Here is a 144,179-nt window from a genome sequence, read left to right as displayed (position 1 = left end):
TTGTCTTTCCCCGGTTTCTGACCAGTTAAGAGGCGTTCGACACCTTCGTCCATAGAGAACTTCAAAAGGGGCTTTACCCAAGCTAGATTGATAGATGTTGTTATAAGAAAATTCGGCAAATGGAAGGCATTTCTCCCAATCCATTCCGAATGAGATAACAGAAGCTCGAAGCATGTCTTCTAGAATCTGGTTGACGCGTTCTACTTGACCACTTGATTGAGGGTGAAAGGCAGTGCTAAAGGAAAGGCGGGTTCCCATAGCATTTTGGAAACTTTCCCAAAATCGAGAGGTAAAGAGACTTCCTCGATCCGAGTTAATTTCCAGTGGAACACCATGGAGGGACACTATTCGGGAGATATACAAGTCTGCTAGCTGACTAGCGGTTATACTCTCGCGAACAGGTAGGAAATGGGCCACTTTAGAAAGACGATCGATAACGACGAAGATAGCATTATTCCCTCTCTTGGTCCTGGGAAAACCGGTGATAAAATCCATACCAATTTTATCCCATTTCCATTCAGGAATAGCTAAGGGTTGAAGGGTGCCAGCAGGCCGTTGATGCTCTGCTTTTACACGACGACAGACGTCGCAATTAGCAACAAACTGAGCAATGTCTCTCTTCATCCTAGTCCACCAGAACCTTTGGCGTAGGTCCTGATACATCTTAGTGCTACCGGGATGAATGGTGAGAGGAGATTCATGAGCTTCCTTAAGGATCAACTGCCGTAAATGTTGGTTTTTGGGAACCACTAGACGGTTCTCAAAGTACACAACACCATGATCATTTGTAGAGAAACATTTAGCATCTCCGCTAGCAATGTTCTCCTTGATCCTAGATATCCCTTTATCTCATTTTTGGGCAGCGATGATTTGATCCATAAGGGTAGGTTTCGCCACCAAGGTGGAAAGGAATCCTTGAGGAACGATGTGAAGGTTAAGCTTCCGAAATTCCTCATGGAGAAGTGGTTGACTTTGTTGTAACATCAGATTGTTACAATAAGATTTACGACTTAGTGCATCAGCCATGACATTGGCTTTTCCTGGGGTGTAAGTTATCCCTAAGTCGAAATCTATGATCAACTCGACCCAACGTCTTTTCCTGAGATTCAAATCCGGTTGGGTTAATATGTACTTCAGACTTTGGTGATCAGTGAAGATTTTGCAACGATTACCGAGGAGGTAATGTCGCCAGGTTTTAAGTGCATGGACTACAGCTGTAAGCTCTAGATCGTGAGTGGGATAATTTTCCTCATGTGGGTGCAATTTCCGTGAAGCATAAGCAATTACGTGAGGATCTTGCATGAGAATGCAACCTAGTCCTTGTCGCGAGGCGTCGCAATAGATAACAAAGTCCTTGGAGAAGTCTGGTGGCACCTATACGGGAGCAGATGTCAGGCGTCTTTTCAGTTCCTGAAAGCTGTGCTCACATTGTGGGGTCCACTCGAACTTTTTATCTTTCTTGAGGAGTTCAGTTAGAGGTTTAGCAACTTTGGAGAAGTTCTCGACAAAGCGACGACAATAGCTCGCCAAGCCAAGGAAACTCCGAACTTGCTTGACCGATTCAGGTGGAATCCAATTAAGGATGGCTTGAACTCGCTCGGGATTGACAGCAATACCTTTACCAGAGATTACATGTCCTAGATAGGTCACTTATAGCAACCAAAATTCGCATTTAGAGAACTTGGCATAAAGGCGATGCTCTCAAAGTTTCATCAACACTAGTCTTAGATGCTCGGCATGTTCTTCCTCATTCTTGGAGTAGATGAGTATATCATCGAGGTAAACCACGACGAATTTATCCAAATACTCCATGAAGATTGAGTTCATTAACCGAGAGAAAGTGGCTGGAGCGTTGTTTAAACCGAAGGACATGACGGTGTACTCGTATTGGCCATAACGAGTAACAAAGGCCGTTTTGGGAATGTCCCCATTCCTGATTTTGATTTGATGGTAGCCTAACCTCAAATCCATTTTAGAGAAGACTGAGGATCCACCGAGTTGATCATACAAATCGTTGATCCTGGGGAGCGGATATTATTGTGACCAAGTTGACGGGTCGATAATCTACAACCATCCGATCCGTACCATCCTTCCTCTTGACGAAGAGGACGGGACAAGCCCATGGAGACGCAGTAGGATGGATGAAACCCTTTTCAAGGACTCATCGAGTTGTTTCTTAAGCTCGGCTAGTTCTAGTGGTGCCATCTTATAGGGTCTTCTAGAAATTGGGACAGTTCCTGGAATGAGATCTATCAAGAACTCGACATCTCTGTCAGGTGGAACACCTGGCAATTCTTCTGGAAAGACATCCGGAAAGTCACGGACTACCGGAACGTCTTCGAGGTCTGGAAAAGGACTGGCATTAAGGGAATATAGCTGTCGCTTGGCTACTCGGGTCAAGATATTGACTATCTTTCCCGAAGGATGTGTGAGTTGAACAGTCCTAGAGAAACAATCAATCTTGGCATGATGGACTGACATCCAGTCCATACCCAAGATGATATTAATATCCGAAGATTTGAGAGCTATCAATGATGCAAGGAAAACAAGTCTGTCGACTTGACTTTCATTCCCATGGCTTACTCTAGAAGTTTGCCATTTGGATCCCGGGGTTTGAATTACCATGGAGGTGGGCATCTCACAGAATGTGGTGTTATGCAGTCGAGCATAGCTCTCGGATATAAATGAATGAGATGCTCCAGTAACGAAAAGAACAGATGTCGGGTGGCAATTAACAAGCAGCGTACCGAGAACGACGTTGGGATCCTCTTGAGCCTCTTCAGGAGAGATACAGTTGACATGGACACGTGCAGCGGTGGCCGGCTTGGCGTAGAACACTTTCCCTGTCGGCTTGCCACGGCCAATAGCTTTTCCAGACTGGTTGGGGTTGGTCTGGGGACACTCGTGCAAGTAGTGGCCCGATTCCCCACACTTGAAGCACGTCACGGAGCTGGTGCGTGGAGGAGCATTGTTGGTTGGCCCACCATAGGGCTTAGCTGATGCATACTGTTGAGCTGGGCGAGGCGCCTGATAGGATGGCCTTGGTGTGAACCTGGGTGGCAGGGCAGTGTTAGGCACCCACACCCGGCGCTTCTGTGGTCCAGCACCGGATGAGGAACCCATGTCATGGCCATGCTTGCGTGTTGCTTCGTAATCAGTCTGACCAGACTCGGCACTGATGGCCTTGTTTACAAGCTTCTAAAAAGATGTGCACTCATGCAGACGGAGGTCACGGCGAAGCTCAGGGCTAAGTCCCTTGCGGAACCTTGCCTACTTCTTGGCATCGGTGGAAACTTCCTCAGTTGCATAACGTGCTAGGTTACCGAACTCCCTGTTGTAAGCATCCACAGAGAGTCTACCTTGAGTGAAACTGCAGAACTCCTCACGTTTACGGTCCATGAGACCCTCCAGAATGTGATGTTCACGGAAAGCCTCACTAAATTCAGCCCAAGTAGTGACTTGGCCCGCTGGGCGCATAGCTTCATAGTTCTCCCACCAGAGACTGGCGGGGCCTTCGAGATGATATGCAGCAAATATGACCTTATCAGCCTCAGCTACGAGTGCAGAGCGTAGCTTGTGAGTAATACTGCGAAGCCAGTCATCAGCGTCGAGAGGCTCGACGGAGTGGTGGAAGGTGGGTGGATGTAACTTGATGAAGTCGCTGAGCGACACCAAGTTATTCCTCTGATGGTGTGCTGTGTTCTGTTCGATACGCTCCAACAAACGGTTGGTCTCCCTCTTGTTTCTCTCGGCTTCCAGCATAACCTCGGCCAGAGAAGGAGGGTGAGGCAGGTTTATTTCCCCAACTCTGCTGCCTTCGGCCTGCTCTGGGGGAGCAGGGTTGTTGCGGGTGTTGACCATCCTAGGAAAACAAGACAATGGTTTAGTCCAGGATGATAAGATTCTAACATAGAAATGTATAATGTAATGGATAACTTGGAATGTAAGATGATCATCCGTATGACATGGTAGATACAGAAACTGCTTCTTTTATTCCATCGTCATACACACCATACAAGGTTTAGTACAGAACCAACCAAACTACTACTACGGTGAAAGGAAGATTACATCTCATCGGAGGCATTCCAAGCTCCTATACATTATTTTTCTACACCTCTGGAGAGTGATACACACTAAGTCATATCCTACGAGTCATACAGGACGGTGGAAGATATAACTATTACATTACTAGAGATGCTACTACTAACTCAGACAGCTCCATAGTAGTCCTCGTAGAAGTCACCACCATAGCCTGGAAGCTCAATGTGACCATCCGGAAACAGATGGTCCTGAGGAGCTTGTGGACCATAGGGGCTAGGATGAGGTCTTGGACCAACAAACGGTGGCCTGCGGGGACCACGGGGTGGGGTGATGCCGCCCACATCACGCCAATCCACCATGTCTAGCAGAGCAGATCTCACAGGATACAGATCCCTTGTATCCATACATCCAGCTTGCACAGCCGGTGCAAACCGAGTCAAAGTGGCCCAATGATCAGCACGGGTGTTGAATAGCTCCAATCTCAAGGCCCGATTCTCTCGGTCCTTATCCTCGAGCATCTCAGCAGTGGTGCGGGTTAGTGAGTCCTCCTGACTGGAGTCAGCATAGATAGCCTGGAGATACCCTTGTGCTCCCGGGAGTGAAGCTGGCATATAACGGAAGTCGGTGTTCCGAAGCAGGCCAGTCCTGCCTCGCATGATGGTCATCATAGAATAGACAGCATCCTGCACAGCCATCTCAATAGTAACCCCGAGTCCATAGGAACAGTGGAGGGGCTCGGTAGATCCAGGATAAGAGGGAAATATCCTGACAGTGTAGAGATATGGGTTTGATTAAAGTCTCGGAACTGCTCTTCGACGGTGTATTCGGGATACCAACGGTAACCCGTCTCGATCATTACTCGGACTAACATAGCCGTATGACCGGGCACATCGAGGCATCGAGTCAGGCGAACCACTTGATTCTGAGGGCGGGAAGCCATCTGAAACATGATATAATACAAAGGCATTAGACTTTCTAGCAGAATTTGGACAGCATAATGGCTGTAAATGCTCAAAAAGGATTTTGAGACATTTTGCAAAGAATTGCATAGACGCTCAAAAACATCATATCAAGGTTCTGGTCCATCTTAGCACATAATGGGGTAGTAGAACTGAACTAGGCTTGTATCCATCAAACCTATAAGGTACTACTGATTAGTAACACGTGAACCTGATAGAGAGAAGAGATCCTAATCCTTAACTCCCGGTGGAAGAATGGACTGACTCAGATCAGAATGCCATGAGGTAAAGAAGTAAAAAGAGCCTTATGTTCCAACCCACAATCAATTCCCCTACATATAACTAAAGCATTTCTAGACTCAACATCGACCAGTTTGGCTTGGAGAACCTACAGGCAGTCCGGCTCTGATACCAACGCTGTCAGGACCCCGACTCAATGCCACATCGATCTAGCATGTAGCACCTCATATCACTTTGCAGCCTCACGCATGGTATTCCCACGGGTGTCGCCTTACCTTTGCCCGGGACCATTTGGGCCTTTTGGCACACGTATATGATAGTGTCGCTAGCATCCATATGGTAAGGAGCCCGGGCTGACATGGCTAGTCATGAACCCAAAGTGGCACAGACTTACAGGGACAGGCATCCAGGACCGAGCATCGAACGTGTCGGTCATCAGCAAGTGAATCCGGGCTGTAGCACTGGGCTAGCAGGACTCCGGTAAACCAGGCTGCAGCGGGCTAACAGGACTCCGGTATTCATCGCGTGACATTTCCCCGAAGGGACAGACATAGGAACGAAGAAGGACACATGCCGGTCAGCCTAAGTGTTCCGGAGCAGTAGCAAGCTACCATGGCTCAGTGGAAGCAATAGGAGACATTTCCCGGTAAGAGAGGCTACTAAGGATAAACAACTAGACAGTCAGATCCCACACATACCAAGCATTTCAATCATACACACAATATGCTCGATATGTGCAAATACAACAAGGCATCACAACATGACTCTACAACACAAGTACTTTATTTAAAGGCTCAGAGAGCCATACATAGCATACACACAAGTACGAGTCACACGACCCACATTCCAGTCATACAAGCATACAAGCCAACAGCGGAAGTAACTTGTCTGAGTACAGACAACTAGTAAAATAAAAGAGGCCTGGGTAAACCTAACTATACTACATGGTCCTTCACAAGCTCAGGATCACCACCTGGGCCTCAGTCTACTCATCGATGTCAACGTCTACGAAGAACCCGTCAGAAGGGGTTGTAGCATCTTTTGTAAAATGTAAATTAAAGCAACATGAGTACAAAGGTACTCAGCAAGACTTACATCAGATCCTACATACATGCACATTATCAAGAAGGGTTGGTGGGGTTATTGCAGCAAGCCAACTTTGACTCTTGGCTAAGCTATCCTATGAGACTCCAACTTGAAATGGTTTTGCGCACACGAGTCCACTACTCACCACTACAATACACCACCGAGGATCCACCTCCGTCATCCTACGGAAGAGCCATCCTCGGCACTCACGCTTATCTTGAGGTTTTTAGTAGTATCCATTTACTTGTCTATGAACTGTATAGGCAACCAAGCAGTCCTTTACCGCGGACGTGGCTATTCGAATAGATGATTTTAACCCTGCAGGGGTGTACTTCTTCATACATGTTTCCACCACTTAGCGTCTGCACACGACATGTGCTCGGCAGACTTCAAGCGAAAGCTGATGTGGGTGTAGACCACGACCTACCTAAACACCTAAGTCTCTAGTCCAGGTTTATCGCCTATTCAGGTTCCATCCGCAGGGAGTCCGGCCGAGGTTTCCACATACGGCCCCGAACGATGTGTGCAGGGTTCCCAAGATACCTAACGGGCATCCGGTACACCATGCCACGTACCTACCGCATCACAGCCCACCCCGCGGGTCAGCGCTATCCACGGCCTCCAGTAAGCTACAAACACCAGAAACTACTTGCAACTCCTGGACAGAGGACTAGGGTGAATAAGAAGTCAAGCGGGGTCATATTTCAGGGCCCAATGCATGGTAGTAGCTGAATCTTAAATCACACATACAGATCTCAGTGCTTAAGGTCGGCTTCAATGAAACAACCCACCATGTACTCCTACATGGCCTCTCATCGATACCTTTACCAAATCGTGTTCAACACATCACTCTCATTACCGGCATGATCATTTCACTCTAGCCCATCACCCAGATGAACCAGACCTGACACGACTCTAAGCATAGTAGGCATAGCAAGGTAGGAACAACACATTCATATGGCTCAATCAACTCCTACACATGCTAGAGGGTTTCATCTAGTTACTGTAGCAATGACAGGTCATGCAGAGGAAATGGGTTCAACTACCATAGCACACAGCAGTTTGAATCGCGTTGTCTTAATGCAGTAAAAAAGAGCAGAAGCGAGAACATGGGATTGTATCGATATGATCAAATGGTTGGTTGCTTGCCTGATGGGTCGGTGTACTGATATTGTTCTTTGTTGGGGTAATCACGGTACTCCTCGGGGACAGAACCTGCCGTAGAGAGCACCGATACACAAACATCACCAAACAATATGCAACAATATGATGCATGCATGAGACATGTCAAAATGAGTGTATTGGGCTAATGCAACTAAGACCAGATGGGTTTGAACTATTTTGAACCAAAGATTCAAGTTTCAAACTCATAAGTGGCCCTTTTAAGTGCTTTAACTAGTTCTGTACTAAGCAGCAGGTTAACTTGTTTAAACATGCATGAAACTAGTACAAATGGATAGATTGGATTTTTCTGATCATTTTTCATATATAACACTTTGCATTTGGAGCTACAGATTAATTTCTATGATTTTTTGAAGTTTGTGGTATTTCTGGAATTTCCTGTGTAATAATAATTCCAGTAAATAACCTACTACGTCAGTATTACGTCAGGATGACGTCAGTGGTCAACGGAGCTGGTCCAGGTCAAACTGACCAGTGGGTCCCGCGTGTCAGTAGTTATTAAAACTAACTAAATTTAGTTAGTGCTAATCTAAGTTAGTTAGCAGAGCGGGCCCCACTTGTCATAGACTCAGGGGGAGTCAACCTGGGCCCACCCAGTCAAGTCAACGGGGTCAAACCCGCCGGCATTTAGCCGCCGGCGAGGCCAGACGTGGCGGAGAGAGTGCATTAGTGCGTTCCGGCGACCAAATGAACGGCGGAGGGCGTCTACGCGTAGCTGGGAGCAAGCCGCAGCTCTTGGTGGTGGTGGTTGAGCTCGAGGTGGCTGGAAACGTCGCCGGCGACGACCTTGGCGGTGGCCGGAGTTCGGGTGAGGATGAACCCGAGGCTACGGGACACGGCGAGGCTCATGGTGAGGTGCGTTGGGCTCCTGGGGATGCCGTGAGTGTGTTGGACACGGTGGTGTGGCCGGTGGGTGGCCGGAGTCACGTCGGCGACGAGCTCGGTGGCGGGGCGTGCGGTGAAGCTTCATGTGCTCGTTGTGGTGCACGAGAGCGAGAAAGGAAAGGGGGAGAAGGTAGCTGGGCTCACGGCGGTCTCGCGGGAGCAGACGGCGCGGTCGGGGACGAGCTGGTGCGGCGGCGACGGTGAAAGAGATCTCCGGTGATGGCGGAGTCGGGCGAGGTCGGTGCAGAGGCCTCGGGGCGGGCAAGCGCTCGGGGCTCGTCTAGCTCGAAGTAGAGGGGGCGGCGGAGCTCCTGGACACGGTAGCGCGGCGCAGGGACGATGAAGAGCGCGAGCTTCACGGTGGCGCGGGCGCGGCAGCATCGGCCATGGAACGGGAGAGCGAGGGAGAGAGGCAGGGGGCGAATGGATGTGTCCACGGGGTTCGGGGCGCGACGTGGAGGTCGTCCAGGCCAGCAGGGCAGCGAGGGGAGGAAGCAGGGCGGCGAGCAGCTGCGTGGCGCGCGCTGGAGTCGTCGTCGAGCACCTGCCTGCTTGCCTGGCCAAGCCAATCAGCTCGCTGGAGCGGTTGCTGGGCTGGGCCGGCTAGGTGGGCCGGCTGGTGGGCTGCCAGGTTAGTTCCCTCTCTCTTTTTTTTTTATTTTTGTTTTCTATTTTTTCTGTAACTTTGTGGAATTTCTAAAAATACCTAAGCAATTCCAAAGATCCCCAAACTGCTCATGCCCACTGTTTCGAATATAAACAACATGGAACATTTTAGTTTAGGATTATTTGGACACTTAAAATATTTTATAAATTTTAAATGTCCAAATTCAAATACTTATGATTTAATTCAAAGACCTTAGGATGACCTAGAAAATTGTGCACCACTTTTGGCAGATGTTCTGAACCAAAACAAAAATGATGGACATTTTAGAAGGGCATTTCAAGTTCATTGGAAATATTTTTAGTAAACCCTAGTTGAATTCAGAGGGGGCTCGGGGTTCTGTCATCCCCATTTCAAGTTTCTGCTGAAAAAAATAGACATGATGCAACACTCTAATGCATGAACTAGCTAGGGCGTGACAAATGATTATGCCGGATGCGATTCCTCATGCAATAGTTATAACATAGGGTGGTATAGAACTAGCTCCAATTCATCAATGTACTGTAGGCATGTATTCCGTAAATAGTCATACGTGCTTATGGAAAAGAACTTGCATGACATCTTTTGTCCTACCCTCCCGTGGCAGCGGGGTCCAAGTGGAAACTAAGTGTTATTAAGGCCTCCTTTTAATAGAGAACCGGACCAAAGCATTAACACATAGTGAATACATGAACTCCTCAAACTATGGTCATCACCGAGAAGTATCCCGATTATTGTCACTTCGGGGTTGTCGGATCATAACACATAATAGGTGACTGATACGTCTCTGTGACGCCCGGATAATCAGACTATAGTAATTCTCTGTTAATGATGCCACGTCACCTTGATTACTGTTGCTAATATTGCGTTAGTTCGAAAACGATTCAAATTCAAATTCAAAATCAAGGAAACAACAAAAGTTTTGAAACGCTAAAACAAAAATGTGCTAAATGTGTCGGATAAATCATAGGTAATTGTGGTGGCGAAACCAAACTATGAAGAAATGTTTAAAGGCGCTAAAATAATTATCACAATAGCAAAAACAATTAATTACATGCCTTTTACAATTAATAAAATACTAAAAAGTTTTAGATTGTCACCAAACTTTTTGTGGCATCGGGGTATTCTGAAACACTATTTTGGGTACTACTTACATGTTTTATAAAACAAATATAAATAGAAAATAAAATAGAAAACTAATAAACAGAAAATAAATAAAAACAAAAAGTTAAACAAAAGAGAAAAGGGAAGAAATCCCCCCTCCCCCTGGGCCGAATGGCCCAGCTAGCCAGCTGGCCACCAAGCCGCAAGTGGCCGGCCCACATCCCACTCCCCATATCCCCCATCCCCGAAACCCTAGCCACTATCGTACCCCACTTCCCCCGCGTCGCCACTCCTCCTCCCCCACTCGATCCAATCTGGATCAGGGCGAACCCCCGACTTCCCCTCTCTCTCTCGCTCGGTTCCCCTCCCCCGATCTGGATCGGGGGCCGCACGCCGCTCGCCACTGACACCGTCGCCGGACCGCCCGCCTCACGCCGACGCCCCGCCGCCACATCGACACCGCCGCCACTTGATCATCCTCGCTGCCGTTCGCTGGGTCACCCGCCACCTCGCCGACGCTGCCTCCCCGCTGGACTGCGTCGTCCTCGCCCCCACCGGCCTGGTTCCTCTTCGCCGCTCGTCCTCGAACTCCTCCCCGAGCCCCGCTGCCTTGACCCTACGGCCCTCCGTGAGCTCCCCCTCCTCCTCTCCCCCTTGCGCGCACGCGCTCACACCGTGTCCTCCTTCTCGTGGCCCTGCCCGTGCTGCGCCCTTGCTCGCGGTGCGCGCCTCGCCGGCCGTCACCGCTTGGTCGCTCACGAGCTGCGCCTCGCCGTAGCTCCCGGCGTGCCTCCGCCCCCGCCGCCAGCCCTACTCTTCCACTGCTGTTGCTTTCCTCCGGCGCCGGCGTTCTGCTCCTGCATTGTGCCGGACGACCGCGCTCACTACCATGCCACTTCTGCGTCGTCTCTGGCCACAGCCGCCTCCACCGCCCTCTCGCGCAACCCCGCCTTCCTCTGCGGCAGTCCGCCACTCGACTGGCCTCGCCGGTGCCGATCCTGGCCGGCCTCGCCGCGGCCCCGGTCGTCGCCTGATGCCGGCGCCAATCTGCGCCGCTCGGCCCTTGCCTGGTCGGGCACCGCTAGTGCCTGCAAACCGTAACCGCTAACGCCTAGTACCCGTTAGGCCTCTGGGCCACTGCCAAACGGGGCCCAACCCGTGGAACGTTTTAGTAAAAGAAAAGAGAATAAAAAAATAAAAAAAATGTTAGGATAAATTAATTAATTAATTAATGAGTTAATTAAGTTAATTAATCATGTTTAACTAATCTAATTAATATAAATTAGCCTAATCACTTAGTTAGTCTAATTAACCCGGTTTAGTTAACCTAAGTCTATGACTAGTGGGACCCATGTGTCAGCTTCACCAGTCAACAATCAGAGTTGAGTGTTGATGTCATGCTGACGTCATAAATGCAATTTCGAATTAAAATAATCTTTTAATTCTAGAAAATTGATTAAACCTTTTAAAATTAATATTAAATAAACCGTGGCTCGGATGGAAAAACTTTGTACATGAAAGTTTCTCAGAATGACGAGACGAATCCGGATACCCAGCCCGTTCGTCCGCCACACATCCCTAGCATAGCAAACAAGCAACTTTCCCCCTCCGGTTCATCTGTCCGAAAACGTGAAACACCGGGGATACTTTCCCGGATGTTTCCCCCCTTCGTCGATATCACCTACTACCGCGATTGGGCACACCTAACACCGCTCATTGTCATGTCATGCATCGTCATGCTCATGTTTGCATTGTATTTACTGTTTCTTCCCCCTCTTCTCTCCGGTAGACTTCGAGACCGATGATGCTGCTGCCCAGTTCGACTACAGAGTTGACGACCCCTCCTTCTTGCCAGAGCAACCAGGCAAGCCCCCCCCCCCTTGATCACCAGATATCGCCTACTCTTCTCTATACTGCTTGCATTAGAGTAGTGTAGCATGTTACTGTTCGGTTACTCCTATTCTGTTGCATAGCCTGTCATTGTTGCTACAGTCATTGATACCTTACCCGCAATCCTAAATGCTTAGTATAGGATGCTAGTTTATCATCATTGGCCCTACATTCTTGTCAGTCTGCCTTGCTATACTATCGGGCCGTGATCATTCGGGATGTGATCACGGGTATATACTATACATACATACTATACAGATGGTGACTAAAGTCGGGTCAGCTCATTGAGTACCCGCGGTTGATTCACGAATTGGGGGCTGAAAGGACATACTTTCCCGACGGCCCTCTGTGTGGATCTTTGTGGCGGAGCGACAGGGCAGGTTGAGGCCACCTAGGAGAGAGGTGGGCCTGGCCTTGGTCGGCGTTCGCAGGTTGCTTCACAATAACACGCTTAACGAGATCTTGGTATTTGATCTGAGTCTAGCCACTGGCCTATATGCACTAACCAACTACCCGGGAAAGATATGGGCACTCGACGTCGTGGTATCAGCCGAAGCCTTCGTGACATCAGCGACTGAGCGGCAGTGCCGGGTTGGACTGCGTAAAGCGACTTCCTTTGTAATGGAGTTGCTAGGTCTGCTCACCAGCCGCGTACGCAACGTGCAGGTGTGCAATGGGTGATGGGCCCAGACCCCTGCGCGCATAGGATTTAGACCGGCGTGCTGACCTCTCTGTTGTGCCTAGGTGGGGCTGTGACGTGTTGATCTTCCGAGGCCGGGCATGACCCAGGAAAGTGTGTCCGGCCAAATGGGATCGAGCGTGTTGGGTTATGTGGTGCACCCCTGCAGGGAAGTTTATCTATTCGAATAGCCGTGTCCCTCGGTAAAAGGACGACCCAGAGTTGTACCTTGACCTTATGACAACTAGAACTGGATAATTAATAAAACACACCCAGACAAGTTCCACAGACAACCCGGTGATCGCTTTTCCACAGGGCGATGAGGGGAGGATCGCCGGGTAGGATTATGATATGCGATGCTACTTGGAGGACTTCATTCTACTCTATTCTACATGCTGCAAGACGGAGGCTGCCAGAAGCGTAGTCTTTGATAGGACTAGCTATCCCCCTCTTATTCTGGCATTCTGTAGTTCAGTCCACCGATATTGCCTCTTTACACATATACCCATGCATATGATGGGGAACGTAGCAGAAATTCAAAATTTTCCTACGTGTCACCAAGATCTATCTATGGAGAGACTAGCAACGAGGGGAAGGAGAGTGCATCTACATACCCTTGTAGATCGCTAAGCGGAAGCGTTCAAGTGAACGGGGTTGATGGAGTCGTACTCGTCGTGATTCAGATCACCGATGATCCTAGTGCCGAACGGACGACACCTCCGCGTTCAACACACGTACAGCTCGACAATGTCTCCCACGCCTTGATCCAGCAAGGAGAGAGGGAGAGGTTGAGGAAGACTCCATCCAGCAGCAGCACAACGGCGTGGTGGTGATGGAGGAGCATGGCAATCCTGCAGGGCTTCGCCAAGCACCTACGGGAGAGGAGGAGGTGTCACGGGAGGGAGGGAGGCGCCAAGGGCTCAGGTATGGATGCCCTCCCTCCCCTCCACTATATATAGGGGCAGGGGAGAGGGGGGAGGCGCAGCCTTGCCCCTTCCTCCAAGGAAGGGGTGCGGCTAAGAGGGGAAAAGGAGTCCATCCTCCCCAAGGCACCTCGGAGGTGCCTTCCCCCTTTAGGACTCTCCCCTTTTTCCTATATCTTGGCGCATGGGCCTCTAGGGGCTGGTGCCCTTGGCCCATGTAGGCCAAGGCGCACCCCCTACAGCCCATGTGGCCCCCCGGGGCAGGTGGCCCCACCCGGTGGGCCCCCGGGACCCTTCCGGTGGTCCCGGTACAATACCGATGACCCCGAAACTTGTCCCGATGGCCGAAACAGGACTTCCCATATATAAATCTTTACCTCCGAACCATTCCGGAACTCCTCATGATGTCCGAGATCTCATCCGGGACTCCGAACAACATTCGGTAACCACATACAAACTTCCTTTATAACCCTAGCGTCATCGAACCTTAAGTGTGTAGACCCTACGGGTTCGGGAGACATGTAGTCATGACCGAGATGTTCTCCGGTCAATAACCAATAGCGGGATCTGGATACCCATGTTGGCTCCCACATGTTCCACGATGATCTCATCGGATGAACCACGATGTCAAGGACTCAATCAATCCCGTGTACAATTCCCTTTGTCTAGCGGTATGGTACTTGCCCGAGATTCGATCGTCGGTATACCGATACCTTATTCAATCTCGTTACCGGCAAGTCTCTTTACTCGTTCCGTAACACATCATCCTGTGATCAACCCCTTGGTCACATTGTGCACATTATGATGATGTCCTACCGAGTGGGCCCAGAGATACCTCTCCGTTTACACGGAGTGACAAAATCCCAATCTCGATTCGTGCCAACCCAACAGACACTTTCAGAGATACCCGTAGTGTACCTTTATAGCCACCCAGTTACGTTGTGACGTTTGGCACACCCAAAGCACTCCTACGGTATCCGGGAGTTGCACAATCTCATGGTCTAAGGAAATGATACTTGACATTAGAAAAGCTTTAGCATACGAACTACATGATCTTGTGCTAGGCTTAGGATTGGGTCTTGTCCATCACATCATTCTCCTAATGATGTGATCCCGTTATCAACGACATCCAATGTCCATGGTCAGGAAACCGTAACCATCTATTGATTAACGAGCTAGTCAACTAGAGGCTTACTAGGGACATGGTGTTGTCTATGTATCCACACATGTATCTGAGTTTCCTATCAATACAATTCTAGCATGGATAATAAACGATTATCATGAACAAGGAAATATAATAATAATCAATTTATTATTGCCTCTAGGGCATATTTCCAACAGTCTCCCACTTGCACTAGAGTCAATAATCTAGTTCACATCGATATGTGATTAACACTCAAGGTCACATCCCCATGTGACTAACACCCAAAGAGTTTACTAGAGTCAATAATCTAGTTCACATTTACCATGTGATTAACACTCGATGAGTTCTGGGTTTGATCATGTTATGCTTGTGAGAGAGGTTATAGTCAACGGGTCTGAACCTTTCAGATCCGTGTGTGCTTTACAAATCTCTATGTCATCTCCTAGATGCAGCTACCACGTTCTATTTGGAGCTATTCCAAATAACTGTTCTACTTGGAGCTATTCTAAATTGTTGCTCCATTATACGTATCCGGTATCTCTACTCAGAGCTATCCGGATAGGTGTTAAGCTTGCATCGACGTAACCCTTTACGACGAACTCTTTTACCACCTCCATAATTGAGAAAATTCCTTAGTCCACTAGTTACTAAGGATAACTTTGACCGCTGTCCTGTGATCCATTCTTGGATCACTCTTGTACCCCTTGACTGACTCATGGTAAAGCACACTTCAGGTGCGGTACACAGCATAGCATACTGTAGAGCCTATGTCTTAAGCATAGGGGACGACCTTCGTTCCTTTCTCTCTATTCTGCCATGGTCGAGCTTTAAGTCTTAACTTCATACCTTACAACTCAGGCAAGAACTCCTTCTTTGACTGATCCATCTTGAACACCTTCAAGATCACGTCAAGGCATGTGCTCATTTGAAAGTACTATTAAGCGTTTTGATCTATCCTTATAGATCTTGATGCTCAATGTTCAAGTAGCTTAATCCAGGTTTTCCATTGAAAACACTTTCCAAATAACCCTATATGCTTTCCAGAAATTCTACGTCATTTCTGATCATTAATATGTCAACAACATATACTCATCAGAAATTCTATAGTGCTCCCACTCACTTCTTTGGAAATACAAGTTTCTCATAAACTTTGTATACACCCAAAATCTTTGATCATCATCAAAGCATACATTCCAACTCCGAGATGCTCACTCCAGTCCTCAGAAGGATTGCTGGAGCTTTGCATACTTATTAGCATATTTCAGGATAGACAAAACCTTCCGGTTGTATCACATACAACCTTTCCTCAAGAATCGTCGAGGAAACAATGTTTTGACATCCTATCTGCAAGATTTCATAAATAATGCAGTAATTGCTAATATAATTCCAACAGACTCTTAGCATCGCTACGAGTGAGAAAGTCTCATCGTAGTCAACTCCTTGAACTTGTCGAAAAACATCTTAACGACAAGTCGAGCTTTCTCAATGGTGACACTTACCATCATTGTCTGTCTTCCTTTCAAAATCCATATGTACCTAACAGCCTTACGACCATCAAGTAGTTCTTCCAAAGTCTACACTTTGTTTTCATACATGGATCCTCTCTCGGGTTTTATGGCCTTGAGCCATTTATCGGAATCCGGGCCCACCATCGCTTCTCCATAGCTCGTAGGTTCATTGTTGTCTAGCAACATGACTTCCAAGACAGGATTACGTACCACTCTGAAGTAGTACGCATCCTTGTCATCCCACGAGGTTTGGTAGTGACTCGATCCGAAGTTTCATGATCACTATCATAAGCTTCCACTTCAGTTGGTGTACGTGCCACAGGAACAACTTCCTGTGCCCTGCTACACACTTGTTGAAGTGACGGTTCAATAACCTCATCAAGTCTCCACCATCCTCCCACTCAACTTTTCGAGAGAAACCTTTCCTCGAAAAAGGACCCGATTCAAGAAACAATCCCTATTGCTTTCGGATCTGAATTAGGAGGTATACCCAACTGTTTTTGGGTGTCCTATGAAGATGCATTTTATCTGCTTTGGGTTCGAGCTTATCAACCTGAAACCTTTTCACATAAGCGTCGCAGCCCCAAACTTTCAAGAAACGGCAACTTAGGTTTCTCCAAACCATAGTTCATACGGTGTCGTCTCAACGAAATTATGTGGTGCCCTATTTAAAGTGAATGTGGTTGTCTCTAATGCCTAACCCATGAACGATAGTGGTAACTCGATAAGAGACATCATGGTATGCACCATATCCAATAGGGTGCAACTATGACGTTTGGACACACCATCACACTATGGTGTTCCAGGCTGTATCAGTTGTGAAACAATTTCCACAATGTCTTAATTCTGTGCCAAACTCGTGATTCAGATATTCATCTCTATGATCATATCATAGATCTTTTATCCTCTTGTCACGACGATCTTTCAACTTCACACTGAAATTACTTGAACCTTTCAATAATTCAGACTCGTGATTCATCAAGTAAATATACTCAACATCTACTCGAATCATCTGTGAAGTAAGAACATAACGATATTCACTGCATGCCTCAGCACTCATTGGACTGCACACATCAAAATGTGTTACTTCCAACAAGTTGCTATCTTGTTCCATCTTACTGAAAACGAGGCTTTTCAGTCATCTTGCCCATGTGGTATGATTTGCATGTCCCAAGTGATTCAAAATCAAGTGAGTCAAAACGGTCCATTTGCATGGAGTTTCTTCATGCATATACACCAATAGACATGGTTCGCATGTCTCAAACTTTTCAAAAACGAGTGAGCCCAAAGATCCATCAATATGGAGCTTCTTCATGCGTTTTATACCGATATGACTTACGTGGCAGTGCCACAAGTAGGTGGTACTATCATTACTATCTTTTGGCATGAACATGTGTATCACTACGATCGAGATTTAATAAACCATTCATTTTAGGTGTAAGACCATTGAAGGTATTATTCAAATAAACAGAGTAACCATTATTCTCCTTAAATGAATAACCGTATTGCGATAGACGTAATCCAATCATGTCTATGCTCAACGCAAACACCAAATAACAATTATTTAGGTTTAACACCAATCTCTTTGGTAGAGGGAGCGTGCGATGCTTGATCATATCAAGCTTGGAAAAACTTCCAACACATATCGTCAGCTCACCTTTAGCTAGTCTCCGTTTATTCCGTAGCCTTTTGTTTCGAGTTACTAACACTTAGCAACCGAACCGGTATCTAATACCCTGGTGCTACTAGGAGTACTAGCAAAGTACACATTAACACAATGTATATCCAATATACTTCTATCGACCTTGCCAGCCTTCTTATCTACCAAGTATCTAGGGTAATTCTGCTCTAGTGGTTGTTCCCCTTATTACAGAAGCACTTAGTCTCGGGTTTGGGTTTTACCTTGGGTTTCTTCACTAGAGCAGCAGCTGATTTGCCGTTTCATGAAGTATCCCTTCTTGCCCTTGCCCTTCTTGAAACTAGTGGTTTCACCAACCATCAACAATTGATGCTCCTTCTTGATTTCTACTTTCGCGGTGTCAAACATCGCGAATACCTCAAGGATCATCATATCTATCCCTGATATGTTATAGTTCATCACGAAGCTCTAACAGCTTGGTGGCAATGACTTTGGAGAACCATCACTGTCTTATCTGGAAGATCAACTCCCACTCGATTCAAATGATTGTTGTACTCAGACAATCTGAGCACAAGCTCAACAATTGAGCTTTTCTCCTTAGTTTGCAGGTTAAGAAAGTCATCGGAGGTCTTATACCTCTTGACATGGGCACGAGCCTGAAATCCCAATTTCAGCCCTCAAAACATCTCATATGTTTCGCGATGTTTCAAAAACGTCTTTGGTGCCTCAACTCTAAACCGTTTAACTGAACTATCACGTAGTTATCAAAACGTGTATGTCAGATGTTCGCAACAACCACAGACAACGTTCGAGGTTCAGCACACTGAGCGGTGCATTAAGGACATAAGCCTTCTATGAAGCAATGAGGACAATCCTCAGTTTACGGACCTAGTCCGCATAATTGCTACTATCAACTTTCAACTAATTTTTCTCTAGGAACATATCTAAACAGTAGAACTATAGCGTGAGCTACGACATAATTTGCAAAAACCTTTTGACTATGTTCAGGATAATTAAGTTCATCTTATGAACTCCCACTCAGATAGACATCCCTCTAGTCATCTAAGTGATTACATGATCCGAGTCAAACTAGGCCGTGTCCGATCATCACGTGAGACGGACTAGTCATCATCGGTGAACATCTTCATGTTGATCGTATCTTCTATACGACTCATGTTCGACCTTTCGGTCTCCGTGTTCCGAGGCCATGTCTGTACATGCTAGGCTCGTCAAGTTAACCCTAAGTGTTTCGCGTGTGTAAATCTGTCTTACACCCGTTGTATGTGAACGTTAGAATCTAACACCCGATCATCACGTGGTGCTTCGAAACACGAACTGTCGCAACGGTGCACAGTTAGGGGAGAACACTTCTTGAAATTGTTGTAAGGGATCATCTTATTTACTACCGTCGTTCTAAGCAAATAAGATGTATAAACATGATAAACATCACATGCAATCAAATAGTGACATGATATGGCCATCATCACTTTGCTCCTTTTGATCTCCATCTTCGGGGCTCCATGATCATCATCGTCACCGGCATGACACCATGATCTCCATCATCATGATCTCCATCATCGTGTCTTCATGAAGTTGCCTCGCCAACTATTACTTCTACTACTATGGCTAACGGTTAGCAATAAAGTAAAGTAATTACATGACGTTTAAGTTGACACGCAGGTCACAAATAAATAAAGACAACTCCTATGGCTCCTGCCGGTTGTCATACTCATCGACATGCAAGTCGTGATTCCTATTACAAGAACATGATCAATCTCATACATCACATATATCATTCATCACATCCTTTTGGCCATATCACATCACATAGCATACCCTGCAAAAACAAGTTAGACGTCCTCTAATTGTTGTTTGCATGTTTTACGTGGCTGCTATGGGTTTCTAGCAAGAACGTTTCTTACCTACGCATGAACCACAACGTGATATGCCAATTGCTATTTACCCTTCATAAGGACCCTTTTCATCGAATCCGATCCGACTAAAGTGGGAGAGACAGACACCCGCCAGCCACCTTATGCAACTAGTGCATGTTTGTCGGTGGAACCGGTCTCACGTAAGCGTACGTGTAAGGTTGGTCCGGGCCGCTTCATCCCACGATGCCGCCGAATCAAGATAAGACTAGTAACGGCAAGCATATTGAACAATATCGACGCCCACAACTACTTTGTGTTCTACTCGTGCAAAGAATCTACGCAATAGACCTAGCTCATGATGCCACTGTTGGGGAACGTAGCAGAAATTCAAAATTTTCCTACGTGTCACCAAGATCTATCTATGGAGAGACTAGCAACGAGGGGAAGGAGAGTGCATCTACATACCCTTGTAGATCGCTAAGCGGAAGCGTTCAAGTGAACGGGGTTGATGGAGTCGTACTCGTCGTGATTCAGATCACCGATGATCCTAGTGCCGAACGGACGGCACCTCCGCGTTCAACACACGTACAGCTCGACGATGTCTCCCACGCCTTGATCCAGCAAGGAGAGAGGGAGAGGTTGAGGAAGACTCCATCCAGCAGCAGCACAACGGCGTGGTGGTGATGGAGGAGCGTGGCAATCCTGCAGGGCTTCGCCAAGCACCTACGGGAGAGGAGGAGGTGTCACGGGAGGGAGGGAGGCGCCAAGGGCTCAGGTATGGATGCCCTCCCTCCCCTCCACTATATATAGGGGCAGGGGAGAGGGGGAGGCGCAGCCTTGCCCCTTCCTCCAAGGAAGGGGTGCGGCTAAGAGGGGAAAAGGAGTCCATCCTCCCCAAGGCACCTCGGAGGTGCCTTCCCCCTTTAGGACTCTCCCCTTTTTCCTATATCTTGGCGCATGGGCCTCTAGGGGCTGGTGCCCTTGGCCCATGTAGGCCAAGGCGCACCCCCTACAGACCATGTGGCCCCCCGGGGCAGGTGGCCCCACCCGGTGGGCCCCCGGGACCCTTCCGGTGGTCCCGGTACAATACCGATGACCCCGAAACTTGTCCCGATGGCCGAAACAGGACTTCCCATATATAAATCTTTACCTCCGGACCATTCCGGAACTCCTCGTGATGTCCGGGATCTCATCCGGGACTCCGAACAACATTCGGTAACCACATACAAACTTCCTTTATAACCCTAGCGTCATCGAACCTTAAGTGTGTAGACCCTACGGGTTCGGGAGACATGTAGTCATGACCGAGATGTTCTCCGGTCAATAACCAACAGCGGGATCTGGATACCCATGTTGGCTCCCACATGTTCCACGATGATCTCATCGGATGAACCACGATGTCAAGGACTCAATCAATCCCGTGTACAATTCCCTTTGTCTAGCGGTATGGTACTTGCCCGAGATTCGATCGTCGGTATACCGATACCTTGTTCAATCTCGTTACCGGCAAGTCTCTTTACTCGTTCCGTAACACATCATCCCGTGATCAACCCCTTGGTCACATTGTGCACATTATGATGATGTCCTACCGAGTGGGCCCAGAGATACCTCTCCGTTTACACGGAGTGACAAAATCCCAATCTCGATTCGTGCCAACCCAACAGACACTTTCAGAGATACCCATAGTGTACCTTTATAGCCACCCAGTTACGTTGTGACGTTTGGCACACCCAAAGCACTCCTACGGTATCCGGGAGTTGCACAATCTCATGGTCTAAGGAAATGATACTTGACATTAGAAAAGCTTTAGCATACGAACTGCATGATCTTGTGCTAGGCTTAGGATTGGGTCTTGTCCATCACATCATTCTCCTAATGATGTGATCCCGTTATCAACGACATCCAATGTCCATGGTCAGGAAACCGTAACCATCTATTGATTAACGAGCTAGTCAACTAGAGGCTTACTAGGGACATGGTGTTGTCTATGTATCCACACATGTATCTGAGTTTCCTATCAATACAATTCTAGCATGGATAATAAACGATTATCATGAACAAGGAAATATAATAATAATCAATTTATTATTGCCTCTAGGGCATATTTCCAACAGCATATGTAGTGTAGATCCTTGCTTGCGAGTACTTTGGATGAGTACTCACGGTTGCTTCTCTCCCTCTTTTCCCCCTTTCCATTCTACCTGGTTGTCGCAACCAGATGCTGGAGCCCAGGAGCTAGACGTCACCGTTGACGACGACTCCTACTACACTGGAGGTGCCTACTACTACATGCAGGCCGCTGACGACGACCAGGAGTAGTTTAGGAGGATCCCAGGCAGGAGGCCAGCGCCTCTTTCGATCTTTATCCCAGTTTGTGCTAGCCTTCTTGAGGCAAACTTGTTTAACTTATGTCTGTACTCAGATATTGTTGCTTCCGCTGACTCGTCTATGATCCAGCACTTGTATTCGAGCCCTCGAGGCCCCTGGCTTGTAATATGATGCTTGTATGACTTATTTTACTTTGAGAGTTGTGTTGTGATATCTTCCCGTGAGTCCCTGATCTCGGTCGTACACATTTGTATGCATGATTAGTGTACGATTGAATCGGGGGCGTCACAAGTTGGTATCAGAGCCGACTGCCTGTAGGAATCCCCCTTTCCAACTCCTTGGCCGAAGTCGAGTCTAGTCATTGAAAAACTTTTACTAACATGGTTGTGCGGCTTACGGGCCCACGTCGCCATTGGGTGGTATTAGGATCTTTTACTCCTTGTCTATACTCTAGGACTCTGATCTCTCTTCTATTCGGGTTAAATGAATTTTGCTAACTCTAACATTAGGATCTCATGATCACTTCCACCCGGAGAGCCCCGTGTTACCAATGACCGCCTGCTGCACCAGAAGATTCCGAAGATACTCTATGATGTTCTCTCGAGACTTGTGACATTGCTTTTGCAATTCCCATCCATCGATAAACCTCTATGGGTAACTTCTCATTCATACCTTCATCCCCAGTTACTCTTATTATTACAAGATGCGTTGAAATACTCTTCGATGTTCCGAGGATCCTTTATGCTTACTGCCTTGCAGTTCCTTTTCCGCACAAATACATGTACGGATAATTCCTCACAATTACCGAGTATTCATCCATCCCCAGTTGTTCATATGTTTCATATGATACTTTGAAATTCTATCCAATCATTCGAGAATCCTCTTTAAAACTATTGCTCTACATATACTTGTCTCCTTGCATTAAGGTTGCTTCCCATAGGTCTAGCAACATTCATTAGTCTCCTTTGACACCGTCATTTTGATCCTATTGATTCAACATGAGTGCGAATGCACGCAATCATCGGTTGATTCTTTTAAAATTATCTTTCCGGCTGAGATGTCATTTTGAGCATAATCTGTTTATCGACCAATCAAATTGTCGTTGATTGTACCCCTAAGTCTATTCAGCTTACCCATCCTTAATCAGGGCATTTGCTTCTGATCTCCTGAATCAGAAATCATGATTCTTTACATTGAGCTTTGAATTAGTCAGTTGCTTCTATAATCCAATGCCTTCGCATTGTTTCTTCCTCTGCTTGGTACCGATACTCACATCAGCTCCGCTATGGACTATCGGATCCTTTATTGTAATATCATCCGACAGTGTCCTTCGTATACAAAAACCTCGAGAAGATCTTCCCCTGATACATAATGCATTCGGTAAATTGTATCCTCTCCTTTTGTCACCCATGCTCTACTATCGAGCTTGTGTTAATTACTATTGATGTTTGTGGTATATGTTCCTAAGATGCCCTGATGGGTTGAACCTACGCGTTCCCTAATCCGTGTGAACCCGAAAGAATTCACGGGTCATACTTATCTGGTATTGCACCAGGTAAAAATTTCAAGAACTAATGTCATTTTTGAAATACGAGAGGTGAATGGAAGGTTATGCATTGAGGAAGTGGGAGTCGACCTTGAACCTTTGTGTTCATGCCCATGGACACGATTTAGATCCTATCATGGAAGCTTCTTGTAATAATAACTATTTCCTTGATATAATATCCTTTGGTATCAGTGAATTGATCCTTTGCGGTCGTGGTTCTGACCATATGTTCTTCTTTGATCCCATTTCTCGGGCAAGTTTAAGCACTTGTCTTCTGTGGATCAATACACCTGTCCAACCTTTACTTTTGTCTGTCATCGAGTATTACCCCCTGGTATCTCGAGATTGTCATGGAACTGCATAAGTTCTTATGAGTTCTTCATCAAGTACTACATTCTCACCATTCCAAATTTTTCACGGGCTCTGAGTTATTAATCCCTCAAGGACACCGATAACTGAATCGAGTCCTCACCACAACTAAACAACTCTTAGTATTCTTCTTGCTTACGAGTTTGTACTCGATCCGTCATTCCTAGCTTGCTCGGCTATATCATTATTGTGCTAAATATTAACTGTGCTACATGGTCCTTCCCGGAGCACAATTTTTGATGATGAACTAACCTTACGTCGATCCTCCTTGTTGTATCATTTTGCCTTGAACAGCAAGCTTAATTTTGAGTTTGTGTCGTACCCATGGTTCCAACAACCTTTCGCTTCATCATTCCTTCAACTTGATGTCATCACCGATCGATTACATCTTCATGAGATCTCTCGACAAATGTGTCGTGATCATCATCAGCATTCCGAGCTCTTCCAGGATATCAATTGAATTCATGATGAGAAATACCATCCTTGCCCTCGATTAATTGTTTTATCATTGACCACTTTATTGCCTTCCGTTCAACACAAACTCGTTCATGTTTTGTGTTATACCTTGAGATCCTTGCTATCCAGCATTTGTTCTTCTTTACATTGGAGTATTACCATATTTTATGTCAAAAATGTCGTGAGAATTTCACCACCTCTTAAGAATTCTTGATATAGGTGATCCTTCTTGCAATATCCGTTCATTCCTTGGTCCCCGTGTTGTTTCTAACCGGAGAACCGACAATTGAACTATGATGTGCGACTTCAAAACTTCTAGCAACCCTATTGCTTTGAAGTTAATGGTCGATATTTTGTTCTTAGACCATTGCTTATCGAATCATCATTCTAACATTGGTCGTACTACCTAATCCCATGTTTCGGGTGCACTTTTCAGCCAATGTTTAATTATGTATGTTTTCCTCGAGCATACATCATTATATCATTTGATCTAACAAACGTTATCTTCTTTTTCACATAACTGTGGAAATCTACCTTTTTGGAAATCTCGAGGATTGTCGCAGATTCCATCAGCTACCCCCCTCACCCATTTCCTTGGTTTAATGATGAACTCTTGTTTCAGAACTCGCTTCCATAGTTCTTTTCCCTGAGAACCTTGCAATGTCATCTCGACAATTTGTGTTGCACCTTTCTTCTCGGTCATCCTAAGTCTGAGGTATCCTGACACCAATCAGATCTGAATCTCGGTCAGATATGATGGTTGGGACATATTTCCAAGAGTTATAACATTGGTCTTTATATGACCCGGTAAGGTGATGTCATGCCTAGCACACCTGGCCGGAGGACCTATTGTTATAGTTTCCTTTTTGGCAGGGTTAGTCATTCTTCCATGGGCAAATTGTAAGACTTATTCTACAAGTTGTTCCTGATGGATCCTTCTTGTATCCAAGGTCTGACCTTTGCTTGAAGACCAGGTCGATGCTATCTCGAAGCATGTCTGTGGTAATCCAATTTTCAATAAGAGCATTTGGATCACAATGCTAAATTTTCTTTATCATTTATCCTAACACCGTTGGGTAATATCATGAGATTCCTTCCCCCTTACCTATATGGTTTTCTACTTTCTATCCTGTCATGGATATCATGCTCCGCTTGTCCTTGGGAAAGATATACCCCCGAAATATGTGTGTATACACATTTTCCCTTCCATTGTTCTGTTTAAACCTGATAACCACTTTTCCTTTCCATTAGATTGTTTAAACCTTCTTGTGATCTATATTATATAAGCAGTAATATTTCCCTGCTTATGTAAACACCTCATTGTACAATTCTGTCAGCAAGACCCTGTTACTATTGATGATGACATTCTGATAGCCAGCGATGGATGAGAACTTTGCCTATTGGTCCGCCTTGTTCAACAAGCAGGAGAATGGTTCTCTTCGTCCCTCGCCCTTGGTACCGATGTTGTTAACGACATAACTGACAAACTATCCTCTGACATGCCTTGCTTACATGGTCATGCAAGATGTCACCGCCCTTCCTACTTTTAACCCCCATGGTGGGCCCATAACCCACAGTTCCACAGGAGCGAAACCTGACTCTCCTGTGCACCCCCTGTTCCCAAGGTTATTCCTCACGCGTGGCCTCATACGTAATTCACGAGCCACCTTCCGATGAGATCATCAACTCTGGTATCAGATACAAGACTTATCCCCGTTGCTACGAACCCCCTTTCACGCCCTGTTTCAGGCACCGAACGACTGCCCGCCCGCTAGAAACTTGTCATGATACCTTCTTAATTTGCTGTCGATATTTTCTAAGGGTTCAATTCGAGAGTTACTTTACGCCACCTTCCCCGATGTTATCTACTAGATAGTCAACCTTACACGGGTTCGTTCTCCCGGAGTTCCCTTCTTATCCTTTCGTAAGTACGGTGAAGATCCTGAAGGAAGGATGACAACTTCATCATGATGCATTGATGCATAGGAATGGAAACATCAACGGTATGGATCGACCTCTTCGAGAAGAGCAACCAAGACCGAGAAGATTCGTTAGAATTTCGTAATCAGAACTTTCCCCCTTACTCCCCTCTTAAATCTCGGGACAAGATTTCTTGTAGTGGAGGAGAATTGTGATGACCGGATAATCAGACTATAGTAATTCCCTGTTAATGATGCCACGTCACCTCGATTACTATTGTTAATCTTGCGTTAGTTCGAAAATGTTTCAAATTCAAATTCAAAATCAAGCAAACAACAAAGTTTTGAAACGCTACAACAAAAATGTGCTAAATGTGTCGGATAAATCATAGGTAATTGTGGTGGCGAAACCAAACTATGAAGAAATGTTTAAAGGCTCTAAAATAATCATGACAGTAGCAAAAACAATTAATTACATGCCTTTTACAATTAATAAAGAACTAAATAGTTGTAGATAGTCACCAAACTTTTTGTGGCATCGGGGTATTCTGAAACACTATTTTGGGTACTACTTAGATGTTTTATAAAACAAATATAAATAGAAAATAAAATAGAAAACTAATAAACAGAAAATAAATAAAAACAAAAAGTTAAACAAAAGAGAAAAGGGAAGAAATCCCCCCTCCCCCTGGGCCGAATGGCCTAGCTAGCCAGCTGGCCACCAGGCCGCAACCGGCCGGCCCACATCCCACTCCCCATATCCCCCATCCCCGAAACCCTAGCCACTACCGTACCCCATTTCCCCCAGGTCTCCACTCCTCCTCCCCCTCTCGATCCAATCTGGATCGGGGCGAACCCCCCACTTCCCCTCTCTCTCTCTCGCTCGGTTCCCCTTCCCAGATCTGGATCGGGGGGCGCACGCCGCTCGCCACTGACACCGTCGCCGGACCGCCCGCCTCATGTCGGCGCCCTGCCGCCACATCGCCGCCGCCGCCACCGGATCATCCTTGTTGCCGTTCGCCGGGTCGCTTGCCACCTCGCCGACACTGCCTCCCTGCTGGACTGCGTCGTCCTCGCCCCCGCCGGCCTGCTTCCTCTTCGTCGCTCGTCCTCGAACTCCTCCCCGAGCCCCGCTGCCTTGACCCTACGGCCCTCCGTGAGCTCCCCCTCCTCCTCTCCCCCTTGCACGCACGCGCTCACACCGTGGCCTCCTCCTTGCGGCCCCACCCGTGTTGCGCCTTGCTCGCGGTGCGCGCCTCACCGGCCGTCACCGCTTGGTCGCTTGCGAGCTGCGCCTCGCCGCAGCTCCCGGCGTGCCTCCGCCCCTGCCGCCAGCCCCGCTCTTCCACTGCTATTGCTTTCCTCCGGCGCCGGTGTTCTACTCCTGCGCCGCGCCAGACGACCGCGCTCACTACCATGCCACTTCTGCACCGTCTCTGGCCGCAGCCGCCTCCACCGCCCTCTCGCGCGACCCCGCCTTCCTCTGCGGCAGTCCGCCACTCGACTGGCCTCGCGGTGCCGATCCTGGCCGGCCTCGCCGCGGCCCCGGTCGTCGCCTGACGCCGGCACCCATCTGCGCCGCTCAGCCCTTGCCTGGTCGGACGCCGCTAGTGCCTGCAAACCGTAACCGCTAACGCGCAGTGCCCGTTAGGCCTCTGGGCCACTGCCAAACGGGGCCCAGCCCTTGGAACGTTTTAGTTAAAAAAAGAGAATAAAAAGAATAAAAAAATGTTAGGATTAATTAATTAATTAATTAATGAGTTAATTAAGTTAATTAATTTTGTTTAACTAATCTAATTAATATAAATTAGCCTAATCACTTAGTTAGTCTAATTAACCCGGTTTAGTTAACCTGAGTCTATGACTAGTGGGACCCATGTGTCAGCTTGACCAATCAACAATCAGAGTTGACTGCTGATGTCATGCTGACATCATAAATGCAATTTCGAATTAAAATTCTTTTAATTCTAGAAAATTGATTAAACCTTTTAAAAAATATTAAATAAACCGTAGCTCGGATGGAAAAACTTTGTACATGAAAGTTGCTCAGAACGACGAGACGAATCCGGATACCCAACCCGTTCGTCCGCCACACATCCCTAGCATAGCAAACAAGCAACTTTCCCCCTCCGGTTCATTTGTCCGAAAATGCGAAACACCGGGGATACTTTCCCGGATGTTTCCCCCCTTCATCGGTATCACCTACTACCGCGATTGGGCACACCTAACACCGCTCATTGTCATGTCATGCATCGTCATGCTCATGTTTGCATTGTATTTACTGTTTCTTCCCCCTCTTCTCTCCGGTAGACTACGAGACCGACGATGCTGCTGCCCAGTTCGACTACGGAGTTGACGACCCCTCCTTCTTGCCAGAGCAACCAGGCAACCCCCCCCCCCTGATCACCAGATATCGCCTACTGTTCTCTATACTGCTTGCATTAGAGTAGTGTAGCATGTTACTGTTCGGTTACTCCTATTCTGTTGCATAGCCTGTCATTGTTGCTACAGTCATTGATACCTTACCCGCAATCCTAAATGCTTAGTATAGGATGCTAGTTTATCATCATTGGCCCTACATTCTTGTCAGTCTGCATTGCTATACTTATCATCAATACAATGAGTAGTAGGAGCAACATCATTTGGGAGGGATACCTTTCTACCTTTGTTGCTCCTTCTTTTCTCTTTCTTCTTCACATTATGTGTAGGTTCAACCTTCCTCTTTGAGCTCCTTATTGATGAGATTGGTTGAATAGAAAGCTCCTCCTCGTTACCTGATTCATCATGAGAAATAATAGGAGGAGATTGGGAGTCTCTTCCCTTTCATTAGTATTCTCATCATCTTCTATTTGTTTCCTTTTCTTTAGGTAATTGGCAATATAAGGATTTTCAATGCAATTCTCCGCACAATACAAATAAATATCCTCTAGATCAAAATCAAGAAATCTATCAAGATTAAATTTTGGAATACCCTCGGTTATACGTTTCATTTCTTCATACCCCAAAAGAAGACTAAGCTCTTTATGATGCCCAAGGGTAATCAAGCTATCACAATTTACACGGTTCGATCATAAAACAATTTGCATTGGAGATTTAAATGACCACGTTCATTGCAAAGTTCACAGGGAGCGCGAAAAATATTGAATCTTTTAGCACACTCATCAAGACTTTCTTGCAAACCTTTAGTTTTTAAATACTTATGGCTCTTGCAATATCTATTTTCTCTATTTGGTGTGTCCATGCAAATCCAATCTACTCCACAAAAATCAACATGCTTATAGGAGACATTTTCATCATAACTAGTACAATCATCATTAGTACTATGGATATTCAAAGAGTTCATACTAACAACATTGCAATCATGCTCATCATTCACATATTTTATGCCAAGCATTCTATGTAGTTCTTCTTCTAGCACTTGAGCATAATTTTCCTTTCCATCATTCTCACGGAAGATATTAAAAAGACGAAGCGTATGAGACAAACTTAACTCCATTTTTTGGTAGTTTTCTTTTATAAACTAAACTAGTGATAAAACAAGAAACAAAAAGATTCGATTGCAAGATCTAAAAATATACCTTCAAGCGCTAACCTCCCCGGCAACGGCGCCAAAAAAGAGCTTGATGTCTACTACGCAACCTTCTCCCTGTAGACGTTGTTGGGCCTGCAAGTGCACGGGTTTGTAGGACAGTAGCAAATTTCCCTCAAGTGGATGACCTAAGGTTTATAAATCCGTAGGAGGTGTAGGATGAAGATGGTCTCTCTCAAGCAACCCTGCAACCAAATAACAAATAGTCTCTTGTGTCCCCAACACACCCAATACAATGGTAGATTGTATAGGTGCACTAGTTCGGCGAAGAGATGGTGATACGAGTGCAAAATAGATGGTAGATAAAGGTATTTGTAATCTGAAATAATAAAAACAGCAAGGTAACGAGCGATAAAAGTGAGCGTAAACGGTATTGCAATGATAGGAAACAAGGCCTAGGGTTCATACTTTCACTAGTGCAAATTCTCTCAACAATAATAACATAGATAGATCATATAACAAGCCCTCAACATGCAACAAAGAGTCACTCCAAAGCCACTAATAGCGGAGAATAAACGTAGAGATTATGGTAGGGTACGAAACCACCTCAAAGTTATTCTTTCGGATCAATCTATAAAAGAGTTCGTACTAGAATAACACCTTAAGACACAAATCAACCAAAACCCTAATGTCACCTAGATACTCCATTGTCACCTCAAGTATCCGTGGGCATGATTATACGATATGCATCACACAATCTCAGATTCATCCAACCAACATAAAGGTACTTCAAAGAGTGCCCCAAAGTTTCTACCGGAGAGTCAAGAACGTGTGCCAACCCCTATGCATAGGTTCCCAAATGTCACGAAACCCGCAAGTTGATCACCAAGACATACATCAAGTGTTCTCATAAAAGACTCAATCCGATAAGATAACTTCAAAGGGGAAACTCAATTCATCACAAGAGAGTAGAGGGGGAGAAACATCATAAGATCCAACTACAATAGCAAAGCTCGGGATACATCAAGATCGTGCCATAGACGGAACACGAGAGAGAACACGAGAGAGAGAGATCAAACACATAGCTACTGGTACATACCCTCAGCCCCGAGGGTGAACTACTCCCTCCTCATCATGGATAGCACCGGGATGATGAAGATGGCCACCGGTGATGGGTTCCCCCTCTGGCAGGGTGCTGGAATAGGCTCCCGAGAGGTTTTTGGTGGCTACAGAGGCTTGCGGCGGCGGAACTCCTGATCTATCTTCTGTTCTGGAAGTTTTAGGGTACGTAGGTATATATGGGTGCAAGGGGTACATCGGTGGACCTCCGGGGTGCTCACGAGGCAGGGGGCGCGCCCCCCACCCTCGTGGGTAGCCCGGGACTCCCCTGACGTGCACTCCAAGTCTATCAGGTTGCTTTCCTTCCAAAAATAACTTCTCCAGTTGATTTCGTTCCGTTTTGACTCCGTCTGATATTCCTTTTCCTCGAAACACTGAAATAGGCATAAAACAGCAAATCTGGGCTGGGCCTCCGGTTAATAGGTTAGTCCCAAAAATAATATAAAAGTGGAAAATAAAGCCCAATATTGCCTAAAACAGTAGATAAAGTAGCATGGAGCAATCAAAAATTATAGATACGTTGGAGACTATGACGCCCCCGATTCAATCGTACACTAATCATGCACGCAAATGTGTACGACCGAGATCAGGGACTCACGGGAAGATATCACAACACAACTCTAAAAATAAAATAAGTCATACAAGCATCATATTACAAGCCAGGGGCCTCGAGGGCTCGAATACAAGTGCTGGATCATAGACGAGTCAGCGGAAGCAACAATATCTGAGTACAGACATAAGTTAAACAAGTTTGCCTTAAGAAGGCTAGCACAAACTGGGATACAGATCGAAAGAGGCGCCGGCCTCCTACCTGGGATCCTCCTAAACTACTCTTGGTCGTCGTCAGCGGCCTTCACGTAGTAGTAGGCACCTACAGTATAGTAGGAGTCATCGTCGACGGTGACGTCTGGCTCCTGGGCTCCAGCATCTGGTTGCAACAACCATGTAGAATGGAAAGGGGGAAAAGAGGGAGAGAAGCAACCGTGAGTACTCATCCAAAGTACTCGCAAGCAAGGATCTACACTACATATGCATGGCTATATGTGTAAAGAGGCAATATCGGTGGACTGAACTGCAGAATGCCAGAATAAGATGGGGATAGCTAGTCCTATCGAAGACTACGCTTCTGGCAGCCTCCGTCTTGCAGCATGTAGAAGAGAGTAGACTGAAGTCCTCCAAGTAGCATCGCATAGCATAATCCTACCCGGCGATCCTCCCCTCGTCGCCCTGTGGAAAAGCGATCACCGGGTTGTCTGTGGAACTTGTCTGGGTGTGTTTTATTAAGTATCCGGTTCTAGTTGTCATAAGGTCAAGGTACAAGTCCGGGTCGTCCTTTTACCGAGGGACACGGCTATTCGAATAGATAAACTTCCCTGCAGGGGTGCACCACATAACCCAACACGCTCGATCCCATTTGGCCAGACACACTTTCCTGGGTCATGCCCGGCCTCGGAAGATCAACACGTTGCAGCCCCACCTAGGCACAACAGAGAGGTCAGCACGTCGGTCTAAATCCTATGCGCGCAGGGGTCTGGGCCCATCGCCCATTGCACACCTGCACATTGCGTACGCGGCTGATGAGCAGACCTAGCAACCTCCATTACAAAGGAAGTCGCGTTACGCAGTCCAACCCGGCGCGCGCCGCTCGGTCGCTGATGCCATGAAGGCTCCGGATAATACCACGACGTCGAGTGCCCATATCTTTCCCGCGTAGTTGGTTAGTGCGTATAGGCCAGTGGCCAGACTCAGATCAAATACCAAGATCTCGTTAAGCATGTTATTATGAAGCAACCTGCGAACGCCGACCAGGGCCAGGCCCACCTCTCTCCTAGGTGGCCTCAACCTGCCCTGTCGCTCCGCCACAAAGATCCACATAGAGGGCCATCGGGAGAGTATGTCCTTTCAGCCCCCAATTCGTGAATCAACAGCGGGTACTCAACGAGCTGACCCGACTTTTGTCACCATCTGTATAGTATGTATGTATAGTATATACCCGTGATCACCTCCCGAGTGATCATGGCTCGATATTGTTTTACTATTGGTGCTATCCATATTTTTAATGATGAGAGTGATTATGCTTATGATATGAAAGGGCCCAAGCTTGGGGAAGCTATGTTTGATGAGTATGGAATATTTGAGAATATATTTGCTGAAATTAATGTTGGTCCCAAGCTTGGGGATGCTATGTTTAATGAAGATGATATTTTTAGCATCCCAAGTTTTGATATGCAAAGTTGTTATGATGATAGCATGCCTCCTACCTATGATGATTATATTGATGAAAGTGGGTTTGGAAGAGTGTCAACTTTAGGAATTAGTGATCCCACTATTTTGGAAGATGTTGAATCTTATTGTGATGAATATGAAAGTGGATTTGGAAGAGTGTCAACTTTATTTAGTGATTCCACTATCTTGGGAAAGGTTTCAATTGATTGTGATGAGAACGAAGTTGCTACTTATGATGATTATTGTGATGAATATGAAAGTGGATTTGGAAGAGTGTCAACTTTATTTAGTGATTCCACTATCTTGGGAGAGGTTTCAATCGATTATGATGAGAATGAAGTTGCTACTTATGATGATTATTGTGATGAAACTTATGCTATAAAAAGTAGTGATGATTATATTTACAAATCTTGTCATGATTATGATTACCCTTTTTCTGAACATTACTCTTTTAATGTGGAAACAATTTTTAGTGTTCAAGTCTCTTATGATACTCCCACTATTCCGAATGAGAAGAACTTTGCTTATGTGAAGAGTAGTAAATTTTCTATGCTTGTAGATCATGAAAAGAATGCTTTAGGTGCTGGTTATATTGTTGAATTCATTCATGATGCTGCTGAAAATTATTATGAGGGAGGAACATATGCTTGTAGGAATTGCAATAATATCAAGTTTCCTCTCTATGTGCTTAAAGTCTTGAAGCTATGCTTGTTTTACCTTCCTATGCTTGTTGATTATTGTTCCCCTAAGTTGTTTGCTCACAAAATCCCTATGTATACGAAGTGGGTTAGGCTTAAATGTGCTAGTCATATGCTTCATGATGCTCCCGTTATGTTTCAATCCTTATCTTTTATGTGAGCATCATTGTCATCATCATGCCTAGCTAGAAAGGCATTAAAGAAAAGCGCTTGTCGGGAGACAACCCAATATTTATACTTACTGTTTTTAGTGTGTCCACATGATTATGATACTGTAGTAATCATGTTTTATAGCTTTTGTTTCAATAAAGTGCCAAGTAGAACCTTTGGGAAGACTTGGGTGAAGTTTATATGATCTTGCTGTAAAAACAGAAACTTCAGTGCTCACGAGATTAGCTGCCATTTTTTACTGGAGAGTGTTTTTAGGTTGATTCTTTTTGCAGATGATTAATAGATAAATTTCTCAGGACCAGAAATTTATTTCATAATTTTTGGGGTTCCAGAAGTATACGTTTGATACAGATTACTACAGACTATTCTGTTTTTGACAGATTCTGTTTTCTATGTGTTGTTTGCTTATTTTGATGAATCTATGAATAGTATCGGAGGGTACGAACCATAGATAAGTTGGAGTACAGTAGATATTACACCAATATTAATTTATAATGAGTTCATTACAATACCTAAGTGGTGGTTTTATTTTCTTATACTAACGGAGCTTACGAGTTTTGTGTTGAGTTTTGTGTGGTTGAAGTTTTCAAGTTTTGGGTAAAGATTCGATGGACTATGGAATAAGGAGTGGTAAGAGTCTAAGCTTGGGGATGCCCAAGGCACCCCAAGGTAATATTCAAGGACAACCAAGAGCCTAAGCTTGGGGATGCCCCGGATGGCATCCCTTCTTTCGTCTTCGTTCATCGGTAACTTTACTTGAAGCTATATTTTTATTCACCACATGATATGTGTTTTGCTTGGAGAGTCATTTTCTCTTGTTAGTTTTTGCTTGATGTTAGTTAGAATAATGTTTTGCATCTTTAGTTTTAATAAAAAAAAGTCAAGGATAGCCTTTGCCATGCTTATTTTGCTAGTATACATGTTGCTGTTTCAAAACAGAGAGTTTACCGCTGTTGCAAAAATTCCCTAGAAAACTCAGAGAATGGTATTACGTTGAATCTTTTTGCATATTGAGCTATGATAAATTTATTACAGTGGGAATTTTAGTTCATAATTTTTTGAGTCAGGGAAGTATTTATACTCTTGCATTCTTTACAGACTGTACTGTTTTGACAGATTGCTGTTATGTTTGCATTGTTTGCGTATGTTTGCTTGTTAAATGATTCTATTTGAGGATAGGAGTATTAAATATACAGAGGCATTTAGTATGCAATGTTGAATAATAATGTTAGTGATTTGTTACAGTAGAAAATGATAAGGTTTTGCATTGGTTTATACTAACCTATCTCACGAGTTCTCGTTGAGTTTGTTGTGAATGAAGCTTTTGATAAAAAGAAGAGAAACCATGATATGAGAGGAATTAAGGAGACACAAAAGCTCAAGCTTGGGGATGCCCAAGGCACCCCATGATAATATTTCAAGAAGTCTCAAGCATCTAATCTTGGGGATGCCCTGGTAGGCATCCCACCTTTCTTCTTCAACAACTATCGGTTAGTATCGGTTGAGCCTAAGTTTTTGCTTCTTCACATGAGTTGTGCTATCCTTGCAATGTAGTTTTCTTTAGCTTTGCTTGCTGTTTGAATAAAGTATCAAGATCTGAAATTATTAATTGGGAGAATCTTCACATAGTTGCATAATTATTCGACTACTCATTGATCTTCACTTATATCTTTCGGAGTAGTTTTTGTTATTGCTCTAGTACTTCACTTAGATCTTTTAGAGCACGATGGTGGATTTGTTTTAAAGAAACTATTGATCTCTCATGCTTCACTTAGATTATTTTGAGAGTCATTAATAGCATGGTAATTTGCTTAACATTAATATACTTGGTCTTCAAGATATGTGAAACTTTCTTTGGAGTGCGTTGAATACTAAGATAAGTTTGATGCTTGATAATTGTTTTGAGATATGGAGGTGATAATATCAAAGTGATGCTAGTTGGGTGATTATGAATTTAAAGAATGCTTGTGTTGAATTTTGTGATTCCCGTAGCATGCACGTATGGTGAACCTCTTTGTGATGAAGTTGGAGCACAATTTTATTTATTGATTGTCTTCCTTATGAGTGGCGGTCGGGGACGAGCGATGGTCTTTTCCTACCAATCTATCCCCCTAGGAGCATGCGCATAGTGCTTTGGTTTTTGATGACTTCTAAATGTTTGCAACAAGTGCATGAGTTCTTTTGATTAATGTTGAGTCCATGGATTATACGCACCCTTTCACCCTTTCCATTATTGCTAGCCTCTCTTGTGTCGTGCAACTTTCGCTGGTACCATACACCCACCATATACCTTCCTCAAAACAGCCACCATACCAACCTATTATGGCATTACCATAGTCGTTCCGAGATATATTGCCATGCAACATTCCGCCGCTCCGTTCATATGACACACATTACTTTTGTCATATTGCTTTTTGCATGAACATGTAGTTGACATCGTATTTGTGGCAAAGCCACCATGCATTATTTTTCATACATGTCACTCTTGATTCATTGCACCATCCCGGTACACCGCCGGAGGCATTCATATAGAGTCATATCTTGTTCTAAGATTTGAGTTGTAATCCTTATGTTGTAATCAATAGAAGTGTGATGATCATCATTATTAGAGCATTGTCCCAGTGAGGAAAGGATGATGGAGACTATGATTCCCCCATAAGTCGGGATGAGACTCCGGACGAAAAAAAATAAAAAAATAAAAAGTGGCCATAAAAAAAGAGAGAAAAGGCCCAAATAAAAAAATAAAAAAATAAAAAAAATGAGAGAAAAAGAGAGAAGGGGCAATGCTACTATCCTTTTACCACACTTGTGCTTCAAAGTAGCACCGTGATCTTCATGATAGAGAGTCTCATATGTTGTCACTTTCATATACTAGTGGGAATTTTTCATTATAGAACTTGGCTTGTATATTCCAATGATGGGCTTCCTCAAAAGTGCCCTAGGTCTTCGTCAGCAAGAAAGTTGGATGCACACCCACTTAGTTTCTTTTGTTGAGCTTTCATATATTTATAGCTCTAGTGCATCCGTTGCATGGCAATCCCTACTCACTCACATTGATATCTATTAATGGGCATCTCCATAGCCCGTTGATACGCCTAGTTGATGTGAGACTATCTTCTCCTTTTTTGTCTTCTCCACAACCACCACTCTATTCCACATATAGTGTTATGTCCATGGCTCACGCTCATGTACTGCGTGAAAGTTGAAAGAGTTTGAGATTATTAAAGTATAAAACAATTGCTTGGCTTGTCATCGGGGTTGTGCATGATTTAAATATTTTGTGTGGGGAAGATGGAGCATAGCCAGACTATATGATTTTGTAGGGATAACTTTCTTTAACCATGCTATTTTGAGAAGACATGATTGCCTTGATTAGTATACTTGAAGTATTATTACTTTTATGTCAATATGAACTTTTGTCTTGAATCTTTCGGATCTGAATATTCATGCCACAATTAAGAAGATTTACATTGAAATTATGCCAAAGTATCACTCCGCATCAAAAATTCTCTTTTTATCATTTACCTACTCGAGGACGAGAAGGAATTAAGCTTGGGGATGCTTGATACGTCTCCAACGTATCTATAATTTTTTTTATTGCTCCATGCTACTTTATCTACTGTTTTAGGCAATATTGGGCTTTATTTTCCACTTTTATATTATTTTTGGGACTAACCTATTAACCGGAGGCCCAGCCCAGATTTGTTGTTTTATGCCTATTTCAGTGTTTCGAGGAAAAGGAATATCAGACGGAGTCAAAACGGAACGAAATCAACTGGAGAAGTTATTTTTGGAAGGAAAGCAACCTGGTAGACTTGGAGTGCACGTCAGGGGAGTCCTAGGCTACCCACGAGGGTGGGGGCGCGCCCACCCCCCTAGGGCGCGCCCCCCTGCCTCGTGAGCACCCCGGAGGTCCACCGACGTACCCCTTGCACCCATATATACCTACGTACCCTAAAACTTCCAGAACAGAAGATAGATCAGGAGTTCCGCCGCCGCAAGCCTCTGTAGCCACCAAAAACCTCTCAGGAGCCCGTTCCGGCACCCTGCCGGAGGGGGAACCCATCACCGGTGGCCATCTTCATCATCCCGGCGCTATCCATGACGAGGAGGGAGTAGTTCACCCTCGGGGCTAAGGTTATGTACTAGTAGCTATGTGTTTGATCTCTCTCTCTCTCTCTCTCTCGTGTTCTCTCTCATGTTCCCTCTATGGCACGATCTTGATGTATCCCGAGCTTTGCTATTGTAGTTGGATCTTATGATGTTTCTTCCCCTCTACTCTCTTGTGATGAATTGAGTTTCCCCTTTGAAGTTATCTTATTGGATTGAGTCTTTTATGAGAACACTTGATGTATGTCTTGGTGATCAACTTGCGGGTTTCGTGACATTTGGGAACCTATGCATAGGGGTTGGCACACGTTCTTGACTCTCCGGTAGAAACTTTGGGGCACTCTTTGAAGTACTTTTATGTTGGTTGGATGAATCTGAGATTGTGTGATGCATATCGTATAATCATGCCCACGGATACTTGAGGTGACAATGGAGTATCTAGGTGACATTAGGGTTTTGGTTGATTTGTGTCTTAAGGTGTTATTCTAGTACGAACTCTTTTATAGATTGATCTGAAAGAATAACTTTGAGGTGGTTTCGTACCCTACCATAATCTCTATGTTTGTTCTCCGCTATTAGTGGCTTTGGAGCGACTCTTTGTTGCATGTTGAGGGCTTGTTATATGATCTATCTATGTTATTATTGTTGAGAGAACTTGCACTAGTGAAAGTATGAACCCTAGGCCTTGTTTCATATCATTGCAATACCATTTACGTTCACTTTTATCGCTCGTTACCTTGCTGTTTTTATTATTTCAGATTACAAATACCTTTATCTACCATCTATTTTGCACTTGTATCACCATCTCTTCGCCGAACTAGTGCACCTATACAATCTACCATTGTATTGGGTGTGTTGGGGACACAAGAGACTCTTTGTTATTTGGTTGCAGGGTTGCTTGAGAGAGACCATCTTCATCCTACGCCTCCTACGGATTGATAAACCATAGGTCATCCACTTGAGGGAAATTTGCTACTGTCCTACAAACCTGTGCACTTGCAGGCCCAACAACGTCTACAGGGAGAAGGTTGCGTAGTAGACATCAATGACTATAGACTTGCAAGATAGGATCAAGAACACACATATATTCATGAAAACATAATAGGTTCAGATCTGAAATCATGGCACTCGGGCCCTAGTGACAAGCATTAAGCATAGCAAAGTCATAGCAACATTAATCTCAGAACATAGTGGATACTAGGGATCAAACCCTAACAAAACTAACTTGATTACATGGTAAATCTCATCCAACCCATCACCGTCCAGCAAGCCTACGATGGAATTACTCACGCACGGCAGTGAGCATCATGAAATTGGTGATGGAGGATGGTTGATGATGACGACGGCGATGAATCCCCCTCTCCGGAGCCCCGAACAGACTCCAGATCAGCCCTCCCGAGAGAGATTAGGGCTTGGCGGCAGCTCCGTGTCGTGAAACGCGATGAAACTTTCTCCTTGGTTTTTTCCTCCCCGAGACGGTATATATGGAGTTGGAGTTGAGGTCGGAGGAGGTCTGGGGGGCCCACGAGATAGGAGGGCGCGCCCCTAGGGGGCGCCCCCTGTCTCGTGGACAGCCCGTGGGGCCCCTGACCTTGATTCTTTCGCCAAAAAATCTTATTAAATCTAAAAAAGTGCCTCCGTGGATTTCCAGGACATTCCGAGAACTTTTCTTTTCTACACATAAAACAACATCATGGCAGTTCTGCTGAAAACATCGTCAGTCCGGGTTAGTTTCATTCAAATCATGCAAGTTAGAGTCCGAAACAAGGGCAAAAGTGTTTGGAAAAGTAGATACGTTGGAGACGTATCAACTCCCCCAAGCTTAAACCTTTGCTTGTCCTCAAGCAATTCAGTTGACAAACTGAAAGTGATAAAGAAAAACTTTTACAAACTCTGTTTGCTCTTGTTGTTGTAACATGAAAAGCCAGCATTCAAGTTTCAGCAAATATTATGAACTAACCATACTCACAATAACACATAGGTCTCACAATTACTCATATCAATAGCATAATCAGCTAGCGAGTCATAATAATAAAACTCGGATGACAACACTCTCTCAAAATAATCATAACATGATATAACAAAATGGTATCTCGCTAGCCCTTTCTGAGACCGCAAAACATAAATGCAGAGCAACTTTAAAGATCAAGGACTGACTAAACATTGTAATTCATGGTAAAAGAGATCCAGTCAAGTCATACCCAATATAAACCAATAATAATGAATGCAAATGACAGTGTGCTCTCCAGCGGGTGCTTTTAATAAGAAGGATGATGACTCAACATAAAAGTAAATATATAGGCCCTGCGTAGAGGGAAGCAGGGATTTGTAGAGGTGCCAGAGCTCGATTTTAAAATAGAGATTGAATAACATTTTGAGCGGCATACTTTTGCTGTCAACGCAACAACTATGAGATGGCTGTATCTTCCATACTACATGGATTATAGGCAGTTCCCAAACAGAATGGTAAAGGTTTATACTCCCCCAACCACCAACAAGCATCAATCCATGGCTTGCTCGAAACAACGAGTGCCTCCAACATACAACAGCCATGGGGGAGTTTTGTTTAATTATTTGATTTTCTTTGATCTTTTTGGATCATGGGACTGGGCATCCCGGTTACCGGCCCTTTCTCGTGAATGAGGAGCGGAGTCCACTCCTCTTGAGAATAACCCACCTAGCATGGAAGATATAGGCAGCCCTAGTTGAAACATGAGCTGCTCGAGCATACAAAACAGAATTTCATTTGAAGGTTTGGAGTTTGGCACATACAAATTTACTTGGAACGGCAGGTAGATACCGCATATAGGAAGGTATAGTGGACTCATATGGAACAACTTTGGGGTTTAAGGAGTTCGGGTGCACAAGCAGTATTCCCGCTTAGTATAGGTGAAGGCTAGCAAAAGACTGGGAAGCGACCAACTGAGAGAGCGACAACAGTCGTAAGCATGCATTAAAATTAATTCACACCGGATAAAAGCATGAGTAGGATATAATCCACCATGAACATAAATATCATGAAGGCTATGTTGATTTGATTCAACTACATGTGTGAACATGTGCCAAGTCGAGTCACTCAATTCATTCAAAGGAGGATACCATCCCATCATATCACATCATAATCATTCTAATAGCATGTTGGCACGCAAGGTAAACCATTATAACTCATAACTAATCAAGCATGGCACAAGAAACTATAATCTCTAAGTGTCATTGCAAATATGTTTATTTCATAATAGCTGACTCAGGAACGATGAATCATCATATTTACAAAAACAAGAGAGGTCGAGTTTATACCAGCTTTTCTCATCCCAATAAGTCCATCATATATCGTCATTATTGCCTTTCACTCACACGACCTAACGAAGTGTATAATAATAGGAGTACATGTGCATTGGACTAAGCTGGAATCTGCAAGCATTCAACTCAAGAGAGAAGACAAGTAATATGGGCTCTAAATATAAATAATCAATCATGCATATGAGAGCCACTAAGCATTTTCAATATGGTCTTCTCGACCCCCAGAAGAAAGAAAAGAAAATAAAACTATTTACACGGGAAAGCTCTCAACAAGTAAAAGAAGAACGAGAAATCTTTTGGGGTTTTCATTTTAATTTCTACTACAAGCAAGGAAATTAAACTAACTATTTTTTTGGTTTTTCTTAAGGTTTATCAAACACACAAGAAAAAAACTAGAAAAAGAGATTAAAACTATAATGGATAATACAATGAAAGAGTATGAGCACCGACGACTAGTGTGTGAACATGAATGTAAAGTCGGTGAGAAATACGTACTCCCACAAGCTTAGGCTTTTGGCCTAAATTGGTTTAATACCAAGGACCGCCGCTACTCTCTTCGGTGTAACGAGAGGTATAATCAGGATAATACTGGCTGGTCATCTCTGGATCCCACTGGACAGATGATGCGCGATAAGGGTCCAGTCCAGGTTCTAGTTCAGGTTCTGGTTCTGGAGTAAAAGCTTGAGCTAGATGATTGTTCACCGCCTCTGGTGTAATGAGAAATTTTTCTGCAAGCAAATCAAACAACAGAGGCACTGGCAAAATGATAATCTCAAAGTGTTTCTTATTGAATCTAAGTTTATACAAGAGCATCCTATCTTCGTTGTCAACAATAAACTTATGTGCTACCATGCTCTTGTAATCTAGAATGTGAGGAGGCAATATTGTCTCCTTTTCCTCATGGTGCCTAATGGGTATCTGAAAATGTCTAGCAAGACATGCAGCATAGATACCTCCAAATATGGGGCCTTTTGTATGATTCAGGGCTAGCCGTTTAGCAACGACGGTACCCATTCTAAAAGTAATGTCTCCAAGCAAGGCATGTTGAAGAATGATAATATTAGGAACACTTAAGTTTCCACTATTTCCACGACCAATCAAGCATCTACTAGAAAATATGGCAAAGTAGCGTAAAACAGGAAAGTGTATGCTAGAGACTTTTGCCTCGGAACCCTTCTTTGACTCCTCTACAGCGATAGTATTAACAAAGCCATCCACATCTTTACGATGGGGTTCCTCTAATTCTCCCTCATAAGGTATCCTACACACCGCGCAAAAATTATGTAAAGACATTTCTCGGAATTTATCATATAAATGAAATGATACTGCAGGCGGTGACTTCTTAGGATAATAATAAAAGTTTTGCACGAAAGTATTAGTGAGTAAGAGATTCTGGTCAATCCGGTCATTGATGAAACTGGTGAGGCCTGCAATATCGATAAAAGAATAAAAATCCTCATGAATTCCGGCTTATTTCAAGAAATCATTGCATGGCCATTCACACGACCGTACTTCCGCTAAGCGAGGAAGATTATAATTGGCTTTTTCCTTCTCTTTGGCTTGTTTTTTCTGAGAGCCTTGGCTAGAAGAGCCCCTCAAAAATTTCCTTAACATTCTCTGAAAATTTCTGAAATTTTAGTAACTTCAAAATAAAAGTGAATAAAACTAAACAAGATTGGTAGCAACTACTCCTACAAGTGCCTAGAGCCTATATCATGCATTAGAAATGCTTGGGACCTCATAAATTTAACATGCAAGCTCAAGAACAGGTTCAACAAGGCAGCAAAAATTTGCAATGAATAAAGCACTAGAACAAAAACTAATTGGACCAATGGAGGAGTCACATACCAAGCAACAATCTCCCAAAGTAGTTTTGTGAATGGAGCTTTGAGCAACAAGATCGAAAATCGCAGCAAAATGAGCTAGAACTCGTGCTTGAGCTGGATGGGGATTTTTTTGGGTAGAAGATGAAGTGTGTGGGTGCGGCATAAGTGGAGGGGGCCACTAGGGGCCCACGAGACAGGGGGCGCGCCCTATAGGGGGGCTCAACTCTCGTGGCTTGGTGCTTGCCCCTCTTGCAGTGATTTCAGTGCCTAAAATCCTCAAATATTCCATAAAAAATCATACTAAATTTGCAGGGCATTTGGAGCACTTTTATTTTTGGGATTTTTTTATTGCAGGGAAAAATCAGAAAACAGGCAGATAATACTATTTTTGCTAAATTTATTCTAAATAACAGAAAGTAAAAAGAGGGTACAGAAGGTTGTGCCTTCTAGTTTCATCCATCTCATGATCATCAAAATGAATCCACTAACAAGGTTGATCAAGTCTTGTTAACAAACTCATTCTGAATAACACGGAACCGGAGAAATTTCGAATAACACTAAGTTACCTCAACGGGGATATGAAAATCCCCAACAATAAGAATATCATACTTTTTCTTGACAGTAGGGAGAGGAAATTCAAAACCTCCAATGATGATAGTTGGAACTTTTCCAATAGAATTGATGCTATGAACTTGAGATTGTTTCCTCGGAAAGTGTATGCTCATTACCATTAACATGAAAAGTGACATTGCCTTTGTTGCAATCAATAACAGCCCCTGCGGTATTAAGAAAAGGTCTACCAAGGATAATAGACACACAAGAAGAAAACTAGAAAAAGAGATTAAAACTAAAATGGATAATACAATGAAAGAGTATGAGCACCGACGACTAGTGTGTGAACATGAATGTAAAGTCGATGAGAAATACGTACTCCCCCAAGCTTAGGATTTTAGCCTAAGTTGGTTTAATACCAAGGACCGCCGCTACTCTCTCCGGTGTAATGAGAGGTATAATCAGGATAATACTGGCTGGTCATCTCCGGATCCCACTAGACAGATGATGCGCGATAAGGGTCCAGTCCAGGTTCTAGTTCAGGTTCAGGTTCTGGAGTAAAAGCTTGAGCTAGATGATTGTTCACCGCCTCTGGAGTAATGAGAAATTTTTCTGCAAGCAAATCAAACAACAGAGGCGCTGGCAAAATAATAATCTCAAAGTGTTTCTTATTGAATCTAAGTTTATACAAGAGCATCCTATCTTCGTTGTCAACAATAAACTTATGTGCTACCATGCTCTTGTAATCTAGAATGTGAGGAGGCAATATTGTCTCCTTTTCCTCATGGTGCCTAATGGGTATCTGAAAATGTCTAGCAAGACATGCAGCATATATACCTCCAAATATGGGGCCTTTTGTACGATTCAGGGCTAGCCGTTTAGCAACGACGGCACCCATATTAAAACTATTGTCTCCAAGCAAAGCATGTTGAAGCATGATAATATCTGGAACACTCAAGTTTCCACTATTCCCACGACCAATCAAGCATCTACTAGCGAATATGGCAAAGTAGCGTAAAACGGGAAAGTGTATGCTAGAGACTTTCGCTTCGGAATCCTTCTTTGGCTCCTCTACAGCGATAATATCAACAAAGCGAGCCACATCTTCACGATGGGGTTCCTCTAATTCTCCCTCATAAGGTATCCTACATACCGCGCAAAAATGACGTAAAGACATTTCTTTGAACTCGTCATATAAATGAAATGATACTGCAGGCGGTGACTTCTTAGGATAATAATAAAAGTTTTGCACGAAAGTATTGGTAAGTAAGAGATACTGATCAATTCGGTCGTTCATGAAATCGGTGAGGCCTGCAGTCTTGATTAAAGCATAAAAGTCTTCATGAATTCCGGCTTCCTTCAAGAAATCCTCACATGGCCATTCACATGACCGTACTTCCGCTAAGCAAGGAAGATTATACTTGGGTTTTTCCTTCTCTTTGTCTTGTTTTTCCTTAGAGCTTTGTCTAGAAGAGCCTTTAAAGAACCTCCTTAACATTTTCTGAAAAATTCTGAAATTTTAGTAACTTCAAAATAAAAGTGCATAAAACTAAATAAGATTGATAGCAACTACTCCTACAAGTGCCTAGAGCCTATATCATGCATTGGAATTGCTTGGGACCTCAAAAATTTAACATGCAAGCTCAAGAACAGGGTCACCAAGGCAGCAAGGATTTGCAATGAATAAAGCACTAGAACAAAAACTAATTGGACCAATGGAGGAGTCACATACCAAACAACAATCTCCCAAAGCAGTTTTGCGAATGGAGCTTTGAGCTAAGAGATCGAAAATCGCAACAAAACGAGCTAGAACTCGGGCTTGAGCTGGATGGGGATTTTTTTGGGTAGAAGATGAAGTGTGTGCGTGCTGGCATAAGTGGAGGGGAGTCACCAGGGCCCCACGAGACAGGGGGGCGCGCCCTATAGGGGGGTGCGCCCTCCTCTCTCGTGGCCTGGTGCTTGGCCCTCCTGCAGTGTTTTCAGTGCCTAAAATCCTCAAATATTTCAGAAAAAATCATACTAAATTTGCAGGGCATTTGGAGCACTTTTATTTTCGGACTATTTTTTTATTGCACGGATAAATCAGAAAATAGACAGATAATACTATTTTTTCTTTATTTATTCTAAATAACAGAAAGTAAAAGGAGGGTACAGAAGGTTGTGCCTTCTAGTTTCATCCATCTCATGATCATCAAAATGAATCCACTAACAAGGTTGATCAAGTCTTGTTAACAAACTCATTCCGAATAACACGGAACCGGAGAAATTTCGAATAACACTAAGTTATCTCAACGGGGATATGAAAATCCCCAACAATAATAATATCATACTTTTTCTTGATAGTAGGGAGAGGAAATTCAAAACCTCCAAAATGATAGTTGGAACTTTTTCAATAGAATTGATGCTATGAACTTGAGATTGTTTCCTCGGAAAGTGTACCGTATGCTCATTACCATTAACATGAAAAGTGACATTGCCTTTGTTGCAATCAATAACAGCCCCTGCGGTATTAAGAAAAGGTCTACCAAGGATAATAGACATACTTTCGTCCTCGGGAATATCAAGAATAACAAAGTTCGTTAAAATAGTGACATTTGCAACCACAACAGGCACATCCTCATAAATACCGACAGGTATAGCAGTTGATTTATCAGCCATTTGCAAAGATATTTCAGTAGGTGTCAACTTATTCAATTCAAGTCTATGATATAAAGAGAGGGGCATAACACTAACACAGGCTCCAAGATCACATAAAGCAGATCTAACATAATTTCTTTTAATGGAGCATGGTATAGTTGGTACACCCGTATCTCCAAGTTTCTTTGGTATTCCACCCTTAAAAGTGTAATTAGCAAGCATGGTGGAAATTTCAGCTTCCGGTATCTTTCTTTTATTTGTGATGATATCCTTCATATACTTAGCATAAGGATTTGCTTTAAGCATATCAGTTAAGCGCATACGTAAGAAAATATGTCTAATCATTTTAGCAAAACGCTCAAAATCCTCATCATCCTTTGACTTGGATGGTTTAGGAGGAAAGGGCATGGGTTTCTGAACCCATGGTTCTCTTTCTTTACCGTGCTGCCTAGCAACAAAATCTCTCTTATCATAACGTTGATTCTTTGATTGTGGGTTATCAAGATCAACAGCAGGTTCAATCTCTACATCATTATCTTTGCTAGGTTGAGCATCAACATGAACATTATCATTAACATTATTACTAGGTTCATGTTCATCACCTGATTGCGTTTCAGCATCAGAAATAGAAATATCATTGGGATTCTCAGGTGTGTCTACAGTAGGTTCACTAGAAGCATGTAAGGTTCTATCGTTTTTCTTTTTCTTCTTCTTAGAAGAACTAGGTGTCTCTAAATTATTTCTCTGAGAATCTTGCTCGATTCTCTTAGGGTGGCCTTCAGGATACAAAGGTTCCTGAGTCATTCTACCAGTTCTAGCAGCCACTCTAACAGCAAAGTCATTTTTATTATTCAATTCATCAAGCAGATCGTTTTGAGCTTTGAGTACTTGCTCAGCTTGAGTAGCAACCATAGAAGCATATTTGCTAACGCGGTGAAGTTCATCTTTAACTCTAGCCAGATTATCACCTACGCGTCCTATCTCGGAAGCATTATTCTTTAACTCTCTACCAACATAAGCATTAAAACTTTCTTGTCTAGCCATAAAGTCATCAAATTCATCTAAGCATGGGCTATGAAATTTAGTAGAGGGTATTTCAACTTTATCGTATCTATAGAGAGAATTTACCTTCACATCCTGTGTAGGGTTATCAAGACAATGTAGTTCTTCAGGCGGTATATTCAGACCATGTATTTCTTCAATAGGAGGTAAATTCTTAACATCTTCAGCTTTAATACCTTTTTCTTTCATTGATTTCTTTGCCTCTTTCATATCTTCAGGACTGAGAAATAAAACACCTCTCTTCTTCGGAGTGGGTTTAGGAATAGGCTCAGGAGTTGGCTCAATTGGTTCAGGAATTACTTCAGGAACTGGCTCGGGAAGAGTCCAATTATTTTCATTAGTCAACATAATATTCAATAGTATTTCAGCTTCGTCGACTGTTCTTTCCCTGAAAACACAACCAGCACAACTATCCAAGTGGTCCTTGGAAGCATCGGTTAGTCCATTATAAAAGATATCAAGTATTTCATTTTTCTTAAGATGATGATCAGGCCAAGCATAAAGCAACCGAAGAAGCCTCCCCCAAGCTTGTGGGAGACTCTCTTCTTTGATTTGCACAAAATTATATATTTCCCGCAAGGCAGTTGTTTCTTATGAGCAGGGAAATATTTAGCAGAGAAGTAATAAATCATATCCTGGGGACTACGCACACAACCAGGAGCAAGAGAATTATACCAAGTCTTAGCATCACCCTTTAATGAGAACGGAAATATCTTAAGGATATATAAATAGCGAGACTTCTCATCATGAGTAAATAGAGTGGCTATATCATTCAACTTGGTAAGTGCCACAACAGTTTCAGATTCAAGGCCATAAAAAGGATCAGATTCAACTAAAGTAATAATATCAGGATCAACAGAGAATTCATAATCCTTATCAGTAACACAGATAGGTGAAGTAGCAAAAGTAGGATTGGGTTTCATTCTAGCATTAAGAGACTGCTGCTTCCATTTAGCTAATAATTTCTTAAGATCAGAGCTATCATTGCAAGCAAGAATTTCCATAGCAGCTTTTTCATTCATAACATAACCCTTAGGAACAACAGGTAAAACATAATCATTGGGGGAACGTTCATCATCACTATCATAAATAGCATCTTTAATATTTTCATTCCCCCTAACTCTAGCAAGTTGTTCATCAAGAAATTCACCTAATGGCAAGTAGTATCACGCACAGAAGTAGTTTCATCATGCATAGCAGAAGTGGCATCATCAATAACATGCGACATATCAGAATTCATAGCAGTAGCAGGTTTAGGTGTCGCAAGCCTACTAATAACAGAAGGAGAATCTAGTGCAGAGCTAGATGGCAGTTCCTTACCTCCCCTCGTAGTTGAGGGAAAAATCTTGGTCTTAGCGTCTTTCAAGTTCTTCATAGTGATCAACAGATATAAATCCCAAGTGACTCAGAGAATAGAGCTATGCTCCCCGGCAACGGCGCCAGAAATTAGTCTTGATAACCCACAAGTGTAGGGGATCGCAACAGCTTTCGAGGGTGAAGTACAACCCAAATTTATTGATTCGACACAATGGGAGCCAAAGAATATTCTTGAGTATTAGAAGTTGAGTTGTCAATTCAACCACACCTGGATAACTTAGTATCTGCAGCAAAGTATTTAGTAGCAAGAGTGGTATGATAGTAATGGTAACAGTAGCAACAGAAAAGATAAATGTTTTTGGGTTTTTGTAGTAGTTGTAACAGTAGCAACAGAAAAGTAAATAAGCAAAGACCAATATGTGAAAAGCTCGTAGGCAATGGATCAGTGATGAATGATTATGCTGGATGCGATTCCTCATGCAATAGTTATAACATAGGGTGATATAGAACTAGCTCCAATTCATCAATGTAATGTAGGCATGTATTCCGTAAATAGTCATACGTGCTTATGGAAAAGAACTTGCATGACATCTTTTGTCCTACCCTCCCATGGCAGCAGGGTCCTAGTGGAAACTAAGGGATATTAAGGCCTCCTTTTAATAGAGAACCGGACCAAAGCATTAACACGTAGTGAATACATGAACTCCTCAAACTATGGTCATCACCGAGAAGTATCCCGATTATTGTCACTTCGGGGTTGTCGGATCATAACACATAATAGGTGACTATAGACTTGCAAGATAGGATCAAGAACACACATACATTCATGAAAACATAATAGGTTCAGATCTGAAATCATGGCACTCGGGCCCTAGTGACAAGCATTAAGCATAGCAAAGTCATAGCAACATCAATCTCAGAACATAGTGGATACTAGGGATCAAACCCTAACAAAACTAACTTGATTACATGGTAAATCTCATCCAACCCATCACCGTCCAGCAAGCCTACGATGGAATTACTCACGCACGGCGGTGAGCATCATGAAATTGGTGATGGAGGATGGTTGATGATGACGACGGCGACGAATCCCCCTCTCCGGAGCCCCGAACGGACTCCAGATCAGCCCTCCCGAGAGAGATTAGGGCTTGGCGGTGGCTCCGTGTCGTGAAACGCGATGAAACTTTCTCCTTGTTTTTTCTCTCCCCGAGACGGTATATATGGAGTTGGAGTTGAGGTCGGAGGAGGTCCGGGGGGCCCACGAGATAGGAGGGCGCGCCCCTAGGGGGCGCCCCCTGTCTCGTGGACAGCCCGTGGGCCCCCTGACCTTGATTCTTTCGCCAAAAATTCTTATTAAATCTGAAAAGTGCCTCCGTGGATTTCCAGGACATTCCGAGAACTTTTCTTTTCTACACATAAAACAACATCATGGCAGTTCTGCTGAAAACATCGTCAGTCCGGATTAGTTTCATTCAAATCATGCAAGTTAGAGTCCAAAACAAGGGCAAAAGTGTTTGGAAAAGTAGATATGTTGGAGACGTATCACACCTATATGAGTCTGATTGTTAAATGTCGCAATCTATGAGAGTAGGGTTCTCTCTAGTAAACTCATGAAAGGTCTCGGAGTATGACGCATAACCTCCACCCGCGGGGAAGACCCACGGTAGCCACGTACCGGTCAAGGCTTTATGTGAAGCTAGATTCGCAGAAAACTTGCAGTTCAAGGCCCAGTCCACTGTTCAAGTTGCTTACTAGTGTAGCATAGAGTTTTAGGTGGAAGTTCAACTTAACAGTCTCCACTGCAGCACCGGTATATAAAACAGTGTTTTGGAACCAAAGGCAATTTTTGTGTGCCTCTGGGATCTAGTGGGGGATTGCTGGAATTTTTGTCTATTTGGGCCTAGCCCAATAGCAGTTTCAGAAATTCCTAATAAATCCTAAAGGCACACGCAGCCCATTCATGCAAGGCAAGAGGTGGAACTAAAGTTTAGTCCCACATTGCTAGTTTAGAGGGAGTTGGACCTCTTTATAAGGGAGGCTCTTTCCCCACTTGTATGAGCATGAGAATAAGAGGGACATCCACGCGCTCCTCCTCCTCCGCCCGCCACGCCACGCCTCGTCACGACGCGCCGCGCCGCGGGTTGCGGGAATGAGCCGAGCCGATGTTAAATTTTTGCCACGCATGACGGATATACGAAAGGTCACGCGGGAGCTGAAACGTTTTTTGTAGTGGAATCCGAATGGGGTGCCTCTTCGGCAGAAGTCCGTTTGCTTTGTCTCCCTCTCTTCGTTTCACCTCCCGTCGCTGCCCTCTCGCCTCCTTCTCTTGCGCCTATAAAAGGGAGGTCGCTCCTCTCAGAGAGATGCACCAGAACTTCTCCTTCCTCTCGCCACTGGTTCCAATCTCTGAGCTGCTGCTGTCTTCCTCATCCCGGCTTGTGGCGTGCACCGCGAGTTGGGACAGTAGGCCTCCGAAACCGCACCTCTTTGAGTCCTGTACGGTAGAAGTGTGATAAGGTTTTTGGGGAGTGCTCTGCGCGACTACTGACTTCTTCGTCACGGATGCCCCGGACTCCAACGACTACTTCCCCGACGACGACTACTTCCCCGACGTCAACAACCTCCTCGACGACATGGAGGACACCGACCCCGAGTCCAGTGCCTCTACTCCGGCTGCTGTCTAGTACATGTTCTTATTTTTCCTGTTAGAGGTCATGCCACAGTTTCTTGTTCTAGTGTTTGCCCTACACATGTTAGGATCTACCTCGTATATGCATCTTGATCTACTGTCTGCTCGAGAGATGATCGGTTCTAGCTCATATATGCAGATGTTATTTACCTTCACTTTGTCAAATCGCATGACTTGTTTTATCACTGCTATATACTAGTCATGCTTTATCCAGTATTTTTGTTAATAAAATTATTTGGTAAATTGCTCATATTTCCAACATGTACTACTATCGCTTATCATTAATAAGTTGGAGGATTTTTCGAAGAACAAAACGAAACAACTCCTCTATGCATAATATTTTAGTTGATTCTAAGCAAAAAATTATTACGTGAAGGCAAGGTTTAAATTCTTAATACCGAAGAAATCAATATTTTTCATTTTGTGTGACACCCAAATGTAAATACTCCCTCCATTTTTATATACAAGGCCACTATCAAAATTACAGTTTGCATGTATTAAGGCCACTAACACTAATCAAGATAACATTAATGATGTTTACCTCGTAGAAGCAAAGGAGGACATTAATTATCCCTTGCATGCATGCGGGGGTGAGAAGGTTGGCTTGCATGTGCCTCATTAATCAACCAAAAAGGAGTGAGAGCATTGACTTATTGTGCGTGAGAGCAAAAAATACACATTAATTAACACGGCAAACAAAGAGACAAACTGACTTGCAACATTGGGATAAGTAGGCATTAACTTTTGCCTTGGTACCTGTAATATGGGTTTATGGCCTTGTATACAAAAATGGAGGGAGTATTTGGTTTGAGATATCATACTCCCTCATATCCATATTACTTGTCGCTGGTTTAGTATAAAGTTAAATACAAGGTTAGGGTTTAGGGTTTACTTCTCACTGGTTTAATACAATTTTGTAATAAAGCAACGACAAGTAATATTGATCGGAGGGAGTAGTAAAATTCAAGTTTTGTTTTAATTGGTTTGGAATCTAATAGCCAAATGCTTGTTTGTTGGTTCAGTACACAAATGTATTGTTATTCTCTCTTTGAGAGAAAAATAGAGATAAGGATCAAACTAGAAATATAATCACCGTAAGAAACAAAGAATATATTAAATATTAGCCAAATGCTTGTTTCTTGGTTCAGTACACATATTGTAATTCCTCATTGCAGAAAATAGATATATTATATTTGATCAAATAGTAATATATACACCCTGATAAGTGAAAAGAAAACACATCGAAATCTCCCAGGGACCGATCGCCGTCTTCATGGTCATCATCAAACAAATGAAACACCATTGTACAACCCTAGTAAAATCTCCAAGCAGAATAAATTACAACTCCATTAGATAGATCGATGTTTCCCCGCACCCACACACGGGCAAAGTCGGTGGAGAAGGGGGCAATGGTTTACAGGGAGGAGGGACGGCAACAGCGTGCACCTAGAAAATCTAAACAAAATCATTTCTGATACCAAACAATCCGTGCCGTTGTGCATTTCTCTATTATTTTTTTAAATACAGTACAAATGCAGACACTCACATACACACGTATATACTCATCTTAATGTATCCGCATCCTACCAACCCCTTTGAGGAACTGAGCCGACGAGTCTAATCTTTTGCTCTTTTCACAATCTTCAATTCCTCCCCTAAAAGAAAGTATACAATTTGCTCGGAAAGATAAGAGAGGATTAAAGCTACCTACAAAATTTGCAATAAAAAAAATGCCTCTGTTGTGGGAAAGATACATCGATTACCTTCTTCTTCACCCCGCGTGAAATCCTGGCCATTCGCTTCCCGATCGGACGGTGTAGTCTCAGTAATTCGATCGAGACCACGGGTCAATCGAGCCGACACAGATGACCTCTCTTCCTCAGGGCGCCATGGAGAAGGCGGCGGCGGCGGCGGCTGAAGAGGAGCCGGAGGAAGCGTGGGCGTGGACCTGGGGCGCGGGCACGGACGGGCAGCTGGGGAACGGCGGCTTCCAGGACCACCATCTCCCGCAGCCGCTCCTCCTCCCGCCTCGCTGCCGCGGCCGCGTTTCCTTCGTCGCCGGCGGCGGCGCCCACGCCATCGCCCTCACAAGTACGTCCCGTCTTCGTCCAGATACCCCACCTCAGGAGGACCTTTCTCGATAGGATTTGGCCAGGCGAGCTTGCACGTCTTCGTGGTCCTCGACGTCTAATGATTGCACGGCTCTCACATGGGTAGAAGCTGAACATGCTTGGATACTTAGAATGTGACGAATTTGTGCACGACAATGGGTTTTGGTAACCATAGCATCACAGTTTCAGAGAGTTCGAATAGTATCGCAGGCTTTCCTTCTTTTACACTCAGCTACTTGCCTGCTTCTAGGTCCCTGTGTCCTGTGACTCTTGTCTGGAGTCTGGACATCCCCATCTCGTTCCTTTGAGCTGGATTTGCATATACATATTCATTGTGTACTTGTATGATAGACACGCTGTTCGGTAGGAATAGAGTTCTACCGCACAGTTTTAGAATTGTCTCCTGGTCCAGCTTGGTAATGCAAGAGAGGATCTTGTAACCAGTTTCGTACAGTGATTCACCATTGTATCGTTCAGTGACTAAGCTGCTCTTCAGTTCAGGTCCGCTTTCCATCTTGGCGAGTAGGAACGATCAAAGCATTTTGACACGCTGATCTCTCCCTGGGCATTTTAACTGTAAACGTACTTTGTTTGTTGAAGATTATCTGTTTACTTGGAGTTGGAGGCAACTGTATCTTGATTGATGCCTTGCTGTGCCATTTTTATCAGCGTCTCAAGAAACTTGTCTATGCATCAGAGGCCATTTTCCCCTCATTGATGCCTGAGTCTGACTAGACCAATATGGGTTGGTTTTCTGAAAATCTTTACTCTACATTTCAGGTGATGGTGAAGTATTTACTTGGGGCAGAGGTACCCATGGTCAGCTTGGCCATGGGAACATAGAGAACATCCCTCATCCAAAGTCCGTTAAGTTCTTTGAAAACTATACGGTAACCTGTGTGTCTACTGGATGGAACCATTCTGGATTTGCTACAGGTCTCCAAATTGTGAAACCATTCATTTACGTTTTACTTCCATTTTGGCTTCACGTTTCATGCCAAACCGTTTCTTATTTTGTTTTGCTCTTGAGCTATTGTCCTATTTTGTTTGAAAAGTGAATTGTCACTGATGAGCTTTGCTGTGATGTTTCTAGTTGTTATTTTCAGATTCTGGACAACTCTTCATGTGTGGAGATGGCTCATTTGGACAGCTTGGCACTGGTGACAATCAGTCAAGGAACTTGCCATTTGAAGTGCCATACTTTACCACAAAGCATGTTGAGAAGCTTGCATTTGGGATGCGCCATTCTCTTGTCCTATTGAAAGGTAGGTAAAATTGTGAGTTTGTCACAGACTGTTATAGTACACATTAATATATATAAGAAACTGCTTGTTCATGAAACAACACAAATTTACTCTTGTACTCCCTCCGTTCCAAATTAATTGACCTTCATTTGTCTAGATACGGATGTATCTAGACACTAAACAAGTATAGATACATTCGTATCTAGACAAATGAAAGTTAAGTAATTTGGAACGGAGGGAGTAGTACTTTTCCATAACAACTTAATCAGTAATCTTTCTAGTCCCTGGCAACACCTAAGATCTATAGTGACTCATTTATGCCTTCCCTAAGGTTCTGACATCCGCAAGGGAATACAATCAATATTCCAGTATTCTGTTTCTTTATGGGGAAAACAGGGCAGCAACTTGCTGAAAATTATGAAAAGCAAAAAATCTGTAAATGAAGCTACTAAACAACAACAAAGCCTTTCAGTCCCAAACAAGTTGGGGTAGGCTAGAGTTGAAACCCATAAGATCTCAAAACCAAGTCATGGTTCTGGCACATGGATAGCTATTTCTTCATGATGAAGAGGGAAAAAGGTTAGATCATCATGATTGTAGGGTCTTTTCACCAGACAGCTGGAAATTTATTGACTGTACCATTTCTCCTTTATAACAGACTTCTTTCTTCTAGATAAATGACACATTAATCAAATTTGGCCCATGTGCATTATGAGTAAATGACGCATTAAGCTTATTTCTTCCAGATAATTCCGTTTATGGATTTGGCTCAGCAAGGCGGGGACAAGTTGGCAAATCTGCTTCCAAAAATCAAAAGTTTTATAGTATTCCTAGATTAATTGATGGTTTTCCAAACTGCAAAATAGTGAATTTATATGCCAATGGAGATCATAGTGCTGCATTGGATGGTAAGCATTGGAAACCTGCAGTTACTAACTCCTATTTGATACTTGGCCTAATAATTTCCCTTTCAATGTAACAGAATCTGGCCAGTTGTACATCTGGGGAAGAGCATTAGTTGGTGAACATGATGATGACCAACCTCGGGTGGCATTTCCCTCTTTGAGTATTTCTCAAGTGGCATTAGGATGGCATCATGCACTAGTCTTATCCAGTACGTAGTTGTTTCATATTAATTGAACTAGGTTTTCCAGAAGCTTTCTCAGAAGGTTGACATTTTTTATTTATCTCAGGAGGTGAATTGTACATCATTGGTGCTTACCGCCATCAGAAGCGTGACCCTACTTTGTCAGAAAATGCAGTAGCGCAGCAACTGAATCTTACCACAGCAAGCAGTACACATCATGGTACTCCTCGCAACATTTGATATGCTACATCATATTTGAATTTTGGAACAGAGACATGTATCTTGTACATTCGTCTGGTAAATACTGTCAAGCAGTTGAGCATCCTTCGAAACCAGAATATGCCAACCGTTTGCACAAAATGGTACCTTCAGATGGGAAGTCAAATCTGTATGACTGCGACAACTTGTCTGCACCCCATGTTAAGAATGCATTCTCTTCTGTATTTAAAAGAATGAGAAAAAAGACAATCATAGATTCACAGCATATGAACTTGTGAAAATTCATGAGAAAATATGACTGGTGTGAACTGTACAAAAATGTTGTGCAGATATAGTAGTGCACACTGCATGAACAGATGATGAGAAAATACTATCATTATGTATGTCATATAGTAGATAGTAGCTCACACTATATGCCGTCAATACACGCCCCAGCCTATTCTATATCCGTTTAACTTTCCTATATTAGATTCATATCTGTTCCATCTGATGCCCAACGTTGCATTTGCACCTCCCTCACCGTCTGAAAGCATGTGTGTGCTGTGCAGAATCATCTTCAGTGTCAAATTTAGCGAAGGTGCCCTCTATTCATGTACAGCAGGTGACCCAGATAGCAGCCGGCACTGAACATTCAGCTTTGGTCACAGGTAAAAGGTCATTTATCCCAGAGTCTAAAAATGAATAAGACGAGCAGCGGCCGGGCTGGGCTAACTGCTGTTCTTTGCATGTTTTCTCAGACAGCGGAGCATTGTTCACCTGGGGCTGGGGAGAGCATGGACAACTAGGCTTGGGAGATACTTGTGATCAGGTGGTTCCTCGGAGAGTAAATCTAGGCGACGAGGGCTCACGTTCTTCTGCTTCGCTCTGCGTGTACTGTGGGAGCGGGTTTACCGCCGCCGTGAGCCTGGCTTAGTGGCAGATTAGTTAGTTACTGTTGTACTGTACCACTTCATCATGTTTCCACAGTATGTGAGAAAGGTGAACACTCCCACAGTAAGGAGTAGGCCTATATAACCCCCCCCCCCCCCCCGGGGCACCCATGCAAAGGGTTCGGACCTAGAGAGGAAGATAGACCAGATAGCCCAGTGAGGAGTTGGCCGACTCCCACAGGTCCGTCTTTGGGTAGCCCAGGCCGCCTTCGGCCCACCCACTGACAGGCGGCCCCACCGCTTTCGGGTCGTGTGTACTGCGTACTGTGGCTGAGATCAGGGCAGGCATGGCAACAGTGCCGCATCTCGCCAGAGATCTTTCAGCGGTACGGCTCACTGTAGCCATGCCGGCCCTTCGTAAACAGGGGGGGAGACGGCCATGTCGTGACCGTACCCCGCGTCGTACTTCGGGATAAGGGAGGAGTCCTGGGCCGACTCTCCACAGTCGGCCTCCCTGGAAGTCGCCAGCTTGGAGTCGGCTTATCTGGGAGTCGCCGCCTGGGACTCGGCATATCTTGGAGTCGGCCCCGGGACTTGGCCTGAGGGGCGCGGCCTGCCCCGATGTCTTGAAATGTCCTGGGGCTCGGGTTAGCCTACCCGTGGCCCATTACTTCGACAGTAGTCCCCGAAGTTGGTGAAACCCTGCGGTCGCTGTATTGTGGGGCTTCAACAGCTTCAATCTTTTAAAAGTGCAGACTCTGGGACTCGGCTGCCGTCTTCCCTTGGGCCGACTGTCGAAAGTCGGAGCTTCGGTGGAGAGCCTCAGTTCAAAAGTCGCGGCGGGAAGCCAGGCGGCGTGCCTGATACGCTTCCCCGCAGCCATCAGCGCGGTCCTATCGCGTGGCGCCACGTGGGGAGAACAGTCTGCCTGCCCACGCGCGTGACGGGACGGGCCGTTAGGCGGGGCCCGCCACTACCGCGCCTCGGCATACGGGCGGATCTGTTGCGGCCGAGGACGGTTGGTTTTCCCACGTCGTTACTGCGCGCAGTAACTTCGTGGGTAAATCATGGGGCGGCGTGGGGCATCGTGCGCAGTTAATCCCACGCCCGCCCCCTCGGCCTCTCAGCCCGCAGGGCTATAAGTAGGCGGGGGGAAGCGGAGCGGCACAGCTTGCGCGCCTTTCTTCCCCACTCCCCTGCCTCATCTTGCTTTCTCTCCCTCCTTCCTCCGCCGTTGAGCAGGAGCACCTCATACCGCGGCGATGAGCTCTTCCTTCGCCGCGGCCTTTGCCGTGCGCTCCGGCGTATGGGACGGCTCGGAGGTAGAGGAAGAACACATCGAGTTCTTCGCCAGACCCGCCGTCTCCCCGGCGCGGACCTCGTGCGCGCCCGCGCCGCGCCGGAGGGGGAAATCCGGCCGGCGCCGGAAGAGGGCGAGCGGGTCATCTTCCGCTCGCACCTTATGCGCGGCCTGGGGCTGCCGGCGAGCGGCTTCTTCCGCTCATTCCTGGAGTTCCACAGCCTTCAGCCGCACTACCTCACACCGAACATGGTGGTGCTGCTCTCCGCCTTCGCCACCCTGTGCGAAGGTTTCCTCGGCGTTCTCCCCACCATCGAGCTATGGGGAGAATTCTTCTCTTCTAAGCTCGGCACGCACATCGCCGGCGTGCCGGCCCAGTGCGGCGCCTTCATCGCGATGCGGCGCTCGACGGCCGACAACCCCTTTCCTCCCATCACGCTGATCAAGTCGGTGAAGATGTGGCAGCGCTCGTACTTCTACGTGAAGAACCTCGCCTCCGACGGCGACTGGGTCAACTTGCCGCCTTACAACGCCGCTCCCCTGACTGGGCGGCTCCCCAGCTGGTCCCACCGAGTCAAGACGCTGACTCCCGCCGGAGCCGCCGCCGTGGCGCGATTCCGAGTCATGACGCAGTCGGAGGGACTCGTTGGGGCCGACTTGCTGGCCGCCTTCGTGGCGCGCCGAGTTCTCCCGCTCCAAGGCCGGCCTCACCTGATCTGTCAGATGAGCGGCCTCCGAGACCCAAGTCGGATGAGCACCAAGGAGATGCCCCGCAAGGAGGTGGCGAACATGGTAAATTATATCGCGCACTGCGAGTATGAGGAGGACTGGCAGTTCGGCAAGGAGCCGTACTCACGCGACAACCCTCCACCAGTGGTAAGTCGCGTCTCCCTGTTGTTTTGTCTTTTTTCTGCAGCCGACTCCGGCTTCTGACTCTTGTTAGCTTCTTCTGAACTAGAATCCTCTTATGTAGCCTGCCGCCGGCGCCACGAGGCAGCCCCGCGAGTACGTTCCCGATCGCGCAGAGAGCGACGTCGACGACCCCGACTTGGGGGCGGCGGCGATGGAAGCCGATGCCGAAGGCGGGGGAGGAGGGGCAGAAGGCGACTTCAGGCCCTCGGCCACCTTCGCCGACTGGCCTGATGACGATGCCGAATGCGAAGTCGCTCCGCGCCACCAGCTGAGGATCGGCCTGTCGGGCGCCGGCTCCTCCGCCGGCCAAGGCGGCGCGAAGAGGCGTCACACCGGGTCGAGTGCGCCCGGCGGCAAACTGAAAAAGTTCAAGGGGGGCGGCCGCCGCGACCAGACGAGAGGAGGCGGCCGCGAAGGCCAACCGCTTTCGAAGGGAAGTGAGAAAGCCGCCGCTAGTATCCGCGTAAGTCTTTACGCTCTTTTATTTTCTTCGTTGAATCTTGTACGAGTCTTCGTTTATATACTCCCTCCATTCTTCTTCAGGGCCCCTCTTTCCCTTGAGAGAGTCGCCGTCCCCTCCGTCATGGGGTCGGCAGAGACGTCCGCCAATACTCGGCGGCCCGACCCTGCCGCCGACCTCCGGGAGGCGACTGAGCGGAATGCGCGGGAGAAGCGCGAGGAGGAGGAGGCCGTGCGTTTGGAGAAGGCGGAGGCCGACAGGGCGGCCGCCTCCGCCCAGAAAAAGCTGGATGATGCCGAAGCCGTCCTTGCGGCGAGACGGCGCGCCGAGGAGGCCGCGCATCGCCGATCGGCGATGCTTGTCCCCCCACTATCGTCTGCACCGCCGCCTCCAGAGTTCACGGGGCAGACCGGGGGAGCCGGCACCGAGAACCCCGTCGCGGAGAAGGAGAGTGGCGAGGCCTCCATGTCGGACGCTCTCGTGCTGCCGCCGCCGCCTCCGCTGCCGTCTGGGAGACCGCACGGCAAACAGCCGGTGGATCCGTCGGAGCCGTGGGCCATGGACGAGGCCGAAGCGCGGCTGCTTCTCCAAGTCGCCTCGCCGGTGCGTCACCGTCTCGAGAGGGCGACCTCGGCGCCACGACCTCGGGAGATCGGCGCTGCCAGCTCGGCAGCTCTAGACGCCGAGGCCACAAGCGCCGCGCCCACCGGGTGGGTGCACGGAGGCGGCACCGGGCCGCTAAATCAATTGCTCCTGGAAGTCCAGGCGAAGTTGCGGGCCGAAGGCGACGCCCTTCAGGCCTGCACCAGAGCGCACCTGGCCGCGCGAACGGCCGTCCGAGTAAGTTTCTTCTCCTTCTTGATTCTTGTTTTTCTCTGTGGGGGCGCGCCAGCGTACCCACTGGGTGTAGTCCCCGAGTTCCGGGCCGGCTGCTGAGCAGGCGGTTCGGAACTCCCTCTGGCGAGTTCCAAACACTAACTTCGTCTTCAATGACTTATTGCAGGAGTATCACAACCTCCGCGCCACTGCCTTCAATCGCAATGTTGAGGAGTTGAGCAAGCGGGCTGCCGACTTGTCGGAAAGCCGGAGTGAGTTCTTCTTCTTCGCGGGGGCGCCAGCGCGCCCCCGCGGGCTGTAGTCCCCGAGATTCGGGCCGACTGCTGAGCAGTCGGGCCGGATCTTCCCGGCGATCTTCTTTGCTGACGACTGATTTGTTTCCTCTTTCGTTTTTCAGGAGCCAACGCCGCTCTTCAGGAGCAGCTGGGCGAGGCCAATACCGTCCGTCGCGCCAAGGAGGAGGAGTGTGATAGGCTCGCCACGGAGCGCGACCTGCTGGCGGCGCAGCTGGCCGAGCAGAAGGAGAGCTGAAGAAGGCGCAGGACGAGGCCGAGAAGAAGGAAGCCGCTCTCCTGGCCGAGTTCGAGAGCGAGCGCTCCTTCTGGACTGACAGGGAGGCGATGCTGACATCCGGCTTCCACGAGATCGAGGATATTGTGGATGGTACGTTTCTTTCGCTTCTTCGCGCTTCCGACTATGTGTCAGGCCGACTTCTGATTTTTTGACTTTCTTCTTTTTTGTCTTGGCAGACTTCTTCCCTGGTCACTCGCAAGCAGTCCCTCTGGCCATCGAGGCTGCTCGTGAGGCGCGAAGGGCGAATGGTGAGGAGATCGCCACCAATGCCCCCCGAACCGTTGATGAACAGCTCCTGAGCATTGAAGCCCGTCTTCGTCCGGTCCACCGGTAGATGCGCCGGCTTCAGCGTGCCGGCGCCCAGGCGGTTGCCGCTTTGTGGCCGGATATGCCGGCTCTGCGTACCGCCAGTCGGACCGCCGACTGGCTGGAAGTCGTTGCCGGCCGTCTTGAGGCCTGGAAGGGCTCCTCGGCCCGGGCCGGAGCGCGCCGGGCCTTGGAATTCGTCAAGGCGTGGTATCCAGGGCTGGACCTGGATCGCCTAGCCGCGTTCCGGTCAGAAGCCCAGGCCGAGTTGGAGGCCGTGGAGGGCGCCCTTATCGAGCGTGCGGCGACCATCGCCGAGTACACGGATACCAGCGTCTTCGTGCCCGAGCGGGCTGAAGGCGGCGAGGAAGTGCCGACAGAGTGGTTCGGGATGAACCCGGAGTATGGCGAGGACTCGGCGGAGGTGATCGACTCCAGCACTAAGGAGGAGGACGAGGCGGAGGCCGAAGGCGAGGCGGAGGTGCCAGAAGACGGAGCAGGCGGCCAGCCTCAGCTCGACCGCGCCTCCAGCAACGAGCCGCGTCAGGAGAAAGCGACTGCCGCCGAAGGCGATCAAACCGAGACCGCCCAGCCGACTGCCCCGGCGCCTGACACCGCCATCTCCTCCGATCCTCCACTCCCAGATGCCGCCTCCTAGGCTGCCTTTTTCGCCACTGTTTGTCTGTCTTAGTAATCTTTTGAAAACTTTGTTAGATTCGAACAATTCCACCCGCGGGGTGTATCTTGAACTTCTATTCGAAGATTCGGCCAAGGGCCTATGTAAATATTAATCTGCTTTCCGTCTTTCCTTGCTTACTGCTCTTTAGGCTTTTCCTTTTGCCGCCTTCCTTTGGTCGATGCCTTGTCAGTCGAGCAGCCGCTCTGCAGACTGTCGCTGGGTCAACTGCTTGGCTACTTTGGGAAGGCAAGGACTTGGTCGTTTAGAGTTTCTTTAGCAAGTCGGATAGAAAGCGACATGCCGACTACCCAAGAGTCGGTCGTCCTTAATAGAGGCTAATAAAGGCGGCGAGCCGGCTACTCATGAGTCGGTCGTCCGCTTCAGAAATGCCGGGGGCCGTCTTATGCTATGTTCGTGCTTTAGGTCCTTAGCCATTTTTCGCGTGGGTGCCCGTTCTTCCTCACTCCTGCCTGCCTCACAGTCGCTCTGCGAGCTGCGGCTTTGCCAGGAGGCGGATTGGGCACCGCACACTACTTGTCTGACTGCGGGAAGCTTCTCATAGCGCAAGGCGGTGAGTCCCCGGGCCGACTAGTCAGGCCCGGTGCCAAGCGGCTTGTAATGAAAGTAATGTACTTGGAGGCATAATTCTTATCGTACAGATAACAAAAAGGGCAGTCCCCGAGCTCGTCTCGGGGGGCCCAAAGTCTTAGTACTTTAATACAAAGGGGTAGTGTGATACATACTGCATCAACTGTAAAATCTTCGAAGAAGATTTGCATTCCACGGGTGTTCTATCTCTTTGCCGGAATCGTCCCTCTTGCGCGCTTGGGGCTTCTGGGCGTCGATCAAATAGTAGGCGTCATTTCCTAGCACCTTGCTGATGATGAAGGGGCCTTCCCAAGGTGCCGACAGCTTCTGCTGGCCGGCCGTTCGTTGGATCAGCCGGAGCACAAGGTCGCCTTCTTGAAAGGATCTTGGCCTGACCTTCCTGTTGTAGTATCGATGCAGACTCTGCTGGTAGATGCTGGACCGGCTGAGTGCCAACAGCCGGCCCTCTTCCAGCAGATCGACGCCGTCTTGACGTGCTTCTTCTGCTTCTTCCTCGGTGTACATGGTGACTCGCGGGGAGTCGAACTCTATGTCCGTTGGGATGACGGCTTCGGCGCCATAGACGAGGAAGAATGGTGTGAAGCCGGTTGACTTGTTTGGAGTCGTGCGCAGACTCCGGAGGACGGCTGGCAGCTCCTCAAGCCAACAGCCGGCAGATCGCTCCAGTGGTGTGACGAGTCAAGGCTTGATGCCGGATAAGATGAGGCCATTTGCTCGCTCCACCTGGCCGTTTGACTGCGGATGGGCAACGGACGCTAAGTCCAGTCGGATGCCCTGTGTCGCGCAAAAACGGTCCAAGGCGCCTTTGGCAAAATTCGTGCCATTGTCGGTGATGATGCTGTGTGGGATGCCGTACCGAGTTATGATGTCAGCGATGAAGGTCACTGCAGTTGGACCATTCAATTTCTTGATGGGTTTCACCTCCATCCACTTGGTGAACTTGTCCACTGCGACAAGTAGGTGAGTCAAGCCACCCCGTGCCGTCTTGAATGGTCCCACCATGTCCAGGCCCCAGACTGCAAAGGGCCAGGCGATGGCGATAGTCTTGAGTGCGGAAGCCGGCTGAAGTGGCTTGGAACGAAAAATTTGGCACCCCTTGCACTTTTGGACTAACTCTTTGGCCTCTTCCAGAGCGGTTGGCCAGAAAAAACCGTGCCGGAAGGCTTTGGCGACGAGTGCCCTTGAGGCCGCGTGGTGACCGCACTCGCCTTCATGGATGCCTCTGAGGATTGCCTGACCTTGTTCTGCTTCGACGCAGCGTTGGAAGACGCAGGTAACGCTGCGCCTGACCAGCTCTCTGTTGACTATGGTGTAGGCTGCTGCTCGGTGTTGCACTTGCCGAGCCAAGATTTCGTCAGTTGGCAGCTCTTTGTTTACTAAGAATCTGAGGATGGGCTGGGCCCATGAAGGTGCCGCTATTTCTTCAACTGCCACCAGCGCGACTTGGATAAGGGCGGCCGGGCTGGGAGGCGGCGGGTTGGAGTCCGCAGCCGCTTGCTGATTTGACAAAGTCCCGGGGCCGACTAGAGCAGTCCCCGGGCCGAGCTCTGGAGTCTTCGATCTTGCTACTGCAGTCTCCGGGCCGGGTTCTGAAGTCCCCGGGCCGGCTTCGACTGTATGTTTCTTGGGGTTGGATCCGTCCTCCTCAGGCGGAGCCGGCACATAGATTGAATCCGATTCTGGTGATGGCTTGATAGAAGGCTTGAGGAGGCGCCGGAGGGCGACACCAGATGGTATTGCCTGGCGGGTGGAGCCGATTCGTGCCAAGGCGTCTGCTTGGTCGTTGTCGTTCCTTGGCACGTGGAGGAACTCGCACCCCTCGAAGTATCCGCTGAGTTGCTGGACGAGGAAACGGTAGCTCGCCATATTTGCGTCCTTGGCGTCCCAATCGCCAGATGATTGCTGGACCACCAAGTCAGAGTCGCCATAACACAGGATCCGGTGAATGCCGAGTTCTTTGGCAAGCCGGAGCCCGTGGATGAGCGCCTCGTACTCGGCCACGTTGTTGGAGGCGTCGAAGTGGATCTGTAGCGCATATCTGAGCTTGTCGCCCTTGGGGGAAGTGAGGACGACGCCGGCTCCCAGGCCGGTGCGCATCTTGGAGCCGTCGAAGTGCATCCGCCAATGGGTGGAGTCGGGCGCTGGCGGCAGATACTGGGTCTCGGCCCAGTCGACGAGGAAGTCGGCCAGTGCTTGTGACTTGATGGCGGTGCGGGGCTCGTAGTAGATGGTGTAGGGAGCCAGGTCGATGGCCCATTTGGCCACCCGGCCAGAAGCATCTCGGCTTCCAATGATCTCGGCCCGTGGAGCTGTGCAGACCACGGTGATTGGATGCTCCTGGAAGTAAGGCTTCAATTTCTTGGCGGCAAAATGCACGCCGTAGCACATCTTCTGGTAATGGGGGTAGTTCTGCTTGGAGGTCGACAACACCTTGCTCAAGTAATATACCGGTCTCTGGACGGGTAGCGTCTTGCCTTCCTCCTTGTGCTCGACTACAATGACCGTGCTGACTACTCGGCTGGTGGCGGCAATGTATAGGAGCATGGGCTCTTTGGGAGTCGGAGCCGCCAGCACAGGGGGAGTAGTCAACATCTTCTTTAGCTGGAGAAAAGCCTCGTCCGCCTTGGGAGTCCACTCAAAGAAGGTCGTCTTCTTCATGAGCTGATACAAGGGTAGAGCCTTCTCGTCCAGTCGACTGATGAATCGACTGATGGATGCCAAACAGCCGGTGAACTTCTGCACATCTAACAGTCGTCTGGGTTCCTCCATCCTTTCGATGGCCTTGATCTTTACTGGATTGCACTCTATGCCGCGTTCGGAGACCAGGAAACCGAGGAGCTGGCCGGCTGGTACTTCGAAAACGCACTTCTCCGGGTTGAGCTTGATCTGGAATCGGCGCAGATTCTCAAATGTTTCCTTGAGGTCTTCCAGCAAGGTTCCACGCTTCTCTGTCTTCACCACCACGTCATCCACATAGACGTGGGCATTTCTGTCGAGTTGCTTCAGGAGGCACTTCTGCATGCAACGCTGAAAGGTGGTGCCGGCGTTTCTCAAGTCGAACGTCATGGTCAGGTAGCAGAAGGCTCCAAACGGCGTGATGAAGGCGGTCTTCAGTCTGTCAGCCGGGTTCAGCTTGATCTGATGATATCCTGAATATGCATCTAGGAAACTCAATAGCTCGCATCCGGCTGTGGAGTCTATCACCTGATCAATTCTTGGCAGAGCAAATGGGTCCTTGGGGCAGGCTTTGTTGAGGCTTGTGTAATCAATGCACATCCGCCACTGTTTGTTCTTCTTCAGCACCAGTACTGGGTTTGCCAGCCACTCTGGAAAAAATATTTCCATGATGAAGCCGGCTGCAAGGAGCCGGGCTATTTCTTCTCCAATAACTCTTCTTTTTTCTTCTGACAGGCGGCGCAAGGGCTGCCTGACGGGCTTCACATCAAATCGGACGTGTAATTTGTGCTCGGCGAATTCCGTCGGGACACCAGGCATGTCCTTGGGGGACCATGCGAAGATGTCGCGATTCTCACGAAGGAAATCGACGATCTCGCCTTCCTATTTGCTGTCAAGGCCTGTGCCCATGACAGCGTACCTCTCCGGGTGCTCCGGGTCCAACGGTATCTTCTTTGTTTCTCTGGCCGGCTTGAATGATCCTTCTGCTTCCGACTCCTTGGGGTCGGGCGATAACTCGGGCTGCTTGCTGGCCATTGCCACGACCCGATCAAGGAGCCGTTTCTCAGCTGCGATCACCAAGGACTCGGCCAGCCGACTGCTTTCGGCCGCGTAAGCGGACGACTTCCTGTAGTCGCCGGACACGGTTAGGATTCCCTTGAAACTCGGCATCTTCATCTTGAGGTAGGCGTAGTGGGGGACCGCCATGAACTTGGCCAAGGCGGGTCGGCCAAGCAGTGCATGATATGGGCTCTCAAGGTCCACCACCTCAAACCAAATTGGCTCTCGGCGGAAATGATCTTTGTCTCCGAAGAGGACATCTATCAGGATCTTGCCGATTGGTGAGCAGGAAAGGCCAGGGACGATTCCGTGGAACACAGTCCGGCTGCTCTGAAGCTGTCTTCGCTTGATTCCTAATTTCTCCATTGTATCCTTGTACAGGATGTTGATACTGCTGCCTTCGTCTATCAGTACTCGCGAGAAGCGAGCGGCCCGCCTATCCGTGGCGAGTGTGGCGCTTAAGACCAAGGCGTAGGAGCCTGGACTCGGCATCACCTCTGGGTGATCAGCTCTGCTCCAACTGATAGGCTTCTCGGACCAATGCATGAACTCTGGAGTGCTTGATGCAACCGCGTTCACTTCTTGTTGCTGTTGGCGCCTGCTGCGCCGGTCATCCGCTACACTGGTGAACACCACATAGGCTCCGTGCTCATCTGGGAACTCGTCTTGTATCGCGCCGACTGGCCTGACAGCCGGCTGCTGGGGCGGGGGTGGAGGAGGCGGCCCAGCAGGAGCGGGAGGGAGCAGGCCGTCCCCCTTGGTGATTCTGGTCAGCCAGTGGCATTTCCTGATGGTGTGGTTTGACGGCTTCGCGCCGCTGTGAAACTTGCAGGGACCATCTAGAGTCTGCTCGTAGGAGAAAGCCGGCAACCAGTTGTACTTGCCGCCCTTCTGCCGCTTCGCCTGAGGCGGTCCCTCCAGCTGCTGGTCCTCTGCCGTTGCCACTTGCCGACTGCTGGAAGTCGGCTGCGGGGCTTTGTGCTTCTGGTCATTCTGCTGTTGCCACCGACTGGTGTCTCCAACCGGAGTTCTTGGAGCCTGAGGGGCGACTTTGCCAGTTGTGCCGACCCGAATCTCCGCCTTCATGGAGAAGTCGGCCGTGGCGTACTTGTCCGTTGTGATCAGTAGCTCGTCGAGGGTCTCCGGCTCGTCGCAGAGGAGCTTGTGCTTGAGGAGGGTGCCTTCTCTGCACCCGGCAGTAAAGTACTCGATGGCCTGCACCTCGTGCACGCCCTTGCAGGAGTTCCGGAGTTCGCCCCATCACGTGAGGTAGTCGCGAGTAGACTCGTCAGGGCCTTGCATGCACGAGGAGAGCTAGCGTGGCTTGGGAGGTCGCTTGTACATGCTTGTGAAGTTGTGGACGAAAGCCTCGGTGAAGTCGACCCAGCTATTGATGCTGCGAGGCTTCAGACTGTTTAACCACGTCCGGGCCGAGCCCTGGAGCATGAGCGGGACGTATCTTACGGCAACACGCTTGTTGCCGTTCGCTATGTTGACGGCTGTGGAGTAGTCGATCAGCCAATCTTCCGGCTTCACGGTGCCGGTATATTTGGGCGTGTCTCGGGGGAGCGTGAACCCTTTGGGAAAGGGCTCGTCCCGGATGCGGGGTCCAAAGCAGGGGGGACCCAACTCCTCTTCTTCTTCCAGCGCCAGGGATCGGTGGAGTCGGTCGATCCGGTGGCGGGCGTCGTTCTCTCCGACTCCCTCTCGGCGGCCAAGGCAGTCGCCGAGAGTCGGATGTTCCACGGGCGGCGGGGAGACTTGTCTTTCTCTGCGAGGAGGGGGAGGTAAGTAGTCGTCCCTCCATTCCACCGCTCTAGGGCGGCCATCTTGGCCGCGCTCGATGGTGATGTGAGTCCGACTGCGGCTGGCAGCCGGCTCCTTGTCCTTCTTCCCACGGGCCCCGCCAGTCGGCGTTCGAGACATCGCACCTTGGTCTCGGCGAGGCGGTGGGTCGTCGTTTTGGCGCTGCGGCGCCTCGGTGCGGCAGCCGGCATTATTCTGCGCGGCAGCCGCGTCGAGGAGCTGCTGAACTCGCTCCATCATTATGCGGCGCTTTTTGCCTTCGAAGTTGTCGAGCTCATCTGCTGTCGCCTGGGCGGCACGGATATTCTCTGCGGGCGTGGCATAACAGGGCGATCAGCCCCGAAGAGATTGGCGATTGCCGCGCCGCGCTGTCGGACCGCGCCTAGGCGGCTAGGCCCGATTGGAGCCGGTGAGCCGCCTACGGCGTGATCCATCTTTCATTGGTAAGCTTCTGACAAGCGCCTCATGCTTGCCAGCTTCTTCGCGTCCTCGATGAGCTGAAGGCGGAGCGCCTCCAGCGTCCCGGCGTCGGCGTCTTTCGGAATCGGTGCTGCGAGGTCTCGCAGGGCCGCGTCAAACGGGTCATGCGCTCCTTCACCGGAGCGCTCGCCGTGCTTGAGGACGAGGACCTCAGTGACGGTGCTTCCGCCGCTCCCCACGTACGAGAGCGGCTCGTCGTAGACCACCACGCTGGTGGGGAACGTGTCGAGCGACGCGGTGTCGGAGTCGACCAGCATCGGGTCGGTGGATCCTATGAACTCCAGGTCCGCGGTAGGCTCGCCGGCGACGTGGAGTTGGTCGAGGAGGCCCGCGAGGGGGCTCTCGAGGCCACTCGTGCCTGCGTCGGGCGCAGGCTCGTCGGAGAGGCAAACCTCGCCGATAAGATCGACGAGGCAGCTGGCTGCACAGGCGATCTCAGCGCCGCACGGCGCGTCGGCACAGACGCCGTCCGGCGTGCCGGGCTGGCTGTGCTCGCCGGGGAGGAACAGGGTTCCCGTCCAGAGCAGATCTCCGGACGACGGTGCACCTCGCCCCACGGTGGGCGCCAAATGTCGGGGGTCGGATACGACATATGCCAAAGGATGGCTTATCATGGTGGGAGCGAGTAAAACGTCGCCGGTGCCTGGAAGCGGGATGAGGCGAAGACATGCACGCCGGCGGAACTTACCCAGCTTCAGGGCTCTTCTAGGAGATAACACCCCTACTGCTGCTCTGCGGGGTCTCCGCATGATCACTAAAGCAAGGTAACTACAATGGTGTTCCTGGAGCTGTTTCGGGAGGTAGGAGAGGGCAAGGCTAGCTCTCTCCTCCCTGGGCTATCTGGTCTATCTTCCTCTCTAGGTCCGAACCCTTTGCATGGGTGCCCCGGGGGGTTTATATAGGCCTACCCCCCGGGGGTACAATAGTAATCCGGCTAGGCGCGGGTCCTAGCCGTCTGTCTCTCAGGCCGCCGTCCTTCCTGTCGGCTTCTGGGGCCCACCGACTGGCGGGTCCCGCGGACAGGCTTGATACTGTAGCGGCACTCCTGATGACGCAGGCTCGGTCTTCGGGTCGTGGCAACAGTTCCGCCGTCTATCGGGCGATCACTGTCACCATTCCGCATCTCATCTGATTAATGGCTCGTGGGGCCCCGGGAGGAGTCGGCCGACTCCCACAGGTCCGTCTTCGGGTAGCGCAGGCCGCCTTCGGCCCACCCACTGATAGGCGGCCCCACCGCCTTCGGGTCGTACAGGCCGGCGTCGTGGGCACTGTGTACTGCGTACTGTGGCTGAGATCAGGGCAGGCATGGCAACAGTGCCGCATCTCGCCGGAGATCTTCCAGCGGTACGGCTCACTGTAGCCATGCCGGCCCTTCGTAAACAAGGGGGGGGGGAGACGGCCATGCCGTGACCGTACCCCGCGTCGTACTTCGGGATAAAGAAGGAGTCCTGGGCCGACTCTCCACAGTCGGCCTCCCTGGAAGTCGCCAGCTTGGAGTCGGCTTATCTGGGAGTCGCCGCCTGGGACTTGGCATATCTTGGAGTCGGCCCCGGGACTCGGCCTGAAGGGCGCGGCCTGCCCCGATGTCTTGAAATGTCCTGGGGCTCGGGTTAGCCTACCCGTGGCCCATTACTCCGACAGAGGAACACAACAGGATTTGCTCCGTGTGTGCATGAATGAACCACTTGTTGTCTATTACTCCCTCCGTCTGGAAATACTTGTCATCAAAATGGATAAAAGAGAATGTACCTAGACGTACTTTAGTTCTGGATACATTTTTTTTTTATCCATTTTGATGACAAGTATTTTCGGACGGAGGGAGTATAATCCGGCTTGGGGCAGCAATATAGTTGCATCCTGCGATATTTGTGAAACTGGAAGATCGAATAATACAGAGGCCGTACTGTTCAGTGGCCATTCATAGCTGCATAGGACCATATTTGTGGACCAGGGATGTACAGTAAATACTATCAATAGTGATGCATCTGGTTCCTGGAGGAAAAGAAAACAGTGTGCTCGGATGCCATCTTCAAAGTTAAAACCAAGGAAAGAGGAAGAGGATACACTACATGCGGAGGCTGTGGTCTGATAGGTGGGTTGGCTCTTGCGTAAACCGAAGGTCAAATTCTAAGTTGAGTATGGATGTTGGAGGGAAGGCTCCAACAAGTCTTTTGGAGTAGATGGATGGTGTCCGTAGTATATTTGGTGGGGACTGGGGAGAGTATCCACGGCTCCCAAGGCCAGGACCGACGTTTGGGTTGGGATATTCCGGTTGGATGCTCTGCGATCCCGACGTCGACGTACGGCGACGGGAACAGCCATTAGATCGATCATCACCATCAATCAGTCAGGAGGGCTGCCCGGTTTCGCCTAACTTGGGATGCTCTTCCATGGGGAGCATTTGCCTGCCTGCTTGGATATTCCATCCCGGTCTTGCTGAATGTTCCCTATAATATTCCTACTTGGTCTTTCCTTATTCAGCGCAAGGCCACACAAGTCCTAATACTAATGGGGGGCAGTTATATACAAGGCTAAAGAGTGATTAAGCTGCCTGGCGTGTTTGACCGGACGCCATGAATCCACTCTCAGCTGCTCCATACTTTAATGCTCTATTGTCATGTGAATTTTCCTGCTTTCCCGTGTCTTGTTGGAGAATGTTTGTCTTGCTATTCGACAAATATATATACTGCTTTCTACTATTGTACCTCGGAAGAATATCATACGGAAACCAATATTCAATGAAAACTTTGTGAAAACCATATTTTAAAGTTTTGATTTTTTTGAAGAAAATACGGGATGTTAAGAGGATGATGTTTTATTGTCATATAAAATTTCAAGTTGAAACACGTTACGAGATGTGAGCTATAGAAAAGACAAATTCAGCCCTGAATAGTCTTAACATCCTGTATTTTTTCAGTTTTTTTTTTGGAACTTCAAAACATCTTCTTCTTATGGTTTTCACCAATTTTCACCAAATGTTGGTTTCCGTATGATATTGTGCTCCCTCTAATCCATATTACCTGTCCTAGCTTTAGTAAATGCAATATGGCCCGGTTTCACCAAACTCCGTATGCTCTTCCATTCCATGGGGAGCAGAGTATTTGGCTGCTCGGATATTCCCTCCCGGTCTAGCTGAATGTTCCCTGTAATATTCCTACTTGGGTTTTTCCTTGTTCAGCTCAACCTCTGTCTGACACACCTAATACTAAGGTCTTAATACTAATGAGAAACAGTTATACTTTCTCCGTCTCACATATTAGATGTAATAACCTTTTATATTATGAAATGGATGGAGTAGAAGACTAAAGAGTGGCTAAGCTGCCTGACATGTTTGTCCCGCTCTTTGTTACTCTAATACTCTATTGTGAATGTCCTGCTTTCCCGTGTCTCGTTAGAGAATGTTTGTCCTGTTCTTCGATAAATATAGGGATTGCTCTCTACGAATTGTACCTACATGCCATATATGAGCCAAATTCTACCTGGTGAGGTTAGGGTTTCTCGTATTGTGGCGAGATTTGGTGTCAGATGCTTTAAGTCGATGTAAGGGTTCAACGACGACGACTGCGTCTCAGGGCGCTGATCCTTAGGGGCACGTGCACAAAGACTTTATTGAAAAAGGCTTTCGCCCCGCTGTACAAAGATCAACAGCACCCGAGACAAACGCACACCCCCACAACAAACGCACATACACACCAAGGCAGGATACATAGGCGTTGAGCGCAGCAGCACCATCCCTAGCACTACGCGAAGAGGTGAAGTCGCATATGACGAACCGTGGGTTTCAAGGCGGCGCCTTCAGGAAGGGGACGACACTGCAATGCCGCCATCGCCCGATCCGAGGATCAGAGTTTCCCCTGAAGCAACACGACGGGCAATGAGAGCCGCAACGACGCCTTCAGGAAGGGAACGAGCTTCGCCGCCGCCGGTCCATCCGAAGATAGAGCAGGTTTTCACCCCGGCTACCACGCCGCCCGCACGGCCGTGGCAACTGGGCAGCACCAAGCCACGGGCTCTGCCCAAGAACCTCGCGGACTCACCATGAGGGCCGCCTCCCCGGCATCCAAGACCTTGACACCACCTCACCTGAGATCCGTCGCTAACCAAAGACATGAGTGAAAAGGACCCGTCTTTCGCACCCCTGGGCTGCCCCTAGTGCCGAGACACAATAGGCCGGTGTAATAACCTTTTATATTATGGGACCGATGAAGTAGAAGACTAAAGAGTGGCTAAGCTGCCTGACGTGTTTGTCCTGCTCTTCGTTACTCTAATACTCCCTCCGTCCGGAAATACTTGTCGGAGGAATGGATGTATCTAGACATATTTTAGTTCTAGATACATCCATTTTTATGCATTTCTCCGACGAGTATTTCCGGACGGAGGGAGTACTCTATTGTGAATGTCCTGCTTTCCCATGTCTCGTTAGAGAATGTTTGTCCTGCTCTTCGATATATAGGGATTGCTCTCTACGAATTGTTTAACTCGGTCGATTGTGGTAATTCCGTTAATCTTTTCAGGTTTGCCTACTACTCCCTCCGTCCGGAAATACTTGTCGGAGAAATGCATAGAAATGGATGTATCTAGAACTAAAATACTTGTCAGAGTATATTGTTGGTTGACGATTTTTAATACGTACCAATTAGGTTATGCCCAACGAAGTTTTTTCCTTCCCTAACCCTAGGCGGTTAGGGCAAACTCTCAAACTCTTCTCTCCATACTTCGCCGGCGAGCATGTGGATTTCCCGCTCCGGCGGCTGGTGGTGGGGAGAGGAATCCTGGTGCCTCTGCTCCGGTTAGTAGTTTAAGTTAGGATTTCTTTAGTCCTCTCAGGTGTGGTGCTCGGGCAGATGGCAGCACTAATTATCCAAGTTTGTCTTCCGGTCTCCGATCCTCCTCGAGTACGTCTGTCTGTGCGTAGTCGATGGAGCTCCGACGTAGATTCATGCCGTCTCTTTCGGGCGGTGAGGTTAGGGTTTCTTTTCTTGTGGCGATATTTGGTGTCAGGTGCTTCGATCTATGTAAGGATTCAATGGTGACGACTGCATCTTCAGAGCGCTGGTCCTCAGGGGCACGCGCACGAAAACTTTCCGGCTGTCATCGACAAGGTCAAGCCGGCTCAGGTAGGGGAGCGGCGATAGCAGCACGTCGACGGCTCGTTCTGGCGGCAGTAGTGGTTGTTTTGAAGTCTTGAAATCTCAATGTAATTTTTATTATGTTTGAGATGCTTTGCACTTCCGTTGAACTTTGATAATAAATCTGTATCATTTTTGCACAAAAAAAACTAGGTTATGCCAAATTGAATATTTTGAATCATGCTATATTCATCGTGGCTAAAAAGTGTAATGCCTATTTGATTATCTGATATACATCATGGTATATTCATTTTAAATTTGGTGTCAAAACACGACTAAGCGTGTCATGCACACAAAAAAGGACAACTCAGCACAATTTGAGAACTGGACCCTTATTTACAGAATTTGTGAACTGGACCTTGTCTATAACAATTTTTACAATTCACACTCATATTCTTAGTTATACAACAACATGAGAAAAAATAGGACGTAGAAGTAGATACATCAATTTGAGTGCCAAGTAATATGGATTAGAGGGAGTAAGGTTTTTTACCGTTCTTCGCTGAGCAAATCCATATAATAGATTAAAATCCATAAATAAACACGGCGTTCGGGGGGAAAGAAAGCCGCTCAGTCAGCTCAAAAGAAAAAGAAAAAGCCTCTCAGTCAGCTCAAAAGAAGAAGAAAGAGAAGAAAAGAAACCTCAGTCTCATTTACACAGTACTCGCTGCTCACAGCCCCTCTTCTTCTTCGGCTGTGTTCTCCTTCCTTCCTCCCCTCTGTAAAGCATAAAGCCCCCACAGATTCCGGTCCTGGGGAGCAAAAATGCCCAAGAAACAAACATCCCCTTTCCTGCTGTAACCTTTGGACCAACGGACGGAAGGGGGCCGGAGGGGATGGAGCGGCGGAACCATGGCGCCCACGGCGGAGGCAAGATCAGGATTGGTGTCTGCGTCATGGAGAAGAAGGTGCGCGCTTTGGGACAAGAAAATTTCGAGTTCTCGTGGTCTGTGTTTCTTGGGTTGGCCGCAATGCGGGAGTGAGAAAAAAAAATCAAGATTATCTGAGTGCCTCTCCCGTTTGTTTCTTCGTGTTTTTTTTTTGCAGGTGTCGTGTTCTCCCATGGAGCAGATTCTTGAGAGGCTGCACGCGTTCGGCGAGTTCGAGGTATAGCTCGGGAATCGGCAGCTCTTCCGTTCGGATTATCGCCTATGTTTTCCTTCATTAACTAATTTGGTGCTTGTACAAATGAATAAGCTGGGTACAATGATTGAGGAGATAAACAAAGTTCTGAGCCTGGCTCCCTTGGTTGGGGAATTGGGCGTACGGTCCAGGCACCTAGGTTCAATTCCTTTTTCCGCGAATTTGAGTTCCTATGTATGTTCATCAAATGGTACCAAGGAAGAACCTTGTACGGGGAGTCTGTGTGTGTAAATGTGAACACTAGGATGTGAAGCTGAACCTTAAACTTTATATTACTGGTAACATGTATCAGAAATACCTCTTAAGGCCTTAGCCGAGTTCTTCATTTATATGCTTTTCCCTTGTTTTTGTTCAAATGTTAGAAAATCTAGTTTGTTGGCATGATAAGTTACTAAACTCTTTGTCCTGGTCATCAAGACTGAAATAGTATGCACGTTTTCTGTATGCAGATTATAATTTTTGGTGACAAAGTAATTCTAGAAGATCCCATCGAAAGGTATAACCAACAATGCGAAGGGAAATTCTTCTTAGAATTTGAAATTTTCAGTACGTATTATTTTCTGAATATTAATGAAAAAAAGAAACAGAGTATATGCAGGCCAAAATTTACTTTACAGATATACAAACATGGGTAGTGGATCATGCTGTCCTACTTGAAGCACGGGGTTTAGGATAAATATTACTTATCACTTAACTAACTATTGCTCTAGCATATCCATTTTTAGTCATTGTGGGAGTGACTGGAAATATCCCCCCCCAAAAAAAGAGACTGGAAATATTTAAATATCTGCCTGTGTATTATAAAATCTCAGAATTTTGTATTTTGTGGTGTTAATTTCTATTATCTATGCACTTCTTAGCAGATGCTTGGTTCTTATTCCTCTAATGCCCATGATTGGCATCTATGTTATTTGGCCATCAGACCTGTCATGACCCTATGGCAGCATACTTGTTTGTGACACCATTGGAAGCGGAAGTTCTCATAGTATTGTACTAACCACTGTTTTTTTGGCAGTTGGCCTTTATGTGACTGTCTAATCGCCTTTTATTCAGCTGGCTACCCATTAGAAAAGGCGGAGAAATATGCTGTTCTACGCAGGTTAAATGCTTTCTGTCTCATGAATTCTTCAAAGCACCCGCTTTAAATATACTACACTAAATGATCCTAGTATTGGGTTTGACAAAAATAATTATAGTCGTACATTATACTTTCTTGACATGCAAGTATTTTCTAAGACTGAGCATATATGTGTGGCTTCTTTATGGATTCCCAGTCCCCATTCAAAACACCATTTCTTTTTTGTCTTCAAGAATTGCACCCTTCTAAAAAGTTACTCTGATACAGTTGTCCTTGAATTTACCCATGACTAATTCACCTGTCTAAATCATTTCTGTTTAAAACAATATTTCTTAAACCCTATCATCGTTCCATTCGTATTCATAGATGTGATCTTCTCTATGCCCCATAACCGGAGAAATGAAAGACTTCACAGATCATATAGATATTTGATCCTCCGAGTTCATTTTTGCGTTGCAAAGCTGCATGCTTCAACTTAGTTTGAATGTATTTCCTTTTTCTTTCTGTTTGAAAAGACACAAACAAATGTCAATATGATTATATATTTTATCCTTTCAAGAATACAAATTCGAGTACTTATTCAACTTTGAAGGAGTTCTGTGATATAATTTCGTAAATATTGCTATTCAGGCCTTTTTTGGTCAATGAGTTGGACCCACAATACCTGCTTCATGACCGCAGCAAAGTATATGAGGTATTGATATCATAACAAGCTGGCGCTTCATGTATTTCTTATAGATTTATTTCAATCGTTAACTTTTATTTTCTGCTAAAAATAATCATTAACTTCCCTTCGGAGTTCAAATGAGTCCCCCCCCTCCATAGTAGATGCTTTGAAGCTGGATTTTTTCTTACTTTTTATCATCGCGATGACGATAGTTTAATGTCATCCCAAACTAAAAGGAAGGACTTTCCTTTCACAAGATTTTTTGGTCTGAATTAAACATGCACCAAAAAAGTCCAACTTACTTGGAAATTATGACATCATATTTGTTTTGTTGTTGCAGTCTATTCATGACTGTTAATTTCAGGCCTACAGTATTGGGTATCGCCGTGTGACACTGTTCATACAAATAGGATATAAATACAGTAGTTCGAAACTTCAAATGCACTTCTTGGGGGAAATTTGCACAACCGAGATAACCATATTTGAGCAACTGATGTAATCAGAGATATTTATTTTGGCTTGCAAAGAAAACCCATTTTTACTTCATAACTACTATATGTTTCTTTTATGTTCTGGAATATTTGGAACTTTGCCTAACGTAACTATGTTAGTATATGGTAACCGTAGACTATCTTTTCTCAAAGACGCACCAAAATGGCCGTCATTTTGTATTTGAAGAAAATTGTCTAGATGATGCAAAGTACACACTATGATTTATATTTGTTCGTTACACTATGGATTTTTTCTGATCTTAATCCGTACACACATACATCGGTTGTCTACTTGGTTATTCCATCTTGGGTATTTCAATAAAACGCTTGTCCTGTAACAGTTCATCCTTTTACTTCTTCATAGAGTAACGCCATTCTATGATGCCTAGGGAAGAAATGATCTTGCTCAAAACTCAGTGCGTTCTAATTGTAGCGTATTACATAAATGCTTCTTCATCTTACATTCAAACATATATTCTCTTGATCTAAATGTTGATATATTTGTATTTTGCTTGTTTAGCACCTTAAATTGTTCGGTGTTCCGGTCCCTACTTATGCTGTTGTCAGAAGAGAGCATCCTAATCAAGAGTTAAGCTACTTTATCGAGCAAGATGATTTTATTGAGATTCATGGAAAGCGTTTTTGCAAGCCTTTCGTGGAGAAACCCATCGATGGTAATAGCTCTTGATTAATATATTCAGCCTGTCCTTCCACGATTTGTTGTTTTCCCTTCACTGATTTGCACTAAGAATAGCAGCTGTTTTTTTTTCAGCTCAATACTTGCCTGCCAAAAGAACTAGAATATTGTCATTAGGTATTAGAAGACTAAGGCTTGAGTTCAAGGAGAATGCTTGTAAATTAACAACTTAAGAAAACGAAAAAACAGCCAAGATGGCAGAGGACAACTCATAGCTCAAAGACCTTACATGGATTGAAACTAACCATACAAATATACAGGTGGGAGAAATGCCCCTGTCATCCTTGAAAAAAACAATCATGCAAATATACCCAGGGCCAAACATATGACAATCTTAGCTACCTTCCTAGGACTATCGAAGTTCTATTTAGCAAACTCTTAACTACCTTTTTTTAAGTGGTAGATAGAGGGTCTAGCATAGTTTTGTATTAGCAAGACTTATTAAAAAAAGATACTGTCAAAAGGTTGAAACCAGGCAAAAAGAAAGAAGCGACACGTAATGAAATACAAATGCATCTATTTTGAGAACAGAGGATACTAGATCTATGGGGTGTTACTAGCCCCTGTGGCTTTGTATAAAAGGGTAAGACAACCATGAACAACATCATAGTTGAGCTGCTTCTGCACTGATGCCAATAACTAACCGACCAATGATCGAAAGGATGCCTGCTCCTTTGAGCATATCTGCCGTCGAAGCATAATTTGTTTTGAACCATGGCTGTCGAAGGATATTGTCGGATTACGGGTTCCGCAAACCCTTGAGAGGTTCGAACACTGGGTGCGTGTGGAGATCTCAACCTACCCCGCCTGCCTACTCGCGATCCTCCTAAGCCTAGCGCGACGAGCTCGAAGAGACAAGGAGACACGACAGTTTATCCTGGTTCGGGCCACCTTGCGGTGTAATACCCTACTCCAGCGGTTTTGGTGGATTGCCTCGGAGGGCTGAGGATGAACTAGTACAGTGGATGAACTGGTCTCAGGAGGTGAGGCGTTTTGAGCTCGAGGGAGCTGAGGGGATGTGAACTAGATCAGATGCCCCTCCATGGTGGTGGCTAAGTCCTATTTATAGTGGCCTTGGTCCTCTTCCCAAATGTTGGCGGGAAGGGATCCCACAACGGTCGGATTTGAAAGGGGACAAGTAGTACAGCTTATCATGACAAAAGTAGTCTTCGCCTGCGAAACGCCTTTGGTCGTGACGCTGCGGTGGGCTCGGCGATGACCTCCGTCCTGGCGTTCTTGGTCTTGTTGCACCGGAATGGAAACCTTTGGCTGATTCCTCGGGACTCCGTGCCTGTGGCTTGCCTACCTTGCACCGAAGAGGAAACCTGCGCTCTGCGCCCGCTGGCGCTCGCTTGGCCTTGGTCGCCATGACTTACGTCAGCTGAGTCTCGTGAGGTAAACCTTGCATGGAACTCTCCGCCCCTCGGGAGCCAGCCTGAGGAGGCCGATCCCCTCGAGGGTCTTGGCGTCGTCCGCCTCGCGAGGGTCTTGAGCTGTTGATGCTGAAGCTGGGCCGTACCAGGCCGTCGATGGAGCCACGCGGTGGGCCGCAGGCAGGCAGGGCTGGATACCCCCATATCCAGAACGCCGACAGTAGCCCCCAGGCCCAAGGCGCGCTCGGACTTGGCTTCCAGGCGAAGCCAAAGGGCAAGTGCAGAGCGCCGCGGGCCCTAACCGCCTGCGGCCTTGATGACACGTGGCGATTGATGGGACGTGGGCGACTCCACTTCCCCACGCTGCCTCGGCAACTATTTCCTCTGACAAAAGGGGTGCCATCTGCCGCCAGGCTTTCATTGCCTCTTCTTCGTCTTGCTCCAGATCCCCTTCTCCCAGCAGTGGAAGAACTCACCAGATCTGCCGATTTTCCCCTCCAATCCTTCGCTCAATGGCCGCTGAGAAGACCACGGCCTCGGCCTCGGCTGCCGGCTCCACCTGGTACGAGCCGGCGCTGCTTCCGCCCTCCGTGGCCGGGGAGAAGCTCCAGACCGCGCTCCTCCTTACGGCGAGCGAGGACAACGAATGGAAGGGGACGGCGCTCTGGGTCCCCACCGCTGCGCCGGAGCCCGCGAACAACAGTTTCTTCCCTTTCTTCCTGCACAACGTCTACTCGGGGTTGGTGCCCCCGTTCTCCCGCTTCTTCTACGCCGTTCTTCACCATTGTGGCCTCCACGCGCTCCACATTCATCCCAACTCCATCCTCCTCCTATCCATTTTCGCCTTCTACTACGAGGCGTTCGTGGGGGTGATGCCCTCCGTCGCCATGCTCCGTCACTTCTTCCTCCGCATGACTGGCGACCATCCCGTTGGGTGCATCGGCTTCGTCGCGGCACGGGGCGGCAACGCGATCTCCCGCGCCGGGAAGGTGGAGGATGCCCTGAAGAGGTGGGTTTTGATGGATGCCAAGTGCTCCCAGGACTTGCTGGAGCTGCCGACTGAGCTCCCCTCCTCCGGGAAGGGGTGGTACTCTGAAAAGATCACTAACCCTTCCCTGAAGCCGTTGGTGAAGAAGATGGAGGAGGACCTGAAGAGCGAGAAGCTGATGGGGGCCATGTTCATCAAGGAGTTCTTGACGCAGCGCATAGCGCCGCTTCAAGATCACTCCCGCCCCCTGTGGAAGCTTGGAGGCGCCGACGACAAGATTCGCCTATGCCAGGACGCCCTTCCCGAGGAGGAGCTGAGCAAGGTGTTGCTTTACTTGACTGGGAAGGACCCGAGCAATCCTCCGGAGGACTGGCTCCCGTTGTATTGCCGAGTCGACGAGGAGGAGGTTGCTGCTGCCATGCCGGTCTTCGACGAGTTTGGGCTCGTGCGGGCGGGGCCTCCCCCGCCGCCTACATCCTTGGTAGACCTGTCCTCCGGCGATCAATCCTCCGAGGCCACCGAGGACGAGGTTGTGGAGGAATCCTCTACCCCGCGGCAGAGGGAGCTCCTCCGCGACTTCCCTGACGATGATGATGAAGACGCGCCCCCGGTGGTGGAGGTGGCTCGCCCCACTGGGTTCACCACGAGATCCGGGGTGGCCTCCTCAAAGCAGCCCAAGCGGACGACTGTGAAGAAGGGCAGGACCGCGCTGATTCCTTCGGGCAGCGTTCCGCCTTCGCCGGCGACGTCCCGAGTGGCGCCAATCGCGAGTTCTCCTGCTCCCAAGAGTTCAGCTCCAGCTGCCCCGCCTCGGCTCCCGTTGCTGGGCCTGAAGAGGAGCTATGTCTTCGCCGACCAGTAAGTCTTCTCCCTGGTCTTGTTTGTTGATTCTTGATGCGATGCTTAGCGTCTTCATCTGTTATTAGGCAATAGTCATCGAAGAAGCAGAAGGAGGGCGCGGAAGCTGCCGTGGTCGAGCGCGTCGGAGTGGCTGCCGCGGCCCTGGCGAAGGAGAGTGCCGCGGCCCCTGCAGCTCCGGTGGTGATGCCATCTCCCCAAGGCGTGGAAGCCCGTCCTCAGGAGGTGCCGGCGCCTTCGGCGGGGCTGACCCCTCCAGCGCCCATCCTTGCTGCGGCTGCCGAGACCGCTCAGCCTCCGGAGGCCCAAGACCTTTCTGCTGCAGCGGCTCCTCCCGTCCTGGCGCCGAGGACGTCTTCTCTTCTGCCCATCGTGTAGCCGGGCCGTGACGCTCCCGCCACCTCCGGGCCCCTGGAGGAGGCAAGGGCGGTGCTGGACCTCCTCCAGGGTGAACTTCGGGGCCTGGACCGGCGCTCGGCGTTGGGACGCCTGGGGCTGATTTCTGGTTGGCTCCAGGCCTACGCTTCTGTCCGCGCGGCCTGGTGCTCTGCGGAGGAAGCCCAGAAGGTGCTTTGGGTGGTAGCCATCGAGCGCGACCTGGCGCGAAAAGAGGCCACGGGAGCCGAGGATCGGTGCCACATGGTGGAGGCTGAACTGAAGGCTCTTCAGGATCAGCAGACCGCCCATGCCAGCCAGCTCCAGGAGCGTGAGGAGAAGCTGAAGGCCCAAGAGGCTGCTGTTGCCGATCGAGACGCCGAGCTGAAGAAGGCGGCCTTGGAGCAGGCTGCAGAGCGCGACCGCCTGACGAAGCTGAAGGATGAGGCGGAGGCGGACCAGGCATCCCTTACCGAGGCCAGGAAGGCGGCCGTCATGGAGCGCAACACTCTTGTGTCTCTTGAGGCGAGGTTCCACAAGGCTCAGCGGTCGCTCTTTGGGGACGATTCCTCGAAGAAGGCGACGGTGACGACCCCGAGGGAGAGCCCTGCTGCTTTGCTCCCTGAAGTCTTGGCAGTGTGCTCGAGGATGCTGTCGACGGGTTTGGCTCTCTGGTGGCGCGCTCGCTTTCTTCCTCAGCCCTTACGTGTGTCTTCAGCCATCTCTATCTCCAGGACGCCGGCTTCGACTTCTCCTCATTCCTTGCTCCGGTGGACTCAAGACTCCCGGGACGCTGCTGCTGCCGCCGTGAAGAGCTCCGTGGACGCCATGCTGAGTAAGTTCCTGGTTTTCGGTCCTCCGAACGAGGCCGAGGGGACGGGCGACGCGCCTGGCGACGAGGCTCCGCTAGTGGGTGACGGCGGCACCCAGGTCTGAAGAGGTGGCGTGGCGACGCAGCTCTTCCCTGTTCGTCCTGTATCATGTAGCATGCCTCGGGGAGGCGTTTAAAACTGTTTGCTTGGAACAATATGTTTTGTAATAATTAGATTATGGTCCCTTGACTTCTCCGTTTGCTTTGTTGTTCTGCGTTGGCAGAGCCCGGCCCTGCGCATACCTCAGCCGCCGTTGGGTCTTCCAGATCGCTAGGACAAGCCCAAGGGGTAAGGGGCTACGTGACCAGTTACGCTCCTGAGACGCGATGCTCAGGAGTCCTCCTTGACGTGCGAACAACTTAGGAAAAGGTGCGGAGGTAAGCCTTGATGTTCTGCGTCGGCAGGGCCCGGCCCCGCGCATACCCCAGCCGCCGTTGGGTCGTCCGGATCGCCAGGACGAGCCCAAGGGGTGAGGGACTATGTGACCAGTTAGGCTCCTGAGACGCGATGCTCAGGAGTCCCCCTTGAGGTACGAACGGCTGGAAAAGGAAGGGTGAAAGTCAGGCCTTGGCGTTCTGCGTCGGTAGGGCCCGGCCCCGCGCATGCCTCAGCCGCCATTGGGTCGTCCGGATCGCCAGGACGAGCCCAAGGGGTGAGGGGCTACGTGGCCAGTTAGGCTCCTGAGACGCGATGCTCAGGAGTCCCCCTTGACGTACGAACCGACCATCATACCTTTTCCTTGCCGAGCTCTCGCTTGGGAGGGGTGCGCGAAGACCAGGCCTGGCGAGGTGGGGTACGCCAGGCGTGACCTAAGCGTAGCCCCCGTGCCCAGCCCCCTCGCGCTACCCTCCCGAGGGAGAGCAGCGCGGTGAGGTTGGTCACCGAGCCCGGAGGCTCCTTGAGGTTAATGCGGCCGCGATGCCACCCCCAGTTGTTTATCACCAGCGTGGAGCATAGCGCTTCCGCTCTTGCACGGGCGTAGCCGCTCCTCGGCAGTGTCGACGGCCAGCGCGGAGCATGGTGATTCCACTGGTGCGTGGGAGGGGGCTCCCTCCGAGGAGAGCCCCCGGGGTGTGTACAGCCCCGCCCTGACACATGGCTTGTACGGCAGGGCTGGAGGAGGTGTATATGGGCACCCGTGAGCCAGCGCGGGACTCACGAGGCCCTACCCCAAGGCGGGTTGTGCCTGGTCTTGATTGGGGAAGCTTGTGTTAATCCTGTGAGATGGTTAGGCAGCCTGCGCCGAATGAGTCTCCTGAGGTTATTGCATGAGAAGGCCAGACACCAACGACCCCAGGAGGTGACGTGAACGGGGCCGGCCCGCCAGATAGAGCTCAGCCGTTGGGTTTATCGACGCTGCAGGGACGGACCTGAGCACAGACGCCGTGCCCAGTCTTCTCATGCAAAGATCCTGAAGAAAAACAACCGACGCGCGGTTCCCGTGGCCACGGGGGCGCCAGGTCGCGCGCCCTTACTCACCTACCGGCAATTAGCTCATGCGAGAACAAGGCACCAAGGGCCATGGGAGGTGACGTACATAGGGATCGGCCCGTGAGCCAGAGCTCAGCCTCTTGGATTTAGCGACGCTGCAGGGACGGACCCGAGCACAGACGCCGTACCAGTCCTTAATCATGAGGCGGTCGCGGGAGGGCCCGCAAGGGCGCGAGACGTTCTTAGCGACGAAGCGCCGGTCAGGCAATTGTTAACTTAAAGGTAGCTTGCGAAGGAGGGTAAACTAGCTTTGATAGATGCGAAAAGGGATACATGCCGCAGGGACGGGCCCATGCGGCCTGGGGATGATGCTGCCCGAGGGGCGCCCCCAGACTGAACGAACTAGAAAGATATCACCTGGTACCGTCGCCGAAGAGGTGTTGAGGTAGCCAAAAACGCGTGCTGCCGGAGTCGTTCCTCACGAGCCGCTCTGGTGCCGAGCCTCGGAAGGCCCAGAGGGCCCGGGAGGCTCCTGGAGGTGCTCCTCCATCTCCGCCAAGATCGCCTGATGCCTGGCCTCGCGATCCTCCAGGGCGTCCCTCATGCAGCGCTGGAACACCACAACCGCGCCAGGCAGGCCGAAGGGCATGCAGACGTAGCTGTGGGGTGGACCCTTGCATCGGCCAACACGAGACGGCCAGATGAGCTGCCGAGATGCGGCCCTGTTGAGCCCGGGGATGTCGATGCAGACGCGGAACTCCTTGCCCTCGCCGGGGCAGTGAGCCGCGCCTCGCGGCAGGCGGCGATCGCCTTGCCAAACCCTTGCCTCTTGAATCTCCTCGATTGCCTTGCTGATGAACTCCTGAACGCCTGGCGCCTCCCACCTGATGCCTTCTCCTGGGAAGCGTGCTCTGAAGAGCGCTTCCACATGGTGCCCGAGCGCCTCCCTCGTGACCCTAGCTAGGTCTGAGGCCCTCCCGAGGAGAGTCCCCGAGCCAGCCTGAGGGGGGCGCCGGGTGTGCCTGCCTATGCGATGGGTGAAGGTGCCGCCGGGGATGCGAGGCTCAGCGCGGTGTCCTCGGACGATGCTCCTTCACGAGACCCCTGTCCCAGCTGCAGTTTCTTCGTCTTGGGGGCGACCTCAGGAGGGAGGGCACCGCCCTCGCCTTCAAGGTTCTCGACCGCTACAGCCTGGAAGACACGCTCGAGGGAGCACACCGCATCCTTCTCTTGACATGCGACCGTGATGACATCGCCGCTTCCTGGCATCTTGAGGATGTTGTAGCCGTGGTGCGTAGCTGCCATGAACTTGGCCAGTGCTGGGTACCCTAGGATAGCGTTGTAGGGCAGACAGATGTCGGCGATGTCGAAGTCGATGAGCTCGGTGCGGTAGTTGTTGCGCTCGCCGAAGGTGACAGGGAGGCGGACCTGTCCGATCTGGTGTGTGGAACCATCGGTCACCCCTGAAAAGGGCTTGGTTGGGTGAAGCTGGTAGTACGGCACTTGGAGTTTGTCGAACGTCTGAACAGATAGGACATTGAGCCCTGCTCCGCCATCAATGAGAGTCTTGGTGACGACCGCGTTGCTGATGACGGGAGAGCAGAGCATGGGGAGCGTGCCAGCAGCGGCCGCGCACTTGAGCTGGTCTGAAGAGCTGAAGGTGATGACGCACTTGAACCACCTGAGAGGGCGAGTTACTTCGGGCTTGGGAGCGCCGCGTTCACCGCGCGTGAACTGCTTGAAGACGCGGTGGGACGCTGGGGCCTGCGAGCCGCCCAAGATGCAGGCGATGGCTCGAGGCTCCTGGAAGCCCCAGCCCCCTCGTCCTGGTGGTGATCTTCGTTCCTTCTTGGCGGTGGAGGCAGAGTTGCGTTGCCCTGAGGGCGCTCCTCACGAGGCTTCTCCCTCCAGGCGTCCTCGCGAGGTTGGCCCTGCCAACGGTCCTCAGGAGGCTGGTCATGCCACTCCTGACGGTGGTCGCGTCCGTCCCAGCGTCCTCCACCTCGGCCACCTCCACGACCGTAGCCTGATCGTTGCGCTCGGGGCGTCGACTGAGGCGCACGTCGCGGAGGGCCCTGAGCTCCTGACAGTCGTTGGTGTTGTGGTTGTGCACGTTGTGGAAGACGCAGAATGGTCGGTTGCTCTTGGATGACTCGGGGTGGTCTCAGCTGCGCTTCGTCTCTGGCTCGGCCGCAAGCACGGCTGGCCCCTTGCGCTTCACGTCCTTGGCCTTGGCCTTCTTGTCTTCTGGGTCAGCATCGGGGAGCTCGAGGAGGGAGAGGCGCCCCTCCTCAGCCCTTGCGCACTTGTTCGTCATGTTGAACATCTCCAGGGCTATGCAGAGATCCTCATGGATGGCGAGCTCCTCCTTCATCTTGACACCACGGACGCCATCAGTGAACGCTTAGATGATGGCTTCGTCCGACACCTTTGGGAATCTTGAGGCGAACGTTGTTGAAGCACTGGATGTACTTCTGCAGGGTCTCTCCAGGTTGCTGCTTGATGCGACGTAGGTCACCCGCGGCCGGCGGACGGTCGCGAGTGCCCTGGAAGTTGGCGATGAAGCGGCTGCGCATCTCCTCCTAGGAAGAGACCGACCCCTCGGGTAGGTTCAGGAGCCAAGAACGCGCGCCATCCTTCAGGGCCATCGGGAACCAGTTTGCCATGATCTTCTCGTCGCCGCTGGCCGCCTCGATGCTCAGCTCGTAGAGCTGCAGGAACTCAGCAGGGTCGGCGGTGCCGTCGTAACGTGGAGGCAGGTCAGGCTTGAACTTGCTCGACCAGACGACGTTGCGGAGCTCCGGGGTGAACGCGCGGCATCCTGCCGTGGCCACTGGAGGTCGTCGAGGGGGTGGAAACTGGTCCTGGTGCACGCGCACCGCCACCTCCTGCGGCGGTACGCGGGCCTGGTGCGGGGGTGCTGGAAGTACGCGCGCTTCTCCTTGAGGTCGCTGCACCACCTGTCAGCTCACATCCTCCCGAGCTGGTGCAGGGCGCGGCGGGTCGCGCCGTGGCGCCACACGCCTTGGCTTGATGATGACGCCCTGGGCCGGAGGTGGTGGAGGAGCCCCATGAGCCACGTCGCCCGCTGCAGGTGGCTGCTGAGGCAGTGAGCGGGCCGGGGCGACAGAGCCCCCGGCCACGCTGACGAGCTCAGCGATCCGCTCGAGCCACTCCTCATAGAAGTTGCCGACCGGGCGGCAGCGAAGGAGCTCCTGCGCCATGAGCAAAGCGGCCTACGCGTCCGCCGGACCGTGACACGCATGGGAAGACGAAGCTGCTGGAGTCAGTGACGGAGTAGCGGTGCGCCCATCACGGCGCACCGACGGGTGCGAAGAAGCTTGCTGCTCGTGACCGGCAGGGCCCGTGGCGGCGTTGGCCACCGGAGACGGAGCACGACGAGCACAACCATCGCCCACCGGAGCCGTCTGAGCAACGCGAGCGGCGACTGCGGCCCGGCGCTCGGCGCAAGCTCGGCGTGCGTCGGCCATGGAGGTGTCGGAGTGGCGGTGGATCGATCGGCGGAAGAGAAGATCCGATGCACCCCTACCTGGTGCGCCAAATGTCGGATTACGGGTTCCGCAAACCCTTGAGAGGTTCGAACTCTGGGGTGCGTGCAGAGATCTCAACCTACCCCGCCTGCCTACTCGCGATCCTCCTAAGCCTAGCGCGACGAGTTCGAAGAGACAAGGAGACACGGCAGTTTATCCTGGTTCGGGCCACCTTGTGGTGTAATACCCTACTCCAGCGTTTTTGGTAGATTGCCTCGGAGGGCTGAGGATGAACTAGTACAGTGGATGAACTGGCCTCAGGAGGTGAGGCGTTCTTGAGCTCGAGGGAGCTGAGGGGATGTGAACTAGATCAGATGCCCCTCTATGGTGGTGGCTAAGTCCTATTTATAGTGGCCTTGGTCCTCTTCCCAAATGTTGGTGGGAAGGGATCCCACAACGGTCGGATTTGAAAGGGGACAAGTAGTACAGCTTATCATGACAAAAGTAGTCTTCGCCTGTGAAAAGCCTCTGGTCGTGACGCTGCGGTGGGCTCGGTGATGACCTCCGTCCTGCCGTCCTGGCGGTCTTGGTCTTGTTGCACCGGAATGGAAACCTTTGGCTGGTTCCTCGGGACTCCGCGCCTGTGGCTTGCCTCCCTTGCACCGAAGAGGAAACCTGCTCTCTGCGCCCGCTGGCGCCCGCCTGGCCTTGGTCGTCATGGCTCACGTCAGCTGAGCCTCGTGAGGTAAACCTTGCATGGAAGTCTCCGCCCCTCGGGAGCCAGCCTGAGGAGGCCGATCCCCTCGGTGGTCTTGGCGTCGTCCGCCTCGCGAGGCTTGGCCCCTCGCGAGGGTCTTGAGCTGTTGATGCTGAAGCTGGGCCGTACCAGGCCGTCGATGGAGCCACGCGGTGGGCCGCAGGCAGGCAGGGCTGGATTACCCCATATCCAGAACGCCGACAGATATACGTATTCAAACTTGGCACTTCGAATAATGTGGAACATCGAAAACCTGTGCTTTATCTTTTGCATGAGAACAGTATACAAAGTGTGTGATATCTTGATTCCACAGTACAGATATTGTTGCTGGCATGGTATGTATATTACATATTAGTTTGATGGATAAAATGTCCACTTTTTCTTGTTATTTTATAACCTGTTATAGGCATGGCACTTCTAAGTTGCGTGCTTATGTTCACTGTGCTTTTCCATTTTCTGAAAAGCCTACCCTTGCTAACTGCCTAGCTGTTCTGTAATTAATTCTGGACGCATGGAGCCTTTTTGTGTGAGTTAATCAGTATTGGTGCGTCCATGCATATTCCACTGCATGTACAATACTGCAATTTCATTGTCAAACTGTTCTTTTCTTGACTACTAATCACCTATTTAAGGTGAAGAAGTACTAGAATAAACCTGTTCTGCTCCTGATTACCTTTATTTATGAAGGAGATGACCATAATATAATGATATATTATCCTAGCTATGCTGGTGGAGGAATGAAAGAACTGTTCCGTAAGGTAAAGTTTTGATACCGTTAATTTCACACATTTCATGGTTGAAATTTGCGATCAAATTCTTTATGTTCAAGAAAATCCAAGTTGACACCATAGCAGCTAATACAATATTAGCATTTTTTTTACTTCTCCTAGAAAATGCAATAACTACTGCGCCTTGTTGTACAGGCCTGAAATAGGCTACAGCTAGAGAAAATACAAACGAACCAACTCTGACACAGTATTAGTTATAAGCTTATAATTAACCAGAAAATGATCTGCTTTCTGTTCTAACACTTTACTTATCTTTTTTGCTTCTAAACTGACACTGTCAATCTTCCTTGCTGACACTTTGCATAGTTCAGGAGCACTACAATGAACTACTCCCTCCGTCCCATAATATAGGACGTTTTTGCAGTTTAAATTGAACTGCAAAAACGTCTTACATTATGGGACAGAGTAGTAGCTTATTTCCTATAAAATGCATAAATGCTAATATCTTGGCTTCACATGGGTGAATAATATCTCGTTTTTTTGTGATTCCATAGGTTACAGTGTTACACATATGTCTGAATTAATTTTTTTTCTTCATCAAATAGTGGTATCATGTATGTTCTTCAAAGTCCATATTTTGTTGCCCCCCCCCCCCCCCCCCCCACACACACAAATGCACTGATCAGACGTAAAATTCCTCCAAATTTATGCAGGTTGGCAATAGATCTAGTGAATTTTATCCAGAAGTTAGGAAAGTGAGGCGAGATGGATCTTACATTTATGAGGAGTTCATGCCTACAGGAGGAACAGATGTCAAGGTGATACACCTTGCATTTATTACTTTCTCTTTTTCTTTATTTTTCCTCCTATGTAATATGTGAAAAAATAGCCTTGTACAACTTGCTGACGGTTATAATTTAGACACTTGAATAGAAAGGTACATTCATCAACACTTGTGACCATCGGCGCGTGCAAGCAACATATATCATAAACTCTGTAATTTACTTGAGCATCATAAAACCTACCAATGATAAGGAGCCTAGAATCTCTGGAGAATTACCAAAAGGGGTTCAAATTCTCCCTGAACTTTGGCATCTGAAGGAAGTTCATCTTCAACATCATGGTTTCTTGATGGATGCAGGGTTTTTGCCCTATTATAAGCTATAAAAACACGAACCCAGATTTCATGTAAATAAATTAAGCAACAAGACGGTCATCCACAACAGGATCAAACAGATCTGGTCCTGCATTAGCTTCTTGATTGAGTTACTAAGCAGTGAGAATTCATCCCTTGAGTTCTCGGTTGCTGTAGATTTAATCTGCAGTTGGCTTGTCACCAAACTGACTGCAGAGCTTTTAAATACTACTCCCTCCGTCCCAAAATAAGTGACTCAACTTTGTACTAACTTTAGTACAAAGTTGTGTCACTTATTAGTACAAAGTTGTGTCACTTATTTTGGGACGGAGGGAGTATCTGATTACCAAGATTGTACTCCCTCCGTCTCATAATATAAGACGTTTTTGCAAGTTAAGATAGCTCGCAAAAGCGCCTTATATTATGGGACAGAATAATATTCTTGTGCTATGTCATCCACAATACGATAGCGCCCGCCGTATCACCAGAGTCTGTGGATTTAGCCCATATGGTCCATTATAAATATATCTCTATTAAATGAAGTGACAGCACAAATACTCCTGTAGTCGAAATTCCTACTTGTATAGGTAATTTAGTGATTCTGTTAGAATTTTGCGTGGCAACACTGTACTAGAGTAGTTATATGGTAGTAATGGCTATATTTTCTTCTTCTAAGGAAAGCAGCAATAGATGGTTATATTGTTAGATACACTCTTACTTCTATTAACTGAAAAGGGAATGTGTGCTTTTTGTTGTAGGTTTATACAATTGGACCAGGATATGCACATGCTGAAGCTCGTAAATCCCCAGTTGTAGATGGGGTTGTCATGAGAAATTCTGATGGAAAAGAGGTGCCCTCCCTTGCCTCATTAGGATTCACCACATTCTATCTATTAGACTAGTGTTTTTGGCATGTTGATGGAACAATTAAAGAAAAAGAGAAAGTCATAAATTGCTTCCTTGGTGTGTTCCTTCGTTTCTTGTTTTGTCTTATAATGTATTTGGTATCTTGCTTGAAGGTCCGCTATCCTGTTTTACTGACCCCTACTGAGAAACAAATTGCACGGAATGTTTGCCAAGCCTTCAGACAAGCGGTACATTCAAATTACTTTTCTCTTTTAATGACTACTATGATGAAGTCTACATTCAGAACCTATGTATATATCTCTCTTATTCATTATGAGCTGTTAGATTTGTGGGTACAGCCAGAAAAAGTGGGTACTAACACTGAAATCGTTCTTGTTTTCTCTTCTCAAACGTACCAGTTGGATTTGTTTGTTACCAAATGTCAATTGATTGCTGTGGAAGTCAGAGTAGGGGAGTTTTGGATGACTGCAACTCAGTCAGAAATTTGAAATAGGCATAGCTTAATTATCGTTCTTTCACCAGTCTAAAGTGTATCTCGGTATCACTTTCAGCTAATCTTTAGATGGCCACATTGGGAGTAGGACGCAGGCCAAAGCCCGTGTCTATATGTAAGAACTTGTTTCAGCAGTTGACTTTAAATTTGTTAAATGGTAAAATCTGATAAGGTCCAGTTAACTAGTTATTTACTCTTTTTGCATGGTAGACCTTGGTGTTGAACAAGGTCAAACCAAATCCACAGAACATGATTGATTCCTTGAGCCATGCACTTCCTCATATGGTCTTCTATGGTTGAAATTTAACTGGATGAGGATCTAGAATATAAGCTATGCTCTTCATTGCTTGAGCCAATCTCCAAATGAGCAGAGCCGAGACTGAAGCTATCTGAATTTTCCAACCACACACTTATGTAGCATCCCCATGTTACATATCCCTTTTTTGTGTGTAGGTATGTGGCTTTGATCTTCTAAGGTGTGACCTGGGGGAGGCAAGATCTTATGTATGTGATGTGAATGGCTGGAGTTTTGTGAAAAGCTCATACAAGTAAGCATCTTTCTGGTGACAACGACCATTCTAAAATTTTAATGCATTAGTATGGCCAGAGCCCAGAAGTCCTTTGTATATCTTATTTAGATGGTGAATACTTTCATAATTCCAGGTACTATGATGACGCTGCATGCATTCTGAGGAAAATGTTTCTTGATGAGAAATCTCCACATATTTATACCATTCCTGCTCATCTTCCATGGAGAATCAGTGAGCCAGCGCAACCATCAGATGCTGTAAGAAATCGAGAACGGGGAACTGTGGGCATACCTACGCAGTCAGAAGAGTTGCGCTGTGTCATAGCTGTTATACGCCAGTAAGGATAATTATTAAGATTCTCAAAAATATTGACCATGAAGCTGCTTTCTGATACTGCAAATTATGCAAGTGGGGATCGCACACCAAAGCAGAAGGTGAAGCTGAAAGTAACTCAAGAGAAGCTTTTAAAATTGATGCTGAAATACAATGGCGGAAAGGCCCATGCGGAGGTGAGAAAATTATGTTAATTTTATCTGGTTTTATTCAAATCCTTTGTATCTTCGCTGCTTGACAAAAAATCTGTTGTTATAATTATGCAGGCGAAGCTTAAAAGTGCTTTGCAACTGCAAGATCTGTTAGATGCAACAAGAATCCTTGTACCACGTGCTAGGTAACTTTCTGGAACCTCAAGGTTGCTCCACTTTTATGGTTTATGGAGCTTTAAACTATCACTATACCCCCACCAAGTATCTATTAAACATGTTTACATTATAATTGCTTTCCGTCCAATTCGTACTCAACATCATTAGTTCTGTGGAAAATGCAAGAGATACCTGTTACTCTGTTAGGATTCTGTGTAGCTCATCATCATCAAATATTGTAAGAGTTAAGGGTTACTCTGTTAGGATTCTGTGTGGCTCATCATCATCAAGGATATGTATGATAATGTTGTGACAAGTGTTCGAACAAATGTTGGCGACATGATGACTTCCCGATTAAAATAGGACTGCACCAAGGTCAGCTTTGAGCCCTTATATTTTTGCTTTGGTGATGGATGAGGTCATAAGGGATATACAAGGAGATATCCCGTGGTGTATGCTCTTTGCGGATGATGTGGTGCTAGTCGCTGATAGTCGGAGGAGTTGTTTAGTAGAACTAAAACCGAGTACATGAGGTGCAGTTTCAGTACTACTAGGCACAAGGAGGAGGAGGTTAGCCTTGATGGGTAGGTGGTACCTCAGAAGGATACCTTTCGATATTTGGGGTCAATGCTGCAGAAGGATGGTGGTAGCGATGAGGATGTGAGCCATCGAATCAAAGACGGATGGATGAAGTAGCGCCAAGCTTCTGGCATTCTCTGTGACAAGAGAGTGCTACAAAAGCTAAAATGCAGGTTCTATAGGATGGTGATTCGACCTGCAAATTATATGGCGCTTAGTGTTGGCCGACTAAAAGGCGACATGTTCAACAGTTAGGTGTAGCGGAGATGCGCATGTTGAGATGGATGTGCGACCACACAAGGAAGGATCATGTCCGGAATGATGATATACGGGATAGAGTTGGGGTAGCACCGATTCAAGAGAAGCTTGTCCAACATCGTCTGAGATGGTTTGGCATATTCAACGCATGCCTCCAGACGATCCAGTGCATAGCGGACGGCTAAAGCGTGCTGATAATGTCAAGAGAGGTCAGGGTAGACCAAACATGACATGGGAGTCGGTAAAGAGAGATTTGAAGGAGTGGAATATCACCAAAGAGCCATGGACAGGGGTGCGTGGAAGCTAGCTATCCATGTGCCAGAACCATGAGTTGGTTGCGAGATCTTATGGGTTTCAGCTCTAGCTTACCCCGACTTGTTTGGGACTAAAGCCTTTGATGTTGTTGTAGGATTACTCTGTTTTGTTACATTGTGCCATTGAATTGGGTAATTTTGGACAACAGCTACCAAATTTTATACATACCATTTATAGAATATGTTAAAAGTGTTGAAGTCGTCACACTCCCAAGCGGGAGCCCAAAGGAATTCTTGAGTAGGTTTCACAGCATCTGACGATAATTTTACTACTCATATTTAGAACATAAATCAAATTATTTAATATTGGTTCTCTTTCGGGTCCTCAATAAAGATGAGAAAATTGCTATGAACTTCAGGTCTGGCCGTGAAAGTGATAGTGATGCTGAAGTCGAGCATGCAGAGAAGCTACGGCAAGTTAGAGCGGTTCTTGAAGAGGTAACACAGTTAAAGTATTTATAAATTAAGGTCGACCTCGATAATGTTTTAGATTATAATCATTTTGTATACCTTGTTTACCTCGAACGCAAGCATAGAAGTCATGGTGCAAACAAGTTGATATATCCTTACACCATACAGTCCTCTCAACAACTTGGAATTTTACATGTCAGAATGCAAATATTAGATCTGAAGATACAATCATTTGGTTGAGGGTGGGAACTAAATCATAGTGAAAACTTAGTAGACTTAGCGAGATTCTACAAGAACTCGGAAATGTGACTCCATGTATATGTGAACGGAAGAGAAATGTCTGTTGTTATTATGTATATCAACATAAAAATGCACAAGTTGGTTGGTATGCTTTTGATCTGAGCCATCCAAAATCTCTAATCCAATTTTATAATATTCATCCAATGGTTGTGGACAGATGTTATACTTAATCTCGTTTCACCTAGAGGGTTATCCGGTTTGTTCTCCAAGATTTATGTTCAACTATAATTCGATACTACCATCCCAAACTTGGGGCTAAGTGGTCCAGCGGCATATGTCATATTTACTCATAAAACAGCTTGGTCATCACTGAGGTTAGATTTATCTTGACAAAAATACCGTCCTAGCTTATAATGCTGCGTGAAACTCAAATATGAAACTATTTTTTAAGGATACTTTTTGTTGATGTAAATACAAAGACATCAGTAGGCAAATTATTTATCCATGTTTCTCATCCTGAAATGCACTTGTCCTGCGGTATACAGGAATATGATTAGACATTTATATTTTGCATATCACATGTATTCTGCACATCTTTCTATCCTTGGGTATTTGAAGAACACAATAATTTTACACCCATTAAATATTAGTTCCTGTGGCCTTCAGGGTGGACACTTTTCAGGTATTTATAGGAAAGTACAGCTAAAACCATCAAACTGGGCCCATATTCCTAAAAGTAGTGGAGAAGGGGAGGAGGAGGTTCCAAGCGAAGCCCTAATGATTCTCAAGTATGGTGGTGTTCTAACCCATGCAGGAAGAAAGCAGGTTGGCAGTTTGGCACTACTTCACATGTTCAAGTTTCTGTTATTTTCTTAAGCCATTGTTTGATGAACATAATGGGCACCTTGCTAAAGATTTTGGGGTGTTAAGGAGGTTATGCATTATGATTTCTTATCTTTCTTGGGTTAGCTCCACGATCTTCTCGTATCCCAGTGTACAAATATTGAGCCTACTGTTCTCTAAATATGAAGTTGTTAATATTTTATCTCTAGAACCTTAACATGCCTGAATACCTTTAGGTTCACTCACATAAATTCCTGTCATGCATTTTTCATGTGCATTTTTTCATTGTGCAGGCAGAAGAGTTGGGAAGATATTTCAGAAATAATATGTATCCAAGTACGCCTTCATAAACCTTGGTACATTTGCTATATCAAATTGTCTATGTGCCACATCATTCTTTTAGTCGCCAAAGAGATAATTGGCTTTAGCTGAAGTGCATGTGTGAACTGAGTAACTAAACATTTTCCATAAGCTATCCATCTTATTCTACTTTTCACTAGAACAATTTTTCTTAATGTTACCATTTGAGTTTCAGTGTGCGCCTTTGGCTTTGGCTAAAATTTCAACATTTCTTGTCAGTTTAGGTTCAGTTCAGTTGATTTACTTTAACGCAAGTTGTATGCTATTCTTTTTTAGTTATCATGTCATCAAGAAGGTGAGGAAATTTGCAGCTTGTATTTCCATGAGGCCATATGTCGATATATACACGCACGTAGTGTGTTAAATACGCAAGAAAGAACTCACACAGCCCCCCCCCCCCTCTCAAAACTCATGGTGGATGAACAACACTGTTTGGAGGTGTAAAACTTGTGTTGTGCTCTACTTAGGCCTTAGTGAAAAATCCACAAACAGAAGCCCGGAAGGCACATACTGAAAAGTGAACAGCTGTTGCACATGGAACCGCAAGAAGGAAGCATCAATGCCAGTATGCTATGCGAGCTCATGCTTCATAAGGTCACTAGCAAGGCCGATTGTACCTATAGAAGAAGACGAGTCCTACCTCGGGACAAATGGTGGACAAGAGTGGAGGATCATGATCACTCGCTAAATACACAGCAGTGACCAGAGGTGAGATGCTCAAACCAAGCATGAAGGGTTGCTTAAGGCCACAAGGAGAACGGCGAAGATGACATACCATGCCCTTAGGACCAAAATACCCAGGTGTTGGGTTGGGTGTATCTAGACCTCCTCACCATTAAGAAAAGCACTCTTAGAACTTCATCTTTTCATGTTCCTCAATTTACCATGCAGCTCCTTTCTGCTGGTCAGATTGTTAACTCTGTTTATATGGTCATTCTCCATTGTCTCACGTCCATTCATATTCTTAGAGAACGTGCAGAAGTTTTGCACATCTTATCATTAAGCAGAAAAGCATAGTCATATAGAAGACCGCGAAAATCATCTTGAAAATGAAATAAACACACAAAAATCCTAAACAACACAGACTAGAGGTAAACCTCACAGGGGATCATGCGACCGATGAGTGAAAGCAACTGCCGAATGCTCAGGTTCTGCTTTGAACCCATCTAACACATACACTATGTCACTGGATTCCGGAAGAAAGACCTTGCTGTCGTGCCCTCGCCATGTGGATCACATTCTTGATTGCGCTCATTCCCATTCTTGATCTTTTTTTAATTCCCATTCTTGATCTTTGGTACCCTAAGTATAACCTTTTTTTTTTGTTAATTTGGCTATTATTTCTGTTCAGACTTCATTAGACAGCGCCTCCAAGTGTTTTGTGAACCATCTGAATGGATTAAACAGTTAATGCCTGTGAATGTTGCGTTGATTTGTACAAATTTGATTAACTTAGGTGAAGGACCAGGATTGCTTCGCCTGCACAGTACATATAGGCATGATCTGAAAATATATAGTTCAGATGAAGGTCGTGTCCAGGTAAACCGTATTATCTCTTCTTGCAATCTTGTGTTATCAAAGTATGTTATGGTCCATAGCAGGTTTTAGGATTTTGGAACGGAAACCAAAACCTGCATGCAGGCCAGTGATAATGAAGCTTCCATTTTCTAAAATAAAATCATGCATACTCTCTTCGAAAGAGTAAACATCTTACTTTATTAATAAAATAACTGTCCCCTCCCCCCCCCCCCCCGCGTATAGTTTTGGGAGAAAATGTATGTCCACATGACATGATTCATTATTTACTCGCAACTCTTCTAATTCCACAACCTGTCACTGGGATACCCAAAATAATACTCCATCCGTTCCATATACAAGGCCACTTCATATTTTTATGTCTAACTTTGACCATTAATTTTACCTACAAAAATTGAGTTATATGCCATAAAACTATTTCATTGAATGCACATTTCAAAGAACTTTTGGATGATATATTTTTAATGACATATTCATATTTTGTAAGTCAAAGTTTCATACAGTTGAAGGTTGTTCCATACGGTTGTAAGTTTGACACAAGTTACCTACAAAAATTGTAAGTCAAAGATTGACTCGAAAAACGAAGTGCCTTGTAAAGAAAAATGGATGGAGTAGCATTATCCTTTTATAAATTGGTTGATGTTTCATACGGTTGTAAGGCTGTTCCATTGAACCCAACTGTTTTAGGCATTGGGAAGGACATTTCCCAGTCTTTACTGTTGTTATGTCATTCTGCATGTATTGGTAATCTTGGATTGGTTGCTTCCATATTTGCTAATTGATTTATTGTAGATGTCTGCCGCGGCTTTCGCAAAGGGTCTTCTTGATTTGGAAGGGGACTTAACGCCAATCCTGGTCTGTTCCTCTTCAATAATATATGTCAGTTGAAGCAAAGCAGAACTGCTATTCACTGGATTGTGATATGTCCAGGTTTCACTAGTGAGTAAGGACTCGTCTATGCTTGATGGACTGCAGGATGGTACTATTGAGATAAGTGAAGCAAAGGTATGCTTCAGATGCCAATACCATAGCTATAGTAAATATTAGTTTGAAACTTCGAATAAGTTTTGCCAAGGGAACCAATATAACTCATAATACCCAAAAACTCGATCGCACTAGAGTGAAAACTATAGTTGATATTCAGAACTGAATGAAGTAAAACGACTAGCTGTTAGAAGGAAATTGAACCAATTGTGCAAATATAAGCCTCAACAAGACTATCCAGTGCTTAGCGAAAAAGGCTTCCGCCCCGCTTTATATATAAAGCAACGATCACCAACAGCCCGATACTAACGCATGCCACCACAACAAACGCACACACCCAAGGCAGGATACACAGGCGCTGAGCGCAGCAACACCACCCCTATCTACGAAGAGATGAAGCCGCATACAACGACCGTGGACTCCAAGGTGCCTTCAGGAAGGATACGACACCAGAGCGCCGCCACCGCCCGATCCGAGGATCAGAGTTTCCCCTGGAGCAACACGACGGGCAATGAGAGCCGTGACGACTAACGACACTTTCAAGAAGGGAACGATCTTCGCCGCCGCCGGTCTGTCCGAAGATAGAACAGGTTTTCACCCCGGCCAACACTCACCGCCACCGAACGCCACACCCCGGCTGCCACGCCGCCCACACGGCCATGGCCACCAGGCAGCACCGAGCCACAGGCTCTGCCCAAGAGCACCGTGCTACCACCACCAGGGCCGCCGCCCCGGCATCCAAGACCTTGACACCACCTGACCGAGACCCGCCGCTACCCCAACCAAAGAGACGAGCGGAAAGGCCCTGCCTTTCACACCCCTGGACGGCCCCCAGCGCCAAGACCCAATAGGCACGCCAAAAACTGGCCTCCATCACCCCGTCCTGCAGCCCTGGGCGCGAGACGGGCTCGGTCCTGCTGCCGGGCGCGAGACGGGCTCGGTCCTGCTGCCGGGCACGAGACGTGCTCGGTCTTGTTGCTCCGGGCACGAGACGAGCGATGGACCTCAGCTAGGAGAGGGCCAGCCCTTTGACAGAAGTAGTGCCCGGACGACGAGTAGATGAAGCGAAGGTCGAAACGGTCCGACCGCAGACGAGCCGACGCCGGAGTAGAAGCCGGTCGTCGCCGTGGTAGAGCCGCCGAGCCACCGTCTAGCCGCCGCGCCCCCTGGAGGCCACCGCCCATGTGCCGGACCTCCCCGCGCCGCCGCCCATGACCAGAGCAACAACCACGCCAGGCCGCTGCCCCACCCGCACTGCCCATCCCGATCCCGAGCTAGATCCACGGCGAGCGCGCCGCCACCCGCCCCGCAGCCACCCCACCCACCCATGGAGGCAGGAGGGAGACCTCCAGGAAAGGCGGGAGGAGCCACCGGCGGCCACCAGGCCATCCGCCGCCACCGCTGCCCGAATTAGCCCAGGGCCGCACAAAATCGGGCCGCCGCGACCGCGACGGACGTCACCACCACGCAGCCCACCGCACCGGGCCACGCGTCCGCGACTCCGCTGCCAGACACCCGCCACCACGCCGACGCACCCTGCGCTCGCGCACCGCCGCCATCCGGAGCACCGTGGCCCGCGCTGGCTGTCTTCGAAGGGGGAGTGAGAAACCCCGCCGCCGCCCATGCTGACCGGGCTTTGCCCGGCGGCGGCGAGGGGAGGGAGGCTGGCCCGGCGGCGGCGCTAGGGTTAGCTCCCCCCCCCCCCCCCCCCCCCCGGTGGGAGGGGATGGGGAGATCCTGTGCTTATGATCTTGGATATATTTTGCTCATAAATAAACGTTCCATGTTGAGATTGAGTCCAATGTTTCTAAAATGCCAGTTCACTGCAGGCTCAGTTGCATGATATTATCATCTCTTCAAAAGTTGCAAATGGTGGTGATCCTGCTGGGTTTCCATGGATGGTTGATGGGGCTGATGTGTCTACAAATGCTGCTCAGCTTCTAACAGATTTGGTAAATCCATTAGATATCTTCTTTCATTTCCCTCGAATTCTAGATTTATACTTTTTATACAAGAGTGACTTGATTCCCCCACCCCTTCCAAAATAGAAGCTGTTGTTCGAGTCGGGAACAAACCCTTTACTCCAAACCGGGCTACTGTCAAAACTGGTGCATGGTATCCCGAAAACTGGTTGCAATTTTGTGTTTTGCCATGTCGGCAACAGGTTCCACACAAATGTGCTACTTCTTCTCTATTTCTCGCTTCAATTGCCAGTGAATCAAGAGCGAATGCCCCAGAGAATGCCAAAACTATTGCTCATTCTTCTCACTAAAAACATCTAGCAATATCTTCAACACACTCTAATATGTCAATTATAATGGTAGTAACTAAGTTGTCCCTTTCTGATCAGGCTGAGTTAACAAAAGAAATAACTTCACAAGTGAAGCGGCTCTCTGATGATGAAAATGAGGAGGTTGCAACCGATAGTGACTCACCTAATCATCCTTATGATCAAGCAAAGGCACTATGGAGAACAGAAATTGACATGGACCGCATTGCTGCTGGATTGCCTTGTGGCAGCGAAAGCTTCCTTTTGATGTTTGCCCGTTGGAAGAAACTAGAGAGGGATCTCTACAATGAAAGGAAAAAGTATGCCTCCCAGCTTTAACATTCTTATCGAGTGCTTGCCCGTTTAGAAGTTCTCTTAAGGAAGTGCAGCCTTGTGTAACCATTGTCAGAATTCTCTCTATAATGCAGGCGCTTTGATACTACACAGATTCCTGATATATATGACTCTTGCAAGTAGGTAACAGTCTATCCCTCAGATTCTTAGTTCTGTTTGGGTTTTGTCTTTACAGAAGAGCTGAATATATGTTGTCATGTACTCTTCTGTAAGATCTCTGGAAATTACAGCCAGACCTATTCAAAGTTGTCTTTTATAATGAGCTTGCAAGATGGTAACACCCTGCATCTTTCCTGAAAACTAGCGGTGACATAAATTTTCATGTTCCTCTTCCAACCAAATTTGGGAAACAGCTATAAAAAAGGCAAACAGCTGGCCTTTATTTTGTGATAAAGATCGAATAGAAGTGCTATGGAAAATCATAGCCAACAACTTTTTGGTGTCTGACAACTTGGTTAATCTTTTGCTGTCACTGCCTATTTTCCATGCTCAGCAATAGACCTACTTCAACAAGAATAACGAGTTACTTGCCTGATGTAGGCGTCATTTGGTACAAAGACCTACTTTAACAAGAATAGTGAGTTCACTGAAGGATCATAGCACAATAAATTTCTGATCTCATAGTCTGCCCAAGTCCCGAAGAAGATCTGAGCTTACCTGCAAGTCTTTTTAGCCTTGATTAGTGTTATATATGCTGCTCTGGTGGATCACTTCAAAGTTCAAATGGAGGTATCACAAAGAGAAAGAAATAGAATTCATCATACCAACACTGTTTTGCCTTTTTCCCTGATTGCTTTCCGGTGCCTGTGTGCATCTGCTGTGTGCATTATTTTTCTTTAAATATTTTCTTTCTTATATTCAAAGCTTCCTGTGCTTATTAAAAATGGCATGATGCATCTGAAGAAGATGGTGGCTCTTCATTTCTGCACATCATCTTTAAGCTTATCTGTCATTATTTTCTAATAATACTGTACATGACAGGTATGACCTTCTGCATAACTCACATCTCAATCTTAATGGTTTGCATGATCTCTTCAAAGTATCTCAGGTAAACCGAGCATGTTTGTCATCCCCAAAATAAAACAGAGTTGATAGATGCAACACCAATACCCCCCCCCCCCCCCCCCCGCTATTGATCATTTTATTCAGTGCTTCAGTGCTGGAGCTATCCAGGCTCAGTGGAATCATGGGGTCCGGGCTCAAGAAGTCCTCGGTCCTTGATTTTTTGGCATACAGTGTGACAAAAAGAGTGCCATTTTTGTGAAACAAAATATTAGAAGTGTAGTATTTCGATAGTTTGATGAAAGTAAGCCTAGTCTTACGAAACGTACTCGTTCAATTTGATGTTTCCTCATTCCAGTGCTATCTCTCGATCCATTTTCGGCCCAATATTTTTGTTTTCTGAAATTTTTTGTCCTACATTTCTAATTACTTTGTTGTGTTACTATTTCACTCAGTTGCTAGCTGATGGTGTCATTCCAAATGAGTACGGGATAAATCCGAAACAAAGACTCAAAATAGGTTCAAAGGTATTGTCTTTTGAATTGATTCAGTAAGTTGGGTTTGTTCAATGTGACGTATCTTGTATAGTTGTATATTCAATTGCTCATACGCAGTATTTATTGTAAATAAGAAGATAGTTATTTAGACAGGAAGGATGCTGAACATAAATAAACTGATAACTTGTGGATAATCTGCAGGCATTCTACTACTCAAGGCTAGGGTGTTTTTCCCCTTTGTTTCGTGGTAAAAATCATCACAATCTATTTCTTCTGTCCATTTCTGCAGATAGCACGCCGTTTATTGGGCAAGATTCTGATTGACCTGCACAACACCAGACGAGAGATTACCGAGGTAGCTGCTGAATCTAGTACACGACTTGATCCAATAGTAGTATCTTCTACAAAACGAAAGGAGAGGTGTTACCATGATGGTGTTAGGAATGAGAGTTCTGAAGGATCTAGCACAGACGAGAAGTCAGTTGATCTAGATTCCCATGAAGAAACAAAATACTGCTTAGATCCGAAGTAAGTAACTTACCAAGAATTCCAGTCATTTTGACTTCTGAATGATACAAACAGATAAGCAAATAATCTTCCTGCAGATATGCAAATGTGATGGATCCCGAGAGACGTGTTCGAACAAGGCTCTATTTTACATCGGTATGTAGATGATCTTCAACCTTTATTTCTTTTTTGCAAGATGTTTTTTGTTCATTTGTGCTTTCTCGTGTTATGACGTCATAAAGCATGAAATATCAATCATGCTCATTTTTTACATTCTCAATAAATTAAGTGTATCCTGGAGTAGTTTTCTTGTTCACTTGTTTTCTCCTCAGCACCATGACTCAAGATTTTGTTCTTCTCTTCTTGCAGGAATCGCATATACATTCTCTAATGAACGTACTTCGATACTGCTATTTGGACGAGTCTCTGAATGGAGAAGAGAGTCTTATCTGCAAAAATGCTTCAGATCATCTATTTAAAACAAAGGAACTTGACTACATGAGTTACATTGTGTTGCGTATGTTTGAGAATACGGAGGTATTAAAATTCCCTTAATCATGTGTAATGGATAGTTGTACCTTTGTACTGTTAGTTGCTAACTTCACGCACGAAAAGAAAATCAGTAAAACTTTTACTGTGTCAATCTTTGTTTTTTAGAAAAAAGATCTACTATTAAATGAATCAGTATACTTGCTATCAAATTGACCAAAAAGTTGTGAAACCTGCCAGTAAATAGCTAATGTAGTTCCCATCTTTTGGATAAACAAGTTTGAAACCCATCTTGCCAGCATTATGCCAGGAAAAAACATACAGCTTCACCAATTGAGCATGTGTGGGTGTGTGACTCTGTGCTTCGGGTGTCTCTAGTCTCTACCCCTTCCTTTTCTTCTCTGATACAAAGATGCACAAATCTCCTGTGTGTTCGAGAAAAAACAATGCAGATAAATCTTCTACATCTGTTCCAGATTTGGTTTCAGTATCTTGATATTGTGGAATATTAAGTATCTGTTTCAGTGAATTTAACTCTGAAATTTCCTTACACTGATAAGGAGAAACATTCACAGTCTAGCTGTGGCACTGCTTCTTTAAGCAATCTAGCTGCACCAATATTAATTACAATGATGGAGAACAGCATGCTACCAACTACATCAGGTTCATACAAGTGCTTGTAATTTTAGGATTCATTCCATGGTAATTATTTAAATAAATAATATCTCCGATTCTGTCATATAGCTTTGAGGCTTATACTACCTTAAAGTCACTAACTGATTTCCTGGAACAATTAGGGCACACAAAAGCATATCTAACATGAAGCAATGTTGTTTCTTTTTAATTGGCACAACTATTGCAGGTGCCTTTGGAAGATCCAAAGAGGTTCCGTATAGAGATGACATATAGTCGTGGCGCAGATATAAGCTGCTTAGAGGTGATTTTGGTTGATTAACATGAATTTGTTCTTAGTGAATGTATTACTCTTTAATTCACATATTTCTTAAAATTTCTCTATGCAGAGTGCAACTAACACAGATTGTTTTCTACCTGATGACCACACAATGCAAATTATGGAACCGGAGCGATTGCAAGAAGTTGGTTCATATCTGACCTTAGACAAATTTGATAAAATGACCCGCCCGTTTGCAATGCCAGCTGAAGATTTCCCCCCAGCTACTCCTTCTCAGTGTTTGGCAGTCCGCTTCTGTGAAGATATTGAATTGCAAGGAGCAAGACTGGTTAATCTCTATCCCTGTTCCTATTATCAATATTGTTACTAGTGGATAAAACCTTCCCTTCCTGTTTCTTTATCTTTTATTCCTGTTGCTTTCATTTGATGAAGTGTACACATTTTGTCTTAATAACCTTAGTGCACTATGGCATGCTGTTCTTGAGCTTCATAATCCAAAAAGAGTTTGAAGACGTGACCAAGATAATGTTAGAACGATGCCTGATTTTTTTGACCAGTCTATCTGTGTAGAACAGTGATTACTTCTGACAGTAGTCAACCAGTCATATCAATACTATCCTATGAATAATTGGGCAGACAGATATTAGTACAAGGCTCTTTTCCTCTTTCAACAAATGATGCATTTTGGCTATACCTTGTATTTAACCTGTTGTGACATTGGCCTAGAATTTACGTCTTCGTTTATCTTACCAACACACAGATTACTACTTGGGATTCTTCTTAACTTTCTTTATTTTAAAATTTTGTAGCAACATTAGTGAGACATGCTGAGTGGTACCCCAAAAGGAAGTCAAGAAGCTTCAAGAATAGCACATAATTGCTCAGTTCAGCTGCAATGTGTTCTGAGTCAGTAAAGTCACCATTAATGGAAAAGCTCAAGTAAGTGGTGTACCAACAGATTGAAGTTGATAAAGCACCCAACTATTACCAAGATGAGGCAAGCCATTCAGTGAAATGCTGTCAAGGTCCAATGACATCATGCTGCACAAAGAATCTCGCCCACACTGGAAAGAAACCTGCTCATTTCCCAGATAATAATGTGTAAATAATAGCTTGTGTGTATAGGCCAACTATTTGATACCATTTCTTCCATGATACATGGAGTACAAATGATGTGCCCTTTAATTTTTTTTCATCTTTTGAACGATGTTAGAAGCAAATTTCTGCTACACAGTACGACATAGGTTCAATGATGAAGACAAGCAATTCGTCACGGCCTACAGCGCAACATCATGAGATAGGAGATACCCCTTGGTTACAGTTAGGCAGCTAAAGACCCTAATTTTGCACAACAGCACACTGATTTCTCCCTTGTCTAGAGGAAGAGTGCGTATCAGAACAGGTCATCATAAGCGACTATTTCTCGCGCTTTGTGGATCGCTTCTGGAGCTATTCTGGAGCTTGGGATAGCCAAAGTATCACTTGCAATATTGTTACTCGCATCCGCCGGCTCTGATTGAATTACGCTCGTCGAATTATTTGGCGCCTCATTTGCCTGTACAACTAAAACCTGTATCGAACGAAAGAAACACCAATCTGAGTACCAAAAGTTGGCAAATAAAGTGCAAGCAAGACACAGTATACATCTGAAACCCACAACAGTATGCTTCATACGAATTGAGCAACAAAGTTAGCAACAATCTCACCGAGATCAACAGAGCCTATTGGGTGATGTCAAACAGTATATCACAGATATAAATGCTTAATTCTGGTCTCCATTAATTTTTACAGGTCCTGGCATTTTAATCAGTTATTGTTACTGCTATGAAGCACAACATATCAAATAGTCAATCCAACTTTGCAGAGCTAGATGAGCATGCAAATTGATTGGATTAAGAAAAAATAAATAACCAAATGAATGACAAAACTGAAAAACCAGATTGGGTTTCACATACCAACATAATATGGGCCTAAAAATAGGGAATGGCCTAGGTTTGTAAGAAGCATCAGTGAAATTCGCGCATTCACCATCAAATGGCTGGCTTGCACTTTAACAAATGCAACTGTTCTGGCACTACAAGTAAACCTAGTAAAGAAGGCTCGAACCTTTACCGGATCTTGCTAGATGTAAAGCAAGTTAGCATTGAACGAATCTAGCAGAATTTTGGCTCCCCTGATGCTGAATCCAGCAACTCCGACATCACGCTTCAGTAAACGTACTGTAGATCTTTACCTTCTTGGATCCGATGGTGATGCCGCACTCGGGGTCGAGGGAAGCGGCAATGGCGGCCGTGGCAGCGGAAGCGGAGCGGAAGGTGACGTGCCCGGTTGCCGCGGCGGCGTCTATGCGAGTGCGCGCGATGGGCCGTACGCCTCCAGGCGCGACTTTAGCTCTATCACTCCGCACCCGGGCGGCAGCCCGGCGAACATCACTACGGACGGCTGCGGAGCCGCAGCCGGCGCCGGCACTGGAGCTGTAGCGGCCTCCAGCTCGCCGGGCATCGACTCCAGCGGGCCGCGGCGGCGCTTCGCCGGGGGGTCCGGGCTCGTGCGCCCGCGCTTGCCTCTACGGCGCGAGCGTCGATTCATGACTCTAGTCCGTACAGATTGAGGGTAGCCGCCGCTTCAGAGCTCAGACTTCAGTTGGTTTTGTGGCTGGTCGAGCATCTCTAGCAGACCCGTATAAGAGCTAGAACACTCAAACCCTTAAAGCAGTTTTAAAGGTTGAGAAGTACCAATTTTTAATATTTTTAAGGGTTGAAAAACATGAGGCAAAGACTAGAACCCTCAAACTCAACCCTTAAACTGCTTTAAGGGTTGGATTTGAGGGTTCTAGTCTTTGCCTTAACCCCAACCTTTAAAACCGTCATTTCACATATCACACATTTCATCATATGACATATCACAAATTCCATCACATTTGACATAAAACAATAATCATTCTAGTTATTATTACACCACCGAGTAAAACAATAATCATTCAAATTATTACAACAATGTTTGAGCAAATTACAATAATTGTTCGAATCAAATAGGACATAGAAAAGTAAAACAAAGATACATCATGGGCCAATGCGCCGCCCATCCAACTGCGAGTGGTGCTCTACTAGATCATCCCGGAGCTGACCATGAGTGGTTGCATCCTCAATCTCACGATGTACTTGAAGAAAAGCGTGTATGCGAGAAGGGTTTCTTTCCGGTTGCACACGGGTACCAACATTGTCATAGAAACAAGGGAGGTTTAACCCTCTCTCATCCTCTAGGATCATGTTGTGTAGAATCACACAACATTTCATGATGTTCACCAAGGTTTTTTTTGTCCCAAAACCGAGCTGGACCCCGAACTATGGCAAACCTTGCTTGCAAAACACCGAAAGCTCTCTCAATATCCTTGTGGACTGCCTCTTGTGCCTTGGTAAAATGAGCCTCTTTTCTTGTTAAGGGCACCCCATTTTTCTCCTTGATGGACTTCACAAGAGTTGTCCATTTGGGATAGATGCCATCGGTGAGATAGTATCCCATTGAGTACTTATTGTCCATGATTTTGTAGTTGCAAGCTGGAGCATCCCCAGAAATTAATCTTTTAAACAAAGGAGATCTATTGAGGACATTGATATCATTGAGTGTTCTCGGCAACCCAAAGAATGCATGCCAAATCCATGTGTCCTCCGATGCTACAGCCTCAAGCACAATGGTAGCATCACGGCTTTTACCGCAATACATTCCGTGCCATGCCTTTGGGCAAAATTTTCACCTCCAATGCATGCAATCAAGACTACCAAGCATCCCCGGCCATCCCCTTTTTTCATTCATTTCCATTAATCTCTTTGTATCTTCCTCGTTTGGTGCCTGAAGATACTGCTCACCATACAACCGGATGACCAACTTGGCAAACCTACGGACGGACTCCGTGGTTGTATCTTGCCCAATGCGAAGATACTCGTCGGCATAATCCGCGGGTATGCCATAAGCGAGTACCCGCATTACCGCCGATATCTTTTGATATGCACTAAACCCCATGATACCGGCGGCGGATCTACGACGTTTAAAGTAATCGGAGGCGGCCTCACAATCGGTGACAATCTTCACAAACAAACTACGACGCATTCGGTACCTTCTGCGGAAGAGATGAGGAGGGTATGTAGGTACCTCCGCGAAGTAGTCTTGCATCAAATGCTCGTGTCCGAGAGCGCGGTTCCGGTAGATGGTGAGTCGCCCCATCTTCGACCCTCTCCTCTGATCCATAAGCTTCGCTCGGTCTTCAAACGCTTGCACGTCGATGAGGAGGCTCATCATCTCGACGTCGTCGTCTTGCAACAAATCGTCAATGTCCGAATCGTCGGATGATGACCAATCCAACGAATCGGACAACGAGTCCATGTCGTCGTTGCTCACCTCCATCTACATACCGAGTGGCAACAATTGTGAGTGCCAATGAAGCAAAAATTAAAAAAAAATCTCACCTTCAGGAGCCGGGGGCCGGCGTCGAGCGGGGCGGGGACAACGTCGGGGGCCGGCGTCGAGCGGGGCGGGGACGGCGTCGGGGGCCGGCGTCGAGCGGGGCGGGGACGCGTCGGGGGCCGGTGTCGAGCGGGGCGGGGACGCGGGCGGGCGTCCGGGGCGGGGCGCGGGTGAGCGGCATCCGGGACGGGGTGCGGGTGAGCGGCGTCCGGGGCGGGGCGCGGTGAGCGGCGTCTGGGGCGGGGCGCGGAGGGGCGGCGGCCGGGCGGCCAAGTGATACATCCATTTTGCATCATTCTTTTATATCAATATTTATTGCATTATGGGCTGTTATTACACATTATATCTCAATACTTATGGCTATTCTTTCTTATTTTACAAGGTTTACCATGAAGAGGGGGAATGCCGATAGCCGGAATTTTGGTTGGAAAAGGAGCAAATATTGGGAACATATTCTGCACAACTCCAAAAATCCTGAAACTTCACAGAAGTTTTTTTGGAATTAATAAGAATTATTGAGCGAAGAAACCACCAGAGGGGGCCCACACCCTGGCCAGGAGGGTGGGGGCGCGCCCACCCCTACTGGGCGCGCCTCCTTGTCTCCTGGGCCCCCCGGTGGCCCTCCGGTGCCCATCTTCTGCTATATGAAGGCTTTTACCCTGGAAAAAATCATAGGCAAGCTTACGGGACGAAACTCCGCCGCCACGAGGCGGAACCTTGGCGGAACCAATCTAGGGGTTCGGTGGAGCTGTTCTGCCGGGGAAACTTCCCTCCGGGAGGGAGAAATCATCACCATCATCATCACCAACGACCCTCTCATCGGGAGGGGGTCAATATCCATCAACATCTTCACCAGCACCATCTCCTCTCAAAATCCTAGTTCATCTCTTGTATCCAATCTTGTATCAAAACCACAAATTGGTACCTGTGGGTTGCTAGTAATGTTTATTACTCCTTGTAGTTGATGCTAATTGGTTTACTTGGTGGAAGATCATATGTTCAGATTCTTAATGCATATTATTACTTCTCTGCTTATGAACATGAATATGATTTGTGAGTAGTTACGTTTGTTCCTGAGGACATGGGTGAAGTCTTGCTATTAGTAGTCATGTAAATTTGGTATTCGTTCGATATTTTGATGAGATGTATGTTGTCTTTCCTCTAGTGGTGTTATGTGAACGTCGACTACATGACACTTCACCATTATTTGGGCCTAGAGGAAGGCACTGGGAAGTAATAAGTAGATGATGAGTTGCTAGAGTGATAGAAGCTTAAACCCTAGTTTATGCGTTGCTTCGTAAGGGGCTGATTTGGATCCATATGTCTAAGGATGTGGTTAGGTTTACCTTAATACTTCTTTTATAGTTGCGTATGCTTACAATAGGGGTTAATCATAAGTGGGATGCTTGTCCAAGTAAGGGCAGTACCCAAGCACCGGTCCACCCACATATCAAATTATCAAAGTACCGAACGCGAATCATATGAGCGCGATGAAAACTAGCTTGACGATAATTCCCATGTGTCCTCGAAAGCGCTTTTCTCATTATAAGAAATTGTCCAGGCTTGTCCTTTTATACAAAAAGGATTGGGCCACCTTGCTGCACTTTATTTATTATCATTGCTTATTACCCGTTACAGTTTATCTTATCACAAAACTATCTGTTACCTACAATTTCAGTGCTTGCAGAGAAAACCTTACTGAAAACCGCTTGTCATTTCCTTCCGCTCCTCGTTGGGTTCGACACTCTTACTTATCGAAAGGACTACGATAGATCCCCTATAATTGTGGGTCATCAAGACTCTTTTCTGGCGCTGTTGCTGGGGAGTGAAGCGCCTTTGGTGAGTGGAACTTGGTAAGGAAACATTTATATAGTGTGCTGAAATTTTCTGTCACTTGTTACTATGGAAACTAATCCTTTGAGGGGCTTGTTTGGGGTATCTTCACCCCGACCAGAAGAGCAAATAGTTGCTCCTCAACCTACTGAACCTACTGAAAATATTTACTTTGAGATTCCTTCGGGTATGATAGAGAAACTGCTAGCTAATCCCTTTGCAGGAGATGGAACATTGCATCCTGATTTACACCTTATCTTTGTGGATTATTTAAGCTTGCAGGTATTCCCGATGATGTAGTCAAAAGGAAGGTTTTCCCTTTATCTTTGAAGGGAGATGCATTGACATGGTATAGGCTATGTGATGATACGGGATCTTGAAATTATAAACGATTGAAGTTGGAATTTCGCCAGAAGTTCTATCCTATGCATCTTGTTCATCGTGATTGTAATTACATATATAATTTCTGGCCTCACGAAGGAGAAAGCATCGCTCAAGCTTGAGGGAGGCTTAAGTCAATGTTATATTCATGGCCCAATCATGAGCTCTCCAGAGAAATGATTATTCAAAAATTTTATGCTCGGCTTTCTCCCAATTATCGCAACATGCTCGATACTTCCTGTGTTGGTTCTTATATGCTGAAGACTATTGAATTCAAATGGGATTTATTGGAAAGAATTAAACGCAACTCTAAAGATTGGGGTTCCGATGATGGTAAGGAGTCAGGTATAATGCCTAAGTTTGATTGTGTTAAATCTTTTATGGATACCGATGCTTTTCATAGATTTAGCGCTAAATATGGACTTGACTCTGAGATAGTAGCTGCTTTTTGTGAATCTTTTGCTACTCACGTTGATCTCCCTAAGGAGAAGTGGTTTAAATATAATCCTCCCATTGAAGTAAAGTAGTTGCACCTATTAAAGTTGAAGAAAAGACTGTCACATATAGTGATCCTATTGTTCCTACTACTTATGTTGAGAAACCTCCTTTTCCTGTTAGGATAAAGGATCATGCTAAAACTTCGACTGTTGTTCGTAAGAGTAATACTAGGACTTATACACCTCTTGAGCAAATCAAAGTTGAACCTAGTATTGCTATGGTTAAAGATCTCTTGGATGATGATTTAGATGGGCATGTTATTTATTTCTGTGGTGAGACTGCTAATATTGTTAGACCAGATGCTAAGATACATAGACCTGTTGTAGGCATGCCTGTTATTTCTGTTAAAATAGGAGATCATTGTTATCATGTCTTATGTGATATGGGTGCTAGTGCTAGTGGAATACCCTATGACTTATATAAAGAAATTATGCATGAAATTGCACCCGCTGAAATAGAAGATATTGATGTTACCATTAAGCTTGCTAATAGGGACACCATTAAACCAGTTGGGATCGTTAGAGATGTCGAAGTCTTGTGTGGAATGTTAAATATCCTGCTGATTTTCTTGTTCTTTGTTCCCCACAAGATGACTTTTGTCCCATTATTTTTGGTAGACCCTTCTTGAACACTGTTAATGCTAGGATTGATTGTGAAAAGGATACTATTGCAATTGGCTTAGGGGATATGTCTCATGAGTTTAATTTTTCTAAGTTTCATAGACAACCCCGTGATAAAGAATCACCTAGTAAAGATGAGATTACCCTTTACCTTTTATTGATCAAATGCTAGAAAGACTATCCAAACACACACATTTTTGCTTTCTAGATGGTTATCTGGTTTCTCTCAAATACATGTGTCGGCTGAGGATCAATCAAAAACTACTTTTACTTGCCCTTTTGGTACTATTGCTTATAGATGTATGCCTTTTGGTTTATGTAATGCACCTGCTAACTTTCAAAGATGCATGATGGCTATATTCTCTGACTTTTGTGAAAAGATTTGTGAGGTATTCATGGATGATTTCTCCGTTTATGGGTCCTCTTTTGATGATTGCTTGAGCAACCTTGATCGAGTTTTGCAGAGATGTGAAGACACTAGTCTCGTACTGAATTGGGAAAAGTGCCACTTTATGGTTAATGAAGGCATTGTCCTGGGGCATAAGATTTCTGAGAGAGGTATTGAAGTTGATAAAGCTAAAGTTGATGCTATTGAAAAGATGCCATGTCCCAAGGACATAAAAGGTATAAGAAGTTTCCTTGGTCATGCCTGTTTTTATAGGAGGTTCATTAAGGACTTTTCTAAAATCTCTAGGCCTCTGACTAATTTATTGCAAAAATATATTTCTTTTGTCTTTGATGATGATTGTGTAGAAGCATTTGAAATACTTAAGAAATCTTTGATTACTGCGCCTATTGTTCAGCCACCTGATTGGATTACCCTTTGAAATTATGTGTGATGCTAGTGATTATGTTGTAGGTGCCGTTCTAGGGCAAAGAGTTGATAATAAGTTGAATGTTATCCAGTATGCTAGTAAGACTCTTGATACTGCCCAGAGAAATTATGCTACTACTGAAAAAGAATTCTTAGCAGTTGTGTTTGCATGTGATAAGTTTAGACCTTATATTGTTGATTCCAAAGTTACTATTCACACTGATCATGCTACTATTAAATATCTTATGGAAAAGAAAGATGCTAAGCCTAGACTTATTAGATGGGTTCTCTTGCTCCAAGAATTTGATTTGCATATTATTGATAGAAAGGGAGCCGAGAACCCTGTTGCAGACAACTTGTCTAGGTTAGACAATGTTCTTGATGACCCACTGCCTATTGATGATATCTTTCCTAACGAACAATTAGCGGTCATTAATGCTTCTCGCACTGCTCCTTTGTATGCTGATTATGCTAATTACATTGTTGCTAAATTTATACCACCTAATTTCACATACCAGCAAAAGAAAAAGTTCTTTTATGATTTAAGACATTACTTCTGGGATGACCCACACCTTTATAAAGGAGTAGATGGTGTTATTAGACGTTGTGTACCTGAGCATGAACAGGAACATATCCTACGCAAGTGTGACTCTGAATCATATGGAGGACACCACGCTAGAGATAGAACTGCACATAAGGTATTGCAATCTGGTTTTTATTGGCCTACTCTCTTCAAAGATGCTCGTAAGTTTGTCTTATCTTATGATGAATGTCAAAGAATTGGTAATATTAGTAGACGTCAAGAAATGCCTATGAATTATTCTCTTGTTATTGGACCATTTGATGTTTGGGGCTTTGATTATATGGGACCTTTTCCTGCCTCTAATGGTTACACACATATTTTAGTTGTTGTTGATTACGTTACTAAGTGGGTAGAAGCTATTCCAACTAGTAGTGTTGATCATAACACCTCTATTAAGATGCTTAAAGAAGTTATTTTTCCGAGGTTTGGAGTCCCTAGATATCTTATGACTGATGGTGGTTCACATTTTATTCATGGTGCTTTTCGTAAAATGCTTGCTAAGTATGATGTTAATCTTAGAATTGCATCTCCTTATCACCCACAGTCTAGTGGTCAAGTAGAATTGAGCAATAGAGATCTCAAATTAATTTTGCAACAGACTGTTAATAGATCTAGGAAGAATTAGTCCAAGAAACTTGACGATGCATCATGGGCCTATAGAACTGCATATAAAAATCCTATGGGTATATCTCCGTATAAGATGGTTTATGGAAAAGCATGTCACTTACCTCTCGAACGTGAACATAAGGCATATTGGGCTATTAAAGATCTCAACTATGATTTCAAACTTGCCGGTGAGAAGAGGTTATTTGATATTAGCTCACTTGATGAATGGAGAACCCAAGCATATGAGAATGCCAAGCTGTTCAAAGAAAAGGTTAAAAGATGGCATGACAAAAGGATACAAAAGCTTGAGTTTAACACAGGTGATTATGTGTTGCTATTCAACTCTCGTTTAAGATTTTTTGCAGGAAAACTTCTCTCTAAGTGGGGAGGTCCTTACGTTATCGAGGAGGTCTATCGTTCCGGTGCCATAAAAATCAAGAACTTCGAAAGCACAAGTCCGAGGGTGGTGAACGGTCAAATAATCAAACATTATATCTCAGGTAATCCTATCATTGTTGAAACTAATATTATTGAGACCGTAACCCCGGAGGAATACATAAGGGACACTTTCCAGAACGTTCCAGACTCCGAAAAGGAATAGGTATGTGGTACGGTAAGTAAACCAACTCCAAAATAATTCTAATGGCAATTTTTATCCGTTTTGGAATATTTAAGAATTTTGGAAAGAAAGAAGTAGTCCGGGAAGGACACGAGGCCTCCACGAGGGTGGAGGGCGCGCCCACCCTTCCTGGGCGCGCCCCCCTGTCTCGTGGCCACCTCGTGTGCCTCCCGAACTCCGTTTTCTTGCACGTTACGTATTTTTGTCGGTAAAATTTCATTATATAATCTCCCGAAGGCTTTGACCACCATGTCATGCAAATATCCTCTGTTTTCGTTTCGAGCTGTTTTTCTGACAGATCTAGGGCACCATGACGTCGCCCTCCTTCAACAATGAAGAAAAGGATGCTTGGCTATTGAAGAGAGAGCTGAAAAGAGAAGAACCAGAGGAGATCAACAAGGACGAAGGAATCAAGAAGGCCATGGAGGATCAAGCTCCGGCAGTGAAACAACACTACTAGGGAAAAGCCTAGCAGCAACGCGAGTTTTAGGCCTATCAGTAGTGCGGGAAGATGCGCTACTGATAAGGCGCTACAGCTAACGTATAGCAGTAGCGCCTGTCGTCCCACGCTACTGCTATACATGGATAGGTGTAGCGCGCTTTAGAGAAGAGCGTTGCTGATATTATCTGCAGCGCTTTTTACAGGGAAGCGCTACTGGTAAGGCGGCGCTACTACTAAATTTTTTTCCTCGCTACTACTAGTTTTATTAGTTTTTTTCCTACATATTTGTTTTGTATTTGAATAGGCTCTATACAATAATCTTTAGCATATCATACACATACAAATGAAATCATAGCATATACATACAACTAGTCTCATCAAATCATGTCATCATCATAATCATCATCCAACACAAAATGGTCTCTCGTCATCATCTCAAAAATAGCGATACAAGTCTCGATTACTTGCAAATACATCATCATCCATCTAAATAATGATATACACGAGAAGAGCTATCACTTTGAGTGAGAGCGGAACTATGCAGTACATGAGTTCGTATCCCTCTCTCGCATTAGCGTGAACCTAAACTAACTACATACTGCCCGTCGCTCGAAAACCAGAAACCGGTACACCTGGGCCTGACACTCTGGCCACTCATCGTATATATACTCCTGGCGTAGCACTTCTTCGCCATCGATGATCTATGCACCTGCATCATCACATGAGTCGATGATATGCAACATCTATAGTTGAGCAACAGAAAGAGACAGACTTGGCAAAAATAGAAACAACATATCATAAGCATAAATAACAAAGTTCATCATACCCAAAATGCCCTAACTAGAGTGATCTTCGCTAGTCGAGGAGGAGGACGGTTTAATTACATTACAAATAAAGTTTCGCCGTGCATAACTCAAAGTTTTGTCATACAGAAAGTATGGACTAAATGGACACATTATCATATATCGACAATCACTCCACCATGTCGTGCCATCCATCCATGTCAGGGAGATAGTCCCCGAGCTTAGTGAAAGGCTTCATGTCGAGACACTGAGAGGCTACCCATGTTCGGATGTCTTCCTGCGACATTTGTCCTTCTCCATAGAACATCCCTGTTTTTCCGACGACCTCCTTCATGATGATTTGGGCAAGTTCACGCTGGATGTTATAGAACTCAGCTCGAAGTCGATGATCCTCGATATCTCCTATGTCCTTTGCCCATTGCAGAATATGGGCATCGCTAGATCTAGGTGACATGTGAAGGTTCTGGTGATCCCGTCTGTACTCCAGCATGTGGTGTAGGACATAGAATCCATCATTAAGAGAATCGCTCGGTTGATGGATGCAGCAGAAGTCGGTCTTATGGCTGAAGGCGAGCCTGCCGCCCCTTCTCTTCTTGTCCTTGACCTCTCCACCCTGTGCTTGGTAGTAAAACATAGCACTGTCGAGAACATCCTTGATGTGGGTGTAATCCTTTTTGTGAATGTTCTTCGACGAGTCCAAGTAAAGAGCGTGGGAGAATCGGGGGTAGAGGATGATGAGGATGGAGCGCCCGCCGCTGTGCAAAATAAGTACACCTCAAATTAATTAGCCTCCACCGTGCAAATGAATGATTGAAATCGAAGGAAGGATAGCAGCGCGGATGACTTACACGGGATGATAAGGCACGATAATCGCCTCCTTGTCCTTATTGGCGAGCATGAAACTGATGATGTATTCCCTCGCGTATTCACAGTGCTTTGCGCAGACTCCCAAGAAGCCCTCATGCATGTAGTACGGGTCAGCGACACATATATGAGGTATCTGCTCAACCCCAATGATGTAGTTCATGTGCAAGGCATAAAGGAGGACAAACGTAAAATCCAGCTTCTTCACGTGAAACATGTCGAATATGTAATCGAATCGAAGGAAGAACTTATCCGCGGGGAATCAGTCGACGTACGGCATTTGCCGCGGAACGTTAACCACGTAGAGTGGGTATCCTGGATCTTTCGAGGCGATGAGGCCTTTCTCTATCCGCAGCACATCATCATGAAGTCTCCTTAGATCGCCGAATCTGGCCCGTAGCGCTGTTGCAGGTAGGATTGGTTGACAGGGGATATGCCATTTATCCGCATTGGGGATATCTATACGGTCCTGAATCCGAGGCTACTGAGGCATCTGGATCATAGAATCAACTTTTTTGCCTTTCCTCGCTCTCTTCCTAGACTTCTTTACTACCAGAAGGTCGTCCATAATACGTTCAGCCTCCGGAGGCGGCAATTCAGGCACCGACTCATGATGCTCAAACCCTGAGTAGGCGCCAGTATAGACATACTGTTGAGTGCCATCGTCATCCTCATCCTCATCCATGGCGATGTCATCAGCGACTAATGGAGCCTCCTCCTTACCCCGTCTGCTATCACCCAACCCAACACCCGAAGCTAATTGGGTAGGTGGGGTGTTGATGTTCATACCTTGCTGAGGTTGCATGCTCGTGGGTGTGCTCCTGGCCGCCTCCAGACGAAGCAGACTCTTTGGCCACAACAGGACCCACCCATTGCAACAATCACCAAGCCGCCGCGGGGTCTCGTCGTCATCCCCCACTAGTATCAGAGGAGGCAAATTCTCGTGGCCCGGTTTGACACTGGCCACGGAAACCTTGAAGACGTTCGGGGGGATCAGCCGGCTATGGAACAATGGTTCCTTCGGCTCCATTATTATCGTCTTCCCCACGTCCACCTTCTGGTCGCCGATGGTGTACAATATGGTGCACGGGGTTTCGTCGGCCTGCAAAGAGAAGTCTGCGATGTGAGACATCCGAAAGGCAACGAAAATGGGAGATTATACATTTATTGAAGGGGGCCGGTGTGACAGATACCGTGAGGGCGTCGAGCTCAGCCAAAGACGAAGCACCGCCGAGCATGTCCGGTGCCGGAGCCGGTGCGGGAGCAGGTGCAGGAGCAGGTGCTGGTGCAACGCTAGTCGAGCTGCTCCCCAAGAAGTCAGCAAGGGGAAAGTCCACTGCATTTTTTTCTGGATATTGCTTGGTTCAAGTGAAAACAGGCAGAACCAAGGAAGTAGATATATCTGCAACCACCTGTTTTGTGGAAGCTACCGCTGTTGCGACTGTCTGAGATGATTTCTTCTCGACCGCAATCTCAACCTTCTTGTCGATGTTTTCTTCAGTTAACCTTCGTCTTTCCTTTCTCTCCTCCGTGGTCTCACGGTAGTACTTCTTCCACGTGGCGCCGTCTCCGACACCGTGCACGCGTCCATATGACGGTCGAGTATCCACCGGGAGTCGTTTCAATATGTTCAACGCCCGGTTGAATGGAGTGTCCCACTTGGGCCTCGCCAATGCCTCAGACGGCGAGTCGATTTCGGCAGCAATCCTGTGCTTCTCTCTCTGCAAAAGGCACAAGGATCGTTTACAAATATGACTAACATGTGCAGTCTTATTGATCAGAAACTGAAATTACTAGCAGTCTCATGAACTCCGTCGTGACAGGCTTTGTCTCGTAAACCTTCTTCACTGGGTCCCAACGGTGCCGGTGTTGGAAATATGCCCTAGAGGCAATAATAAAAGGATTATTATTATATTTCCGTGTTCATGATAATTGTCCTTTATTCATGCTATAATTGTATTATCCGGAAATCGTAATACACATGTGAATACATAGACCACAATACGTCCCTAGTAAGCCTCTAGTTGACTAGCTCGTTGGTCAACAGATAGTCATGGTTTCCTGACTATGGACATTAGATGTCGTTGACAACGGGATCACATCATTAGGAGAATGATGTGATGGACAAGACCCAATCCTAAGCATAGCACAAGATCGTGTAGTTCGTTTTGCTAGAGCTTTTCCAAATGTCAAGTGTCTCTTCCTTAGACCATGAGATCGTGTAACTCCCGGATGCCGTAGGAGTGCTTTGGGTGTACCAAACGTCACAACGTAACTGGGTGACTATAAAGGTGCACTACAGGTATCTCCGGAAGTGTCTGTTGGGTTGACACGGATCGAGACTGGGATTTGTCACTCCGTATGACGGAGAGGTATCACTGGGCCCACTCGGTAGTGCATCATCATAATGAGCTCAAAGTGACCAAGTGTCTGGTCACGGGATCATGCATTACGGTACGAGTAAAGTGACTTGCCGGTAACGAGACTGAACGATGTATTGGGATACCGACGATCGAATCTCGGGCAAGTAACGTACTGTCTGACAAAGGGAATAGTACACGGGGTTGATTGAATCCTCGACATCGTGGTTCATTCGATGACATCATCGAGGAGCATGTGGGAGCCAACATGGGTATCCAGATCCCGCTGTTGGTTATTGACCGGAGAGCCGTCTCGGTCATGTCTGCATGTCTCCCAAACCCGTAGGGTCTACACACTTAAGGTTCAGTGACGCTAGGGTTATTAGGAAGACTTGTATGTGATTACCGAATGTTGTTCGGAGTCCCGGATGAGATCCCGGACGTCACCAGGAGTACCGAAATGGTCCGGAGGTGAAGATTTATATATGGGAAGTTGTCATGCGGACACCGGAAAGTTTCGGGGGCATATTGGTATTGTACCGGTGCCACCGGAGGGGTTCCGAGGGTCCACCGGGAGGGGCCACCCCTCTCGGAGGGCCACATGGGCCGCAAGGGGCAGGGAACCAGCCCCTGGTGGGCTGGGCGCCCCCCCTTGGGCCCATGCGCCTAGGGTTGGGGGGGGGGAACCCTAGTGGGGGCGCCTCCCTTGCTTGGGGGGCAAGCCCCCCTCCCTGGCCACCCTCCCCTCTGGATCTCATCTAGAGGGGGCCGGCCCCCTTCCCCCTTCCCCTATAAATAGAGGGGCAAGGGGAGGGCTGAACACCTGATCCAAGTTACAACCCCTCCCCTCCCCAACACCTCTCCTCCTCCGTTAAGTGCTTGGCGAAGCCCTGTCGGAGTACTGCCTCTCCACCAACACCATGCCGTCGTGCTGCTGCTGGAGCCTTCTTCCCCAACCTCTCCTTCCCCCTTGTTGGATCAAGAAGGAGGAGACGTCATCCGTTCTATACGTGTGTTGAACGCGGAGGTGCTATCCGTTCAGCACTTGGTCATCGGTGATTTGGATCACGACGAGTACGACTCCATCATCCCCGTTCCCTTGAACGCTTCCGCACGCGATCTACAAAGTGGTATGTAGATGCAATATCTCTCCCATGACTCGTTGCTTAGATGAACTCATAGATGGATCTTGGTGAAACCGTAGGAAAAATTTTAATTTTCTGCAACGTTCCCCAACAGTGGCATCATGAGCTAGGTCTATGCGTAGTTCTCTATTGCACGAGTAGAACACAATTTTGTTGTGGGCGTAGATCTTGTCAACTTGCTTGCCGCTACTAGTCTTTTCTTGCTTCAGCGGTATTGTGGGATGAAGCGGCCCGGACCGACCTTACACGTCGCTTACGTGAGACAGGTTCCACCGACTGACATGCACTAGTTGCATAAGGTGGCTAGCGGGTGTCTGTCTCTCCTACTTTAGTTGGAGCGGATTAGATGAAAAGGGTCCTTATGAAGGGTAAATAGAAGTTGACAAAATCACGTTGTGGTTATTCGTAGGTAAGAAAACGTTCTTGCTAGAACCCAATTGCAGCCACGTGAAAGATGCAACAACAATTAGAGGACGTCTAACTTGTTTTTGCAGCAATTGTCATGTGATGTGATATGGCCAGAAGTTGTGATGAATGATGAATGATATATTGTGATGTATGAGATCACGTTCTTGTAATAGGAATCACGACTTGCATGTCGATGAGTATGACAACCGGTAGGAGCCATAGGAGTTGTCTTTATTTTTTGTATGACCTGCGTGTCATTGAAGAACGCCATGTAAATTACTTTACTTTATTGCTAAACGCGTTAGCCATAGAAGTAGAAGTAGTCGTTGGCGTGACAACTTCATGAAGACACAATGATGGAGATCATGGTGTCATGCCGGTGACAAAGATGATCATGGAGCCCCGAAGATGGAGATCGAAGGAGCTATATGATATTGGCCATATCATGTCACTACTATATAATTGCATGTGATGTTTATTATGTTTTATGCATCTTGTTTACTTAGAACGACGGTAGTAAATAAGATGATCCCTTATAATAATTTCAAGAAAGTGTTCCCCCTAACTGTGCACCGTTGCTAAAGTTCGTCGTTTCGAAGCACCACGTGATGATCGGGTGTGATAGATCCTTACGTTCACATACAACGGGTGTAAGACATATTTACACATGCAGAACACTTAGGGTTAACTTGACGAGCCTAGCATGTACAAACATGGCCTCGGAACACAGAGACCGAAAGGTCGATCATGAGTCATATGGAAGATACGATCAACATGGAGATGTTCACCGATGATGACTAGTCCGTCTCACGTGATGATCGGACATGGCCTAGTCGACTCGGATCATGTAACACTTAGATGACTAGAGGGATGTCTAGTCTGAGTGGGAGTTCATTAAATAATTTGATTAGATGAACTTAATTATCATGAACTTAGTCTAAAACTTTTGCAAAATATGTCTTGTAGATCAAATGGCCAACGCTCATGTCAACATGAACTTCAACGCGTTCCTAGAGAAAACCAAGCTGAAAGATGATGGCAGCAACTATTCGGACTGGGTCCGGAACCTGAGGATCATCCTCATAGCAGCCAAGAAAGGTTATGTCCTAGATGCACCGCTAGGTGAAGCATCCATCCCAGAGAACCAAGATGTTATGAACACTTGTCAATCACGTGCTGATGATTACTCCCTCGTTCAGTGCGGCATGCTTTACAGCTTAGAACCGGGGCTCCAAAAGTGTTTTGAGAAACACGGAGCATATGAGATGTTCGAGGAGCTGAAAATGGTTTTCCAAGCTCATGCCCAGGTCGAGAGATATGAAGTCTTCGACAAGTTCTATAGTTGTAAGATGGAGGAAAATAGTTCTGTCAGTGAGCACATACTCAAAATGTCTGGGTTGCACAACCGCCTGTCCCAGCTGGAGATCAACCTCCCGGACGAGGCGGTCATTGACAGAATCCTTCAGTCGCTCCCACCAAGCTACAAGAGCATTGTGTTGAACTACAATATGCAGGAGATGGTGAAGACCATTCCTGAAGTATTTTCAATGCTGAAGTCAGCAGAGGTTGAAATCAAGAAAGAACATCAAAGTGTTGATGGTCAATAAGATCACTAAGTTCAAGAAGGGCAAGGGTAAGAAGAACTTCAAGAAGGACGGCAATGATGTTGCCGCGCCCGATAAGCCAGTTGCCGGGAAGAAGTCAAAGAATGGACCCAAGCCTGAGACTGAGTGCTTTTATTGCAAAGGGAAGGATCACTGGAAGCGGAACTGCCCCAAATACTTAGCAGACAAGAAGGCCGGCAACACTAAAGGTATATTTGATATACATGTAATTGATGTGTACCTTACCAGTACTCGTAGTAACTCCTGGGTATTTGATACCGGTGCCGTTGCTCACATTTGTAACTCACAGCAGGAGCTGCGGAATAAGCGGAGACTGGCGAAGGACGAGGTGACGATGCGCGTCGGGAATGGTTCCAAGGTCGATGTGATCGCCATCGGCACACTACCTCTACATTTACCTATGAGATTAGTTTTAAACCTCAATAATTGTTATTTAGTGCCAAGTTTGAGCATGAACATTGTATCTGGATCTCGTTTGATATGAGATGGCTACTCATTTAAATCCGAGAATAATGGTTGTTCTATTTATATGAGAGATATGTTTTATGGTCATGCCCCGATGGTCAATGGTTTATTCTTAATGAATCTCGAACGTAATGTTACACATATTCATAGTGTGAATACCAAAAGATGTAAACTTGATAACGATAGTCCCACATACTTGTGGCGCTGCCGCCTTGGTCACATAGGTGTCAAGCGCATGAAGAAGCTCCATACCGATGGACTTTTAGAGTCTCTCGATTATGAATCATTTGACACGTGCGAACCATGCCTCATGGGTAAAATGACCAAGACTCCGTTCTCCGGAACAATGGAGCGAGCAACCAACTTATTGGAAATCATACATACCGATGTGTGCGGTCCAATGAGCGTTGAGGCTCGCGGAGGATATCGTTATGTTCTCACTCTCACTGATGACTTGAGTAGATATGGGTATGTCTACTTGATGAAACACAAGTCTGAGACCTTTGAAAAGTTCAAGGAATTTCAGAATGAAGTAGAGAATCAACGTGACCGAAAGATAAAATTCTTACGATCGGAACGTGGAGGAGAATATTTAAGTCACGAATTTGGTACACACTTAAGAAAATGTGGAATCGTTTCACAACTCACGCCGACTGGAACACCTCAGCGTAACGGTGTGTCCGAACGTTGTAATCGCACTCTATTGAATATGGTGCAATCTATGATGTCTCTTACCGATTTACCGCTATCATTTTGGGGATACGCTCTAGAGATAGCTACATTCACTTTAAATAGGGCACCGTCTAAATCCGTTGAGACGACACCATATGAATTATGGTTTGGGAAGAAACCTAAGCTGTCGTTTCTAAAAGTTTGGGGATGCGATGCTTATGTCAAGAAACTTCAACCTGAAAAGCTCGAACCCAAGTCGGAAAAATGCGTCTTCACAGGATACCCTAAGGAAACCATTGGGTATACCTTCTACTTAAGATCCGAGGGCAAGATCTTTGTTGCCAAGAACGGATCCTTTCTGGAAAAAGAGTTTCTCTCGAAAGGAGTAAGTGGGAGGAAAGTAGAACTCGATGAAGTACTACCTCTTGAACCGGAAAGTAGTGCAGCTCAGGAAAACGTTCCTGTGATGCCTACACCGACTGGAGAGGAAATTAATGATGATGATCAAGGTACTTCTGATCAAGTTTCTACTGAACTTCATAGGTCCACAAGGACACGTTCCACACCAGAGTGGTATGGCAACCCTGTCCTGGAAATCATGTTGTTAGACAACGGTGAACCTTCGAACTATGAAGAAGCGATGGCGGGCCCAGATTCCAACAAATGGCTAGAAGCCATGAAATCCGAGATAGAATCCATGTATGAAAACAAAGTATGGACTTTGACTGACTTGCCCGATGATCGGCGAGTGATAGAAAACAAATGGATCTTTAAGAAGAAGACGGACGCGGATGGTAATGTCACCATCTATAAAGCTCGACTTGTCGCTAAGGGTTATCGGCAAGTTCAAGGGATTGACTACGATGAGACTTTCTCTCCTGTAGCGAAGCTTAAGTCCATCCGAATCATGTTAGCAATTGCCGCATACTATGATTATGAGATATGGCAGATGGACGTCAAAATGGCATTCCTTAATGGCTATCTTAAGGAAGAGCTGTATATGATGCAGCCGGAAGGTTTTGTCAATCCTAATAATGCTAACAAAGTGTGCAAGCTCCAGTGATCCATTTATGGGCTGGTGCAAGCATCTCGGAGTTGGAACATTCGCTTTGATGAGATGATCAAAGCGTTTGGGTTTACGCAGACTTATGGAGAAGCCCGCGTTTACAAGAAAGTGAGTGGGAGCTCTGTAGCATTTCTCATATTATATGTAGATGACATACTTTTGATGGGAAATGATATAGAATTCTTGGACAGCATTAAGGCCTACTTGAACAAGTGTTTTTCAATGAAGGACCTTGGAGAAGCTGCTTACATATTAGGCATCAAGATCTATAGGGATAGATCGAGACACCTCATAGGTCTTTCACAAAGCACATACCTTGATAAGATTTTGAAGAAGTTCAAAATGGATCAGTCCAAGAAAGGGTTCTTGCCTGTATTGCAAGGTGTGAGATTGAGCTCGGCTCAATGCCCGACCACGGCAAAAGATAAAGAAGAGATGAGTGTCATCCCCTATGCCTCAGCCATAAGATCTATTATGTATGCCATGCTGTGTACCAGACCTGATGTAAACCTTGCCGTAAGTTTGGTAGGAAGGTACCAAAGTAATCCCGGCAAGGAACACTAGACAGCGGTCAAGAATATCCTGAAGTACCTGAAAAGGACAAAGGACATGTTTCTCGTTTATGGAGGTGACGAAGAGCTCGTCGTAAAGGGTTGCGTCGATGCTAGCTTCGACACAGATCTAGATGACTCGAAGTCACAAACCGGATACGTGTATATGTTGAATGGTGGGGCAGTAAGCTGGTGCAGCTGCAAGCAGAGCGTCGTGGCGGGATCTACATGTGAAGCGGAGTACATGGCAGCCTCGGAGGCAGCGCATGAAGCAATATCGGTGAAGGAGTTCATCACCGACCTAGGAGTCATACCCAATGTGTCGGGGCCGATCAAACTCTTCTGTGACAACACTGGAGCTATTGCCCTTGCCAAGGAGCCCAGGTTTCACAAGAAGACCAGGCACATCAAGCGTCGTTTCAACTCCATCCGTGAAAATGTTCAAGATGGAGACATAGAGATTTGCAAAGTACATACGGATCTGAATGTCGCAGATCCATTGACTAAACCTCTCTTGCGAGCAAAAATGATCAACACCAGAACTCTATGGGTGTTTGATTCATCACAATGTAACTAGATTATTGACTCTAGTGCAAGTGGGAGACTGTTAAAAATATGCCCTAGAGGCAATAATAAAAGGATTATTATTATATTTCCTTGTTCATGATAATTGTCCTTTATTTATGCTATAATTGTATTATCCGGAAATCGTAATACACGTGTGAATACATAGACCACAATACGTCCCTAGTAAGCCTCTAGTTGACTAGCTCGTTGGTCAACAGATAGTCATGGTTTCCTGACTATGGACATTAGATGTCGTTGACAACGGGATCACATCATTAGGAGAATGATGTGATGGACAAGACCCAATCCTAAGCATAGCACAAGATCGTGTAGTTCGTTTTGCTAGAGCTTTTCCAAATGTCAAGTGTCTCTTCCTTAGATCATGATATCGTGTAACTCCCGGATGCCGTAGGAGTGCTTTGGGTGTACCAAACGTCACAACGTAACTGGGTGACTATAAAGGTGCACTACAGGTATCTCCGAAAGTGTCTGTTGGGTTGACACGGATCGAGACTGGGATTTGTCACTCCGTATGACGGAGAGGTATCACTGGACCCACTCGGTAGTGCATCATCATAATGAGCTCAAGGTGACCAAGTGTCTGGTCACGGGATCATGCATTACGGTACGAGTAAAGTGACTTGCCGGTAACGAGACTGAACGAGGTATTGGGATACCGACGATCGAATCTCGGGCAAGTAACATACCGTCTGACAAAGGGAATAGTACACGGGGTTGATTGAATCCTCGACATCGTGGTTCATTCGATGACCTCATCGAGGAGCATGTGGGAGCCAACATGGGTATCCAGATCCCGCTGTTGGTTATTGACCGGAGAGCCGTCTCGGTCATGTCTGCATGTCTCCCGAACCCGTAGGGTCTACACACTTAAGGTTCGGTGACGCTAGGGTTATTAGGAAGACTTGTATGTGATTACCGAATGTTGTTCGGAGTCCCGGATGAGATCCCGGACGTCACGAGGAGTACCAGAATGGTCTGGAGGTGAAGATTTATATATGGGAAGTTGTCATGCGGACACCGGAAAGTTTCGGGGGCATATCGGTATTGTACCGGGGCCACCGGAGGGGTTCCGGGGGTCCACCGGGAGGGGCCACCCCTCTCGGAGGGCCACATGGGCCGCAAGGGGCAGGGAACCAGCCCTAGGTGGGCTGGGCGCGCCCCCCTTGGGCCCATGCGCCTAGGGTTGGGGGGGGGGGAACCCTAGTGGGGGCGCCCCCCTTGCTTGGGGGGCAAGCCCCCCTCCCTGGCCGCCGCCCCCCTCTAGATCTCATCTAGAGGGAGCCGGCCCCCTTCCCCCTTCCCCTATAAATAGAGGGGCGAGGGGAGGGATGAACACCTGATCCAAGGTGCAGCCCCTCCCCTCCCCAACACCTCTCCTCCTCCGTTAAGTGCTTGGCGAAGCCCTGTCGGAGTACTGCCTCTCCACCAACACCATGCCGTCGTGCTGCTGCTGGAGCCTTCTTCCCCAACCTCTTCTTCCCCCTTGCTGGATCAGGAAGGAGGATACGTCGTCCGTTCCGTACGTGTGTTGAACGTGGAGGTGCTGTCCGTTCAGCACTTGGTCATCGGTGATTTGGATCACGACGAGTACGGCTCCATCATCCCCGTTCCCTTGAATGCTTTCGCACGCGATCTACAAAGTGGTATGTAGATGCAATCTCTCTCCCATGACTCGTTGCTTAGATGAACTCATAGATGGATCTTGGTGAAACCGTAGGAAAATTTTAAATTTTCTGCAACGTTCCCCAATAGCCGGGCCCTGAGGACGTCACGCTCCCGCGGGACGGTGAACTCCGCCAAGGGGTCTGGGATGCCCAAACTCGCGGCTTCCGCGTCCTCCTTGGCTCATTTGGACCTCTTTCCGCCGTAACCACGGCTTCCGAGGTGGTGGCTCCCAATGTTCCTCTCTTGAAGCCCCTTCATGTACTTAAACTTTTTTGGCAGCTTCGGCCTCGCAAGCCTCCTTGAATATTTGAAACTGCTCTATCGTGATTGTCGGATTATCCTTTACAATCTCGGAGTAGGGTTCCTTGTCGATGATCCTTGCTTTCACCCTTGTTTTCTAGGCGGCCAACGCGTCGCTAAACTTGGTCATGGCGTGTTTGTTTATCTTCTTCATTGCTGGGTCCTTATCTGGATCTTCATAATCCTTTTCATTCCGGCCCGGGAACAAGAATATCTGGTGAAACTTCTTTAGGAGGGAGGGCCTCATATTATCTATCTTCTGTAGTTTCTCATCATTGATGGTGGCGGTTGTCCGTACGATGCAGCCAATTTGATTGCCGTAGCACTTGCGCGCTTCCTCGGGCGCCTTTGGCTCAAAATTGCCGCCGTCCACCTCCGTGACCACCAGTCTAGTAGTCCTGAGTTTGTTAGGAAGCCGTTGCCTCTTTGCTTTCGGTTCTACACCGGCTCCGCTCCCCAAGGCAGCGCTGGTCTCAGTCTCAGCGCCGGTCTCAGTCTCAGCACCAGTCTGCATGTCGGTCTCAGTCCCCGATGCCTTTGGTGGGCCCAGCAACAACATCGGTTGATCGTTGGCAAGGCTCAAAAATTCATCTGCTGCCCGGTAGACACCGTCGCAATCACCAGAACCCTGTCCTTCATCGTTGCTAGCCAGGTTTCCTATGATTAAATCTAGTCAATTAATTCTAGACCTAATAAAATGAATAATGACATAAAAAAGGCCTATTGTTTTGCAGGAACGTTGACTCTTTCCTGGTGCGGCAAATCCCGGGCACTCGATATGGCCTAGTTTGTAGCACAAGTCATGCCGAAATTCACGGAAAATTTCGGCATGACCTTTGCTAAAAAGTGGACAAATCGAGAACCTGAAATTTGCCGGAACAGAAATGAATCAACATTCCGGCAAAGCATAGGCCACTCAGCTTCATTCCCTGGAAATAGTGTTCAAGTATCCCTCTTCGACACCGCAACACATGTCCAAATATACACGAGCAACCACATGTCCAAATTTCACAAGCTAATTCAAAAACAAAGTGTAGAAGAAAATTCATTTAACTACTAATAGAACAAAATTCAGTTAACTTTAGTGCTCTATAATGATGGAAGGAAAAAAATTAGTTAATTACTAATTTCATTCATTTAGGTTATGCATTTAACTTCACCTAATTAACCTACTGTACCACTACTACTAGAAGCACTACTAACCTAATCAACCTAGCAAAACTCTACTGCCCTAACTGAAAAACATCTAATTAACATCTACTAGTACCACTACTGCCCTAACCTAATTAACATCTACTAGTATCACTATATACTATACAAGCAGCATCTACCCTAATTAAACCCTACTGCCCTAACTAACTTTTGCTGTAAACCAATTTTTTTGTTCTAAAATAATTTTTGCTCTAACATCTACTACTTAACATCCTTTGCTCTAAACTATTTTTTTTGCTATAAACAAACTTTTGCTTTACTAGTTTTTGCTCTAAAAATGCAGAGAGAGAGAGAGGAGGGGGGAGGGGTGGGGGGCTTATAGAGAGGGAAGAGACGATGGTGGGAGGTGCTCGGCGACGGAGGCAGGGGCGGAGAGGGCGGGCTCGGGCGGCGGTGAGGTGGAGGGCGGCGATGGTGAGGTCGAGGGCGGCCTCGGGCGGCGGCGGTGAGGATGACGGCGGCCTCGGGGGAAGATGGTGAGGTTGCGGGCGTCCACGCCGGCAGGAGACGACGACGAAGTGGGGCGACGGCGAATTGGGGAGACGGCGACGAGGGCGAGGGATTTGGGGAAAAAGTGGTGGCCGGGGGGGGGGGCGGGCGCTGTTTAAGTGAAAACTTAACGGTAGCGCGTTTCCGAAAACGCGCTATAGCTAACTTAGCTACATCGCGTTTCCTAAAACTCGCTACTGCTATTCCTTTCTTCTTTTTCCCTTTTTTCATTTATTTTTATTTACATTTTATTTTTTTCCTTTCTTCTTTTTCTATTTCTTTCATTTTCATTTACTTTTCTACTTGTTTTTCATTTCATTTTATTTTTTTTAGCAGTAGCGCCTTACACATAAACGCGCTGCTACAACAAAGTTAGCGGTAGCGCTGTTTCCAAAAGAGCGCTACTACTATGTGTAGCCGATCGGCTTAGCGGTGGGAATTTTTGTAGTAGCACTTTTACGGTGGGACGCGCTACTGCTATATGTGTATCTGCAGTGCGGTTTTCTCGCGCGCGCTACTGCTATCTAGCAGTAGCACCCTTTTTTAACACGCGCTACTGCTAAAGTTCTGTGTATAGGCTTTTCCCTAGTAGTGGAAGAAGACATCCCTCCACCTCTTCACCCCAACTGAGATTGAAGCTTTCAAGATGATTGAGTTAGCTCGCATACAAAACAAGTATTTCACGCAGGAAAATATTTTGTTGAAGGATCATATTATAGGGCCCAAGGGTATCATCCGCAAGTTGGAGGAGCTTTTACGTTTGATGTGCAATTATCCACCATCATCATCACCACCTCCATCACCTTCGAGGACATAATCACATGGGTATGGGCACTCCCCTTGGCAACTGCCAAGCTTGGGGGAGGTGCCCCGATATCGTATCACCATCACACTCCTATCTTTGCCGTTTTACTTAGTTCGATCCTTTTAGTAGTATCTTGATCTACTAGATTGAAGTTTTGGTATGAAGTAGTTTTGAGTTTTGCTTTGTGATCTCTTTATGTAATCGAGTCCGTGAGCTATCTATAATAAATATTAGTGTTGAGTCAAGGGCTTTGCTATCTTGCCATGATCTTGAGAAAGTAGAAAGAATAAAAAGAGTAAAAGAGTTCATTTTTATCTTATGGATAGTAATGACTTCACACATAGAAAGTATGAGGCATAAAAGTTGCTGAGAGTTGACAAACATAGTTTTGGTCATCGTTGCAATTAATAGGAAGTAATAAGGAAAGAGAGGTTTTCACATACAAATATACTATCTTGGACATCTTTTGTGATTGTGAAGCACTCATTAAGTACGACATGCTAAAAGAGTTGATGTTGGACAAGGAAGACAACGTAATGGTTTATGTTTTCTCACATCTCAGTTAAAGTATATTGTCATTGATCTTCCCAACATGTTGAGCTTGCCTTTCCCCCTCATGCTAGCCAAATTCCTTGCACCAAGTAGAGATACTACTTGTGCTTCCAAATATCCTTAAACCCAGTTTTTGCCATGAGAGTCCACCATACCTACCCACGGATTGAGTAAGATCCTTCAAGTAAGTTGTCATGTTGCAAGCAATAAAAATTGCTCTCTAAATATGTATGACTTATTAGTGCAGAGAAAATAAGCTTTATACGATCTTGTCATGGAAGCAATAAAAGCGACGGACTGCATAATAAAGGTCCATATACAAGTGGCAATATAAAATGACGTTCTTTTGCATTAAGATTTTGTGCATCCAACCGTAAAAGCACATGACAACCTCTGCTTCCCTCTGCGAAGGGCCTATCTTTTACTTTATGTTTTTACTTTATGCTTGAGTCAAGGTGATCTTCACCTTTCCCATTTTAATTTTATCCTTTGGCAAGCTCCTCGTGTTTGAAAGATCTTGATATATATATATCCAATTGGATGTAAGTTAGCATGAATTATTATTGTTGACATCACCCAAAGGTGAACATGTTGGGAGGCAACACAATAAGCCCCTATCTTTCTCAGTGTCCGGTTGAAACTCCATAACCACAAGTATTGCGTGAGTGTTAGCAATTGTAGAAGACTATATGATAGTTGAGTATGTGGACTTGCTGAAAAGCTCTATTCTTGACTCTTTCTGATGTTATGATAAATTGCAATTGCCTCAGTGACTGAGATTATAGTTTGTTAGTTCCCAATGAAGTTTCTGGACCATACTTGACATTGTGAATTGATTGTTACTTGAGCATAAGAAATCATATGACAAAATCTATATATGTCGCTGTTATAAGAATGATCATGATGCCCTCATGTCCGTATTTTGTTTTTATCGACACCTCTATCTCTAAACATGTGGACATATTTTTCGATTTCGGCTTCCGCTTGAGGACAAGCGAGGACTAAGCTTGGGGGAGTTGATACGTCCATTTTGCATCATGCTTTTATATCAATATTTATTGCATTATGGGCTGTTATTACACATTATATCTCAATACTTATGGCTATTCTCTCTTATTTTACAAGGTTTACCATGAAGAGGGGGAATGCCGGCAGCTGGAATTCTAGCTGGAAAAGGAGCAAATATTGGAAACCTATTCTACACAGCTCCGAAAATCCTGAAACTCCACAGAAGTTATTTTTGGAATTAATAGGAATTATTGAGCGAAGAAAACACTAGAGGGGGCCCACACCCTGGCCAGGAGGGTGGGGGCACGCCCACCCCTACTGGGGCGCCCCTTGTCTCTTGGGCCCCCTGGTGGCCCTCCGGTGCCCATCTTCTGCTATATGAAGGATTTTACCCTGGAAAAAATAAGAGGCAAGATTACGAGACGAAACTCCGCCGTCATGAGGCGGAACCTTGGCGGAACCAATCTAGGGCTCCAGCGAAGCTGTTCTTCCGGGGAAACTTCCCTTCGGGAGGGGGAAATCATCACCATCGCCATCACCAACGACCCTCTCATCAGGAGGGGGTCAATCTCCATCAACATCTTCACCAGCACCATCTCCTCTCAAAATCCTAGTTCATCTCTTGTATCCAATCTTGTATCAAAACCACAAATTGGTACCTATGGGTTGCTAGTAGTGTTGATTACTCCTTGTAGTTGATGCTAATTGGTTTACTTGGTGGAAGATCATATGTTCAGATCCTTAATGCATATTATTACTCCTCTGATTATGAACATGAATATGCTTTGTGAGTAGTTACGTTTGTTCCTGAGGACATGTGTGAAATCTTGCTATTAGTAGTCATGTGAATTTGGTATTCGTTCGATATTTTGATGAGATGTATGTTGTCTTTCCTCTAGTGGTGTTATGTGAACGTCGACTACATGACACTTCACCATTATTTGGGCCTAGAGGAAGGCATTGGGAAGTAATAAGTAGATGATGGGTTGCTAGAGTGACAGAAGCTTAAACCCTAGTTTATGCGTTGCTTTGTAAGGGGCTGATTTGGATCCATATGTCTAATGATGTGGTTAGGTTTACCTTAATACTTCTTTTGTATTTGCGGATTCTTGCAATAAGGGTTAATCATAAGTGGGATGCTTGTCCAAGTAAGGGAAGTACCCAAGCACCGGTCCACCCACATATCAAATTATCAAAGTACCGAACGCGAATCATATGAGCGTGATGAAAACTAGCCTGACGATAATTCCCATGTGTCCTCGGGAGCGCTTTTCTCATTATAAGAAATTATCCAGGCTTGTCCTTTGCTACAAAAAGGATTGGGCCACCTTGCTGCAGTTTTTTTATTTTCATTGCTTATTACCCGTTACAATTTATCTTATCACAAAACTATCTGTTACCTACAATTTCAGTGCTTGCAGAGAAAACCTTACTGAAAACCGCTTGTTATTTCCTTCTGCTTCTTGTTGGGTTCGACACTCTTACTTATTGAAAGGACTACGATAGATCCCCTATACTTGTGGGTCATCACCGGGGCGGGGGGCTGGGGGGGGGGAGGGGCGGCGGGCGGGCGGCGGGGCGTGGAGGGGCGATGCACAGAGGGGCGGCGGGCATCGGGAGCGCGGAGGGGCGGCAGCGGGATCGGGGGAGGGCGCGGCGCGGGGATGAAACTTCCCTCCCGTGCGAGGGTGGAAGAGGAGTGCGGGTTGGGGGGAGTTTTTCCTCCCAACCCTCACTTCTACAGGTTGGGAAAATGTTTGAGGGTTGGACCTCTATTTTTTACGGGTTTGAGGGTTTTGAGGTTCTAGTGTACGGCTTTTTTACGACGAAAACTGTAAAAAAACAGTTATTTTTAGGGGTTTGAGGGTTTGAGGGCTCTATTAGACTTGCTCTAAATCCCCGGAACTGTAAAATCCCGGTGATTATACGAGTTTAGGCCATTTTCCTGCTAGAACAAACTCTGTGATTGAATGGTTAGAGGGACTATGGTATCCCAGCTCATCAGGATTCAAATCCTGATGCTTGCATTTATTTCTGGATTTATTTCAAGATTTCCCGTGATGCGTATTCAGTGTGAGGAGACGTTCCCGTCGATGACGAGGTGCTGCATTCATAGGGGTGAGTGTATGCGCGCGGTCGTACTCCTCCGTCTTGCAGCGGAGGAGCAACGGCGGCGGCGATCGCCCGTGGCATGTGTACCGCAAGTAGGCGCACTTCCATGCCCCGTTGGATCTGACGCGACGCGCCCACTCGGGGTCCTTGTTGGGACTGCGGCAGTTAAGAACTAGTGAACTGCTTAACTGAAGATATCAACTTTTTTTATTTCATTTTTTTTGCCAAGGTCACGCAAACTGCTCGAGTGCGCATGGCATTTAAGTGTTCAAGTAAACTTCCACAACTCTCCCACTTAACTGCCATATGCAATAAAAATTGGACTAACAATATAAAAAACTTTGTTATACTGTTACAGTTTTGAAACACTTAACTGTTGCACTTCGTGCACTTGACTGACACGTCACAAAACACTAACTTCCCTGTACTTAAGTAAAAGATTTTTTCACCTTTTTAACAGTTAACTTCTATAGTATCATGGATTAACTGCTACAGTATCATGGATTAACTGCTCCACCTAAAAATGATAGTAACTTCTAAAGAAACTAACGGCTACAGTAACATAAGTCAACTGCTAATCTAAGCACAACTCAAATGCTATAGTTTTAGTTCACTAACTCTGCAAAGCCACCCACCCGAATGCAACAACGGTTTTGTTTAGCAAAATTAATCGCTGCTTGAGCTGGAAGCCGGAGGAGTAGGCCTCATTGGAGGCGGAGGGCGAGGGCCAGCCAATCCTGGATGCACTGGTGGGCGGCAGATCTGGCGCAGGTGATGAGTCCCTGGTCGAAGGCGATGTGGGGGGATGATGCAGGGGAGCCTGTGGTCGGCGAGGCCGACGGTGATGGCTCGAGACAGGCGGCGCACGACGTGGATGAGAGCACTTGTGGATCAGACAAGATGTGTTGGAGTAGATCCAGCCGTGCTTGCCATGAATCAGGTCACCCCGGCCGATGGCAGAGGAAGAGATGGGTGGAGCAGACGAGGTGATGAGGTTCTGGGTGGGAGAGCCGACACTGAGTCCCTGGGCCTGCCAACGGTGGCCGTCGGTGCACCATCGCGGCCCACCCCGTCGGAGTGCCGCCACCAGCAACCTCCCCCGTGTGCGCCACCCAACAGGCCCCCTCCCGCCCACCTATCTGGTAACTACTGCAACGGCCATGGGTAACCGCGACCAGCACCTACACGAGGAAAGGAGGGGAACGACAGGTGCTTTTCTCATCGGCCAGTGAAGAGGCACTGGAGATGTGGTCGTGGCCGTCGACTAGAAAGGGGGACAGTGCCGCAGGGCGCAAGGCCTCCAATGGATCCCGCGAGCCTCCGCTGGATCCAATCGATGGCGGGGACCTTCGAATCCCATGGATGGCTGCCCGATGAGGAAGGAGGCGAGGAGAGGGGAGTCACGGGGCGCCCAGGGAGGCCTGTTGCCGGAATCCATGGCGCCCACTTCCTGCGCCATTGGGAAGACCAAGTATGGAAGGAGTGCCAAGGCGAGCAGCGGGGTCGATGTGCTCAGGGAGGAGTTGTGGCTGCCCTGCTCGCCGGGGTAGCAGTGCTCAAGGTTGCCAAATACCACGGTAGTCGGGTTGGGCGGTGGTGCGGGGCTATGGCGGTAGGCGTTGGGGTGAAAGGATGGGCGGTGGTGCGCCTAGCATGCAGAGGGAAGAGAGAGTGGTGGCGAGGAAGAAGATGGCTGGCGATGGTGCTGGATTTGTGGATTTGGTTTACTTTTCTAGCGATTTTTAGCCAGCAGGCGATCGTGGTTGGTCGCAAGCGAGACGGCCGGGTTAGGTGGCAGCGCGCGGTGGCGGGTTCGGGCCATGGCCTGCAGACCCGAGCTCGCTCGCTCCCTCGCTCGCTCCCTTCGGGAAAAGAAACAGGTTAGGAGGGGTGGTTCCTAAATAAGCTTATTTAGGAACTCTAGAGGGGGGTTTCTAAATAGTCCCACCATATATATATATATATACACACACACACAAACACACACAGACGGTCTATTCTGCTAATATTAGCAGAATAACTATTCTGATAACACTTCCGCACTGCACGCTCTACGCAAGTGCACGTCATTCTTTGAACCAAGTGTGCTGCAGTACTCACACGAGTGAACTTCTCGTCGGAAAAAATTGCACATGTTGTTTTTTTGGTACTCTTTTCGCTCTAGTTTTTAACCGTTTATCGGAATGAGGCGTGTAATATAGCGTTGAAAAGCTATGGATTAAGCGCAACTTCGACATGTTGAACACTTTTCGAGATTCCACACGATTTAAGAGCAGTTTTAAAAATGGTGCGGCCCATAACGAGTGGCAGCAAGCGTTTTTTCGCGATTTCTTCTAAACCGCTCGTCGGAACGAAGAAAATGATACACTGTTGGAAAGATATTGTCGAGGCGCATCTTCTTCGTATCTATTATTTCCTCCAATTCGTTACAGTTTAAGAGCAGTTTCAAATTTACTAAATCACAGAACTCTGTTTTTCAATTTTTTTAAAATTTTCGATATTGTTTTCTGTCACGCCCAATATGCGATACTATCCTAAAGAGACTCGAAGGTCCCATCAAGGATAGAACCGCATATTGAAACGCTTTTGCAAGGTGGATATCATTACATCAACATTACACAATAGATGGGGATACATACAAGAGGCATACAATGCCACACGAATACAACATCACAATACATAAGAGCATCATCCAACTACGGATGAAACACAAACAGAAACTCAAACGACATCCACCCTGCTAGCCCAGGCTGCCGACCTGGAACCTATCCCCTGATCGAAGAAGAAGCAGAAGAAGAACTCCAAAACAAGCAAGCACCGCTCTCGCGTCATGATCATCGCATAACCTGTACCTGCAACTCTTGTTGTAGTAATCTGTGAGCCACGAGGACTCAGCAATCCCATTACCATGGGTATCAAGACTAGCAAAGCTTAATGGGAAAGGAAGGGGTAAAGTGGTGAGGTTGCAGCAGCGACTAAGCATATATGGTGGCTAACATACGCAAATAAGAGCGAGAAGAGAGCAAGCAGAACGGTCGTGAAGCTAGCAATGATCAAGAAGTGATCCTGAACTCCTACTTATCTCAAACATAACCCAAAAACCGTGTTCACTTCCCGGACTCCACCGAAAAGAGACCATCACTGCTACACACGCGGTTGATGCGTTTTAATTCGGATCTGGTGTCAAGTTATCTACAACCGGACATTAACAAATTCCCATCTGCCACATAACCACGGGCACGGCTTTCGAAAGATAAAACCCTGCAGGGGTGTCCCAACTTAGCCCATGATAAGCTCTCGCGATCAATGAAGGATATACCTTCTCCCAGGAAGACCCGATCAAAATCGGAATCCTGGTTTACAAGACATTTCGACAATGGTAAAACAAGACCACCAAAGCCGCCCGATGTGCCGACAAATCCCGATAGGAGCTGCACATATCTCGTTCTCAGGGCACACCGGATGAACACTACGTACAATTAAAACCAGCCCTCAAGTTGCCCTGAGGTGGCGCTGCAAGTGGCTCTAGTTTGGACCAACACTCGAAGGAGCACTGGCCGGGGGGGGGGGGGAAGGTTAAAATAAAGATGACCCTCGGGCTCCGGAAACCCAAGGGAAAAGGGCTAAGCGAGGCAAATGGTAAAACCAAGGTTGGGCCTTGCTGGAGGAGTTTTATTCAAAGCGAACTGTCAAGGGAGTCCCATAAATCACCCAACCGCATAAGGAATGCAAAATCCGGGAACATAACACCGGTATGACGGAAACTAGGGCGGCAAGAGTGGAACAAAACACCAGGCATAAGGCCGAGTCTTCCACCCTTTACTAAGTATATAGATGCATTAATAATATAAGAGATATTGTGATATCCCAACATAATCCTGTCCACCATGGAGCAATCTTCAACTTCACCTGCAACTAACAATGCTATAAGAGGGGTTGAGCAAAAGCGGTAACATAGCCAAGCAACGATTTGCTAGAAAGGATGAAAAGGTTAGAGGCTGACATGGCAATTTGGGAGGCTTGAAGAGTAAGAGAATAGGTAAAGCAGCAAAGAGATAGAACGAAGCAACTAGCATAGCAATGATAGTAATGAGATCCAGGGTAACATTCATCTTGCCTAAAATCCCGCTAGGAAGAAAAACGAGTCCATGAAGAAGACAAGCGGAAGTAGTCGAACGGATCCTCACAACTCCGGAACGAAACTGAAGCTAACGAGAGAAGCAAACCGGAAAGAAGCAAACAACATGGGAAACAACCATCACATAAACATGGCATGATGCGCAATCAAGTATGATTCATGTCCGGTTTAATGAGGCATGGCATGGCAAAGTGCACAAACAATCCTACAAATTAAGTGGAGCTCAAAATGCAAAACACCACATCAATTTTTAAGTTCACTCCCGGTTAGGTACTCAACAATATTAAATGTTGGTTAACATGGAAAGAGGTGAGGCATAAGTAAACTAACTATTTAGGCAAGTTTAAATGAGGCCGGATCAACAAACAACAATTCCGAAAAATCCTGATATGCAATTTATGAATTTGCTACCGTTCTGCCCTAAACACAATTTTAATGTTGTTAAGAAGTAAAAGAAAGGGCACCAAGTTAATCTATGCATTTTTCTAGCCCATTTACATATAAAGTTTATTTAAAACCGAGCTACGGTTATTTAGTTATGAAATAAATCATTTTATCATGGCATTTAAGCAAATTTAAACAAACAACATTTTAAGCATTTTAAACATGGATGCAAGCAGCATATTATGAAACTAGATGAGATTTTAAACATTTTACATATATAATTCATTTTAATCCGATGCACGGTTGTTGAGTTATTAAATGCATGAACATGAGGGTGCAATCTGTAAAAATGGAATTCACAGGATAATGCTAAAATCACAACAACAAACAACAACAACAACAAGGCCTTTAGTCCCAAGCAAGTTGGGGTAGGCTAGAGATGAAACCCATAAGATCTCGCAACCAACTCATGGCTCTGGCACATGGATAGCAAGCTTCCACGCACCCCTGTCCATAGCTAGCTCTTTGTCGATACTCCAATCCTTCAGGTCTCTCTTAACGGACTCCTCCCATGTCAAAATCGGTCGACCCCGCCCTCTCTTGACATTCTCCGCACGCTTCAGCCGTCCGCTATGCACTGGAGCTTCTAGAGGCCTGCGCTGAATATGCCCAAACCATCTCAAACGATGTTGGACAAGCTTCTCCTCAATTGGTGCTACCCCAACTCTATCTCGTATATCATCATTCCGGACTCGATCCTTCCTCGTGTGGCCACACATCCATCTCAACATACGCATCTCCGCCACACCTAACTGTTGAACATGTCGCCTTTTAGTCGGCCAACACTCCGCGCCATACAACATTGCGGGTCGAACCGCCGTCCTATAGAACTTGCCTTTTACCTTTTGTGGCACTCTCTTGTCATAGAGAATGCCAGAAGCTTGGCGCCACTTCATCCATCCGGCTTTGATTCGATGGTTCACATCTTCATCAATACCCCCATCCTCCTGCAACATTGACCCCAAATACCGAAAGGTGTCCTTCCGAGGTACCACCTGGCCATCAAGGCTAACCTCCTCCTCCTCACAGCTAGTAGTACTGAAACCGCACATCATGTACTCGGTTTTAGTTCTACTAAGCCTAAACCCTTTCGATTCCAAGGTTTGTCTCCATAACTCTAACTTCCTATTTACCCCCGTCCGACTATCGTCAACTAGCACCACATCATCCGCAAAGAGCATACACCATGGGATATCTCCTTGTATACCCCTTGTGACCTCATCCATCACCAATGCAAAAAGATAAGGGCTCAAAGCTGACCCCTGATGCAGTCCTATCTTGATCGGGAAGTCATCGGTGTCGACATCACTTGTTCGAACACTTGTCACAATATTATTGTACATGTCCTTGATGAGGGTAATGTACTTTGCTGGGACTTTGTGTTTCTCCAAGGCCCACCACATGACATTCCGCGGTATCTTATCATAGGCCTTCTCCAAGTCAATGAACACCATATGCAAGTCCTTCTTATGCTCCCTATATCTCTCCATAAGTTGTCGTACCAAGAAAATGGCTTCCATGGTCGACCTCCCAGGCATGAAACCAAACTGATTTTTGGTCACGCTTGTCATTCTTCTTAAGAGGTGCTCAATGACTCTCTCCCATAGCTTCATTGTATGGCTCATCAGCTTAATTCCATGGTAATTAGTACAACTCTGAACATCTCCCTTGTTCTTGAAGATTGGTACTAATATACTCCATCTCCATTCTTCTGGCATCTTGTTTGCCCGAAAAATGAGGTTGAAAAGCTTGGTTAGCCATACTATCGCTATGTCCCCGAGACCTTTCCACACCTCAATGGGGATACAATCAGGGCCCATCGCCTTGCCTCCTTTCATCCTTTTTAAAGCCTCCTTCACCTCAGACTCCTGGATGCGCCGCACAAAACGCATGCTGGTCTCATCAAAGGAGTCATTTAATTCAATGGTAGAACTCTCATTCTCCCCATTGAACAGCTTGTCGAAGTACTCCCGCCATCTATGCTTAATCTCTTCGTCCTTCACCAAGAGTTGGCCTGCTCCGTCCTGGATGCATTTGACTTGGCCAATATCCCTCGTCTTCCTCTCCCGGATCTTAGACATCTTATAGATGTCCCTTTCACCTTCCTTCGTGCCTAACCGTTGGTAGAGGTCCTCATATGCCCGACCCCTTGCTTCACCAACAGCTCGCTTTGCGGCCTTCTTCGCCATCTTGTACTTCTCTATGTTGTCTGCACTCCTATCCAGGTATAGGCATCTGAAGCAATCTTTCTTCTCTTTAAGCGCCTTCTGGACATCATCATTCCACCACCAGGTATCCTTATCTTCGCTTCTCCTTCCCCTGGACACTCCAAACTCCTCCGAGGCCACCTTACGAATGCAAGTCGCCATCTTCATCCACACATTGTCCGCATCCCCTCCTTCCTCCCAAGGGCCCTCCTTAAATACCCTCTCCTTGAACACCTGAGCTACCTCCCCCTTGAGCTTCCACCACTTCGTTCTAGCGACCTTGGCACGCTTATCCCGCTGGACACGAATCCGAAAGCGGAAGTCAGTAACCACCAGCTTATGCTGGGGTACAACACTCTCCCCAGGTATCACCTTACAGTCTAGGCACGCACGCCTATCTTCTCTTCTCGAGAGGATGAAATCAATGTGGCTAGAGTGTTGGCCACTACTAAAAGTCACCAGATGTGATTCTCTCTTTCTAAAGAGGGTGTTAGCTACAATCATGTTGTAGGCTAGAGCAAAGCTTAAGACATCTTCTCCTTCTTGATTCCTGATGCCATAGCCAAAGCCCCCATGCGCCCCTTCAAAACCTGTGTTAGATGTACCCACGTGGCCATTGAGGTCTCCTCCTATGAAGAGCTTCTCACCAATCGGTACACTCCTAACCATGTCTTCCAAGCCTTCCCAGAACTCCCTCTTGGTGTTCTCATTGTGGCCTACTTGCGGGGCATATGCGCTGATAACATTGAGAACCAAGTCCTCAGCTACCAGCTTGACCAGGATAATCCGGTCCCCACGTCTCCTGACGTCTACCACTCCATACTTGAGGCTCTTGTTGATCAAGATGCCTACGCCATTTCCGTTTGCAGCCGTCCCCGTGTACCACAGCTTGAAGCCGGTATCCTCCACCTCCTTCGCCTTCTGTCCTCTCCATTTGGTTTCTTGGACGCAAAGGATATCAACACCTCTCCTCACTGCTGCATCAACTAGCTCCCGAAGCTTCCCTGTTAGAGACCCTACGTTCCATCTACCTAAGCGAATCCTCCTAGGCTCGGCTAGCTTCCTTACCCTTCGCACTCGTCGAGTCAAATGCGAAGACCCTTGCTCATTTTCCACTACATCTGGGCGCCGATGTAGCGCGCCACTAAGGATGCGACGACCCGATCCTCGCTCACTTGCCACCGTATCCGGATCAAGATACGGCGCGCCACTTGGGGGGTGACGGCCCGGCCCTTGCCCATTTTCCACCACACCCAGGTTCCGATGTGGCGCGTCGCTGAGAAGGTTACGCCCCAACGAAAATCTTTTGGGTTTCATCTCCATAAGAGTGGCTGAGTTTTTACGTTGGCTCGCCAAGCCTATCACAACCCTCCTCCTTTACCCGGGCTTGGGACCGGCTATGTTGAGACAACATAGGCGGAGTTATAATGCTAAAATCACAGATCTGTAAAAAAACAAATCGGGCCGAAATCTGCTGGGGAGCTGGGCTTGGGGTGGCTCACCATGGGCTAAGCCCAGTCGGTGGAGAGATGAGGCCAGCAGGGGGGCTGCTGGGCCTGGCGACGCGGTCAACGCGAGCGCTACTCCTGCGCTCTTTCTCCTGTTCGATGCAGCGAGCTGCGGGCGGCGCCTGGAGCAGAGCTCCGATGAGCGGGCGAAGGGTCGGCGAGGCGAGGGACTTGGGGCGTGGAGCGGCGATGGCAAGGCTGGATCGAACAAGGAAGGGGCACGGTCAACGCGCTCGTTCACTCGAACCAGATGAAGCAGAGGCGATGGCGAGGGACTTGGCGGAGGGTGGTGCTGGAAGCAGAGGAACCTGGCGGGCGGCGCAGGTGGTCTCCGGCGAGGGCACCAGTGGCCGGGGACGGGCCCAGCCGGCGGGATCCGGCAGGAACGGGCAAAGGCGGCGGAGATGGCCGGCGACGTCGACCTGCGAAGGGAGAGAGAAACCATGAGAGAGCAAAGAGACGGAGAGGGAGCGACGAAGAGAGAGGAGGGCAGGGAAGGCGGCCTGGTTCTGGTCAACGGGGAAGACGGGGTGCAGTCCAGGTGGCTGAGTGCGCCGGCGGCAACGAGCTGCAGAAGGGCCGGCGAGGTTGTTGCAGGGCCGGAGGAGCCGAGGCTGGTGCCTCGCGGGCTGCGCGGGGACGAGCTGTCGAGGTACTCTCCCGCTCGGAATCGAGCGATGAGGAGGGTTGCGGGCGCCGGGAGCTGTCGGTGCTGGGGTGCTCGGGCGCCATGAGCAGGGGAGCCTTGCTCCGGTCGAGGCAGAGGAGAAGCGAGGAGGTGGCTGCGGGATTGGATGGATCGATGTCAGGAGGAAGGTGGCTGTGGTTGGCTCGATGTGGAATTCAAGGAGGATTTTGGAGAGAGTGGCGGCGGCAGACAGGGAATAGAGGATGGGACAACTTCCTAGGTTTTAGTTTTGGGGACTAGTTTAAATAGCAAGGGAATTAGGGTAGGGGTTAACCCCGCCCGTCGGATCGCAATCGGGCGGTTGAGAAAAATATAGGTTAGGAAGTCCAAATAAAAAAACGGGGATGTTTTATAGATGTTTGGGGATGATCCGGACCCATCGGTAACGACAGCCCGGTTCGGGTTCGGGTAAGTTTTGGACACGCACACGAGGGGTCTGAGAGAGGTCAACAAGGGCAAGCGGTCTGACAACAGGTCAACAAAGACAAAGAGAGAAGCGGTCACTACGAACGGCTACGAGGTTTTATGAAAACATGCGGATGCAATGCGCATGATGCTATGATATGAAATGCAAGACATGAACAAAAAGCAAAACAAAAGACAAAAACCCAACCATGAAGGAAATATCATATTGCATCTCCGGAAAAGGCAAGAGTTGGAGTTACGAATATGGAAAGTTGTATCTCGGGCGTTACAACACTCCACCACTACGAGAGGATCTCGTCCTGAGATCTAGGATGGCACCGGAGAGAAACAGAAGGGGAAGAGAAGAGGTAAAGCTAAGTTGCTTCTTTGACGAATGAGTGAAACCATGAACCTTGAGAGGATGAGCAATTTATAAGAAAGAGCACAACAGAGATGAAGGAGATTGCAGCAATCCGTTAGAAAAGAGGAACAAGGAACATTACGATAACTTGAAGGTTGCAAAGACATGAATCAAGAGTTTAATGGACAAGATAGAGTTTGAAACCACTCCGGTTAAAACAAGATGAGAGAGGAAGAATTCGGGCAGCACTCCAATTGAACATGGAAGGACTAGAACATGAACTTGAGAAGACGGGATGATACTTGATGAAATCAACAACACACTACCTCTGAAACTATTGAAATAATGGCACAAGGGGTAAGAAAGATTTCAGACAGCTCTCCGGTTGAGGAAGGAGGCAAAACTTGATAAGATGAGAGAACTCGAATGAAAACACGACACGCCGATTAAATGGATAAGCATGAAAAGAACATGATCTTGACAAAACGAGGTGATGGGTGAAGAGCGCAGCATCACAATGACTCCGAAATGAAATAATAGAATCTAGATCGTTGTGATAAAGGGAACGGAGAAGGAAATGACAACTCCTACCACAATTGAATTTGGAAAGCATCCTTGCAAGAAGGTTAGAAGAAAGTTGTTGGAAGACCAATAACGAAAAGAATAAGTTTGTAGTGGGCTTATGGAAACATCTCAACATTAT

General features: G+C 46.9%; 2 protein-coding genes and 1 pseudogene across 4 annotated transcripts; 2 read left to right on the top strand and 1 right to left on the bottom strand.

Moving 5' to 3' along the window:
- Positions 1-53,399: 53,399 nt before the first annotated feature.
- LOC123070986 (ultraviolet-B receptor UVR8) lies at positions 53,400-57,291 on the top strand. 2 transcript variants are annotated; one of them, XM_044494424.1, is made up of 8 exons: positions 53,400-53,742; positions 54,543-54,652; positions 54,856-55,027; positions 55,753-55,914; positions 55,989-56,120; positions 56,200-56,313; positions 56,861-56,959; positions 57,050-57,291. In XM_044494424.1, the coding sequence occupies exons 1-8, from the start codon at positions 53,517-53,519 to the stop codon at positions 57,223-57,225; spliced, it is 1,191 nt and encodes a 396-aa protein (XP_044350359.1). In that variant the 5' UTR covers positions 53,400-53,516; the 3' UTR covers positions 57,226-57,291. The 2 variants fall into 2 exon arrangements, with proteins under 2 accessions (XP_044350359.1, XP_044350358.1); XM_044494423.1 differs by having other exon boundaries at positions 54,543-54,698; positions 54,869-55,027.
- Positions 57,292-74,633: 17,342 nt separating this feature from the next.
- LOC123070985 (inositol hexakisphosphate and diphosphoinositol-pentakisphosphate kinase VIP1) lies at positions 74,634-105,595 on the top strand. 2 transcript variants are annotated; one of them, XM_044494421.1, is made up of 31 exons: positions 74,634-74,915; positions 75,055-75,114; positions 75,600-75,646; positions 76,166-76,249; positions 76,859-76,922; positions 77,907-78,060; positions 88,916-88,986; positions 89,670-89,774; positions 90,850-90,942; positions 91,111-91,185; positions 91,905-91,999; positions 92,115-92,318; positions 92,391-92,490; positions 92,581-92,651; positions 94,133-94,211; positions 95,091-95,249; positions 95,561-95,603; positions 97,084-97,166; positions 97,956-98,018; positions 98,094-98,168; positions 99,977-100,099; positions 100,498-100,736; positions 100,845-100,889; positions 101,752-101,818; positions 102,228-102,299; positions 102,559-102,797; positions 102,875-102,932; positions 103,146-103,313; positions 104,128-104,202; positions 104,288-104,506; positions 104,988-105,595. In XM_044494421.1, the coding sequence occupies exons 1-31, from the start codon at positions 74,844-74,846 to the stop codon at positions 104,994-104,996; spliced, it is 3,111 nt and encodes a 1,036-aa protein (XP_044350356.1). In that variant the 5' UTR covers positions 74,634-74,843; the 3' UTR covers positions 104,997-105,595. The 2 variants fall into 2 exon arrangements, with proteins under 2 accessions (XP_044350356.1, XP_044350357.1); XM_044494422.1 differs by lacking the exons at positions 74,634-74,915; positions 75,055-75,114; positions 75,600-75,646; ... (2 more) ...; positions 77,907-78,060; positions 88,916-88,986 and adding an exon at positions 89,552-89,570.
- On the bottom strand, positions 105,572-106,846 carry LOC123067604 (uncharacterized protein At1g27050-like; annotated as a pseudogene).
- Positions 106,847-144,179: the final 37,333 nt, after the last annotated feature.

Source organism: Triticum aestivum, chromosome 3B, assembly GCF_018294505.1.
Source record: "Triticum aestivum cultivar Chinese Spring chromosome 3B, IWGSC CS RefSeq v2.1, whole genome shotgun sequence".
Classification (NCBI taxonomy): domain Eukaryota; kingdom Viridiplantae; phylum Streptophyta; class Magnoliopsida; order Poales; family Poaceae; genus Triticum; species Triticum aestivum.
Note: the sequence above shows the minus strand (reverse complement) of the source record. Positions and strands in the feature narration are given on the sequence as shown.

What these genes read in the sequence shown, in the direction of transcription:
- LOC123070986 (XM_044494423.1), top strand. Translation starts at nt 53,517, where the DNA reads ATGACCTCTCTTCCTCAGGGCGCCATGGAGAAGGCGGCGGCGGCGGCG. An exon ending in CCACGCCATCGCCCTCACAA is followed by an intron (nt 53,743 to 54,542) that starts GTACGTCCCGTC and finishes TCTACATTTCAG; the next exon opens with GTGATGGTGAAGTATTTACT. An exon ending in ACATTCAGCTTTGGTCACAG is followed by an intron (nt 56,960 to 57,049) that starts GTAAAAGGTCAT and finishes ATGTTTTCTCAG; the next exon opens with ACAGCGGAGCATTGTTCACC.
- LOC123070985 (XM_044494421.1), top strand. Translation starts at nt 74,844, where the DNA reads ATGGAGCGGCGGAACCATGGCGCCCACGGCGGAGGCAAGATCAGGATT. An exon ending in ATCTCTTCAAAGTATCTCAG is followed by an intron (nt 101,819 to 102,227) that starts GTAAACCGAGCA and finishes TATTTCACTCAG; the next exon opens with TTGCTAGCTGATGGTGTCAT. An exon ending in GACTCAAAATAGGTTCAAAG is followed by an intron (nt 102,300 to 102,558) that starts GTATTGTCTTTT and finishes CCATTTCTGCAG; the next exon opens with ATAGCACGCCGTTTATTGGG.